The sequence below is a fragment of the Microcaecilia unicolor genome, chromosome 8 (assembly GCF_901765095.1).
Source record: "Microcaecilia unicolor chromosome 8, aMicUni1.1, whole genome shotgun sequence".
NCBI lineage: Eukaryota > Metazoa > Chordata > Amphibia > Gymnophiona > Siphonopidae > Microcaecilia > Microcaecilia unicolor.
Genome location: NC_044038.1, coordinates 232371956 through 232516134, shown reverse-complemented (window position 1 = coordinate 232516134; position 144179 = coordinate 232371956). Strand labels below are relative to the sequence as shown.

The window sequence follows — 144179 nt, the reverse complement described above, 5'->3', positions numbered from 1 at the left end:
CCGCCTCCCAACCACCAGCCCTGCCTCCCAACCACCAGCTCTGGCACAGACCGTATAAGTCTGCCCAGCACTATCCCCACCTCCCAACCACCAGTCCCGCCTCCCAACCACCAGCCCTGCCTCCCAACCACCGGCTCTGCCACAGACCGTATAAGTCTGCCCAGCACTATCCCTGCCTCCCACCACCAGCTCTGGCACAGACCGTATAAGTCTGCCCAGCACTATCTCTGCCTCCCAACCACCAGCCCCGCCTCCCAACTACCAGCCCCGCCTCCCAACCACCAGCCCTGCCTCCCAACCACCAGCTCTGGCACAGACCGTATAAGTCTGCCCAGCACTATCCCCACCTCCCAACCACCAGCCCCGCCTCCCAACCACCAGCCCTGCCTCCCAACCACCGGCTCTGCCACAGACCGTATAAGTCTGCCCAGCACTATCCCTGCCTCCCACCACCAGCTCTGGCACAGACCGTATAAGTCTGCCCAGCACTATCTCTGCCTCCCAACCACCAGCCCCGCCTCCCAACCACCAGCCCTGCCTCCCACCACCGGCTCTGGCACAGACCGTATAAGTCTGCCCAGCACTATCCCCGCCTCCCAACCACCAGCCCTGCCTCCCAACCACCGGCTCTGCCACAGACCGTATAAGTCTGCCCAGCACTATCCCTGCCTCCCACCACCAGCTCTGGCACAGACCGTATAAGTCTGCCCAGCACTATCTCTGCCTCCCAACCACCAGCCCCGCCTCCCAACCACCAGCCCTGCCTCCCAACCACCAGCTCTGGCACAGACCGTATAAGTCTGCCCAGCACTATCCCCACCTCCCAACCACCAGTCCCGCCTCCCAACCACCAGCCCTGCCTCCCAACCACCGGCTCTGCCACAGACCGTATAAGTCTGCCCAGCACTATCCCTGCCTCCCACCACCAGCTCTGGCACAGACCGTATAAGTCTGCCCAGCACTATCTCTGCCTCCCAACCACCAGCCCCGCCTCCCAACCACCAGCCCTGCTTCCCACCACCGGCTCTGGCACAGACCGTATAAGTCTGCCCAGCACCGTTCTTAGATTTTAGTCCTGTATGGATAATATTGATTAAAATCCATGTATGGCCTCAGTCAGGAGCAGCAACACCAGGCTGGATATGTCTATTAAATTTTCTTCACAAGCCTCTCTTTCACCGTCTAATTCAATAGAAGATGTAATTCTGATAAGATTAGTCACCCCCTGGCTTTTGATAAAGCATTGTGCAATTCATAGATATTTTCACCAAGATATACTATAAGAATATCAAACCCTTATTTTCCCTCAATAAAACATTAGACACTTTGAGATCTTGAAATGTTTTTGGACTGAGCTGAAGAAAAAGTTTCTTCTTTGGTCCTTAGAATGGATACCAAAAAGGAGAAGAGAGGATTAAGCTTCAGAATAAATGTCTGAAAGGAGTAAATATACTGATCTGTCAAGGGACAAATATACTGAAGGGCTTATGTTTGATTTGTTTCTATGGGAAAGATGCTTAGCACATCCAGCCCTTAGTGTAAGCAAATCCAGTCCCAGTTTGGTTGTGTGAGCCAAGCTTGTACTGAAGGATCCCAGAGCAGGATGAATTAGCAGAATGGCCTGCAGAGGGAAGCTGGCCTTACGAAAATTCAAATATAAATCAAAGCACAGATTCCAGTGCCCAGGCAAAGTTTCCAAAATAGTATAGTATTATCCAAAAGGACTCATGGAAAAATCCAACGTGAATCTGATCAGGGTTTTTTTTTTTCTTGAAAACTGTTCCAGCTCCAGAGAACATTCACAGCATTATAACAAGGAAACGTGGATTCCTGCAGAGTGGAGGAGTGGCCTAGTGGTTAGGGTGGTGGACTTTGGTCCTGAGGAACTGAGTTTGATTCCCACTTCAGGCACAGGCAGCTCCTTGTGTCTCTGGGCAAGTCACTTACCCCTCCATTGCCCCATGTAAGCCGCATTGAGCCTGCCATGAGTGGGAAAGCGCAGGGTACAAATGTAACAAAAATAAAATAGATACTTTTGGAGATTCTACATGGAATGTTGCTACTATTGGAGGTTCTACATGGAATGTTGCTATTCCACTACCAACATTCCATTTAGAAGGCTGCGCAGGCTTCTGTTTCTGTGGGTCTGGTGTCCTGCACGTACTTGCAGGATGTCAGACTCACAGAAGCAGAAGCCTGTGCGGCCACATTGGTGATCAATCTGCAAGGGCCGACTTCTACATGGAATGTTGCTAGTGGAATAGCAACATTCCATGTAGAATCTCCAATAGTAGCAACAGTGGAGGAGTGGCCTAGTGGTTAGGGTGGTGGACTTTGATCCTGAGGAACTGAGTTTGATTCCCACTTCAGGCACAGGCAGCTCCTTGTGACTCTGGGCAAAGTGTGGGGTACAAATGTAACAAAAATAAAATTTAAAAATTTGAGGCAGTTTACAATAAGAATAAATCAAACATGAGCAATAGACAATTATAGCAGTAAAAATATTCAAATAACACAATACATAATAGAATTTTAATTGACAGTGTAGGGAATAAGCAAAGATGGAACATATAGATAGGTAAGAGAGTAAGAGGAGTTAGAAAATAAGGTGACATTTAAAGAAAGGTGCACATGAGGTCAGAGAGATGGTTAAATATTATCTCAGCTAGGGTAGGCGTGGATATACATGTACTGCTGCAGTATGTGCAGCCCATATCAATCCTTGTGTGTGAGTGAGACTAACAAGTTAGTTAGTTCTTCCATTAAAGGCTTGGTTGAAGAGCCAAGCTTTCACCTGCTTCCTGAAGTAGAGATAGTCTTGTGTTAAGCGGTTGCCTTTCAGGCAATGCATTCCAGAGATACACTCCGGAGATATTGTCAATACTAGTCAACTGCAAAACAGCTTTACCTTTTCTTATTCAGCAGCCTGGTCATGGAGGGATGCACTTTTGTAAGGGAACAGGGATTAGGGGAATTTTTTTTTTTTTTTAAATGGCAGATACAGAGTACCAAACTTTAGAATTCTCTACGCAAGCAATTAAGGTACTTAGAAGATGATCTGAGATTCTGTAAATGACTAAAGGCTTTTCTATTAAGTTCATATCTTTTCAAAAGACAATACACTAATGTTGCCGTCTCTCTTATGTGTTTCAACAAAAGCAATACTCTTGCCTAGCTTCATGACGGTTAGAGGGACGTGGGATGTGGACCAATGACTCCAGGGAGACGGGATACTGATGTACAAAGTACCTTCACAGACTCGACACAGTACCTTGTTTCGGCCACAGGCCTGCCTCAGGAGTCTTAAATGCTTCTGGTACTAGGAATCGTCTGAAGGTTAAATGGTCTTTAGAAAGACCTTTGAAGATTTATAACCCGTTATTAAAACGTCTCTCTATAGTCTGTTAGAAACAGAACAGCGTGTAACTGCTGGTCGGTTGTAAACAAAACAGGGTGTAACTGCTTGTCGGGAAATCATGTACAAAACACACAATTATTCCTAACACATTAAAATGTTATAATTAATGATCTGACGGTATTGGTTCACATGCAATGTGGATAGGTAACATGGTTGTTACTCCTGGACATCACCCCTTTCTTCTACCCTCCCAGCACCCTAATCCTATATACATTTGCTGCATAAATAGAAATTCATCATCAGACCAAAATTTAGAAGAAATGTATTCTTAGTATGTGGATGTTGAGTGGCCACAGCATACGAATACATAAAAACCCAAAGTAGACGACAAAACAGTTCTACTTTCCATCAGCTGGTAGCTGATAAACATCAAGTGATTTATTTGAATTTGGAAGGGATGTGGCCATTCTCCTGCACTGATATACAACTCTCCTTTGCTATTAACACAATTGTGAGTTTTATGTTAAACTGGACCTGCTGTATACCGCCTTGGGTGAATCTCTTCAGAAACGCGGTTAATAGAAACATAGAAACATGACGGCAGATAAAGGCCATATGACCCATCCAGTCTGCCCATCCTCTGTAACCCCTAATTCTTACTGTTCCTAAGCGATCCCACATGCTTATCCCATGCCTTTTTAAATTCTGGAACAGTCCTGGACTCCACCACCTCCACCGGGAGGCCATTCCACGCCTCCACCACCCTTTCTGTGAAATAATACTTCCTTAGGTTACTCCTAAGCCTATTCCCTCTTAACTTTGTCGTATGCCCCCTCATTCCAGAGCTCTCCTTCATTTGAAAAGGGCTCTCTTCCTGTACATAAATGCCCTTGAGATATTTAAACGTTTCTATCATGTCTCCTCTCTCCCAGTGTATACATGTTGAGGTTCATAAGCCTGTCCCTATAATTTTTGCATTCAAGACCGCTTACTAATTTCGTAGCCGCCCTCTGGACTGACTCCATTCTGTTTATATCTTTCTGTAGGTGCGGACTCCAGAACTGCACGCAGTACTCCAAATGAGGCCTCACCAGAGACTTACAAATCCCAATAACTAAATAAATTAATACTACTACTACTACTACTATTTGACATTTCTAAAGCGCTACTAGGGTTACTCAGCGCTGTACAATTTAACAGAGAAGGACAGTCCCTGCTCAAAGGAGCTTACAATCTAAAGGACAAATGTACAGTCAGTCAAATAGGGGCAGTCTAGATTTCCTGAAAGGTATAAAGGTTAGGTGCCGAAAGCAACATTGAAGAGGTGGGCTTTGAGCAAGGATTTGAAGATGGGTAGGGAGGGGGCTTGGCGTAAGGGCTCAGGAAGTTTATTCCAAGCATAGGGTGAGGCGAGGCAGAATAAATTAATAGTTTTGAATATCGGGCCCATAGTCTTTTTGCTGTCCTAACTTCATCCAAATAGCTGTCCAGTTAACAGCATAAAAATCACCACTAACTAAATAACCTCAGGCTTCAGGCAGGCTCCACCCATGTACCGCCTGGCACTATATGGATAGTGTCAAGGTAGTCAGATGAAATACTCAGTGGCACTAACCAGTTTCTGCCACCGAATATCCTTCTCACTAGCATTTATCTGGGCAGGAGTCTCTCCTCCCTTTGAATATCAGCCCTTCAGTGTTCATCTAAATTTTCATATTGAATGTTAGGTATTTTATTGTATGAGTTACATTGGTATTTATTGTAAATCATGTTTATATTTTTTCTAGATTTGCTGTTATTCAAGTATAATAACCTAATTCTCAGTTTCAGGTGCATTCACCCTTTGGCTTCTCCAGTGGCGTTCCTAGGGGGGGGGGTGCGGTCCGCCCCGGGTACACACCGTTGGGGGGGGGGGTGCCGCGCGCCTGCCCACTACATTTGTTCTGTGCTCCCTCTGCCCCGGAACAGGTTACTGGTTACTTCCTGTTCCGGGGCAGAGGGAGCATGGAAACGAACGAAGCGGACAGGCGCGCGGCACCCCCCCCCCTCCAGCGGCGTGCACCCGGGGGGGTGGGTTCCTTCACCGGGGAGGGTGTCCTTTCACGGGGGGGGGGGGGGGGGGGTCGCGCTGCACCCAGGGGGCGGGGCGCATCAGCGATCCGCCTCGGGTGTCAGCCCCCCTAGGAACACCACTGGGCTTCTCCTCTCCTCTCCTCCTAAAACTTTCCTCATGCACTCCGTCCACTGGGCAGCTCACTCTTACCTATGCCCATCTCCTGCTTCACAGGCCCCTCCCACACTGCTGCATCATTTGCAAGGAATAAACTTTCCTACCCTCTCTGGCCATATTCCAATCCAGCCTAAAAACTGCTCTTGTATATCTCAACCACTTGTCTAGAGTAAGTCCAATTACTGTAGGCTCTTCTTTGTTATGTTCCTTTGTCTTAACTACATTGTAAGCTCCATGGAGCAAGGACTGTCTCTTCCATGCAGTACTATATATGTATAATAGTGCATTAAAAATGATAAGAACACATAAATGCACAAGCATTGCCGTTCCAAGGAAGGCCAACACTTGCTTTTTAGTTTGGGGAATGGGCCAAGGTTTTGTGTAGCTTCCACTTTAGCTGATTCAGGCTTCAGCTGTCCACCTCCCACTCTATGCCCTAAATATTGCACTTCTGACATTTGCTGGGTTTTATAGTCAGGCAGGCCTCCCTGATCCGGTCCAAATCCCCCACTCAAATGAATCGGTTGGTCATCCTAAGTTTGACTGTACACAGCAATATCATCAAGAACCTTTGACGTCTCATTCTGGAAATGAACCTTTAATACTTAACTGCTTAATTTACTGTGTCACGTACGAACTTTAATGCAATACCTCTCTGTATTTCTCAATCCGGAAATGGCGATCGCCATTACGGCATAATGTATGCCACATCGAGCCTAGGTGGGAAAATGTGGGATACAAATGCAGCAAACAAACAAATAAATATTGGAAAAGATTGAAGGCCCATCAAGCCCCAGTATCATAACAATACTAGTAAAAAAGGCCCGTTTCTGACACAAATGAAACGGGCGCTAGCAAGGTTTTCCTCGGAGTGTGTATGTTTGGGAGAGTGTATGTGAGAGTGACTGTTTGAGAGTCAGAGTGAAAGTGTGAGTGTGTGTGAGAGAGAGTGAGTCTGGGTGTGAGTGTGTTTGTGAGAGAGTGTGTGTGTGAGAATGAGAGTGTGTGCAAGTGTGTATGTGAGACACAGTGTGAGAGAGAGTGTGTGTGTGTGGGCGAGAGAGAGAGTGTGTGTGAGACACAGATTCTCTGTTTGAGTGAGTGTATGAGACCAAGCGAGTGTGTGAGTGACTGTGTGGCACATAGAGAGTGAATGTGATACAGTGTGAGACAGAGTGTGTGAGAGTGAGAGTCAGAAAGACATTGTATATCAGAGAGAGAGTGTGAGCCGTGCCCTCCCAATCCATGGCCATCTGTCCCCTGGCCCCTCCATTCATCCTTTTCCAGCAATTCCCCTCTCTCCCTGAGCCCTGCCCTCCCAATCAATGCCCATCCATGCTCCTCTGTCCCCTGCCCCCTCCATTCATCCCTTTCCAGCAATTCCCCTCTCTCCCTGAGCCCTGCCCTCCCAATCCATGCCCATCCATGTTTCTCTGTCACCTGCCCCCTCCATTCATCCCTATCCAGCATTTTCCCTCTCTGCCTGAGGCCTGCCCTGCAATCCATATCCATCCATGCCCATCTGTTCCCTCCATTCATCCCTATCCAGCATTTCCCCTCTCCCTGAGTCCTGCCCTTCCAATCCATGCCCATCCATGCTCCTTTGTCACCTGGCCCCTCCATTCATCCCTATCCAGCAATTGCCCTCTCTCCCTGAGGCCTGCCCTGCAATCCATATCCATCCATGCCCATCTGTCTCCTCTATTCATCCCTAGCCAGCAATTTCCCTCTCTCCCTGAGTCCTGCCCTCCCAATCCATGCTCCTCTGTCCCCTGCCCCCTCCATTCATCCATTTCCAGCAATTCCCCTCTCTCCCTGAGCCCTGCCCTCGCAATCCATGCCCATCCATGCTCCTCTGTCCCCTGCCGCCTCCATTCATCCTTTTCCAGCAAGTCCCCTCTCTCCCTTCCATGACCCCCCCCCCCTCGCATCCATGCTCCTCTCTATCCCATGTCCCAGCCTGGCCCGCCCTCTTCTCCTCCCCCCCTTCGCATCCATGTCCCCCCTTCGCATCCATGCATCGTTTTGTTTTGTTTTTTCTTCTTTTTCAATTTACCTCCGTGGCGTTTCCGGCAGCGAAGCGTCAGGGAAGGAGGCGGCGCTCCCGACGTGTAGCTTTCCCTTCGCTGTGTTCCGCCTTATTTTGAAGGCGGAACACAGCGAAGGGAAGGCTAGACGTCGGGAGCGCCGCCTCCTTCCCTGACGTTTCGCTTCCGGATTTGTTTGTTTTGTCGCGAGGGCGGGGCAGAGACGGCTGGCTGGCTGGCTTGAAGGGAGGCTTCACACCACGAATCCACGAACCCTACAGCTTCAGTGACGTCAGATGGCTTCAGGGCATGGCTTCAGGGCTTCAGGGCTTCACAGAACGTTGTCCTCATTAGAACGTTCACGGTGCGTTTTATTATATTAGATAAGCCTTGCCATACTGGGACAGATCAAAGATCCATCAAGCCCAGTGTCGTGTTTCCAACAGTGGCCAATCCAGGTCACAAGTACCTGGCAAGATTCTAGAACAGCAAGACATATTTTATGCTGCTTATCCTAGAACACGCAGTGGATTTTCCCAAATCCATCTTAATAATGGCTTATAGACTTTTCTTTTAGGAAATTATCCAACTCTTTATTAAACCCTGATAAGCTAACTCCCTTTACCACATTCTCTGGCAATGAATTCCAGAGTTTAATTGCTCATTGAGTGAAGGAATATTTTCTCTGATTTGTTTTAAATTTACTACTTAGTAGCTTCTTTGCATGCCCCCTAGTCCTAGTATTTTTGGAAAGAGGAAACACATCTACCTGTTCCACTCCACTCAGTATATCTCCCTTCAGCTCCCTCTTCTCCAAGCTGAAGAGCCCTGGCAACCTTAGGTTTTCCTCATAGGGAAGTCGTCCCATCCCCTTTATCATTTTCATCACCCTTCTCTGTACCTTTTTTGAGATGTGGTGACCAGAACTGAACACAATATTCGAGGTGTGGTCGCACCATGGAGCGATACAAAGGCATTATAACATCCTCATTTTTGTTTTCCATTCCTTTCCTAATAATACCTAACATTCTATTTGCTTTCTTTGCTGCCACAGCACCCTGAGCAGAGAGTTTCAAAGTATAGTCAACGATGACTCCTAGATCCTTTTCCTGGTTGGTGAATCCTAACCAGTGGCGTTCCTAGGGTGGCTGACACCCGGGGCGGATCGCCGATGCGCCCCCCGCCCCCCAGGTGCAGCGTGACCCTCTCCCGGTGAAACGACAGACACCCCCCCCCGGGTGCATCTTTACCTGCTGGGGGGTGCCGCATGTCTGTTGGCAACGCCCGTTCCCTGCTCCCTCTGCCCCGGAAGGGGTTACTTCCTGTTCCAGGGCAGAGGGAGCAGGGAACGAGCGTTGCCGACAGACGTGTAGCACCCCCCCCCCAGCGGTGTGCACCCGGGGCGGACCGACCCCACTGTCCTCCCCTTGGTACGCCACTGATCCTAACGTGGAACCTTGCATCTCGTAGCTATAGTTCGGGTTCCTCTTTCCCACATGCATCACTTTGTACTTGCTCACGTTAAAAGTAATCTACCATTTGGATGCCCAGTCTCCCAAAGTCATCTTGGAATATTTCACAATCCTCTTGTGATTTAACATCTTTGAATAACTTTGTGTCATCAGCAAATTTAACTACCTCACTATTTATACCCATTTTTAGATCATTTATAAATATGTTATAAAGCAGCATAGACCCCTGGGGAACCCCACTAACTACCCTTCTCCATTGAGAATACTGACCATTTAACCCTACTCTCTGTTTTCTATCTTTTAACCAGTTTTTAACTCCGTTCTGTAGATAAATCTCTCTTATCTGTCCCCTTCTCCTCTACTGCTAATTCTAGACTCCGTTCCTTTTGTCTTGCTGCACCTCATGCTTGGAATAGACTTCCTGAGCCTGTGCGTCTTGCCTTGTCTTTGGCTGTTTTCAAGTCCAAACTTAAAGCCCACCTCTTTACCACTGCTTTTGACTCCTAACCACTACTCACTTGCCCTGTCCTTTAACCTCACCTATTTATTCCCTTACCCTTAATTGTTCTGTCTGTTTGTCTTATCTAGATTGTAAGCTCTTTGAGCAGGGACTATCTTTTTGTGTATGGTGTACAGCGCTGCGTATGCCTTGTAGCGCTATAGAAATGATAAATAGTAGTAGTAGTTTTTAATCCACGATAGAGCACTACCTCCTATCCCATCACTTTCTAATTTCCTCAGGAGTCTTTCATGAGGTACTTTGTCAAATGCCTTTTGAAATCCCAGATACACAATATGAAAATCCAAGTCACAAGTACCTGGCAGAGTCCCAGAAGAGTGAATAGATGCCTTGCTGCATAGCTAAGAAATAAGCAGAGGATGTCCACCAAGTCTAGTTTAAATAATTGGAGTAACGTGCTAATATGAAGAAAACCTTAAATAATATCTTTTTTAAAATAATGGTTTAAGGACTTTTGTTCTGAGAACGTGGCCATCTTTTAAAACCCCACTACGCTAACTGCTTTTACCACATTCTCTGGCAACAAATTCCAGAAATATTTTCTACAATATGTTTTAAATCTGTTGTTTAGTAGTTTCATTGCATGCCTCCCTAGTCCTTGTACTTTTGGAAGAGTAAACAAGCGATTCGTGTCTACCTGTTCTACTCCACCCACAATTTTATAGACCTATATCATATCTCCCCTCAGACATCTTTTCTCTAAGATGAAGAGCCCTAACCTCTTTATCCTTTTCTTATAGGGGAGTCGTTACTTCTCCTTTAGTATAGATAGGAGCACCCCAAACTTTATCCTTTCTATTACAATTCTCTACAGTACAAGGAGAAAAAAATCCACAGACAGAATCCCCCTTGTAGTGACATACAATCCAGAGCTGGAAAAACTGAGGAAAATCATAAGAGATCTACAACCTGTAATCCAGGAGGATGAATTACTGAAAGAGATATTCCCATCCCCACCAGTACTGGCCTTCCGACAGCCACCCAACTTAAAACACAAGCTAATCAGAAGTAAACTTCCATCACAGACTGAAAAGGAACAGAAGGGCACACTTCCCTGTAATTTATCCAGTTGCAAACTATGCCAAAATATTTCACAGGACCCCACAGTCATCCACAAAGGAAAGATATTCAACATAAAGGAATCTTTCACTTGCTCATCTTCCAATGTGGTATATATCATTCAGTGTAAAAAATGTAACGAAGGATGCTATATTGGAGAAACAGGCCAGATGCTTAAGACAAGATTCAATTTACATAGACATCATATGAACAATACTGGTGCCAGTAGGGCTCCCACCCCTGTTGGTCAGCATTTTACAGGACCAGGACACTGTACCAGTGACTTCACAGTGAGAATTCTGAAAGGTAACTTTAAAACCATACAAGAACGTAAGACCTTTGAAGTCAGAATGATTGAATATTTTAACACCCAACAGAAAGGACTTAACAAGGATCTGGGGTTCCTAGCCCATTATAAACCATAAAGCTGTATGTCTCTGTTGATCACCCCACCCCTCACCTATCCACACCCATCCTGTTAGAATATCAATGATATGCTTTGATGTCCCCATGCATACCTCCTACCCACCCCCATCCTCCCACCCTGTTAGACTATCAACGAAATGCTTTGATGTTTCTCTTATATATACTATCTGCTACCACATTTGCTTATTTCCGATCTGAGGAAGAAGGGCAACCTTCGAAAGCTAATCAAGAAATGTATTATGTCCAATAAAAAAAGGTATCATCTTATTTTCTTTTCCATGTTTTATTTTGTTTGATTTCTATTGATCTCCTAAATCAGATAATCACTTGCAGTCCCAGGTATTTTTCCAGGATGTGAAATAGCTCTAGATGCTAAACTGAGAATTCTTCCTCCATGTGATATTTCAGTTTGACTTATTTTTTCACTGCCTTTCTACATCAGTAGGCAAAACACCGGTATCTTTAATCTGATCTTATTCCCTCTAACATCAAACCCAAGTCTCTTTCTTCTCCTTCGTAACTGTGTAAAAGTTCTTACAGCGTAAATTTATTCGAGGCAACGTGCAGACTGCTAATCCCAGCCACGTTCAGTGTTTGGGTTCAATCACATCTTGCAGCATATAAAAAGTACGGTGCTGGAAACAATCCACTGGGCTTGAAACAAAGAATGGAAATAGGTCCCTCATCCTTTCCTGTGCAGCTCTGATCTGCTGCATTCCCAGACAATGGCTTCTAATCATCCTGTCAGCTTGGCAACAAGTTTCCAATAACATTAGAGGTTTCCAGCAGCAGCCTTTAACCTTTCAGAAAACTGCAGTCACAGGGGTCCTTTTACTAAGCCGCTGTAAAAAGTGGCCTTCTTTTGGGTACACGCTGGGGCCATTTTTTACCGTGTCTAGGTATACAGTTATGCATAGAAATTACAGAATATTGTAACATATGCACATATCATCAAACCACATACATACACCAGCTCTCTGGCTGGTGGGAATGGTAGCAACTTAAATTATAGACATGTATTTATACAGCTTAGTGGCTATGAGAGGTTTGAGCCCTGAGTGGTGCAACTGAGGTCCTGGGAAAATTAGATACGTTTTTTCATTCTACATTCTTGGCATTTTGTTGAGGCATAATCCCTGGGATTCTATATACAGTATCACGCCTTAATTTCCGCATAGAAATTGAAGAATATTCTCTAACAATGTGCATAACTTAACTGTTTAACTAGCTAATCAGCACTGTCAATTGGATGTTAACATGCAATTATCAGCGCTAATTGGCATTACGATTTATGCGCACAACTCACTAAGCGTATTCTGTAATGTGGTGCACACACCAAGGAATTTTTAAAAATGTTTTGGGAAAATGAGTGGGTGGGAGGGGGTCAGTTATGTGAGGCGGGGGTGGGTACCGTTAAACACCAGGAATATGTTGGGGAGGCGGGAAGAGGTGTCAGGTTGGGGGTAAGGGGCTGATGCATGCCATGGCATACTTGTGTATTTTTTAATGTCAACATTTCTGTCAGTGCCTGAGCTAATCACAGTTCAGGCACTGACAGTAATGTTGTCATTTTGTGCTGAGCCGCAGATTACTGCCGACATGGCATTATTTTGCATGCTCATTACTTTCATCTTCTGTGACAATTTTGTTTTTCCCTAATTTCATGGTAGAGTGAAGCCTCCACCTTGAACCTTTGAGCATCATCCCCTCAGAGATGTTTAAGAAGTCTCCAGGAGAGAGTGGGGGGAAGGAAGGAAGGTCTACAAGGTGGTGACCGATAGCTGAATGGGGCACAGACATTTGTAACACCAAGAAAGCCAAAAAAAGGGGGAAAGGCACAGTCCCTGAACAGAAAGCACGGTCTGAGTTATATTAGCTCCACAGTAGCTGAAGAAATGACTGAGCTAAAGACAGTAAGAGAGTCTGTGAGTTATTATGATGATATGTACGGACAGGGAGAGGGATCTTGGGGTGATAGTATCTGAGGATCTGAAGGCGACAAAACAGTGTGACAAGGCGGTGGCCGTAGCTAGAAGATTGCTAGGCTGTATAGAGAGAGGTGTAACCAGCAGAAGAAAGGAGATGTTGATGCCCCTGTATAAGTCGTTGGTAAGGCCCTACCTGGAGTATTGTGTTCAGTTTTGGAGGCCGTATCTTGCTAAGGATGTAAAAAGAATTAAAGTGGTGCAAAGAAAAGTTACGAGAATGGTATGGGATTTGCATTACAAGACGTAAGAGGAGAGACTTGCTGACCTGAACTTGTATACCCTGAAGGAAAGGAGAAACAAGGGTGGTATGATATAGACGTTCAAATATTTGAAAGGTATTAATCTGCAAACGAACCTTTTCTGGAGATGGGAAGGCGGTAGAACTAGAGGGCATGAAATGAGATTGAAGGGGGGCAGACTCAAGAAAAATGTCAGGAAGTATTTTTTCATGGAGAAAGTGGTGGATGCTTGGAATGCCCTCCCGTGGGATGTGGTGGAGATGAAAACGGTAACGGAATTCAAAAATGCGTGGGATAAACATAAAGGAATCCTGTTTAGAAGGAATGGATCCTCAGAAGCTTAGCGGAGATTGGGTGGCAGAGCTGGGGGGGGGGGGGGGGGCTAGTGCTGGGCAGACTTCTACGGTCTGTGCCCTGAAAATGGCAGATACAAATCAAGGTCAGGTATACACAAAAAGTAGCACATATGAGTTTATCTTGTTGGGCAGACTGGATGGACCTGCAGGTCTTTCTCTGTCGTCAGCTACTATGTTACTATGTATATTAGTTTTAAGGTAATAGGAGTCCTTATCAGACAAGCAAATGACTGTAAAAAGTGATTAAGATGGTTTGGACATTAACTGCAACAACCTCTGAGAGAGGTAGAGCTGTTTGTGGTGCAATAACTGGAACCCGGGCACCAGCCCAAGCACTGAGCCTTGACGTTGCACAGTTTACTGCAGAGTGAACCGGACAGTAAAAGCATGGATTTTTCACTAAAGTATTATTGAGTATATACACTGGATAGACTGTGAGCAGTGTTCACTTCCCCGGTGAGCCCCTGGCATGTCAAGAAGGGTCTAAGCCAGGGGTTCTCAACCCAGTCCTTGGGACACACCCAGCCACTGAGGTTTTCAGGATATCCACAATGAATATGCATGAGAATAAATTTGCATGCACTACTGTTACTGTATGAACAGCTATCTCATGCATATTCACTATGGATAGCCTAAAAATCTAACTGGCTAGTTGTGACCCAGGGACTAGGTTGAGAACCCCTGGTCTAAGCAACATACTACGATTTTTATAAGGTATCTTGTATTTATAGAATTGACCCAAACTGTATTATATCTACATAATTCATCACTTTGCATGCCTTGGTGAGATCCAGGATAATAGGAAACAGTTGTTTACCCTTTCAGATTGTAGATAGATATAAGAAACACTCCATGGAACTAACTGTCAGCAGATTTAAGAATAAATAACATATTTTTCAGGCAATGCACAATTAAGCTGCGGAATTTATTTCTTGAAGACGTGGTCAAGGTTAATAATAATATAGCTGGGCAAGTGTGTGAAGGGAAAAATCCGTTAACAGTTACCAGTCAAGCAGATTTGAGAATTGCCATTCCTGGGAGTGAGCTACAAGAAATTAACTTTCCCAGTACGATCCTGGGACCTCTCAAGTGGCCCACATTGGCCACTGTTAGAGACAGGATGCTGAGTTCTTGTCATGGCATTTCTTATGTACTTAAGGAGTTGCTTAACAAGCCATTAGAGATTTTCAAGGAAGATGCTTTTTCGCATTTCACAATCCACTTCTCTAAGCATGAGACTCTTCGTGTTTTCTTCCTGTTTCATAACCACAGCAGGCACCAACTCTGACTTAATCCGTTGAGGGGTGACTGCTTAACAAATGATGTGGTAAGGGAGAAACACACGCTATTGTCTTAGTGCATGTATCAAAAAAAACAGCATTGTCATGTTAACCTTAGTCCTAACCACTAAATACGATCAAACACAGCTCATTAGATTCCCATTATCAGATAAAAAGTTGTTCCATGAGGAGCAGGATGTGGCTAAACAGGTTGAAAAGTTGATGGCGAAAGCTAGAAGAATGCTTGGGTGTATTGGAAGAGGACTGGCACTTAAATTTAGCACTTAAATTATATATATATATATTTATTTATTGCATTTGTATCCCACATTTTCCCACCTTTTTGCGGGTTCAGTGTGGCTTACAATATGAGTTGAATGTTGGAAATACAATTTGTTACAGATTGGTTATGGATTACATTGTGCAGAGTTATGCGAAACAATTGAGGTGTCGTTGAAGGAATGTAACAATGGAACACAAACATTGAAACTTTGGAAGGAAACAATGGGAGCTTAGAGGGCGATAATAAGGCATGAAGACATATGGTATATATCTTTCTGTGAGTAAAGGTATGAATGATGTGATAATACGGGAATGAGAGTTCAGAGGTGAATGTGTGATGCATTAGTGGACAGTAAGTGTGGACTTTATGTGTTTTGGTTCTTTCCGTAAATTTTTTCAAAAAGATGGGTCTTCAATAATCAGCGGAAGGAAGCTTGCTCGTTGATTGTTCTTAAGTTGCGCGGCAGTGTATTCCAATACTGCGTGCTCATATATACATACACATATTACATTTGCTAAAAACTCACCTGTACCCAAATGACCCGACTTAATCCATGAGACCATCCCATAACACCCTTCCTCCCTTACCTCTACCTCCCCTACTATTTCACTTATCCTAACCTATTCTAAGCAACCACATCTTACCCCTACCACTCTACAGCCATGTTCCTTCTATGATACTTTGTAACCCATACTATGTAAGCCGCACCGAACCTGCTATTGAGCGGGGTATAAATGTAACAAATAAATATGCAATAAATAAATAAAATAAATAAATATAATTTGAATGCTAATTTCTGCATTTCATATTATATATATATATATATACTAGTAAAAAAGGCCCGTTTCTGACACAAATGAAACGGGCGCTAGCAAGGTTTTCCTCGCAGTGTGTATGTTTGAGAGAGTGTATGTGAGAGTGACTGTGGGTGAGAGTGAATGTGCGAGTGTGTGTGTGTGTGTGTGAGAGAGAGTGAGTGAGTCTGGGTGCGAGTGTGTCTGTGAGAATGAGTGTGTGCAAGTGCATATGTGAGACACAGTGTGAGAGAGTGTGTTTCACACAGATACTGTGTGTGCGAGAGAGTGTGTGTGAGACACAGACTCTCTGTGAGACTGAGTGTGTGAGACCAAGAGAGTGTGTGACTGTGTGACACATAGAGAATGAATGTGATACAGTGTGAGACATAGAGTGTGTGAGAGAGAGAAAGACATTGACTTTGAGAGAGAGAGAGTGTGTGAGAGAGAGAGTGTGTGTGTGACAGAGATACCCCCCCCCCCACACTCTCTGGTGTCAGGCCCCCCCCCCTCCCTCCCTCTCTCTCTCTCTGGTGTCTGAGCGTTACTGTGCAGGACCCTGAGCTCTGGCTGTGCTTCAAGGAACTGACCAATCCTATTTAACAGAATGCACCTCTAACATTCTGAAGCCGAGAAACCACGTGTGGTTGGTCACTTCTGCTTGTGACGAACCCAGAAGTACGTGATGTCAATTCAGGAGATGGATACAGAAAGCAGGAATGCCTCAGCCATGCAGCCATGCAGTCAGCTTCAGAATGTTAGAGGTGTGTTTTATTATATATTTAAGTGCTTATTTAAGTGCTAATTTCTGGGCTATTAAAAGGCCCTCACTACTCAAATCAGAGATTCCCCAGCACCCACCTTTGGGGGATTAAACTCTGATACCGCAATGGCCTCCCCAATCTTCCCTTCTCAGTCCCAACACAAGGTTAAATGTCAAAAGGCCACCCCGATGTACCTTTTACATGGAGAAATCTGAGAGCTGATCCTGCCTCCTTCTCCAATGTGTATATATGTATATAAATTCTGACATTTTCCTTCTTTAGAATCCTCTTTCTTTTTTGTGGACTGTATTGGGAACTTAGAAGTGACATTTAATTATCAGGTTTTTTTTTCTTCTTTTCTTACTATTTCTGGATTTCTGTCAAATTGAATCTTTGATGTATAATGTGAAATGTTATAAATAAAAATTTTTGAAATATACATATATTTTTTGCACATTACCGCTTCCTTAAAAACTGCTTGCAAACTTTAGCTAAGGGATTCTGATGAACTCATTTGCATCCCATAGCTAAACTTTACAAAACCAGATCCTAGCCCACAAAAGAATTTAGCAATTAGTACATAAGGCTCCTGGTGATGGGGATTTGCATTTACTCAACCGCTAACTTATCAGACTGTTCGTGGCGCTGTTTCCTGCAGATTTTCATCTGGGTTTAATCTGATATGGAACAAAATTGCAGCCCACTTGCCTTGGCTCTGGTTTTCAGCATCTTATCATCTGTATCTCTATATATTCCTCATTAACACAGAGCAGAGACAGCTCTGAGACTGCCAGAGGCAAGAATCCCGCATGGCAATGGATGAGCAGCAGAGCATCCTGACCTAACTTAAGCAACATCTGGAATTCATATAAACAAACACAAACATAAGCAAGGTTCTATTGCATCAGGACTGTAGGTATCATACATGTAAATTTATCCAAAGAAGTAACACTTGCAAATGCTTGCACATATATGAAAATGTTTTTCCTATATTTTGTTAGGATTTACTCCATTGTGGTACCTCTAGTGTATCAAGGGCGAGGTGGTGGGGGTGGTCCAACCCAGATGCAGGTAGCCTAGGGATGCACCAACAGGTGTACGGCTGTGAGATCTGCCAGTCCCCTTCCCTCTCTGATGTCAACTTTCTGTTCTGGGGCAGGGGCTGGCAAAGCCGACAGCCATGCACATGCTCAGCACACCCCCTTGCTTGGAGGTGGGGGGGTGCTCCACCCTGAATGGCAACTAAGGTAGGTACGCCACTGTGCTGGACCTTGCTCCGACAGAATGATTATTTCTGAGCAAGTCAGAAGTTTGATAAATATGGAGGTGACGTTCAGCTGGGAGTGGTATTTCTTTAAACGCTGGCTGAATTAGACATGGATTCTCGGTGGCCTTTTTGCTGTCCTAGTTATCTCCCAGGTTAACCCCCGGCTCCACTTGACTCTGCCCCAGAACTCCTGATACTAATCCCCTAATTCTTTTTATTATTATTATTAGGATTTATTTACCGCCTTTTCAAGGAATTCACTCAAGGCGGTGTACAGTAAGAATAGATCAAACGTGAGCAGTAGGCAATTAGAGCTGTAAAAATATTTGAACAACAGTACAAAGTATGGCATGGTATACTGCTTGCAATGACAACACAATCCAGCTTATAATCGAACGAGAAAAACGCCCAAGTTCCGACCTAAATCGGGAGATGGGCGTTTATCTCACAAAAACGAATAAAGCGGTATAATCGAAAGCCGATTTTGGACGTTTTCAACTGCACTCCGTCGCGGATGCGGACAAAGTTGATGGGGGCGTGTCAGAGGTGTGGCGAAGGCGGAACTGGGGCGTGGTTATCTGCCGAACAGAGATGGGCGCATTTCACAGATAATGGGACAAAAGTATGCGTTTTTAGCTAGAATTTAGGGCACTTTTCCTGGACCCTGTTTTTTCACGAATAAGGCCCCAAAAAGTGCCCTAAATGACCAGATGACCACTGGAGGGAATCGGGGATGACCTCCCCTGACTCCCCCAGTGGTCATAAACCCCCTCCCACCACAAAAAATGATGTTTCACAACTTTTTATTTTGACCCTCAAATGTCATACCCACCTCCCTGGCAGCAGTATGCAGGTCCCTGGAGCAGTTGTTAGGGGGTGCAGTGGACTTCAGGCAGGTGGACCCAGGCCCATCCCCCCCCCTACCTGTTACAATTGTGCTGCTTAATGCTTAGTCGTCCAACCCCCCCCCGAACCCACTGTACCCACATGTAGGTGCCCCCTTCACCCCTTAGGGCTATAGTAATGGTGTAGACTTGTGGGCAGTGGGTTTTGAGGGGGATTTGGGGGGCTCTACACACAAGGGAAGGGTGCTATGCACCTGGGAGCTCTTTTACCTTTTGTTCTGTTTTTGTAAAAGTGCCCCCTAGGGTGCCTGGTTGGTGTCCTGGCATGTTAGGGGGACCAGTGCACTACGACTCCTGGCCCCTCCCACGAACAAATGCCTTGGATTTATTCGTTTTTGAGCTGGGCGATTTCATTGTCCATTATCGCTGAAAAGCAAAAACGCCCAGCTCACAACTTGGCGAATAAAACATGGACGTCTAATTTTTTCGAAAATACGCTTGGGTCCGCCCCTTCACGGACCCGTTCTCGGAGATAAACGCCCATGGAGATAGGCGTTTCTGTTCGATTATGCCCCTCCATATGTACTAGAACATTATAATTGGTAGTGAAGGGTAAGGCAAAGTTGTAACATATAGATGAGTAAGAGAGTAGGAAGAATTAGAAAGTAAGGTGATTGATATTGCTAGAAATTACGTGCAAAATTTAATTGCATAATGAGCCAATTAACACCGATAATTGGGCGCTAATAGTCAATTATCGGTGCCGATTGGCATATCTTTTAGTCACTATTCTATAAAGATGTGCATGTAAATTTTTACGTGCGTATCCAGAAAGGGGGCGTGGCCATAGGAGGCGCATGGGCGGGTCAGCAACATTCCTGGAATTTGTACGCAGTATTACAAAATTAGGCAGATCCACGCCTAATTTAGGTGAGGATTTACTCCTGGTTTTAGTTGGTATAAATCCTCTCGCCCAGATCCTGGCACCAAATGGCCCAATTTGGTGTGCCGTTTAAAAGAATAGCTTTTACTAGTATTACTATTTAACATTTCTAAAGCACTACTAGGGTTACGCAGCGCTGTACAATTCAACATAGAAGGCCAGTCCCTGCTCAAAGAGCTTACAATCTAAAGGACAAATGTACAGTTAGTCAAGTAGGTGTCATCAAATAGGGGCAGTCTAGATTTCCTGAAAGGTATAGAGGTTAGGTGCCGAAAGCAACATTGAAGAGGTGGGCTTTGAGTAAGGATTTGAAGATGGGTAGGGAGGGGGCTTGGCGTAGGGGCTCAGGAAGTTTATTCCAAGCATAGGGTGAGGCGAGGCAGAATGGGCGGAGCCTGGAGTTGGTGGTGGTGGAGAAGGGTACTGAGAGGAGGGATTTGTCCTGTGAGCGGAGGTTTCGGGCAACGAGCTTTTTTTGGCAACGAACCTTTTTTGCATCTTATAAAGAATTTAGTCCTAAATTCATATCTCCCTTCTATCATCTCTTTTCTAGGGATCTTCAGCTTGGAAGAGACAGATGAGGGGAGATATGATTGAGGTCTACAAAATCCTGAGTGGTGTAGAATGAGTAGAAGTAAATCAAATTTTGTACTCGGTCCAAAAGTACAAAGACTAGGGGACAACGAAGAAAGTTACATGAAAATACTTTTAAAACAAATAGGAGGAAATATTTTTTCACTCAACAAATTGTTAAGCTCTGGAACTCTTTGCTGGAGGATGTAGTAACAACGGTTAGCGAATCTGGGTTTTAAAAAGGTTTGGCAAGTTCCTAGAGGAAAAGTCCATAGTCTGTTATTGAGATGAACGTAGAAACATGACAGCAGATAAGGGCCATATGCATAGGCGGTCGGTGGCCCAACTGTTTGGGGAGGCTAAAGGGGGTGGAGTTAGGGATGGGGCCAGGGGTGGAGCTTAAATCCATAATTGTCTGATAACACACAGAAAAAAAATAAATAAAAATAAAAGTCACAATACTTTTATTAAATTTAGATATTAAATATGTATCATATGTCAAAGAATAAAGTGATTGCTCAAAGCATATACTAACCATAATCGCTCAACTGCAAAACACTATGCACATCTTTGTGCAAAAACACACTCAGAACTTTACTGTACCAAAAATATTACACTGGGCAGAACCTAATACACCATTAGGGGCTTATAGCCCATTTAGTTATGTTTAAACAAAAGAGATCTGCATTAAAAAAATATTTATTTTTATTTTGACCTATAAAACCACTTGTCCCTGAAACATGCCTAAAAACAGAATAATCCAGTTGTGTATCTAAAATACAAATTCCTACAAATGAGATGACATTAAAATGTGATTCCATGTGCCCCAGCTTTAGCCTTGTTACGATCAACAATCAAGAACAACCTGGATGCAGCAGCTCAAAAGTTTGTTTGTTTTGTTTGGGCTGAAGGCAGTGAGGATGTCATGCTGGGGAAACACATTAACCAAATTGGCTTCCTTGTTTACTTACTGGGCTACAAAGGCTCACTTCCACTCGTTTTGGGAGTCTTGCATCTTTCTCCCTGTTTCTTCTGCTGCCTGCTGTCTCGCACTGAAGAGTTCTGCCTCGGCACCGGCAATTCAGAGACTCAGACTGAGTCAGCCTTCTGCCAACGTTGGGGCTTCTCCTCAGGGGCGTCCAGGACTCTAACCTAACTTCCTCTTTTCTGCAGAGCTGGGAGGGAGTGAGACATGCCCGAAGAGAAAGCCCAGATGCTGGCAGAAGGCTGACTCTGAATTGCCGGTGCCGAGGCAGAACTCTTCAGTGCAGTAAAAATGACGATGGAGACGGCGGGCAGCAGAAGAAACACAAGATGATCAGGGTTGGGCTGGGGAGGCTTAGCCTCCCCAAGCCTCTTATACGGGGCGCCTATGGCCATATGACCCATCCAGTCTGCCCATCCTCTGTAACCCCTAATTCTTCCTAAGCGATCCCACGTGCTTATCCCATGCCTTTTTAAATTCTGGAACAGTCCTCGACTCCACCACCTCCACCGCAAGGCCATTCCACGCCTCCACCACCCTTTCTGTGAAGTAATACTTCCTTAGGTTACTCCTAAGCCTATTCCCTCTTAACTTTGTCATATGCCCCCTCATTCCAGAGCTCTCCTTCATTTGAAAAAGGCTCTCTTCCTGTACATAAATGCCCTTGAGATATTTAAATGTCTCTATCATGTCTCCTCTCTCACTCCTCTCTTCCAGCGTATACATGTTGAGGTTCATAAGCCTGTCCCTATAATTTGGCTGGTGGTAGGACGTGCGATGATGTGAGAATGGAGTGTAAATGCTTCTCAAAACTCTGAGACACTAAAGCACACCAAAAAAACTGAGCACATTTAATTTAATTATTGATTTAATTATTATTTTTTTTTGTTGTTTTTTGATTTTGCAATAAGGTTTCTGGCTGAGTTGTTGAGTACCAGTATTGAAACCGATTCTTTAAGAAAACCCAGAGTTTGGACAGTTCTCCAATTCTTAACAGACCCTTGTAAATGTATCGTTAAGTCTTTGATCCTTCTCAACTCTCGTTCAACGATAGCATGAAAGTTGTGACCAGTCCATTGGAACAGGTAGCGGAATAGATCTGCTTAAAATGTTTAGACAGAAACTCCTTAACATCTGCTGCTTTTTTTTAGACTGAGATAGTTTTTTTTTTAATTATCTCTATTACCTTTAATTTACAACTGATTGTCCTCCCCACTATGTTGTGGACTTTGATTTAAATAGTTATTTCTTGTTATGTTCTTATAGACTTTCTTTATATTTATTTCTGTATTTTTGTACAAGTGATTCATCCTTGGTTTGTAAATGTTGAAATTTTCGATAAATTCTGGATAGGTCAATGATGCGGAAGACAGTCAGTTAAAGATATCTGGATATCTGGGTGTCGTCGTCGATGATACGCTGAAACCTTCTGCTCAGTGTGCTGCTGCGGCTAGGAAAGCGAATAGAATGTTGGGTGTTATTAGGAAGGGTATGGAGTCCAGGTGTGCGGATGTTATAATGCCGTTGTATCGCTCCATGGTGCGACCGCACCTGGAGTATTGTGTTCAGTACTGGTCTCCGTATCTCAAAAAAGATATAGTAGAATTGGAAAAGGTACAGCGAAGGGCGACGAAAATGATAGTGGGGATGGGACGACTTTCCTATGAAGAGAGGCTGAGAAGGCTAGGGCTTTTCAGCTTGGAGAAGAGACGGCTGAGGGGAGATATGATAGAAGTGTATAAAATAATGAGTGGAATGGATCGGGTGGATGTGAAGCGACTGTTCACGCTATCCAAAAATACTAGGACTAGAGGGCATGAGTTGAAGCTACAGTGTGGTAAATTTAAAACGAATCGGAGAAAATTTTTCTTCACCCAACATGTAATTAGACTCTGGAATTCGTTGCCGGAGAACGTGGTACGGGCGGTTAGCTTGACGGAGTTTAAAAAGGGGTTAGATAGATTCCTAAAGGACAAGTCCATAGACCGCTATTAAATGGACTTGGAAAAATTCCGCATTTTTAGGTATAACTTGTCTGGAATGTTTTTACGTTTGGGGAGCGTGCCAGGTGCCCTTGACCTGGATTGGCCACTGTCGGTGACAGGATGCTGGGCTAGATGGACCTTTGGTCTTTCCCAGTATGGCACTACTTATGTACTTATGTACTTATGTAACTTTATCCAGATACCTTTGGCATGCTGTTTCTGTGATTGACTTATCTGGATAATGTTAGCCAATTGCAGTCATGGTTGGCCTCTGTCCAGGCCATTTAAACCCACTCCTGACATGCCTCTGACTTCTCATTCTAAACATGACACTGAACATTAGGTGCTACTCTGACACGGAAAAGCGTTCTAATGGATGCAAAGCGCTGAAACAGGACAGAAACGGCAGATCCATGCAAAAACACACATCCACGCCCATTTATAGAAAAGCACCTAAGTGTTTCCACATGGATCTGCAAAGGGGCGTGGCCATGAGAGGGGCATGAGCTGGTCAGGGGCGTTCCCTTCAAATGCAAGCAGTGTTATAGCATTTGGGGATCCATGCCCAACTTGCGTGCTGGGATTTGCATCTGGTTTCATTTGGTGTAACTTTTTGCACCCACAGCTGAGCGTGGATCCCAGCTATTCTATAAGGACGCCGATCCTGGAACACCCACTATAGAATACCATTCAGTGCTTATTTTGTGTTGAGCCGAATATTGAGTGCCATTCACTGAATCCAGCCCACAATTTCTGGATGGATATTGAGATGTCGGGCCAGCAGATATGCATCTAGCAGTCCAGGAACTTCTGGCGAATTCCCAAAATAAATTGGATAAATTCTTTTGAATATAGACCCCAATGTTCACAGCTGTTATTCAGTCAGATGTCTGACAATAAGCATAAAAGAAAGAATTCCAACATCAAAAACAAAACGTTCCCTTTTTATTTTCAAACCAGTGAAATATGTTTTTGATTGGTCTCGCTGACATGACTCATCGGATCCCACTGTCAGGCACTTTACTAGAAGCCCTGTACCACTAAGAAGAAAAATACCCATCAGTTACTCTAGAATAGTGAGCTGAGAAAGTGAAAAGCAGCTGTGAGGCAAAGCAAAGTCATCATGACCTCATCGTTTAACTGTTCGCGTCCGTCTTGGGTAATGTAATGGCTTGGTCCACATTTTGTGCAGAAGAAGAATGTCGTACTGTACTCGTGAGTTAATTATATTGGTGCAGGGCGGCAGACTCACTGTTGCTGCTGGAAGTTAAATGATCTCAGCAATCAGAATCGTACGTACCGGGCTAGTAGTGGTTCTGGCTTCTAAGAACTGGACAGCTGATTAGTCTAGAACCTACAAAAATTCTGCAAGGCAAGGCCAGCTTCCTTGCTTGTTCTGGCATAGGGAAAATGGGTTCTCAGGAAATACCACCCCCCCCCCCTGCAGGGATACCACTAGGCTCTCGTGTTGAACGGGGAGCGATGCAGCATCCCACAATCCGTCTCGCTCTTTCCATCCTCCAGAACAAGACCATAATCATTAGTTATTCCTAAGGGAAAAGAAAAGAAATATGTAAAGTTACTTACAGGGCAATTTTATAACAACTCACTTAGGGGGTCTTTTACTAAGCTGCGGTAAAAGGGGCCCTTCGCTAGTGGCAGTGGCCGATTTTGCCACGTGCCAGGGCCCCTTTTTACCGCAGCGGCTAAAAAATAAGAAATGGACATGCGGTAAGCTCGCACTTGCCACGTGGCCATTTCGGAGGGGGGACACTTAGCGACGCCCATTGAGGTGGCAGTAAGTGCTCCCATGCTAACCCGGCAGCAATTACCGCTGGCTAGCGCCGGAAATAGTACGCTGGGGTGGAACTACCACCGGCATCCACGTTTGGGCCAGAGTTAGTTCTGGGTTGCCACGCAGCAACCCTTTAGTAAAAGGGCCCCTTATAGATTAGAATGCTTGCAAGTTACACAAATTATTCACATATTTAACGTTTGAAAAGCACGCCACCAAAATAACCAGTACAAAGATACACGTGCAAAATTGTACGCTAAAAGTGTATGCACACACTTACCCCTGGATTCTATAAAGGTTGCCCAAATGTGGGCAAGGATCCCAGAGTGGTGCCCAAAATAAGTAGTTAATGGGCTGCAGTAATTGTGGTTCGGGCGCCAATCTGCCTATGTTCTATTTTCTAACCATGGGCACCTAAATTGGATCACGTGCAACTGAAACAAGGACGTGGCCACAGGAGGGGCATGGGCGGGTCAGGGTGTTCACAAAGGATGCGCACAGTGTCACAGAGCCCGATTTGCACGCCAAGATTTACACCAAGTTTCAGCTGGCGCAAGTCCTCGAGCCCAAAGCTGATCACCCAAATCCAGCACTCAACGCTACTCTATAAAGATTGCTCATCCCACAGCGCCCTTTATAGAAAAGCGTTGAGCGCCAAATTTTCAGCATAATTTATAGAATCTGGCCCTTAGTGCACAAAACACAGCATTATACCCCTGATTCTATAAACTTGCATGCTCAAATTTATGCCTAGCATGCAAATTTGCACCCACAAGTTAGAGAATAAGAGCAGTTACACATGCAAATCAATTTAATAACTGGCTGTTAATTGGAGTTAACAGACAATTCTTGTCTTACATTGCTGTTAATTTGCGCTAATTAGCACTAATTATAATTTGCAAGTGCAACTGTCCTTAGTTGCTTTTCAAGAAGTTCTACAAACTGATTCCATGGCATACAATGGGTCTGGGACCTACCTAGGAGTTCGGCAGGCGGGTTATAGACTACCAGGGATTATGCATCTAACTGCCAATGTTTAGGCTTGAGCACTTACACTAGCCTTTGACAAGACACAAGTTCTCACGCCTAAAGTTAGGTGCAAAACTCTGGACACGCTAGTATTCTATAATGGCAGGTTCTGCACGGAACTGCCGTTATCTAATCTATTGGTTACCCGTCTCACACCGCATCATGTATAAGATTCTCTTGCTAATCTTCAAAACCCTCACCTTCTCTTTACCTCTCACGATACCTAACTCCCTATTCTCAGACTCGCACTCTCAGATCTGCTCAACTGAATCTCCCCACTATTCCCACTCATCGTGACATTTTTTTACGAACATAGCAGACACACCATGTTCTCATTTCGAGGCCCAACACTCTGGAATTCCCTAATATCCCATCTCAGACAGATTACCTCTTTGTCAGTTTTGAAACCAAGCTTAAAATGTTTCTTTTTAAAGATGCATGTTCTTAGCAGCTCCCCGTTCAAATAACATATACCTAATGAACCTGTTTCCTCCCTCTCTTGCTGTTTTTCCCTCCCCTACTCTTAGTTGTACCTTACCCCTTCTGCATCATGTTTGTCATAAGTACATAAGTGTTGCCATACTGGGACAGACCAAAGGTCCATCAAGCCTTTGTCAGTATTTTCCCCTTTCTCTCTTTAAACCGTACGGCACCCAAATGGTTGTCCTCTTGGGTGGGATAATAAATTTTTAATAAACTTGAAACTTGAAAGTTGATATACTGCAGAATCCAACAGGTCTCAAGCAGTTTATAATAACTAAGAACTCACTTTACAAGTAATACAAATAGCAGAGAATAATTATAAACAAATTCTTTCAGTTACACAGACATAAATTTCTCAAAAAAGAGAAGTCTTCAGTCTTTTCCCAAAGGAAAAATAAGAAGAATCCAACCTAAGCTCCAGTGGAAAATCATTCCAAATGAAAACAGAACAAACAAACAAACAAAAAAACAACGAAAAAAAGAAGCATTCCCATGTTGACTGTATTTTAGATCTAAGGGAGAAGGAGAGAACAATGAGCAGCGATTCTTAGAACGACATATGTTAGTGGTAGAGAAAGAAGTTAATTTTAATTGGCTAACCAAGGGACAAGGATCAAAGCCATACATGGCTTTATGAACAAAACATAAAATTTTAAAACACATTCTGGCTGACCCAGGAAGCCAGTGTAAAGTCAGTAACTGCCGAGTAGCTCTATCATAGTTAGAATTAGTGCTTAGGGCCAGATTCTATTTATGGCGCTTAAAAAATCCATGTGGGAAACATTTTCGCCTCAGCGTATTCTATAAGTGGCGCCTAGATTTAGGTGCAGTATATAGAATACCCTTAGTCAATATCCTAGTACCTAAAGCTAAGCGCATCCATTTACACCAACTAAAACATGGTTTAAATCACGGCGCACAGATTTAGGCGCAGAAGGCCATATTCTATACATGTATAAATTTTGGAATGCCCACGAAATGCCCATTTCCCCGCCCATAACCACACCCCCTTTTGCCCGCATGCATTAGAATTTAGGCACAGTGCGTTACAGAATACGCTTAGGAAGATGTGCGCGTAAATTCTAATTATTGCCAATTAGTGCTCATTATTACTTGTTAAGTGCTATTATCGATGCTGATTGGCTTGCTAAGCCAATTGAGTTACGCGTGTTGTTATAGAATATGCTTGGATTTGAGCACGGAACGCTAGGTGCGCTATATAGAAGCCGGGGCTTAGTGCGTATCATCCCTGTGACTAAATTTTGGCCCTCTTTCTTGACTCTACCCCTATATGCATTACCTCTCCACTCTCATCTCTCCCTACATTCCTCCCCGTGAACTCCGCTCAATGGACAAATCTCTCTTGCCGTCCCCCTTCTCCTCCACTGCTAATTCCAGGCTTCGTTCCTTTTCCCTTGCGGCACCTTATGCCTGGAATGGACTTCCTGAGCCTGTACGCCTAGCTCCATCTCTACCTGTTTTCAAATCTATGCTGAAAACCCACCTTTTCACCACTGCTTTTGGCTCCTAGCCACTACTCAATTGCCCTCCCCTTGTTCCTTCTCACCCAATACTTCCTGTACCCTTGTCTTGTCTTAATTGTCTTAATTACCTTAATTGACATCGCCCTTAATTGTCTTGTCTGTCTGTATTACTTTTTAGATTGTAAGCTCTATTGAGCAGGGACTGTCTCTCTATGTCAGGTGTTCAGTGCTGCGTGCGTCTAGTAGCGCTATACAAATGTTAATAATGTTAATAATAATAGAAAACATACACACGCCCATGATATCTGCCAAAACACGTTTATATCTGTGTGCTGTGTGTAGTTTGGTGAAGTAGGGGTAGAGTTGTCATGTACACACACCTTCACACCTTTGGAGCTGGTATAAATTTCTGCGAGAGAATTTGTTCACTGTTTGAGATACTTCTGGGTTCCTATTGTATGAAAGGCACACAAGAGCCTACGTTCTCCTGTTACACAATTATGCACCATCCCCGGGCTTCTATATATCGTGCCTAGATTTCTGTCTGGAAATCGATGCATATTCCATAATAACGCACATAACTTAGTTAACAAGCTAATCAGCGCTGATAATTGGATGTTAACAAGCAATTATCAGCACTAATTGGCAGTAATTAGAATTTACATGCACTACTTGCTAAGTGTATATTCTGTAGCATGGTGTGTCTAAATTCTAAGTCACATAGTTGAAAAGTGGGCGTGGTTATGGGCATGGAATGGTTGGGTCATGGGCGTTTCTAGAATCTATGCGTGTTGTTATAGAATACACCCACTCCGCACCTAATTTAGGCATCGGAATCGGGATTTACACCAGGTTTTAGCTGGTGTAACTGACCGCAACTAAATTTAGTCTCGTGGATGCTCGGCATATTCTATAAGGTACGTTTCAATTTCCACACGGAAATCTTGGAGCGATATATAGAATCTAGCCCAATGCGCAAGAAAACAAACACTGGACTAGAACCTTTATCAAGCACAGGTGCATAACTAATGTCAGCTTCTATGTCTTCCCAAACTGAACAATCCTTGGATCTTTCTCCAGCATATCACTACTTACTTTCAGCGAACGAGGATTCAGGGGAGCTCTCTCCTGCCTGCAAGAGGGGTCAGCAGCACTGAGGCATGCTGGGAGTGTGGCAGCCTGGGCGATACAGCGTCAGTGGATGAAACATCTTCCGTTTCTCCTCCCGTCAGAGAGAGATTGCTAGACTCAGAACTGCTGAACCCGTAGATGCTTCCTTCGGATGAGCCTGAGCTATCGGCTGAGGAAGAGAAAAGAAATGATCTCTATAAGCAGGAAGGAGACATCCAAAGATGGGGGAAGGATTCATTTCTTTTCTTAAGCAGATTCTATGAAACAGAACTATTAAAGCACTCTTAAAGTCCTGGGAATAATATTAAAGGGGCAGTTTATTTTACTTTGTTCATAATAAGCAGATAAATATAATAATTACAGCAAGTTCAAGTTTCTGGAAATATCTTTTCGAAAGGTTTTAGTCCAGGACAGGAAATGTGAGACCCGTGCAGGACAAACGCTTCAGCTGGTGAGGGTTGGGTCAGCCAAACTGGGGGCCACTGGTAAAAGGGCTCCTAATTTATTTGTGTAACTTTGAGCCCTTCCCATACTCTGCCAAGATACTACCCATGTGTACACCCACCTTCAAACTATGTGCTACTGGAGATATCTACTTGGTTAGAGAATAGCCCTTAGGCATATATCCGGCATGTACATGCATACATGTATACATTTATGCATATATAACATAGTAACATAGTAGATAAAGGCAGAAAAAGACCTGCATGGTCCATCCAGTCTGCCAAACAAGATAAACTCATATGTGCTACTTTTTGTGTATACCTTACCTTGATTTGTATCTGTCATTTTCAGGGCACAGACCGTATAAGTCTGCCCAGCACTATCTCCACCTCCCAACCACCAGCCCCGCCTCCCACCACCGGCTCTGGCACAGACTGTATAAGTCTGCCCAGCACTATCCCCGCCTCCCAACCACCAGCCCCACCTCCCACCACCGGCTCTGGCACAGACCGTCTAAGTCTGCCCAGCACTATCCCCGCCTCCCAACCACCAGCCCCGCCTCCCACCATCGGTTCTGCCACCCAATCTCAGCTAAGCTTCTGAGGATCCATTCCCTCGGAACAGGATTCCTTTATGTTTATGCCACGCATGTTTGAATTCCGTTACCGTTTTCCTCTCCACCACCTCCCGTGGGAGGGCATTCCAAGCATATGATAATATTAGTGCCTTTGTTATATAATTGTCTCCATTGTGACTCTCCAGAATGCTAATTGTTTATATTTGCATTGCCTATAACATGCATGAATAGGTGCGTTTCACTTTTCACTCACTCAGGAAGACGAGTTCTTTTCTTTCACGGTGGGGTCTTTTCTCCTCTAGACAAATGTGGATATAACAGAAACACTTATTGTTCTCCACGGCCCCAGCCTGTGGGCAACTGAGGGGGTTAAGGGAACCACATCCTGACGAAGATGATGACTGCTCACCAAGAGATGAAGCACTGCCTGCACTGCTTCCTGAACCAATGGATTTTAATGGTTGAGTGGGAATGCTGCCATCTTGAAAGGAAGGTGAAAAAGCTGCAAGTGATAGGTGTTTGCATTTACCATCTGGAAGGAAGGAAACTATTAACCACAGCAACCCAAAGTTCAACATCAGAAGTGCAACGCTAATATTAAACCATTGTGCCAGCTGGCTCCCTTATTCAATAGTTTCTGCTGGAATTAGGATCCCTTATTACAGTTGTTTGCGGGGACATAGTTTGGGGATACAGAGCTCCAAATTTCAGGAAACAGGACAAACTATAATGCCGGTCCCTTACCTCTACAGAGAACCCTTAATGACACAAATCACCACCCAACCCACCCAAGTATCAAAGTACACCTCTTACACCACCCTATCTAACACCTCCTTCTCTAATCCCTTATACATCTTCTGATTACTACCGATTGTATCTAAGATCCTGTCATGACTATGTCATAACAACACTCTGTAAGCCACATTGAGCCTGCAAATTGTTGGGATAATGTGGGGTACAAATGCAATAAATAATAATAATAATAATAATAATAACAATAATAACTCGGTTACAGTCATATCATAGTCACAGTTTATGAAATATACTAGCCTTTGAGCCCGTTAAAACGGGCTACTATTGGAATGGGGGTTTTCCAAGGTCCCCCCCCTGAGGTTGTCGCTGCCCTCTCCCCCCCCTGAGGTCGCCGCTACCGGTACCCCCCCCCCCCCCCGGAGTCGCCGCCGCCACCCCCCCACCCGGCTCGGGCCCTCTGTTCGCTATTAATTCAACTTACATCGCCGCAGCACGCAGATCAGCTGAGCTCCCGTCGGCCTGGCCTTCCTTCTCTGCCTGTGTCCCGCCCTCGTGTGACATACCGTCGGCGAGAGCGGGACACAGGCAGGGAAGGAAGGCCGACCGGAGCTCAGCTGATCTACGTGCTGCGGCGATGTAAGTTGAATTAATAGCGATCAGAGGGCCCGGGCCGGGTGGAGGGGTGGCGGCGGCGACCTCGGGGGGGGAGCGCAGTTTCCCTCTCTGTGCCGCCCCTGTCATCACGTATTGACGCGGGGGCGGTGTCAGAGAGGGAAGTCTCTACTGCGCATTTGCGAGTGAGTTCGGTCACTCGCCGTTTATATGTTTGATTATGTGTGCGATAACTTACGATCAGCACAGCCTGCAAAGCAGGGGAACTATGAAACCCAAAAGTCCATAGAACAAGTGCAAACAGATAATATGCTGACTACCAAAGAGATGAGGTGACTTGCACATACCTTTTCCAAAATGTGTACAATTGACAGCTCTGTCGCTAATCGCTGCCTCGCTGGGCTGAATGTCTGTGAAAGGCTTACAGCCAAGGCCGGCCAATGCTCTCTCCTGCCTGCGGAGCTCTGAGGAGAAACACAAAACTTTAGTGACTGGATTGTGAACAAATTAATTCCCCATAGGTAGAGGGGGGAGACATGAGAGGGTACAGCCCTCCTCCCAAATGCTCTAACTACTATTTGCGTTGCAAACCGTACGAGGAGAGACTTGCTGGCCTGAACATGTATACCTTAGAGGAAAGGAGAAACAGGGGTGACATGATACAGAGGTTCAAATATCTGAAAGGTATTAATCCACAAATGAACCTTTTTCGGAGACGGGAAGGTGGTAATGCTAGAGGACATGAATTCAGGTTGAAGGGGGGCAGACTCAGGACTAATGTCAGGAAGTATTTTTTCACAGAGAGGGTGGTGGATATGTGGAATGCCCTCCCACGGGAGACGGTGGAGATGAAAACGATAATGGAATTCAAACATGCGTGGGATAAACACAAAGGAATCCTGTTTAGAAGGAATGGTTCTGCGGAATCTTAGCGGAGATTGGGTGGGGACGCCGGTAATTGGGAAACAAAATGGGAGCTGGGCAGACTTCTACGGTCTATGCCCTGATCGTGACTGAATAGATAGGGATGGGCTGGAGTGTAAATTTTAAGGGGCTTCGACGTTAGCTCCAGAACAAGAACAGTGCTGGGCAGACTTCTACGGTCTGTGCCCTGAGAAAGGCAAGGACAAATCAAACTGGGGTATACATATAAAGTATCGCATGCTATGTAAATGAGTTTATCTTGTTGGGCAGACTGGATGGACCGTACAGGTCTTTATCTGCCGTCATTTACTATGTTACTATGCTACTAATGATGAATTGACTTTTCTCCTCCCACTGTCAATATGGCTTATGTGCCCTTTCCCTCCCCTAAACTAAGTATGCAATGTAAGCTTATGGACTTCATGCATTCTGTATCTCCCGTCTTCCTGAGTGGGAAAGCACAGGGTACAAATGTAACAAAAATAAAACAGATACTATTGGAGATTCTACATGGAATGTTGCTACTATTGGAGATTCTACATGGAATGTTGCTACTATTGGAGATTCTACATGGAATGCTGCTATTCCACTAGCAACATTCCATGTAGAAGGCTGCGCAGGCTTCTGTTTCTGTGAGTCTGACGTCCTTGGTGTTAAAAGCTCATGTGATTGAATGTGGAAAAGGCTCTTCTTTTCTCCAAATCTCAATGCGTATCATTTCCCTTAAGTCTATTTTGCTATATATTGGAGGATTTTGGACTATGAAGATGGGCTTCTAAACCAAGTACAAATGTTAGTGTAGCTCCCATTATGCAGGAAGAGCTTGTTACTACAGATAGAAGTAGCGATAGAATTTTTCTAGCTGGATGCAATTCTCAAATGCTGTCCGACTGGAGCTTATTGGGATTGGGTTTGAATGCTCAATATCTCCAATTCAGAACTTTAATTTTGTGAATCTTCATCCTGGCTCCCGTACTCTATAGTTTTTTTTTTTACCTCTACCCAATTTCTATTTAGAAAGCAAAAGTCCCAAATTAGTTACAGGTTAATAAAACTAATGAATTCCATTTGCAATCATAAATGTTTAGCATCCCTTGTAAAGAAAATAATATTCCCGTTTTAAGGAACAACAATGACTTCTACATTTCATCTGAGCCTCATTAATGTGACATATAACATTAAACTAAGCAAAAAAAGAAGACATCTTTAATTATTTTTGCTCCAATCAATCAATGAAATTTGAACTTGTATGTCTGCCTCCCCAGAAATATGCCCAAGATATGCAACAACATAATCGCCAATGAAATAATTTTTACATTTTTAGCGGAGGAAGAAGGATTTGTCCTGCCTCAAAGCACAAAGGGCCCGAGATTGGCCTGGAGTGGATCCCCAGTTTTTGCTTGTATACCTATGTCGAGTTGCAATTCTCAAAACCAACAATTACTGATCTTGTAACTCAGTGGTGTACCAAGGGCGGGGCGGTATAGGTGGTACGCCCCGGGTGCAGGCTGCAAGGGGGTGCAGCCGCACGGCTGTTGGCTCTGCTGGTTCCCTGCTCCCTCCGACGTTACCTCCTGTTCAGGGCAGAGAACCGGCAGAGCCGACACCCAGGAGGTGATGCGCTGGGGGGGGGGGGGGGGGGTGCACAGTGGCGATATCTGCCCTGGGTCACAGCCGACATAGGTATGCCACTTTTGTAACTTCATGTTTCGTGCTCTAAGTGACAAACATTCGTACCGATTTTGCATGCCAGTTGAGTTTCAAGCTAAGCAAGACAGCATTTAAAAGCTCATTTTCAAGGGTCGAGCAGTGTGGGTGGTTATTTGTTCTTTGTCAGTGAATGTGTATTGAGGTGCCCTGTTCCCTCTAAGCTGAGCGGGAGTCGTCCTCCACCTTTAGTCCTGCCAGTGTGAGGTGCTATTTCACTATCCCATCAAACATATAAACGGCAAGTGACCGACTCACCTGCAAATGCGCAGTAGAGACTTCCCTCTCTGTCCCGCCCTCGCGTCAAGATGTCATGACGTCAGAGGGCGGAACAGAGAGGGAAACAAAGTCGGACTGTCGGACGCCGCTGCCACCGCCTGGAAATGAATATCGCGTGAACCAACCTCCACCCTCCCCCCCCCCCATCCCTGCCACCGCTCCCGCCCCCCTCCGTATCGGGCCCCCTGCACTGCTGCTGCCTGTAGCGCTTTCACACAGAGGTGAGAGGCGCTGTCAGGTCAGTTTAGGGGGCCCGGCACGGAGGGGGGAGGGAGCGGCGGCGGCAAGGAGGGTAGCTGGACATGGGGTGAGAGCAGGGCAGAGAGGAGGGTTGCTGGACATGGGGGGGGGGGGTGATCGGTGGACGGGGTGAGGCCAGGGGAGAGAGGAGGGCTGCAATACTCGCCTGTTTTTAGGGGCTTAACGGCTAGTTTTCAATAATTAGGGACAGGCTAGCTCTGTGGGACTCGAGGGAGCCTGTGTGTTCCTAGCAATTCAAAACATACCGTTGAAACAGCGCCTCCCGATGGTAGCAATGCATTTGGAGGAACTCCCGCTCAGTTAAGAGGGAACAGTGATTGAGGGGCAGGGTTTGATCTGTTTTAACCTGCCAAGGATATTTTCCCCCAGACTGGCATGCTATCAGTGTGTTTGCTAAATAAATCAAGACCTACTGCAATGGTTTCAACACCTGCCCTCCCCATCGCCCTTCCTAACACTGTTAGACCTCTATATTCTGAAATTTTAGGAATGTTGGGCATTGATAACATTCCTTTTAGCTTTGACTTATTTTTTTTACACTCACCCCGGTTCTTGATAGCCTGGTCCCACAGGATGGTTTGCAGGTCTGTGGTCCAGTCCTCTTTCACATTCATCGAAGAGGCCTGAAGGATATAGGTATCCTGAGATTTTCTTCTCCTGAACCAGATCTCAAAGCACAAGGCACTGCCTCCCGAAGTGTGCGTCAGGCCAATCTCAGAGGTCTGCAGCAGGGAAAACACAGCTACCGAACTGTGGCAAATGCTTCAATGCAGTGGCGTTCCTAGGGGGGCTGATACCCGGGGCGGATCACTGATGCGCCCCGCCCCCCCCAGGTGCAGCGCGACCCCCCCCGGCGAAAGGCCACCCCCGCGAAGGTGCACGCCGCTGGAGGGGTGCCGCGCGCGCCTGTCCTCCGTTCGTTCCATGCTTCTTCTCTGCCCCGGAACAGGAAGTAACCTGTTCCAGGGCAGAGAAGCATGGAACGAACGGAGGACAGGCGCGCGCGGCACCCCCCCCCCCCCCCCCCAGCGGCGTGCACCCAGGGCGGACCGCACCCACCGCCCCCCCCCCCCTAGGAACGCCACTGCTTCAATGACATCTCTTTTATCGCTTTCAAAACTTTTAAACCTGTTCCCCCTTTTTCTTAGGGGGGGAAAAAAAATGATCCCTAGGGTTTACAAATCCAACAATTCAGCAATCTCTTTTGAACTTTTGCTAAACTGTGTGATGTAGTATTGTGGAAAGTTGCCTTGGGATCTCCAGGGATCTTTACCTATCCATACACAGTCGCTTAAGGTTATGAAACAATAGAACAGATTCAGCAGGAGAAAGAGGCGTTGATTTTTTTTTTTCTAACTATTTAAATGAGAAGCAAGTCTTCAACATTTAAGGAACGATCATGAAGGTAGCCAGCTTTCAAAGAAATGACTAACTGCTGTATCACTTTAGTAATACAGTACGACCGTGAGACATATCCGCAGGAATACTGGGGCCAATATTGAAAAGTATTTATATGGTCTCGCATTTGAATCTTTACAGCTGTGGAATGCGTATCTTTAGGTCATCTAAGTCACCGTGGCGGTAACTTTATAAAACTGTTTTTGTGTGCTAAGAATGTTTTACACATGGAAAATGGTTATTATAACTGATGTGTCGGGGGCAAGGAGGGGGAGGAGGCATTCAGACGTAAAAAGCAAGGACACCCAAAGTTAGTTTATGGCTGTTTCATAACACATGTGGGACTACATTCTATATATGGTGTCTAGATTTAGGCACGGTTTATAGAACACTAGTAAAAAAAAAGCCCGTTTCTCATTGAAATGAAATGGGTGCTAGCAAGGTAATCACCTTCTGTCATTAATGGTTTTTAAGGGAAGTTCCAGCGTCCCCCCTCCCTCCCAGTTCCAGTGGTGTCCCCCCTCCCTCCCAGTTCCAGGGTCCTCCCTCCCTTCTTCCCAGTTCCAGGGTCGTCATCCCTCCCTCCCAGTTCCATGGTCGTCGTCCCTCCCTCCCTCCCAATTCCAGGGTCCCCCCTCCCTTCTTCCCAATTCCAGGGTCCCCCTCCCTCCCAGTTCCAGGGTCCCCCCTCCTTTCTTCCCAGTTCCAGCGTCCCCCCTCCCTCCCAGTTCCAGGGCCCCCCTCTCTCCCTCCCTCCCAGTTCCAGGGTCCCCCCTCCCTTCTTCCCAGTTCCAGGGTCCCCCCTCCCTCCCAGTTCCAGGGTCGTTGTCCCTCCCTCTGAGTTCCATGGTCGTCGTCCCTCCCTCCCTCCCAATTCCAGGGTCTCCCCTCCCTTCTTCCCAGTTCCAGGGTCTCCCCTCCCTTCTTCCCAGTTCCAGGGTCCCCCCTTCCAAGTTCCAGGGTCCCCCCTCCCTCCCAGTTCCAGGGTCGTCGTCCCTCCCTCCGAGTTCCATGGTCGTCGTCCCTCCCTCCCTCCCTTCCAGTTCCAGGCCCCCTCCCTCCGAATTGTAAAAGTCATCCTGACTTACCTTGTCAGGGTTACGACGGCCGGCAGCAGTGGTAAAAAGCGTGCAGGCTCGGCACTTACATCAGTTTTCCCTTCTCTGTCTCTCAGCTCTGGTCCCGCCTTCATTTCTTGTTTCCGCAAGGGCGGGACCAGAGCTGAGAGACAGAGAAGGGAAAACTGAAGTGCCGAGCCTGCATGCTTTTTACCGCGCGAGGTAAGTCAGGATGACTTTTAAAATACGGAGGGAGGGGGTCTGGAACTGGAAGGGAGGGAGGGAGGGAAGAGGGACGACGACCCTGGAACTCGGAGAGAGGGGGGACGGACGACGACCCTGGAACTCTGAACGAACTTCCGGTGGGTGAATATTATATGCAGCCTTCCCTTCCCTCCGAGGGCGGGGCACTGAGAGCGAGTGCGAGGCCTGTGGTTGGTCCCTTCTCCTTCTGATGTCATGTTTCTTTCCCTGGCAACTATACAGAGTTCCCTAGAGGGCGGGGCAGTGATCGGGAGTGTGATTACGAACCCTACGAACACTACACGGCTTCACTGCCACGCTGCCATGGAGTCAGTTTCAGAAAATTGAAGGTGCGAATTATTATATTAGATGCCTAGCGAGTTTATAGAATATGCCTAGCGGCCATGCCTGCGCCTAACTCTAGTCACATCCATTTAGGCCGTGGTGTAAATACTGGCGCCTAAGTTAGGCACGGATAGAATTTACATGCACCACTTTATAGAATACGCTTAGCAAGTTGGGCATGTAAATTCTAATTAGTGCCAATTAGTGTCAATAAGTGCTTGTTAAGTGGCAATTATCGGCGCTGATTGGCTTAAGTAATTAAACTGTACACGCAAATCCAGAATATTCAAAATGTAAATCTGGGCATAAGAACATAAATATCCTGTTTTCCAAACAGCAGAAACCCACGAACGGTATATTTTTCTATGTGTTTGGTTCATTACCTTGAAGGATTGTTTGTAAACATAGATGTCATTGCCGTAGATGGATTTCTTGGTTTTGCTGAATAAGATGAGGTCTTGAAATAGGAAAATATGGCGGGAGCACTTTTTCTTCCTGTATAGCACCATAAATTCATCCTGACGCAGTAGTTGTCCCTGTTCTTTCAAATTCACCTGTGAACAAAATGGCTGCCATGAGCTGGCACCGATATCAAATACCTGTCCCAGTTTATCTCTTGCAATGTTACAAACACTCAAAATCTCTATATTTAAAGATGCCTTTCCCCCTTGATTCAGCTACCCCTTCCCTATTTAATTTGACTGTTTGCTCTGAGTCCTGCATAGACCTCATAACCAGATTTTACTCTCTTCCGACTCAAGCTATCCCTTTTCTTTTCCCGCTTATTTCCATCTTTCTATCTCTTGTATTTTTTTTTTTGTATTGTACCCCATGCTTTCCCACTCATGGCAGGTTCAATGCAGCAGGCAATGGAGGGTTAAGTGACTTGCCCAGAGTCACAAGGAGCTGCCTGTGCCTGAAGTGGGAATCGAACTCGGTTCCTCAGTTCCCCAGGACCAAAGTCCACCACCCTAACCACTAGGCCACTCCTCCACTGTTGCTACTATTTGAGATTCTAAATGGAATGTTGCTATTCCATTAGCGAAGTCGGCCCTTGCAGATCACCAATGTGGCCGCGCAGGCTTCTGCTTCTGTGAGTCTGACGTCCTGCACATACGTGCAGGACGTCAGACTCACAGAAACAGAAGCCTGCGCAGCCTTCTACATGGAATGTTGCTAGTGGAATAGCAACATTCCATGTAGAATCTCCAATAGTAGCAACATTCCATGTAGAATCTCCAATAGTATCTATTTTATTTTTGTTACATTTGTACCCTGCGCTTTCCCACTCATGGCAGGCTCAATGCGGCTTACATGAGGCAATGGAGGGTTAAGTGACTTGCCCAGAGTCACAAGGAGCTGCCTGTGCCTGAAGTGGGAATCCAACTCAGTTCCTCAGTTCCCCAGGACCAAAGTCCACCACCCTAACCACTAGGCCACTCCTCCACACCATTTTGCTTAATTTGCATGTCTGTTTGTTTTTATCCTCTGTTATTTATACACTAGTAAAAAAGCCCCGTTTCTGATGCAAATGAAACGGGGGCTAGCAATGTTTTCTTCTGTGTGCATGTGGGAGTGTGTGTGTCCGTGCCCTCTGGCCTCTCTACCCTCCCCCCTCTGAGTCCTTCACTATTACAGAGCCAGCGATTTGATTTCGTGCTCTGCTGTTTTCCTTCACTGACTGTGTTACAGAGAGGGCGGGGCAGACACTCATAGGGAAACAGGATATCTCGCCCCCTTCACACTTCCGGCTGGAGGCTTCATAGAACGTTGGTGTTGCCTTTTATATAGAGAGATTGTAAACTGCCCTGAAGGTACCCCTCCCTAGGGCGGTAAGTCAAATTTTAAATAAACTTGGATATGAAAACAGAAATTTCGGGACTCATTTCACAGTGTAAGTCACTGACAATGATGATACAATAGGAGCAGATATATAATATATATACCCCCACACCCAGCAACACAGCATAATCAATGATCGTACTGGACCCCTAACCTCTGATTCACTTCTACCTCTTTTGACCACAACACAATCTTGTATTTATTATCAACCGAAACAGCAAATGCCATTACGATACTTTGTAAGCCACATTCAGCCTGCAAACAGGTGGGAAAATGTGGGATATAAATGTAATAAATAAATAAATAAACCAGATATACCCATGACAGTGCAAATTCCAACCACAATAGAGGCAGTGCCAATGAGACCGCCTTGACTGATGTTGGGTCACTGAACATTAGGTGGGGTTGGAATTACTAGAAGCCAAAGTGATCTGAAATATAGATTAAGCTTGGGAAATGAGATATGTGTCTTTATTTTAGCTAAGAAAATAAATCAGAGCCCGTATGCCAACTTAAAAGTGAAGTCTGAATCTTTTTATAATTCACTTCAGCTTTAGGCAAAGGAATTAAGCATGGTTTTCTTATTTGGAAGTTGACAACTTACAGGTATGTTTATCCAATGATAGTGAAGTTGTAGAAGTCACAAGAATTAGAGAAAAGCAACAGACTGGGGCCACTATGTAATTTTGCATATACTATGTCAGGTGGGATTTGAACCAGTGGTCTAGTGTTAAGAGCTCTCTCATGCAATAATTGTTCCCCTGAGCTATCCAGTTCCCATTTAGAAGGCTGAACAAAAGGGATAAAGAGGGGTATTTTTGATATAAGTCCGACTTTGGATGTTTTGCAAAAAATGTGCAAAATCTGAATAGGAAAGAAGGTCATTTTCAAAAAATACTGTTTTGAAAAAGGTTTTGTGATTTGTACATTTTGTCTTTTGGTCCATTTTCGAAAAAAAAATAAAAACCAAAAAACAAACAAACCAAAATGTTCAAGTGCAAAATGCACAAAACCAAGCCATTGGGATGTAGGAGGAGCCAGCATTTTTAGTAGACCGGTCCCCCAGACATTCCAGGAAAGGGAAATGGAATGGGACTTGATATACTGCCTTTCTCTGCACCCCCGTGGCCCCGCCCCGCCGCCCCCCCCTGAGGTCGTCGCCGCCGCCGCTCCCCTCCTCCACCCGCCCCCCTCCATCTGCCACCGGGCCGGGCCCTCACAGCGCCTCTCACCTCCGTGTGAAAGCGCTGCAGCAAGCAACAGCTGATCGCTTCCCTTCGGACTTCCCTCCTTTCCTCCCTGGCCCGCCCTCGTCTGATGTAAGTAACTTACGTAAGTAACTTTTGTCAGACGAGGGCGGGCCAGGGAGGAAAGGAGGGAAGTCCGAAGAGAGGCAATCAGCTGTTGCCTGCTGCAGCACCTTCACACGGAGGTGAGAGGCGTTGTGAGGGCCCGGCCAGGTGGCAGACGGAGGGGGGCAGGTGGAGGGGGGGGGGGGAGCAGCGGCGGTGATGACCTCAGGGGGGGCGGCGGGGGTGGGACTGCAGGAAGCTGTCATTTCAATGCGGGGGGGGGGGGGGGGGGGGGAAGGACATCCATAAAGGACGTCCATAGGCACAGCTCATCTTTTTTTTAATATATATATAGTGAAGCCCCAACGACAGGTACAGACCTCTCGTTAGATTTTCCAGCGTTAAGGCAATCAGAAAAAGTTAGTGCATCTCATTACAATAGGGTTTCTACACAATTTGCTCATCCTGCCATTAACATACCCCTGACACATCCCGTTGTGATTTGAACACACTTCTGATGGACATAGAAAAATGTCTAAAAATTGATTCTGAAAATACCAATTTGGACATTTTTGGGAGAAATTTATGCCACTTTTTGGATGTTTTCCTCTTTTGAAAACGAGCTCCAAAGTGTCTTATTTTCCCAGATTTATTCTCCCCGTTGTTTTGGGAAGCTGTACTTACATCACAGTCCTGAATGTCATCCATGGCAAGAAGGTCATTTCCGTGACGTAGCTGGAACCTGACAACTTGTTGTGCAGCTTGTAACTCGCTCCGTGCCTTGTCCCGAGAGGGGTCACACTCCCTCAACATGTCCTCCAAAAGTAAGTTATACTTGCTAATCCTCTGGATAGGTTTCAGGAGATAGGAAGACAGGTCCATTTTATCTCCTAGCTCGTGCTGTTTACGCTACAGAGGGAACTCGGTGTTAGTACAAGAAACCGGAGCAGTCACCTGCTTTCATAGGTTACATTAAAGCAATTGACTTCAAAACTAAAACTCATGTTACAGGTCATCCATCCATAAGAAGTTCATCTGCCCCATAAAATATATCAGGATTCCAAACCTCCGCTTACAGAAAAGCTTCCAATTGATATCACTCATTGATTATACATGGAGAAGGTGTACCACCTCATGGGTCTGGGATTCAGGATAGCCAATGACTTTGCATATTTTTCATCTAATTGCCTCATAAATTTGCAGACTTTGCTTATCAGGGAAAACTGGTCCCATTTGAGACTCTCAATGAGTAGAATAGTCTTCTAACAGAACCGTTCCTGCAAGGGAGGCTCACCAATGAAAGTTAAGTATTCCAGAAAAGTAAACTAAAATGCAGAGAAAAACACCAGGTCAGGAACAAACAAGACCCCACTGCAAAGAAAGGTGAAAACATTTTTATTTAAGAAATTTGTATTGCGTGATTGAGTCGTAATATTTTTCTTTTGGTTTCTGTTATTCCCAGAGGATTGTTCCAGCCTCTTTGTCTTTGTGACCAGCTTAGAACTGAAAGGTATGAGTGGAATACAAGTCAAGATGTTATGTTAGACCAATTCCAAACCCATCTCTATGGCAAAGGGGTCTATGAAAATTGTTTTAACAGGGGTGGGATTAGGATGGGAATTGCAAAAGCACAAGATTTTTTTTTTTTATTACATTTCCAGAGCTACACATCGTCTTAGTTGGAAAAAGTAACCCACAGAAAAGTTGGTACAGTTTCCATTGTTAAAAATGTGCATAACATTTATGTTGGAAACTGATGCAAAAATCAACAGGTACAAAGTACCAGAAGCAGTGGCGTAGGAAGGGGGGGCGGGGGAGGGGCGGTCCGCCCCGGGTGCACGCCGCTGGGGGGTGTCGGCTCCGCGCTGTGCACTGCCCTCTCTGCCCCGGATCAGGTTACTTCCTGTTCCGGGACAGAGAGAGCAGTGAACCAGCGCGGAGCCGACACACCCCAGCAACGTGCAGTCTGGGCGGATCGGCCCTCCCACCCGTCCCTCGCCGCAGGTATGCGCTCCGGGGGGAGGGGGTATGCGCTCTGGGGGGGGGGTGCGCTCCAGCGGGAGGAGGGTGCATCGTGCTGCACCCGGGGGGGGGGGGGGTGCGCAGCGGCGACCCGCCCCGGGTGTCAGCTCCCCTCGCTATGGCTCTGACCAGAACACTTGTCACCAATGCAGGTGGTGTGAGCGCTTCCCTCCTAAACGATATCCTCTCATCTTGAAGGAACTCATTCAACATAAGTTGTACTCTATCTGGATCCATGGGAGTTTAGTGTTAGAGGCAAACACAGAAAGGGAATGGGACTTGATAGTGCCTATGTGTGTGTGTTCTTTTTTTTTTTTTTGCAACTACATTCAAAGTGGTTTACATCTACTATAATAAAACTCACCCTCAACGTTCTGAGGACACTGACGTCAGTGAAGCCAAGCCCTGACTTCCTTCAAAAAGGTTTGAAGGTTCGTGGTGGTGAAGCCACCAAAATCGCTCCGGGCCCCGCCCTCGAGGGCGGAGCAATAGCAGAACAACGAAGGGGTTGGCAGGGAGGGAGGCGGGGGGGGGGGGGAAATCGCTCCGGGCCCCGCCCTCGCGTCAAACATCATGACGTTGGGGGCGGAGCAATGGCAGAACAACGAATGGGTTGGCCAGGAAGGGAGGGGGGGGGGTGTTGGCGACGAAAACCTTGCTAGCGCCCGTTTCATTTGCTCTGAAACGGGCCTCTTTTACTAGTATTATATAAAGGTACTTATTTTGTACTTGGGGCAACGGAGGGCTGAGTGACTTGCCCAGAGTCACAAGGAGCTGCAGTGGGAATCAAGCCCAGTACCCCAGGATCCAGAGTCCACTCCACTAACTGCTAGGCTACTCCTCCACTCCACAATTTTGGAGGACTGTATCCTTGAGTACAGCCACTGAAGATTAATATCACTATTTTGCTGAGTTTTATGATACTTTACCTTGAAAAAGGCAGCACCGTGCTCTGCCAACAGCATATCCGACTGAGGCTTGTTCTTGCTGTAGAAAGCGTAGAGTCTGAAATGGTTTTTCTGTAACAGAACAGAACCTGTTTAAGATAATGAAGAAAGAATGCTGAATATGTCTCTACCTGTAAAAGTAACAGCTTTACCATTACATTTTATTTCAGGTTGCAAATTATTTCTCACTGAATAGTGATCCATTAGGTAACAGCTTAATGGAGAAATTAGGACTTACCTGATAATTTTCTATTAGTTTTTTTTTTGTTTGTTTTTGTTACATTTGTGCCCCGCGCTTTCCCACTCATGGCAGGCTCTATGCGGCAGGCAATGGAGGGTTAAATGACTTGCCCAGAGTCACAAGGAGCTGCCTGTGCTGGGAATTGAACTCAGTTCCTCAGGACCAAAGTCCACCACCCTAACCACTAGGCCACTCCTCCAGGACGAGTGGGTAGTTATGTCCATCGACCAGCAGGTGGAGATAGAAAATACAGAACTGAGCACCACTACATAGCTCCCTGCTAGCAGATCAGCTCCTTAGTATCAGTCCTCAAGCTAGGAAGAAGAACGCCCAATCAGGAGCATGGTCAGCAACCAACACATCCAGCCCCAAGAAGCATTCGAAGACAAGGCCCCTGGAAAACAGGATACAAGACAGTGCATAGAGCCACCAATGAGAACGTCAAACCACGGGAGGGCTCCTGGAATAGTGTGAAGAACTAATGGAAAGAAAATTATCAGGTAAGTCCTAATCTCTCCTTCCATTACGTTCATTCCCACTATTCCAGGACGAGTGGGATGTTCAAAAAGCTATCCCTACGAGGGTGGGAAGCAGAACCTGCCACACACAGAACCGACACCCCAAATGCAGCCTCTGCCTGCGTGGCCCCCGATATACCATCATGCTTACTGAAGGCAAGCAGAGAAGCCCACGCCTCTGCCGTACAAAAATCCATCAGAGAAGACAACGAAGCCTCTGCCCAAGACGTAGACACATGCCCAGGACAGTGTGCCTTCCAACCCGAGGAGGAGAATAGCCTCCCAGAATACAGGCCAAGACCACGGACACCTTCACCCACCGGGCAAAAGAAGTCTTGGATGCCAAGAGACCCAACTGCTGTTTACCAAACTGCTCAAAAGCTCTATACGAAAGGCAGAAGACATCAAGAACCTCGAAAAAATGCAAGAGAGCCCTGCGAGAGGCATATAGCCGACTACATAAAAACCAACAAGCACTCGGGCAAGGACAAAACTGCCTGAAACAAGACCGCCACCTCAAGCGCCCCAATAGCACAGAGTTCTACGCGAGAACTGTCAGGATCACTTAGCACCATGGCACAAACGGAGAGTGCTACTGCACCCGAAGGACCAGCATAAAAACCCAATCAGAAAAGGCACTCGAAGGGCAGTGTAAGTGACCCACACCTCTCTGAAAACGAATCACAACCGCATGAACCGCTAAAGAAGAGGTCTGCCAACAACCCTGAAAGCAATCCAGGGCTGCCATTGGAACCCACAATGATCCTAGTGCTAGCCCTCAATACTCCGTCCCGCAAAAATGCCAGGAAATGGCCCAAGGAGGAAGCAAATAACCGGCCGGCGCCGAGGAAGAAAAGCCTGCAGCAGAGAAGCCATGACTGAATCCACTAATCATTCTTCCTCAGCTGAGCCCTCTCAAGGGCCTGGCCGAAAGACCAAAGGCAGAAGAATCCTCCATGACCACCAGGCCCTGACAGAAGAAACCTCGAAACTGAAGGAATCACAGTAGCTCCCCAAATAGGAGCTTCACAAGATCTGCACAGTACTGGAGCCATGTCCAGGCTGGAGAACAGGAGCACCGTATCCCGAAGGACTGCCAGTCTTCCTCACTCCTGGCCTAACTTCGGCACGGGGAAGGCGTACGGGAGGCCCTATGAATTGGTTGCATCAGAGTGTAAGGTACCACTTCCAGGGCTGCTGCCACAGAACCGAGGACCTGCACAAAATCCCAGGCTGGACGCTGGGAACGAAGCAGGAGCAAAGAATCCGATGCGGTAACTTAAAGTGCCGCCCTTTGTGAGAAACACTCAAGCTCACAGGGAAACCAAAAGAACACCTAAACCAGAAAGGAAAACAAAACAGGAGGCGAACCATTGTTGAAGGGGCCTCCATACAGGCTTGACAAGAGGAGGCCCGGATTAGCCAGCTGTCCAAGTGCAAGAGGAAACGAAACCTCTGTCTCCGCAGAAGGACTGCTATGCGCACTACCTAGGAAAAAGGTCCCCGGGCCCGAGGGGAGGCCAAATGGCCAGAACCGGAACTGAAAAAGAACTGCAGAAGCAGCCCGCAGAGGGGAAGGTAATTACGCCTCCCTGGTCTCAAGAGCAAAGAGAACTCTCGCTCCGAACGGACATCAGCACAGACCTCAGGGTCACCATCTGAAAACAGACACCGGTGAACCCCTTGAGATCCATATTGGATTGCACTGCTCCCGTCTTCCTGGGAACTCCAAAATAGGAGGGGAACCGACCAGACCGCACTCGGCGGGAGGGACGGGAACAATGGCCCGAAGGGACAGAAGCACCTCAACTGAGCTTCTGCCCTGAGCTGCCAGAAGCCCCCCCGACAAGGAGACTGTAAGAAGACAGGCGCTACCAGCTGGGAGAACTCCACCTGGAAGCCAACACCCAGAATAACCAGCGCCAGAGCTGCGGAAAAGGTAGACCACAAGTCCCAAAAGGCCTGAAGCAGCCCCCTGTAGGCCCAGACAGACCAGCCGGCCTGGCTACATTGGGATTGCTGGGAGACAGCAACCATGCACTCTGAGTGCCCTGCCGACTCTCCGTCCCCCAGCAGATAGATTGCCGGGTCCCAGACTGAGCCCTCTGGTCAAAGACCAGACCTACACATGGCACCTGCCGAGTCCACAAGGCGAGCAGAGGGACAAGGAGCATCTTCTGGAAGATGCTGGGGCCCGTCCACCCAGCTCCTGAACTAAATTGCTGAGGCCATTCCCAAAGAGAAATGTGCCTCAAAGGGGTAACCCGACCACGCAGGCCTTGGAAGTGGCAACCACCACCCACGCCCGCAGCCAGAACTGACGCCTCACGGAGAGCGTCAATGACATGCCTGTGGCTAAAACACTAAGAATGACATACACAGTGGTCATCAGACAGGCTAAGCCTGCCTCCATCCAGGCAGCCCGGGGACTGCCCTGGGAAAAGTGACTGCTGATGCCACTGTAAACAGGACTGTGCCACCACAGGGCCAAAAATAGAAGCCTGCAGCTCCAAAACAGTCACCTCAAGGTGCACTGCAAAGCCCATTTCAGCTTCCTATCTAGCAGATCCCTCAAGGCAAGGCCGCCAACCACCGGGAGGGAAGTACTGTAGGTGACTGCAGACACAGAGCCCAACTTAGGTAAGGGAACATCTCCTCCTTCTGGCAGCAGAGAAAAAAAGAACGAGCCACGGTCCTCCCAAACTATAGGCATGTGTCAGATGCACTCCATACTGCGTCAAGCAGAACTCGAATGCCCAGGTGAATGGGGAAAACACCCTGAACGGGCCCCTGAGGCCCTTCATAAGGCTAGCCGCCTGACTACCTTCCGGAAACTCCCCAAGGGAGCCACAGCAATTGCCTCTGAAATCAGGGGAGCCGCCTCCTAGCAGCCCAACTGCAGCAAAATCGGAGACCATGTCTCCACGGGGCAGCAGTCGCAATCCCCTGGGAACAGGCAGGGAGATCCCCATCTCTTTTCTCTCTCGCCGGAGCTGCCAGGTCCACTGGACAAGAGGCTCCTAGCCACAGCCCAAGGCTTGGTGGAGCAGACGAAGGGATGGACCTGACCCAGGGTCCCCCCCCCCCCCCCGAAGGGACCCTCACAGACACAGCTGGCTGTGCGGGGGCTTCACTTCTGCCGAAAAACAAAATGGCGGTCATTCCCGCCTCCTTCTGAGGCGAAGCGCCGAGGCCCTACATCGGGGACCAGAGTTGAAAGAAAAGCGCTGCTGTGACCGAGCACGCCCTGTATGTGCGAGCCCTGAATAAGCTCCTCCACTTGGAAACTGGACTGCACACTGCAGTGGTCCGAGGAGGAACACCGCCCACTGCTCCTAGCAGCCCGATGACAGGCAGCAGGTCGCACTCTAAGTGGGGGCTGCCAAGGCCAGGGACTGCCGCTGCGCAGGAAAACATGTGGCGCACTGCGCTACCCACCTGCTTTATTTTATAGAATCAGGAAATTAGGCAGTTTCTGTCTTAGGAGGTATCACAGTCTGATTGTATCGGCCAAAGACCTCAAGGAGCAGTAGTGAGATTTGCACCAGGCTCCCCTGGTTCTCACTCCACTGATCCAATCACTAAAACTGCTCCTCCACTTCCTCCATGTTTTTTTTTTTTTGTAGCACCGACACGCAGTGCTCCCATCGATGTCCCGAGGCCTGAAGCACAGCAAAAAGGACCCACCACCCTGGGTCCACGCTATCCGGGGACACAGTCACCCTCCCTGCCACAGCAGGGCACGGCAGCAGCACCAGCCTGCCAGACTCATTGTGTTGCCTGCGACTCCTCATCTTCTGAGCAGACTGGTTGCTGAGCAGTTTCTCACACAGAGGGAAAACAGGGAAAAGGCGCAGAACATCCCAGGGGAAAGGCATGACAGGGACCCAGCACCACCAGGTATGTCTGCTCAACTGGGAACCAGTTGACCAACTGGACCAGGAGCAAGGCCTCATAACCAGAGACAGAGGAAGTCTGTCCATCCACCTGCTGGAGACAGAAGATACTGAGGAGCTGAGCTGCTAGCAGGGAGCTATGTAGTGGGTGTTCAGTTCTGTATTTTCTATCTCCACCTGCTGGTCGATGGACCTAACTACCCACTCCTCCTGGAATAGTGGGAATGAACATAATGGAAATGGCATTGACATATTCAGTGGACAACTTTCAAACAGTATCTGCATATGTAAAGCCTGTAGGTACTTTATATCTACAGACTGTTCATCACTTTTCAAAAGGAAAAATTTCGTTATGATTTCCTCTCATCTTGAAGTAACTGTTAGTATGGGGCCCTTTTTGTAAAGGGTTGCTGAGTGGCAATGAAGAACTACGCCGGCCGAACGTAGGCACTGGCGGTAGTTCCATCCCCAGCATGTAGCATTGATGGCACTAGCGGAAATATTTGAAAAATATTTCCGCATGGAGTTAGCACGGGAGCCCTTACCGCCGCCTCAATGGGTGGCGATAAGTGCTCCCTCCGAAATGGCTCACAGAGGACTAGATTCAGTAAAGGGCACTGAAAACTCCATGCAGAACGCTATTCTATAAACGGCTCTCCGAGTTGCGTGCTGTTTACAGAACAGCGCTTAGAGCTGATTTCTGCGCCAAACTTTGGGCACAAGGATTTACGCCAACTGAAACCTGTTTAAAATCCTGGCGTGTAAGTTAGGCGAACGTCCCCCCTATTCAGTAATACTGTGCGTGTCTTTAGTGAACACCCCTGACCCTCCCATGCCCTTGCCTCCTTTTGAGTCATATGCTATAAAATTTGTGCACGGATCTTTATAGAATAGCGCCTAGCAAGATGCAAGCACAAATTCAAAATGTTGCCAATTAATGCCAATTATTGATCCTTAGCACCTAATTATTGGCACTAATTTATCTATACTTGCTATACCGCTTTCGTTAACGAGCAGTTCAAAGCGCTATACAATACTCATAAAACACAGTAATCAAAGTAAGGAAAGGAACTACAATGGCGGATAGGAAAGAGCAAGAGAGACCAGGCACACATTTCAAATAGGAACTAGTAGGTGGAGGGGGAGAAAAAAAAAAACAGGTAACCAAAAGGAGTAGAGCTACTCAAACTGCGAAGACCTGACACCAGTGGCGTAGCTACTATGGGGCCACGGGGGCCTGGGCCCCTGTAGATTTGGCCATGGACCCCTCTGACAACGACCCTCTCAACCCCCCCTCCCGCCGTCAACCCACCGTCAACTCGCCGTCGCCTGCCTTTGCTGGCGGGGGACCCTAACCCCCGCCAGTCGTAGTCTTTTTACTTCGTTTGGTTTCCGAGTCTGACGTCCTGACTCAGAAACCAAACGAAGGAAGAAGACTTCGGCAGGTGGGGGTTGGAGTCCCCCGCCAGCAAAGGTAGGCGACGGCGGGGACGGACGGGGGTCGAGAGGGTCGTCGGCAGGGTGGTGTCATATTTGTTTGTGGTGGTGCTGGCGGTGGTGTTGGCAATGGCGATGGGGGGGTCAGCAGCACCGGGGGGGGGGGGGCTAAAATGTGCTCCCTCACCTCAGGCTCTGGACCCCCCTCCCGCCGAAGTCTGGCTATGCCCCTGCCTGATACCACACCTAGTCTGATGGAGAAGGAAAGACTTGTTGGAAGAGCCAACTGAGTTGTGCGCGCCTCTCAGGATAGCGCACAATTTTGCGTGCTATTTATAGAATCCGGGGGTCTGTTCTGTACCTGCTGTTTGTGCTTGTATACATACTTTTGGAAATTTACTACCTCAATTCCGCTCTTAGAATGCCTTCCCAAAATGCTTGCACAATTATACGTACCTTGGCTATATGCAATATAACTGTATAACATATACAGGGGGCAGTTTTCAAAAATCCCCCTTTGGCACAAAAAACCCTGTTTTATGCAAGGAAATGTCTTTGTAAATTTCCCTCAAATATAGTAAGTTTGTTTCATATCCGAGTCTCATAACATAATATATAATCAATCTTTGTTCTGAAACTAAAATTATAGAAGTAAAAATTCAAAAGATTTACCCAGGACAAATGGGGGTTTAGGTGGGTAAATCTATCCTTTTAGATATCTGGCCCCTATAACCAGTTATAATGCAGTTCAAATCACAGGCCACACTGGGTCGAAAAGGGGCAGAGATGTTCCTGAGGTTAGGCTTAGGGCAAAGGTCGGTTTAACTGGTAACTGTAGAACAAGTGGAAGTAAATCGATTTTTAACTCGTTCCAAAAGTACAAAGACTAGGGGACACTCGAGGAAGTGACATGGAAATAATTTTAAAACAAATAGGAGGAAATATTTTTTCACTCAACGAATAGTTAAGCTCTGGAACTCTTTGCCGGAGAATGTGGTAACAGCGGTTAGCGTATCTGTGTTTTAAAAAGGTTTGGACAAATTTCTGGAGGAAAAGTCCATAGTCTGCTATTGAGACAGACATGGGAAGCAACTGCTTGTCCTGGGATTTGTAGTGTGGAGTGTTGCCACAATTTGGGTTTCTGTCAGGTACTTGTGACCTGGCTTGGTCACAGTCCGGAAAAAAGGGTATTGGGCTAGATGGACCATTGGTCTGACCCAGTATGGCTACTCTTATGTTCTTATGGAAATGGCAGACCTAAATCTACCTGATTAAATTTCAGGGAAGTGGGTAAGGGTGGCTTAAAATCTATCCAGTAATCTTAGCCAGTTACCCCCGGATTGTAAATATGGTGCATAAAACCGTGGGTGTAAATTTGAGTGTGTGCCCAATTTGCAAGCACAATTTAATTGAGTAACGAACCAATTAGGGCTGATAATTGGGCGTTAATAATCAATTATCAGCATTAATTGGCAATAATTCGAATTTATGTTCACAGCTTGCTAGCTGTTATTCTATAACGATATGTAAGTTCTTGTGTGCGGATCTGAAAAGGGAGCGTGGCCCAGGGGCGCAGCCAGCGGCGGGAGGGGGGTCCAGAGCCCGAGGTGAGGGGGCACATTTTAGCCCCCCCCTGGCTCCGCCGACCCCCCGCTGTTGCCGACCCCCCTGCCGCCGCCGCCGCCACCACCAACAACTTTGACCCCCCCCCCCCTGTGACGACCCTCTCGACCCCCCCCTCCCGTCGCCTACCTTTGCTGGCAGGGGACCCCAACCCCCACCAGTCAAGGTCCTCTTCTTCCGGCGGAAGGCTTCGTTCTGTTTCTGTGAGTCTAACGACATCAGACTCACAGAAACAGAGCGAAGCCTTGCGCCAGAAGAAGAGGACCTTGGCTGGCAGGGGTTGGGGTCCCCCGCCAGCAAAGGTAGGTGACAGCGGGATGGCGGTGGGAGGGGGGGGGGGGTCGAGAGGGTCATTGGCAGGGGGGTCCAGGGCCAAATCTATGGGGGCCTAGGCCCCCGTGGCTCCACGTAGCTAAGCCACTGGCTTGGCCATGAGAGGGTCACGGGCGTTCCAAGAATTTGAGTGCAGTGTTACAGAATATAGCAGATCTGCGCCTAATTTAGGCAACGGGGATTTATACCAGGTTTCAGTCCGTGGAAATCCTCGCGCCTAGTTAGGCGCAGATCTGGCACTAGGTGCTATTCTATAAACAGCGCCTAGTTAGAGCCCTGTTTACAGAACTGCGCTCAGTGCTCATTTTTTTTTTACAGTGCCACATATAGAATTTGGGCCTTTACGTCAATGCCATGGCTAACAGAAATGCTTTTCTAGAATTCCTATCAAACATAACAAACGGCAAAACTTTCTACCCTCTTGGAAAAATGAAGAGAAACAAAACAGTCTCTTCCACCCAAGACCTCTGTACGTACATACTGACAATCACACGCTAATTTCCAGGAGACCCACATGTCTGAGGAAGCAGCGTCCCACTCGTAAGGGGTCCTTCCAGCACTCCTTGAGCTCCTGCAGGAAACGTTGACTGTGAAAGTCATATAGTTTTTCTAGGTTTCCAAATATGGCAGCATGCTGACCTCGCAGGCCCTGAGGCAGGTCTCCTCTCTCCATTTCAGGCAGGTAGTGAGAAAGGATGTAGCCCAGTGAGAAGACATAGTCCTTCTCCGTGCTGAGCAGTTCCTCCATTATTCTCCATAGTCTACTACAAGTTGACATGGATGTAAGGGAAGAGAGATGAGAAGGAAAGAAAATACAAAGGAGACAAAAAGGGGAGAGAGTTTGAATTATACGTATGAAAATGCAGACAGAAGTAGGGGATAATTATCAGTAAACTGCGTACAGAAGCATAGTCAGAAAATATCTCCTCACGGGGTACAGAATTCAGTTCGTAAGTAAACTAAAGTTTCAAGTGCAATTTAGTCAAAGGGGTAACTCTCCCCCCGATATTCAAAAGCGTTTAACCAGTCAGGATGGGCACCTGGCCGGTTAAATGCCCCATAACCTGCTATCTGCAAATTCTGTCCGCGAATTTTCAACAGAACATGGCCGGCCGAGACCCAGTGAAAATTTGTGGTTAGCGGCTAACCGGGTTATATTGTGTGTTATAACCAGCTATTTGCCGACATTTAGCACATCAGATTGGTTAAGTTTGGTGGCCATATTTAGCCGGTTCAAGCTTAAGCAGTCAGCGCTGAATATCGGCTGTCCGGTTACGTTTGAGCCGGCCAAAAATAAACTGGATATTCAGTACAGGTCACCAGAAATGGCCCGGGATTGAATATCTGGGGTCAGCACCGACTGTGGAAGTTAGGCTAACTCCCGTGGTCTGAATATCAGGCCCTCCGTAACAGTACACCTAGTTTAAGGTGCCAAAAAGGTTGGTATTTGGTGTTGCCCTAACTCTTTACAGAATACTAATATTCTAGGGCAAATAATGTATATTTTTAAGTAAAGTCCATAAATATATCCAGGAACCAGGAAATTCTTTATTACCAGCATTCAGATCAGAGCCCGACACAGCTGTGTTTCAGCATAGACATAATTATCAACGATAAGTAGCAGCAATCTAATCCTGTTCCATACATTCCTTAATGGCATCAAGAAAATAGCGTTTCATCCATCGTCTAAGGTTAGCTTGCAGGCCAGGTGGTCAAGTTGCTGGCCTGTGCTGAAAATTCCCCTCCATATACTGCTAGACTATCAAATATTGGGTTTAGCTGGGTATTTTCAGTAGGCTAACATGCTTTAAAAATTCACTTGGGGGTCCTTTTACAACGGCGTGCTAGCGTTTTTAATGCGCGCTAAATGCTAAAGATGCCCATATATTCCTATGAATTGTCCAGTTTAAACAGTATCGTTTCAACCTTAGTGGAGGGGGTTTATCATTAATTAATTCTTATCAATACCCAGCTCCAATCACTCCTTATCACTATCTTTTATTTAGCACTTAAAGGGTTCTGAGTATTGGATCCGTCAGATAGTCATGTCACCACCATTCAGGCTGGATATGTAAGCCAGGTATTTCATTTTGGTGGGCATGTATTCGTTATTGATCCTTATTTTTCAACATTTTAACTTTTCACTTTCAACTAGAAAATTTCAACTTTTAACTTCAATATTCAGTCTTATAGCTTCTAGTGTACTTAGCTTAGATGAGCTTTCACCGTTGTTTTGTTTTCTTTTTCTTTTAACAATTGTTATTCATCTCAGAGACATCTTTTAATTAATTAATTAATTTTATTTATTTATTTTATTTGTAACCCGCGCTTTCCCACTCATGGCAGGCTCAATGCGGCAGGCAATGGAGGGTTAAGTGACTTGCCCAGAGTCACAAGGAGCTGCCTGTGCCGGGAATCGAACTCAGTTCCTCAGGACCAAAAAGTCCACCACCCTAACCACTCCTCCACTGTTGCTACTATTTGAGATTCTACATGGAATGTTGCTATTCCACTAGCAACATTCCATGTAGAAGTCGGCCCTTGCAGATCACCAATGTGGCCGCGCAGGCTTCTGCTTCTGTGAGTCTGACATCCTGCATGTACGTGCAGGACGTCAGACTCACAGAAACTGAAGCCTGCGCAGCCTTCTACATGGAATGTTGCTAGTGGAATAGCAACATTCCATGTAGAATCTCCAATAGTAGCAACATTCCATGTAGAATCTCCAATAGTATCTATTTTATTTTTGTTACATTTGTACCCTGCGCTTTCCCACTCATGGCAGGCTCAATGCGGCAGGCAATGGAGGGTTAAGTGACTTGCCCAGAGTCACAAGGAGCTGCCTGTGCCTGGAATTGAACTCAGTTCCTCAGTTCCCCAGGACCAAAGTCCACCATGCCTAACCACTAGGCCACTCCTCCACTCCGACATGAAATCATGTTTCGCACAAATCGTTGTGTCAAGGAACATCTCCTCTGTATAAGCTGGAAACATATCCGTTGCTAGAGAGATTAAAAGATGTCTCCGGGATGAATAACAATTCTTAAAAGAACTAGAAAAAGAAAAAAAAGAACGGTGAAAGCTCGTCTAAGCTAAGTACACTAGAAGCTATAAGACTGAATATTGACGTTAAAAGTTGAAATTTGCTGGGTACTGATAAGGATTAACATATATTCCTATGGGCATCTCTAGCGTTTAGTATGCACTAATCATTAACGGGCACTAAAAACACTAGCGTGCCTTTGTAGAAGGACCCCTCCATGTCTTCAAGATAATGACAGCTTTATCTAAAACAAAAATAACAAACGGAAGAAAAATTGTTCTCACACAAAGTTTGGGTTTTCTTGATTGTTGGTGTCATTTTCTTCCACATGTGTAATTTCTGAATTCATTCCTTGAACCCAGGGGAGACTGGGACATGTGCAACCCACTGATAAAAAGTGGCAAATGAGAGAGGAACCTTCCGTGGCGTGCTGGGAAGAGGAATGTTCTGAAGAAAAGCTAGCGTGTCTGGAGAAAGGATGTGCCTGTGAGGTAGAAAGAGAGCAGTATTCATGACTGTGGGATCTACACAAGGTTGTCCAAGGACAGTGTCTAGTGTTGAGACAATTAGGTTGAGAAGGTTGTAATACAGGAGAATTTTGGATGGGAGCATGAAGATTCTCTAAAGCTTCATTGTTGGAATTCTGAGCTACAACTTTTCTATCTTCAGGATCTTCCTCATCACTGGCCTTTATTTCTGCTTCTCCAGTGGTGTTAGATTCTTGAGGAGCACAGAGAACCCCATCTTCCTTTACAGACCCATACTTATCATCTTTGCTACTTACGGTCGTCTTTTGACCAGTCCTGCTCATCTCAGCTTCTAAATGTATTCCAAAATTGCAACGTGCTATCATTGTGGAATCCGCCCCCATTCTGCCTCCAGATCTGAGTTCATCAACATCTGCTTTGCAGTTGTGTGGTTCTTCCTCTAGCTCTGTGGACGCTGAATCCTTGACGAGTAGGCCGGAGGATTCTTCCCTCTTAGAATCGCATACTTTAGCTGTCTGTTGGTCCTCTTTGGACTTTTCCAGTGTTTCCTCGAGGAGTTGTTTGGTTTCTTGGCACTTCAACCAGGTCTCATTCCACAATGCCAGCCCCTTGCAGCTACTCAGGGCATAGGCCTGTACCTTCATCTCTTGAAATCTCTCTGCTGAAAATTCTGCTGTTAATTTTTGAAGATAACTTTCAAGGCATTTCAAGGTCTCTGGACTTGCTACTTTTCTCTCCTCAAGTTTAAGACGGGTCAGGTGATGGTTGCAGTCGAAAATAACCTTAGTTATCTGGAAAACAAATCCTCAGTTTTTCGCAAGATAGAATCATATTTATATTCATACCACTTTTTAGAAGCAATCCTAAGGGAGGGTACATTTTATAAACATTTTCATAAGTAAAGCTGGCGATTTTCCTTTGCGTACATAAATAAGGTGGTTTGACTTTTACCTGCAACCTGAGTGTGTGCTGCATTTTGTGAGGCCCTGTCGCCAGCTGCTAGTCCACAACATGTAATTAAACTCTGGAATTTGTTGCCAGAGCATGTAGCAAAAGCAGTTAGCTTAGCGGGGTTTAAAAAAAGGTTTGGACGGCTTCCTAAAGGAAAGGCCCATAGACCATTATTAAAATGGACTTGGGGAAAATCCAGTGCTTATTTCTAGGATAAGCAGCATAAAATGTATTGTACTTTTTTGGGATCTTGACAGGTACATGTGATCTGGATTGGCCACTGTCAGAAACAGGATGCTGGGCTTGATTGACCTTTGGTCTGTCCCGGTATGACAATACTTATGTACTGCGCTACTGCTTTCCTTCCCTTTGGTTCCTTTTTCATGAACTTTCCACTATAGTTGTGTTTCTTCCTCCCTCAATTATCATTTGCTTGGGAAGTACACTGCAGTGATGTCATGTTTATGCTTGAACTACAGCACACCAAGCACAAGCCAAGCTGTATATCAAATTTTAATAATAGTATGCACTATTTGAACAACAGTGCAAACTACTAGTACACATCATCATCTATATATATAAAGGCAACCCCAACGTTCTGAAGCCTCCACGGAAGTTGAGGCGCCCGAGATATCCGGTGTGCCCTGGAGTGTCTGCACCGCCCTCGCGTCAAAACGTCATGACGTCGAGGGCGGAGCTATTGACACTCGAGGGCCGAAACGGCCCACAGCGAACAAGGCAGCAAGTAGCTTCAACGGACGGAGGGAGGGGGCCCCTTGCTAGCGCCCGTTTCATTCCGCTCAGAAACGAGCATTTTTTCCTAGTTGACTATAAAAGGAAAAATGAATTGTAGCTTTGTTTCCTGTCATTTTGTGTTAAAAATGACGTGAAGCAACATGGTGAAACAGGATATGTCTGTTGGTGTAAGTTCCCCTTTATGTTGTGGACAGAGATATGTGCCGGCCGATATTTAAAACTATTTAACTGACCAGGAACGACTTCTGGCCAGTTAAATAACCTTACGCTTGCTAAGCGCTAATATTCAGCATGCAATAGCTGGTTATCTTGGCTGAATATTACCGCTTAGGGCCAGATTCTGTATATGGTGCCTAAAAAATCCACGCGGTGAACTTTTCCGCCTAAGTGTATTCTATAAGTGATGCCTAGATTTAGGCGTCATATATAAGAACATAAGAGTAGTCATACTGGGTCAAACCAATGGCCCATCTAAGCCAGTATCCTATTTTCCAAACAGTGGCCAAGCCAGGTCACAAGTACCTGGCAGAAACCCAAATCGTGGCAACATTCCATGTAGAACCCCAAAGAATAGCAAGATTCTGGAATCCTAAAGAGTAACAAGATTCCATGTAGAACCCCAAAGAGTAGCAAGATTCTGGAATCCTAAAGACTGACAAGATTCCATGCAGAATCTCAAAGAGTAGCAACATTCCATGTAGAACCCCGATGAACAGCAAGATTCTGGAATCCTAAAGTGTGACAAGATTCCATTCAGAATTTCAAAGAGTATCAACATTCCATGCTACCAATCCCAGGGCATGCATTTGCTGTCCCATGTCTGTCTCAATAGCAGACTATAGACTTTTCCTCCAAGAACTTGTCCAAACCTTTTTTAAACCCAAATACGCTAACTCCTGTAGGAATATACTTAGTTGATATCCCAGTGCTTAAAAGTATGTGCGTCCATTTACACCAACAAAACTGTGGTATAAATCCCGGCGCATAGATTTACGTGCACTGGGCCATATTCTATACCAACATGTATAAAATTTGGAATGCCCACAAAATGCCCATTTCCCCGCCCATAGCCATGCTCCTTTTGAACTGCGTGCTTTAGAATTTAGGTGCAGTTCATTACTGAATCTATGCACATAAATTCTAATTATTGCCAATTAGTGGTCATTATTGCTTGTTAAGTGCTGTTAAATATGCTGATTGGCTTGTTAAGACAATTAAGTTATGCATGTTGTTATAGAATACACCTGGATTTCGAGGCAGATCTCTAGGTGTGAAATCTAGATTCCGGCAGTTAGCGGCTAGCCTGGTCACTGGCTACGTCACACAACATAGCGGGTTAGCACCGACATTCATTGGCTGACCAGCTAAGTTTAGCAGCTAGATAGACCCACATAAATAGCAGGTCTATCTTTGGCCACTATAACTTAGCCGGTCTGCCGATGAATATCAGCTTAACCAGCTATGTTTTTAGTAGCCAAAAAAACCCCGGAAATTCAATGCCGGTTACTGGATACGCCTCCAGTACTGAATTTCTGGGTTTGTCGCTGACCGCAGGAGTTAGCCGGGCTCCTTCTCGTGGTCTGAATATTGGCCCCGTGATGTTTATTTACATTGTAGACTTTGTTTCTCTGATTTTCATCTAATGATGACCTCTTCTTTGCTATCAAGTATTTTGCTTGTAACGTTATTGTTTATAATTTCAATAAAGTAAATAAAAGAATGCATATCCTTATATCCTTACAATCAACTGGCTGCTCTGCACTTGATTATGGTTCTCATTTTCAAAGCACATAGACATCTCAAAATTGCCAGAAAAAACGTCCACCTGCCGAAAACATCTAAATGCGAAGTAAGGACGGTTTATGCTGCTGTTTGTCCAAATAGTAAGGGAGAGTACTGGGGGCGTGTTCTGGGCGGGACTAGGGCGGGCCCAAAAGTTGACTCTTTCGATAGAACAGGAAGAAACGTCCAAGGCAAAAAAAGAAGGACTTGGTTATCTAGACCTGCTTCAATCATATCTAAGTTACAAAATGGTGTTCTGACTGACCAGCTGACCTCTGGAAGGATTAAGGTTTGACCCCTTCTTAATCCTTCAGTGGATGCTGTCCTCTTTCCACCCCTTTACGTGAAACTAAAAAGGGATACCAGACGCTTTGAAAGCATCAGGTATTGTGGGCATACCCAACAGAGCAGCAAGCAGCTCCCAGGAGTAGCCTAGTGGTCAGTGCAGTGGACTGTGAAGAAGGGGATCCAGGTCCAAATCCCACTCTACCTAGTACATTTGTGGTGGAAATCGTGAGCTCTCCAAAACCACAAAATTACTTACTGTACCTAAATATAGGAGATACCTGCAAGGTGGAAGGCTACTATAATAGAGTACAGTTAAATACAGTAGGTTTTATTGTGTTCCTGGAGGGTTCACAGTGCAAAAAAAAAAAGAAGACGTTATATTGGGAATTGTTAAAGGGTGCCATTGTTTAAAGTTCACTGCACTGACCACCAGGCCAAGGACACCGAGAGACTGGGCCGGGCCCGGGGCAAGGCCTCCCAGCCCTCGAGGTCGTCGCCGTCACCGTCCCCCTCCGTCCACCACCGGGCCAGGCCCCCTGAATTCAAATCATAGTGCCTCACCTTGACGTCGCTCCGTGTGAAAGAAGCGCAGCAGCGGCAGTCTGCAGATCGCCTCCCTTCGGGTCTTCCCTCCTTGTGTCCCGCCCTCACACAAGTTACATCAGACGAGGGCGGGACACAGGGAGGGAAAGCCCGAAGGGAGGCGATCTGCAGACTGCCGCTGCTGCGCTTGTTTCACATGGAGCGAGGTCGAGGTAAGGCGCTATGATTTGAATTCAGGGGGGCCCAGCCCGGTGGTGGACGGAGGGGGGCAGGTGGAGGAGACTACAGTGCTGGGCCCCCCTTGGAGGCTCGGGCCCGGGGAATTTTGTCCCCCCTGCCCCCCCTCTTGGCGGCCCTGCACCAGGCTGCCCCTCTGATCTGCAGGGACATCTGTGTGGCCATTTCTCTCAAAATGATGCCAGGCAGATGTTCTTGTGCCTCTTTTCTTTTTGTGTGTGTGTGTTCATAAGCTGGACATTTCAGTTTGGAAAATGGCTCTTCTTTTTAGATGCCTTCTGTGCAAAATCTTTGAGCCATTTTCGAAAGGGAAACCCAGATGTTTTTCCAGTTCAAAAATGGCTCTAAGATGGGCATTTTTTTGGACATAATGAGAAAAACATCTCAATTCTACTACTTATCACTTCTATAGCGGTACTAGACATACGCAGCAGACTTGGATGACTTTTTTTTTTGTTACATTTGTACCCCGCGCTTTCCCACTCATGGCAGGCTCAATGCGGCTTACATGAGGCAATGGAGGGTTAAGTGACTTGCCCAGAGTCACAAGGAGCTGCCTGTGCCTGAAGTGGGAATTCAATTCAGTTCCTCAGGACCAAAGTCCACCACCCTAACCACTAGGCCACTCCTCCACTGTTCTACTATTTGAGATTCTACATGGAATGTTGCTATTCCACTAGCAACATTCCATGTAGAAGTCGGCCCTTGCAGATCACCAATGTGGCCGCGCAGGCTTCTGCTTCTGTGAGTCTGACGTCCTGCGCAGCATTCTACATGGAATGTTGCTAGTGGAATAGCAACATTCCATGAAGAATCTCAAAGAGTAGCAACATTCCATGTAGAATCTCCAATAGTATCTATTTTATTTTTGTTACATTTGTACCCTGCGCTTTCCCACTCATGGCAGGCTCAATGCGGCTTACATGGGGCAATGGAGGGTTAAGTGACTTGCCCAGAGTCACAAGGAGCTGCCTGTGCCTGAAGTGGGAATTGAATTCAGTTCCTCAGGACCAAAGTCCACCACCCTAACCACTAGGCCACTTCTCCACTTCTTGAAAATGCCCCTCTGTTTTTATTTACCTTTTCACAGAACCTGTACAGGTTTAGCATTGTGTCCAGTTCAACTTTCTGTCTCTCCACACTTGTGAAAAAGTCTATTAATTTAGTCTGGAAGATACTCTTGATTTCCATAAAATTTTCTATCTCTGGGTAAATTGATCCTTTAAACTCGGTAGCTTCCTTAAACAGTGTTATTCCACAATTGTAGTGAGCCTAGGAATGTTTTAAAGAAAGAAAGAAGAAAAAGTTGAAATCGTTAAATAAAAGCTAAAGAAAAAAAATCTTATTAACAGCATTTGAGTTTGCATCCATTATTGAGAAGGGACCAAGACAGCACTTTAATGGATGGGAGAACTCAAGATTGGCCAAGATAGTTCCCACAAGATCTACTTGAAAGAACTGGCTCCGTGCTTGCCAAAACGCAAACTTGGACCTCTCCACTCAGAAAAGACTCCACAATGGAACTTGATATACTGCCTTTCTGTGGTTACAATCAAAGCAGTTTACATACTATATACAAGCACTTATTTTGTACCAACGAGCTGCAGTGGGAATCAAACGTGGTTCTCTAGGATCAAAGTCTGCTGCACTAACCACTAGGCTACTCCTCCACTAGCAACATTCCATCTAGAACCTTTAAATAGTAGCAACATTCCAGAATCTCAAATAGTAGCAACAGCAACATTCCATGTACAATTTAGAATCTCAAATAGGGAAAGGGAAATGGGACTTGATATACCGCCTTTCTGAGGCTTTTGCAACTACATTCAAAGCGGTTTACATATATTCAGGTACTTATTTTGTACCAGGGGCAATGGAGGGTTAAGTGACTTGCCCAGAGTCACAAGGAACTGCAGTGGGAATCGAACCCAGTTCCCCAGAATCAGAGTTCGCTGCACTAACCTAGGCTACTCCTCCACTAGCAGCATTCCATTTTGAAGCCTGCCCTTGCAGATCAGCAACGCGGCTGCGCAGGCTTCTGTTTCTGATCTGCAAGGGCAGGCTTCTACATGGAATGTTGCTAGTGGAATAGCAACATTCCATGTAGAATTTCAAATAGTAGCAACAGAATCTCAATAGTAGCAACATTCCATCTAGAATCTCCAATAGTAGCAACATTCCATGTAGAATCTCAAATAGGGAAAGGGAAATGGGACTTGATATACTGCCTTTCTGGTGGTATATGCAACTAATTCAAAGCTGTTTACATAGTATATACAGGTACTTATTTGTACCTGGGCAATGGAGGAGGGTTAAGTGACTTGCCCAGACTCACAAGGAGCTGCAGTGGGAATCAAACGTGGTTCCCTAGGATCAAAGTCCACTGCACTAACCACTAGGCTACTCCTTCACTCCAACCACTAGGCTACTCCTCCACCATGACTACGGCTATTACAGGAAAGAAACTTGGTCACTTTTACAATCCCTTCCAATACTAAGCACTCAAAATTAGATATTCCAGCACCTGAAAAAATGGTGCCCGGTGGACAGGCTGCACAATGGGACACAGTACTGGTGGAACTTCACAGTGGCAGCGCTTAAAACAACAGCATCACTGAAAATCCAGTTAATAAATATATCCGTTTAAGTTCATACGGCTGGCCAATGGTTGAAAATTAACCTAACTGTGGTCGGCTCACAGCCTGAAATATTGATTTTATGCTTGGATACAGTCTAGTTCTTTCAGTACAGAGATAAAAAAGGGGTGGGGGATAATCCTCATGTTCACTTGTTCATATGGGATCCCAGTTTGATTTATAATAATTCCTTTATTATAGAATTAGACAGGAATTACGTGTCTTTCTTTATTCTTTATCACGGTTTACAGTGTGTTTTCATATGAGAAGGAAAAGGAGAGTCTCTGGCATCCAACACCTCTATATATTTTGTCTGAACAGGGCTGTGCACAATAAGCCTGTGTTCTTTATCTGAAGTTTTTCTTGTTTTTTTTTTTTCTTTCTGCAAGCAAGCTGTGGAATTTATTGCCAGAGGATGTGGTCAAGGTATCTGGCATGTTTGAAAGGATTTGGATAGGTTCTTACAGGAAAAGTTCATGAACTATTAACCAAGTAGATATGAGAGAACCACCACTTATTAAGATTATACCTTTTTATTTGACTGAGTTACTACACATTTTGACTAGCTTTAAGAGACCAAGCCTCTTTCCTCTACTTCTTATGATCTGCCAATCAGCAGCTAGTGACCCAGACTGGCTGCTATCAAGGACAGGATGCCAGGTTTTATGGACCTTTTAACTGCCTCCACATGGCACTCTAGCCTGGGCAACAAAAAGCACATGCCTTGCCTTGTCTCTTGCTGTCTATCACGGATTGTATCATTGTATCGCATGAACTGCTTTTACATAAGTACATAAGTATTGCCATACTAGGACAGACCGAAGGTCCATGAAGCCCAGCATCCTGTTTTTAACAGTGGTCAATCCAGGTCACAAGTACCTGGCAAGATCCCAAAAAGTGCAATACATTTTATGCTGCTTATCCTAGAAATAAGCAGTGATTTTTCCCCCTCTTTTAATAATGGTCTATGGACTTTTCCTTTAGGAAGCCATCCAAACCTTTTTTAAACCCTGCTAGGCTAACTGTGTTTACTAAACCCCACTAAGCTACCACATAGCAACACAGTCAAGATCAAAAGCTCCCTCATTCTATTTGGATGTGCCCTCAATTTGCATTCACAATTTAATTAAATGAGATAATTAGCCCCAATAATTGGCCTTTTAACAACCAATTATTGGCATTAATTGGAATATACATGCCTAAATGTAGGTGTGGGATCCATGCCTAAATTTTACACATGGCTAAAAAAAAGGAGGCATAGAAACTTAAGGGCATGGGTGGAACGGGTGTGTTCCTAACATTAACGCACGTCGTTATGGAATAAGGAGGGGCTATGCGCCTAATTCAGGCGCGTACATTTGTACTATGTTTCAGCTGGTGCAAATGGCAGCACCTAAAGTTAGGCGTGATTCCCAGGTATAAGCACTATTCTATAAACAGCGCCTAATTTTAAGCGCGCCTTATAGTTTAGCACTTTTTTCGGTGCTGATATTTTTTGGCGCCAAATATATAGAATCAAGCCTCTGCCCAGTTGTTCTCATTGACAGTTCGTATTTAAACCAGCACCAGCCTCCCCCTTCCCATACACCAACTTCTTTTAGCCAGCCTCTTAAATCTGTGCCCACCACTGTCCTCTATGAGGGCAATTCTATAAATCAGCAGCAAGATTTACGCACCCCAATGCCGTGCGCTTAGCGCTAATCCTATAATTTATTTTATTTATTTATAGCATTTATACCCTGCTCTTTCCCGCTCGATAGCAGGTTCAGTGCGGCTTACAAGGTATGGTACAAAGTATCACAGAGATAATACAAAGTATGGTACAATGTATCACAGAGATAACCCATTTATATATAGGAGGACAATAGGAGGAGACGTGTGGGGGAGGATTGGAGTATGGGTAGTGCTAGTGGTGTGGATGGCATCTTGGTGCCAACATTCCATTAAAGATTAGTAGCACAAGTCAGCCCTGATGCCAACAGTTGCGCCAAGTCAACGGCAGTTGTTATATGTTATGTTATCTCAGACTTATCACCCGCCAACTCCCTCAAGTTGAGACTCAAGGCGAGATACAATAAAGAAAACTGATTACAAAACATCAGGAGTGTACAAAAAAAATCAATAAAAAGATAGGACAGGAGGTCACGTGATGCGCTGAGAGCGTCAGCAGCGTAGAGGCTGAGCTCCAGGGACCCCACTCGCCATACGGCCGAAAATCGCTAGAAAAAATAAAGAACTACAAGTTAAAACTTTGTCTATAGCTGCGGGAAGGTGCATGGACCAATATTTGGTCGCGATGCCTGCTGGAACAGCGAAACGCAGCGTGAAAACACAGAAAGGGAAATCCTCACCTCCACCGGCGGAACCTAAAATGGCGGACGGAGCACAAGTGGCGCGAGATGATTTCACAGAACGCCAGCTGGCCCAGATCTCAAAGGTGATAGAAGCAGCCCTAGAAGCAAGGTTCGACAGCCTAGAAGTCCATCTGGGAAAATTGGACGCCACTATAGAGGGGTTAGCGACGCGCACCCAAACGCTGGAACAGCGTGTGTCGGACATGGAAGATACGTGGCAGGCTACTGAACCGAAGCTCACAGAGTTGGAAAAACAGGTTAGCATGCAGGCAGCGAAAATCGATGACTTAGAAAATCGAGCGCGACGCTCCAACTTGAGGTTGGTGGGCATTCCCGAGTCTGTGATGGAGAAAAATTTGGGGCCTGCCCTAGAAAAATGGCTACAGCATGAATTTGCATTATCAGACAGTAGGGGAAGCCTCAGCATTGAAAGAGCCCATAGACTGGGACGGTATCAGGAAGGAAGCCTCGTGTGGTTATTCTTAAAGTTCATAACTATATCCACAAAGAGGAAATCATGCAGGGATTTAAGTCTAAACGGGGCAATCTAACATTTGAAGGACATGAGATTTTGATTTTCCCAGATTACTCGGCTGGGTTACAGGAAAAGAGAAGAAGATTTCACCCAGTATGCACAACCCTAGTGGAAAAGAAGATTCGTTTTACATTGTCCTACCCAGCTGTCCTCAAAATCTACAGGAATGGGAAATGGCATAGCTTTGATTCAGAGAAACTGGCTGCAGCCTTTATAAACAGGGATATTGATGACCAGGCTCCTACTCCATGAGGACTGCCAGCCCGCCAGTTTGGGATGATTCTACCAAACGGAGGAGTAGATTTTAAACAGTTTTTTGGGACACTTATAAAGGTAATAAGTCTGACGGAAAGGGTATGTGATGTTGAATAATAGTGAAAAAATTTGAATTTGGGGAGTGGGGTCCCTAGCAGATGAGTGACCGAGTAACACCAGAAGATGGTGTACAAGAATGGTTTTGGGGAGGGGGGGGCTGGGGGGGGGAGGAGGATGGGGGGTTCCTCCTCCTTACCTACAAGTGCACTCAGTCTGCGGCTCCTCACTACCTCTCCACCCTCATCTCCCCCTATGTTCCCGCCCGTAACCTCCGCTCACAGGACAAAGCCCTTCTCTCAGTACCCTTCTCCACCACTGCCAACTCCAGGCTCCGCTCATTCTGCCTTGCTTCACCCTATGCCTGGAACAATCTTCCTTTACCCATACGCCATGCCCCCTCCCTACCCATCTTCAAATCTCTGCTTAAAACTCACCTCTTCTATGCTGCCTTCGGCGCCTAACCGCTCTAGATAGACAGAATGCCCCTATCTATCCACTCTCTCAGATTAACTGTTCACTCGTCCTCTAGATTGTTCACTTGTCTTTAGATTGTTCTCTTGTCTTTTAGATTGTAAGCTCTTTGAGCAGGGACCGTCCTTCTATGTCTAAATTGTACAGCGCTGCGTAACCCTAGTAGCGCTTTAGAAATGCTAGTTAGTAGTAGTAGTAGGGTTAGGGAAGGGAAAGATGGAATGAATGAGCTGGAAGTGAGAGTGGAAAGGTTGGCAGTTGTTCTTGCTGGGAGGATGGGAGGTAGGGGAAAAGATAATCAAAGGCTTGGCAATTGGAGGCAGACAACCTTGGGGGAGGCTGGGCTCCCGGGGTTATTTGAGATGGGAGGAATTGGGACAGTTCAATTCTTAATTTTTAGAGATGCAGGGTAGAGTTCGGCTGAATATCCTTTCTTGGAATGTAGCGGGGTTTACCTCCCCGGTGAAGAGATATAAAATTTTATCACAATTGAGGGCGCATGGAGCGGATATTGCCTGTCTCCAGGAGACAAAATTGTCTGATGAAGAGCATGCCAAACTTTGTCAGCAGTGGGTGGGGGAATGTCACTATTCCTCCTCTGGGAATCGAAGAAGTGGAGTGGCTGTCTTGGTAAAAAAAGGTATCCCTTGTCACTCCAAATTGATATTCAGGGATAAGGAGGGGAGAGTAGCGCTGGTGCATTTTAATTATCAAGGAACAAAGTTTTATCTTTGCGCTGTTTATGGCCCAAACAATTATTGCCCGCAGTTTTTTCAATCTTTAATAGCACTGGGGTTACAATATGCGGATGCCCCGTGGGTGTGGGCGGGGGATTTCAACCAAGTCATAGACCCAGAGTTGGATAGATCTTCCCCACGGGCTATAGCAGCGCTGGGCCGCGGGAAAGGTTTGTCGGCCTTGTGTAGAGCCCTGCATGTGGTCGATCCTTGGCGCTTGCTGCACCCTGATACCCGGGATTATACTCACCAGTCTAAAGTACATGCTACCTGGTCCCGGATTGACTATATTTTGTTGGCACAGTCCTGGTTTTTTAGAGTAAGGAACGCTTTCATAGGTCCCACTGAGATTTCGGACCACGCTGTAATCGGGTTGGAGTTGGACTTGGATGTCAGAGGGTCCGGTAGTAGATATTGGCGCTTCCCTTCCTATCTATACCAAGATCCAGCATTTGTAGATCATATGAGAAATCGATGGCGTTTTTATGTAGAGACAAACGCACAATCTGATGTGGCGCCAACAATATTTTGGGAGGCCTCAAAGGCAGTTCTTCGGGGAGAGGTCATTGCCTTTATGAGCGCCCGCAAAAAGCGCTTAGCGACGGGTATTATACGTTTAGAATCGGCATACAAGGTTGCAAAGAGACGCCACATAGCTAACCCAACTAAGGAAAACCAAGAAAACATGGCAGCTGCTTTGGTAGCACTGAACACAATGATTCATGAAAAATATCAGAGTTTATTCTATGCTAGGCGGCTTAACTTTCAAAGATATGGAAATAAGTCCGGTAGACTATTAGCACAAGTAGCTGGAGTTAAGAAAACAAATCAATTTATCTCATATATCCAATTGCAAGATAGGTCCCGGCTCTCGCAGCCAGCAGAGATTGTAACTGCGTTTCAGAGATATTTCACAGAGATATATTCTGAAACGGGGGAACATCAGGGCCCACTGATACAAGATTACCTTGAAGATGCAGGTATGCCGCGGTTGGAGCCGCGAGTTCGTGATTCCTTAGCACTACCCATAAGGGCGCAGGAAATCCAACGGGTGGTAAAGTCCCTTCCTTTGAAGTCGGCTCCGGGCCCAGATGGTTTTTCGAGTGAATATTATAAAATCTTAGGCCCAGAATTGATAAGGCCCCTAATTTCATACTTTGATGCGGTGGTGGAACGAGGCTGGTTTTCACCCGGTGAAAATGAAGCACTTATTACACTGATTCCTAAGTCGGGTAAGTCCCCAGACCAAGTAGAAGCCTATAGACCCATATCATTGTTAAATGTGGATATAAAAATCTTGGCCCGAGTTTTGGCAGACAGGCTTGCCCAGCATTTACCATCCTTAATTGGGAAGTACCAGGTGGGTTTTGTTAGGGGTCGTCAAGCAACGGTAAATGTACGAAAAGTGCTGCTGTCTATTGCACGCAGTCATGCCATGGGAGAGCGGCTGATGTTGGTAAGCCTGGATGCCGAAAAAGCATTTGACAACGTGCAGTGGGCCTACCTGTTTCAAGTCCTGGATCATGTTGGTGTAGGGGGCTGGTTCATGGAGGCGGTTTCAACACTATATAATAACCCCTCTGCTCCAGTAGTCGCGAATCGGCTTCAGTCTGCCCCATTTCAGTTACAGAGGGGTACTAGGCAGGACTGTCCCTTATCCCCATTACTGTTTTTATTATACTTAGAGCCACTGCTTAGAACGATCATGAGGGACCCGGATGTTGTGGGGATAAGCATGCCATCGCTGGAGGTCAAGGTGTTGGCTTTTGCTGATGACATCCTTCTGACATTGACTAATCCTGCCTCGTCGGTGCGGCACTTAATGGCGAATCTAGACGAGTTTCGTTTTTTGACAGGGTTTACCTTAAACTATCATAAGTCCTTGGCCCTCCCTATTCAATCGGACGTTAGAATGCAGTGGGAGGGAAAATTCCCCTTTCAATGGGCAAACTCTAGTATTAAATATTTGGGGGTACATATTCCCGCAGATTTAGTGGAACTTTATGAACTTAATATGGGGCCGATAAAGGAACGAGCGGTGGAATCTTTGCAGAGGTGGCAGGCACTTCCGATTACTTTACTGGGACGTATAGCGCTTTACAATATGGTCCTTTTCCCCAAGTGGACTTACATATTTCAAATGTTGCCATTTCATTTGAGGCCCCGAGATGAACAGTGGCTGCGAAAAAAATTGACCCATTTTTTATGGCAGGGAAAGAGGGCCCGTCTGCCATTTTGTAAAGTGCTGTTACCACGCATAAAGGGGGGTTTGGGACTCCTAGACCTAAAATTGTTTTCCCTGGCCAGCAGTATGAGACATCTGTCCGACTGGTTCCGCTCTACAAATTTTTTCTCTTGTACAGAGGCAGAGGTGGCAATTCTGGGAAAAATGCAATTTTCTTATTGGCTCCATGCGCCCTCCAGAGAATTACCGGGGTTGGGTCCCTACCGACCAATCCTTTTGCCCTTGAGAGCCGCATGGAGATGGATGGGCAGGATCCTGAGGGTAGATACCAAGACTTCGGCTTTACTGCCCCTAAAGGGTAATTTGGCTTTTCCGGCGGATGGTGCTTTGGTTCCTTTCCAGAGGTGGGCTAAAATGGGAATTAGGTACTTATTCCATGTGGTAACTGAACAAGGGACATTAAAACCATTTGAGGAATTGAAGAAAGAGTACGGTTTGAGTGTGAATGACTGGTTAGCATATACACAATTACGACACTATGTAAATTCTTTACCGGCAGAATCATTAACTAATGTTTCCTGGGAAAAACTTAATGAAATACTGGGTCTTGAGGCACAGTCACGAGTGCCCCTGAGCTATTTTCATCGTGGTTTGAGGGACTCTTTGCAACAAATTGACTGTCACCGGGTGGCACAAGCCTGGAATGAGGAATTGCAGAGTAATCTATATCCCGAGCAGATTGACAAATGCCTTAAATCTATCACTACAGTCACAGACAATGCTACCTGGTGGGAGCTACAATATAAATTTCTGCTTCGGTTACACGTCTCCCCGCACAGAGCATATAAAGCCAGGCTTCGAAAATTGGACAATTGCCCAAAATGTAATGATATTACGGCTCACTTGGGGCACATGTATTGGACATGTGCGCCGGTTAAAGCCTTTTGGACTGAACTGAGCAAACACATCTCCCAAATTTGGAACTATACTTGGAAACCAACTCCTAAACAACTGTTTGATCTTTTTGAAATACAGCGGCCTGCGCCGGCAGGATTCACAGCATTCTTGAAAAGGACAGTATTAATGGCAAAGCATGTCATATTGCAACTATGGTTGGTAACAGATCAGCCGAGTATAGCACACTGGAGGTCTGCAATGATTCAAGCTTGTGCCATAGAAAAGAAAGGTATAAGAGACTTAAGAGGCTTATTTTCAAAGCACTTAGCCTCCCAAAGTTCCATAGAAACCTATGGAACTTAGCCTCCCAAAGTGCTTTGAAAATATGCCTCTTAGCCTCCAAGAGAGGTGATCAGTTTTGTCACATTTGGTCTCCATTTTGGGACACTCTCACCCCAGTGGCAAGAAGCAAAATCTTGAACTCTTGAAGTGATTTGGGGAGGGGGGGGGGGGTGGGATAGGGATAGAGGGTAGGAGGGGAGGAGGGGGGGAAGAGCTGTGTTCAAAAATGTTAAAAAATTCAGGCAGACCAAATATTATGTTGTATTGTATTTTACATTGTGTGAATTTGTTGAACTGTCTGAATAAAAAGGATGATTCAAAAAAAAAAAAAAAAAAGATAGGACAATTAGAAACCAAAACTACATAACAGTATAAACTAAAATAAACTAAGAACTACTAAACTCAAAACATACAAATTTTCAAAGCTTTACGAAATGAACAATACTGCATCAAATGTTTATTCCATAAACAAACAACTGGAAACTAGCCACCACTCCCTATTAACAACGCAAGAAAACTGGGGAATTGATATGCTAATCCTTGGGGTTACTACGCAAGACATATGTAATGTCAGACAATAGTCATTAAGAAGAAAAATGTTTAAAAATAGTATATGACCAAGGTAAAAACAAACAAACAAACTATAAAAACGAGAGGAAAAAAAACAGACAAAATAAAACATGAAAGAAAGACTAAAAGGTAAGAAAGAGGGATCTTGACATTTAGAAAGTCTAGTTTCTTTTCAAATAATTGTTTTTTTTTTTTTCAAATGATTTTTATAATAGAAAAAAAATACTGCAAAGGATTTGATATTTTTAGCCACAGAGTCTGCAGAATTTTTACACTACACTTCATAGGGCCTCTTTTACAAGGCTGCACTAGCGATTCCTTTGCGGTAAATGAGAGGAATTGAAGCCCATTCAATTGCTAGGAGCTTCCTCTCATTTGTCGCGCGGGAATCGCTAGCACGGCTTGGTAAAAGAAGCCCATAATCTGGTCATTTTGGTCAAGCCTAATCTGTGATTTGTCTCCGTATTTATCATCTTCAAATTATAACCCTACCGATGCTGATTTGCCCGTGGACCGCTCACCCCCATTCTGCGAACAACCCCAATAACATACTGTTGCTTGATTGAAGAACTCAGTGAATTGCTGGTGGGCTCTCTCTATGTTCTCCAACGACCATTCCAAAGTGGCCAGCTGATGTAATTGATTCGCCCCTTCTCTATCCATCCAGTAGATAAGCTAGAAGTAGAAACAAAGAATAACCTGATCAGTGGTATAATGGCAAAATGTGTCTGAAACAGTGGCGTAGCTACGTGGGGCCACGGGGGCCTGGGCCCCCGTACATTTGGGCCTGGACCCCCCTGCTGACAAACCTCTCGACCCCCCCTCCTGCCGCCAACCCTCCCCCGCCGCCGTCAGCTACCTTTGCTGGCGGGGGACCCCAATCCCCGCCAGCCGAGGTCCTCTTCTTCCCGCGAAGGCTTCGTTCTGTTTCTGATGTCCTGCAGGGAAGGGGGGTCGAGAGGGTCGTCGGCAGGGGTCGTCAAAGTTGGTGGTCGGCAATGGCAATGGCAATGGCAGGGGGGTCGGCGGTGGTGGCACCGGCGGCAGTGGGTCGGTGGCGCCGGGGTGTGGCTAAAATGTGCCCCCTCACCTCGGATTCTGGACCCCCCTCCCACCGAAGTCTGTCTATGCCCCTGGTTTAAAGGAAGTTAGCACATGTCCAATTTCACTTGCAAATAAATTTTCAGGCTCTATCCATTGGGTCAGTAGGGTTAACCTAGATAGCTGCTGGTCACTGGTATGATCTGAGTCGCAGAGCAACCATCTACAGTTTTTAATCCTATAGAAATTAAGGGCCCTTTTTACTAAGCTGCAGTAGAAGGAGCCCTGCGCTAGCAGCGGTGGCCGTTTATGCCAGGCAAGCGCTAGGGCCCCTATTACCGCGGCAAGTAAAAATGGCCAAAAATGAAATGGCCGATCAGTAAATTCACACTTGCTGTGAGGCCATTTTGAGGGGCAGCACTAACTCCTGCACTAACCCGGCGATAACCGAGCAGTGTGCGGCGAGGCCTGATTCCCGCCAGATAACCCCCCTGTGGAAATATTTTTCAAATATTTCCACTAGAACCAGAAATGCCATGCGCTGGGGGGTGGAACTATCGGCAGCGCCCACTTTGGGTTGGCGGTAGTTCCAGATTGCCGCACGGCAAGCCCGCGGTGGGTGAGTTTACCGCTGCTTAGTAAAAGGGCCCCTCGGAGATTTCATTGCAGGACTGTTTCATTTTCGTGTAGACTATTTCAAAAAATATGCATTAAAAAAAGCACATATTAACATGAAATAGTGCATGCTAAGTGTAAGCTAAAATGTTTAGTCCGTACTAATTTTACTGCATTCTAAAACTTTTAGCACTCAGTAAAACAAAACAAAGTGAAGATGCCTTTGAACAGTGAATTTTGGGAAGATAACAGAAAAGACTCCACCTTCCTACGGCAGACTTCTGGGAGATGAGCAGTGTGCAAGGGTCGCACGTAAATTTGGGCGCATCCATTTGCACCAACAAAAAGGGAGTGTAAATGCCCATATCTAAATCTACAAGTGGTACCCACTATAATTCAGTGCGTAACTCGAGTCCGTGCCCATGCTCTGCCTGTGCCCATGACCTTCCCAGTTCCACGCCCACTTTTTTGAGCCACGTGTAAAATTTAGGCAAAGGTTTATGCATGTACATAACAATTAAATCAAATTAATGCCAATAATTGCTTGTTAAAAAGCCAATTATTGGCACTGGGTCCTTTTACTAAGGTGCACTGAAAAATGGCCTGCGCTGGTGTAGACATGTGTATTGGATGCGCACTGGACCATTTTTCAGCGCGCCTGCAAAAAAGGCCTTTTTTTAAAACAAAAATGGATGTGCGGTAAAATAAAAATCAGTGCGCGTCCATTTTGGGCCCGAGACCTTACCACCACCCATTGACTTAGCAGTAAGGTCTCACGCGTTAACTGGGCGGTAATCACCAGCGCGTGTACACTGCTGATTACCGCCTGGTTAGCACCACATGGTAGAAAATAGAAATTATTTTCTGACGAGCATTTTGGACGCGTGTAGAAATTAGAATTACTGCCAGGGATACGCGGTAGCCGGGCGGTAGTTGTAATTTAACGTGCGTTCTACACGCATAGGCACCTACGCAGCTTAGTAAAAGGGACCCACTATTTGGCACGTCATTCAATTAAACTGCAGTGTACGTGGATCCAGCACACATATATTCTCTGTGTCCTTATGCGTATTTTACAAAAGGATCCATGTTCAGCAGGCTTTTTATCAAATACCTTGCCAACTGTGAACGCCCCGACTTGGAAGTCCCTTTTCTGACCTAAACAATCTAAAAAAATTGGTCTTTTTATCTAACAGCTTAGATTATTTATAATGTCTTCTGAGAACCAAATGCTCCCCCTACATCTGAAAGGGATAAAAACCCCACCCAATCCAAAATGAACATAAATAAACCTCTCTCTTGTTAATCCTTTCCCATATTCTTCAAAAACAAGAAATATTATAGCAGTAGACATGTTCCATTAAAATGTCCTTTGAATTTGCTGGACCCTTCGTAAGCAGCGATACTTTTTACTTTACCAGTGAAACAGAGGTTGTCATGCCTCAGACAGTGAGACCTTTGTAAGGTTATATATCTCAACGAGACCAATACAGGTACTGTAACACTGCAGTTAGATTTTTGCCACTTACCGTATTTTTTGGACTATAAGACGCACCGGACCATAAGACGCACCTAGGTTTTAGAGGAGGGAAATAGGAAACATTTTTTTTTCCTTTTTCCCAACTCTAAAACCTAGGTGCTCCGGTGCGTCTTGTCCAAATCCCTCCCTCCGAGTTCGGGATCGCCCTCCCCCTGGCCCTGTCACCACTTCTCCCTACTCACGCGATCTTCCCTGGTGGTCTCGTGACGTCGGGGCAGGAAAGAGCCCCCTCTTTCCTGCCCAGCGCACTGCTCTCCATCCTCCTGTATGCATTGCTGCCTGACGGTCTCGGCGAGATTCAAAATGGCCGCCAAGAATTGAAGTCTCGGCGGCCATTTTGAATCTCGCCGAGACCATCAGGCTGCATACAGGAGGATGGAGAGCAGCGCGCTGGGCAGGAAAGAGGGGGCTCTTTCCTGCCCCGACGTCACTAGACCACCAGGGAAGATTGCGTGAGTAGGGAGAAGTGGTGACAGGGCCGGGGGGGGAGGGCGGGAGGGAGCGCAATCCCGAACTCGGAGGGAGGGAGGGAGGGAAATCTCTACCTTCGGACTATAAGACACACCCCCCATTTTCCTCCCAAATTTGGGGGGGGAAAAGTGCGTCTTATAGTCCGAAAAATACGGTATTTCTCTAGGCAGCAATGCCAAGTTGCCCAGTTCCAGCCAGAAGAACTCAGGACTATTTTTAAAAAATCAACATTTTTTTGATGCAAGCTACAATTCGACTTTGGTATAGCAAGAACATAGCGCAGTGATGAATCTGTCTGTATTGGTTTTGTTATCTCCTTGTATATGTTAGTAATTGACACGTTTTATTTTTTATTATGCATGTTTATTTGTACTCCGCAAACCAAAAAAAAAAGTGGAAGAAGCCAACCTAAATGTCCAGGATGACCAACGTTTATTCTCTAAAATAAATGCTGATGGGGTTAACACGGGCCGTCTTTCGACAAACACAGTCTTCGTCAAGGGTATCTCTCAAAACAGCAAGCAACGCGTTGTTGTGTTCATGTCACCGCAACACCATGCTTTTCCAGCCAGAAGGCGCCGCAGCCCTTCGGGAACTGAGGGATGTTGCCCAGACACTCGCTCTCTCCACGGGGTTCCGGATCACCAAGAGCAGGCAGCACCGCCGGCCACCTCCTGGTTTCCTTCCCTTTCCTCCCTGCAGGGAAACCAGGAGGTGGGCAGTGGTGCTGCCTGCTGTTGGTGATCCTTGAGCCACACAGAATCCATGGTAGAGTTAGGACTAATTCCCAGTCCCGAGGAATATGAAGCTAATTCCTCTTCCCAGAGGTACTGAGACCCTGAAGTATATCTTTACCTTGTTGAATTCACATTCCAGTTCTCTGATTTTCAGAAGTGACTCCAGCTGCTCTAGGCTCTTGTTCGACTTCGTTACTAATGCGTGAACTTTCTCTTCCATCTGGTTATACAGGGCCACAGCTGAGTCCACGGCATTCCTGAAACAAGATCCCAGGTGAGAGTCATTTCAATAGGTCTTTCCTATGTTCAACTACTTTTATCATTTATTTACAGTAGCTTGATATGCCGCCTTAACTAACAAGTAGACCTAGGCGGTTTACAAATCTAGTACAATAATAATAAATATATAATAGATCAAAAAAGGAACTACAATGTTCCGACAGGAAAGTGGTCTACACACATACAGATAGAACCAATATATATCCATTTCGGGGGAAAAGCAAAGAAAGCGGAAAGGGTACTGAAGAGTGAAAGGAGAGGGGGTGGGATTCAAAGCAGCAGCAAGAACCCACAAGCAACTAACTTGAAAGATTAAAAGCCTGATGGAAGAGCCAGGCCTAGTGGAGGGGTAGCCTAGTGGTTAGTGCAGTGGACTTTGATTTTGGGGAACTGGGTACGATTCCCACTGCAGCTCCTTGTGACTCTGGGCAAGTCACTTAACCCTCCATTGCCCTGGTACAAAATAAGTACCTGAATATATGCAAACCACTTTGAATGTAGTTGCAAAAACCTCAGAAAGGCGGTAGGTATATCAAGTCCCATTTCCCTTTCCCTTATGACATCACAATATCAGAAGTTAGCCAAGTATCGGGCAATTATGCCATTGTGACATCACTGATGAGGTTGGCTCTTATTGGTGGAATGAGTGGAGGAGTAGCCTAGTGGTTAGTGCAGTGGACTTTGATCCTGGGGAACTGAGTTCAATTCCCACTGCAGCTCCTTGTGACTCTGGGCAAGTCACTTAACCCTCCATTGCCCCTGTTACAAAATAAGTACCTGAATATATATAAACCGCTTTGAATGTAGTTGCAAAAACCTCAGAAAGGCAGTACATCAAGTCACAGTTCCCTTTCCCTTATGACATCACAATATCAGAAGTGAGCCAAGTATTGGGCAATCAAGCCATTGTGACATCACTGATGAGGTTGGCTCTTATTGGTGGAATGAGGGAAGGAGTAGCCTAGTGGTTAGTGCAGCGGACTTTGATCCTGGGGAACTGAGTTCAATTCCTACTGCAGCTCCTTGTGACTCTGGGCAAGTCACTTAACCCTCCATTGCCCTGGTACAAAATAAGTACCTGAATATATGCAAACCACTTTGAATGTAGTTGCAAAAACCTCAGAAAGGCGGTATATCAAGTCCCATTTCCCTTTCCCTTATGACATCACAATATCAGAAGTTAGCCAAGTATCGGGCAATTATGCCATTGTGACATCACTGATGAGGTTGGCTCTTATTGGTGGAATGAGTGGAGGAGTAGCCTAGTGGTTAGTGCAGTGGACTTTGATCCTGGGGAACTGAGTTCAATTCCCACTGCAGCTCCTTGTGACTCTGGGCAAGTCACTTAACCCTCCATTGCCCCTGGTACAAAATAAGTACCTGAATAGATGTAAACTGCATTGAATGTAGTTGCAAAAACCTCAGAAAAGCGGTCTATCAAGTCCCATTTCCCTTCCCCTAAATAGATTCCAAGTGCCAATTGTATCCATTCCAATTAGCTAAACTGGACAACAGCGCCATCTAATGGACAGATATGAAAACCTTCAGCTATTTTGATTCCATTTAGGTGTTTTTTTTTCTTTAAACACAAGATATCACAATAAAATCCTTCTATAAGAATGCATGTAAATAACCAGAATACCAATGTATGCCCAGATGTGCAAGAAAGCCAGAAGATCAATATCACAACAAAAAGATTTTATTGAAGATACCGTGTATGAACAAATCGCCCGACACAGGCTGTGTTGTGCATCCATACACACGTTAATGCCAATATTCTAGCTCTGCACTACTCTATGAAATGGAGTTTGAAGGTGGGCCAAGAACATGCACACCAGCTCTATGGTTGGCATTTAAGTGCCCATGCCTAAAATATATCTATGTACAAACCATACACTAATCTACTATAATAAAACGCACCTCCAACGTTCTGAAGCTGACTTCGTGGCTTCACTGAAGGGTTCGTAACGGTGTCACATCTCTCTATGCCCCGCCCTCGCATCAAAACGAGATGACGTCGCAAAACGTGATGGCATCGAGGGCGGGGAATCTGAAGGCAGGATTGGTGAGGGAACGAAATCGAAGGCTGGAGATGGACAGGCTACAGAAGTCAATAAGTTATGACGTCGAGGACGGGTAAGCAGAAAGCACGAGGACTGAGGGAATGAAATCGAAGGATAGAGACGGCCAGAGCTTTCAATAACGCCGCCACTTCGACGGACCTAATCAGGGGACAGATGACAATCGCTGGGTGGCTGGAGGGGGGGGGGGTCAGGTGACAGAGGAGAATCGCAGGGTGGCTGTAGGGGGGCCAGGGGACAGAGGACAATCGTTGGATGGCTCGAGGGGGGCAGGGGAGACAGGAGAATCGCTGGATGGCTGAAGGGGGGCAGGGGACAGAGCATAATCGCTGGGTGGCTGAAGGGGGGGCAGAGGAGAATCACTGGATGGCTCGAGGGGGGCAGGGGAGACAGGAGAATCATTGGATGGCTGAAGGGGGGGCAGGGGAGAGAGCATAATCGCTGGGTGGCTGAAGGGGGGGGGCAGGGGACAGAGGATAATCACTGGGTGGCTGGAGGGGGGCCAGGGTACAGAGGAGAATTGCTGGATGGCTCGGGGTGGGCAGTGGAGAGAGGAGAATCGCTGGGTGGCTGCAGGGGGGGAGGGGGTCCTGAGACCTGACAGGGGGCGAGGGGATCCTGAGACCAGAGGGGAGGGGATCCTGAGACCAGAGGGGAGGGGGAGGGGTCCCCACACCACAGATGGAGGGGGAGGAGGTATCTCTGTCACACACACACTCTCTAGCTCACAGTCAGTCAACATTTTCTCTGTTTCTACGTTAAATCACCTTTATATATTATAAGTCCAGCCAAGCTGATATGATCCAGCCTTCAGGAACAGATCCACAGCTTACTTTTCAGTAACACTTAGGGACGGATAAGGACAGAAAATGAGGAAAGAGTGTCAGACGGCCGCACCTCACATATTTCCCAGCTAAGCAAATAATCCTCAGACAAAACGTATGTGCAAAATAAACAAAACAAGAGCAGACTAGAACTCAGAAACTAGCTGGTGCAGACACATACAACAGACAACTGTTAGCTCTGCTCTAGGACTGACACATGCATTTATGTATTTTATTTTTTTTTTTATTTACATTTGTACCCCGTGCTTTCCCACTCATGGCAGGCTCAATGCGGCGGACAATGGAGGGTTAAGTGACTTGCCCAGAGTCACAAGGAGCTGCCTGTGCCTGAAGTGGGAATCGAACTCAGTTCCTCAGTTCCCCAGGACCAAAGTCCACCACCCTAACCACTAGGCCACTCCTCCACTGTTGCTACTATTTGAGATCACCAATGTAGCCGTGCAGGCTTCTGCTTCTGTGAGTCTGACGTCCTGCACGTATGTGCAGGACGTCAGACTCACAGAAACAGAAGCCTGCGCAGCCTTCTACATGGAATGTTGCTAGTGGAATAGCAACATTCCATGTAGAATCTCCAATAGTAGCAACATTCCATGTAGAATCTCCAATAGTATCTATTTTATTTTTGTTACATTTGTACCCTGCGCTTTCCCACTCATGGCAGGCTCAATGCGGCTTACATGGGGCAATGGAGGGTTAAGTGACCTGCCCAGAGTCACAAGGAGCTGCCTGTGCCGGGAATTGAACTCAGTTCCTCAGGACCAAAGTCCACCACCCTAAGCACTAGGCCACTCCTCCACTCCACTGTATAGCCAGATGCCTCTCAAAAATAGCTACTATTACCTGGTATCAAACGAAGACTAAGGGGCCTTAGAAAGTGTTCTGTTGACATACTACCTGCTTGATACAATGGCGCATTCATTCCATCTTAGAGGTATGCAGGCCAAAAATGTTTTTCTTGCCATTTATGGAGTTTTTCATTTTATTTAGGGTTTTACCACTTTTTCTTTTGTTTGCTTTGGAGGTCATGTATTCAATAGTGCATATTATCGCTCAACAGTGTGCCCTACTGCGCCATAATCTACTGTGCTCTGCATAGCTGCGGTGGTTCTAATACTTTTCGCTTTTGCCTCTTGCGGGTGCTGTGCATGGCCGAGGTCCAGCACTCACTAGGGGGACACTCTGGTTAATTGCTCCTGGCTGTTCCAGGTGTGGAGTGGCCATGGCGGGGTCCGGGACTGGAGCATCAACTGCTCACAGTTGGGTCCCGTGAAAAAAAAATGTTTGTTCATCTTGACAAACTTGATGTGGCTCAGGATGACCTGGAGAGTTTTTACAACCAAAGCTTTGAAGTTGCCATTAATGACTACAAATGGTTTGCTTTTTTAAAGTATAAACAGCAAGGTGAAATTGTGACACATTACTGCCATGAGACACTTCCTGGTTGGGTGCATGATGTACTGGGTTGTAAGTGAGCGTGTTTCTTTGGACATTAAGTTTCATCTTCCCTTCCCTGCTGATGACTCCCAAATCTACCTTTCTACCCCTGATATCTCACCTTGCATCCAAACCAAAGTTTCAGCGTGCTTGTCTGACATTGCTGTCTGGATGTCTCAACGCCACCTGAAATTAAACATGACCAAAACCGAGCGTCTCATTTTCCCCCCCAAACCCACGTCCCCGCTCCCCCCCATTTTCTATTTCTGTTGATGGCTCTCTCATTCTCCCTGTCTCCTCAGCTCGAAACCTTGGGGTCATCTTTGACTCTTCTCTCTCCTTCTCTGCTCATATCCAGCAGACCGCCAAGACCTGTCGTTTCTTTCTTTACAACATTCGTAAAATCCGCCCCTTTCTTTCCGAGCACTCTACCAAAACCCTCATCCACACCCTTGTCACCTCTCGTTTAGACTACTGCAATCTGCTTCTTGCTGGCCTCCCACTTAGTCACCTCTCCCCTCTCCAGTCGGTTCAAAACTCTGCTGCCCGTCTCATCTTCCGCCAGGGTCGCTTTACTCATACTACCCCTCTCCTCAAGACCCTTCACTGGCTCCCTATCCGTTTTCGCATCCTGTTCAAACTTCTTCTACTAACCTATAAATGTATTCACTCTGCTGCTCCCCAGTATCTCTCCACACTCGTCCTTCCCTACACCCCTTCCCGTGCACTCCGCTCCATGGATAAATCCTTCTTATCTGTTCCTTTCTCCACTACTGCCAACTCCAGACTTCGCGCCTTCTGTCTCGCTGCACCCTACGCCTGGAATAAACTTCCTGAGCCCCTACGTCTTGCCCTATCCTTGGCCACCTTTAAATCTAGATTGAAAGCCCACCTCTTTAACATTGCTTTTGACTCGTAACCACTTGTAACCACTCGCCTCCACCTACCCTCCTCTCTTCCTTCCCGTTCACATTAATTGATTTGATTTGCTTACTTTATTTATTTTTTGTCTATTAGATTGTAAGCTCTTTGAGCAGGGACTGTCTTTCTTCTATGTTTGTGCAGCGCTGCGTATGCCTTGTAGCGCTATAGAAATGCTAAATAGTAGTAGTAGTTCTTATGGTGGTTTGCATACAGTATCGGTCCACAAACATCAGAAAGGATTATCAAGGAGGCCAAGTTTCTACAACACAGACTTCGTGAATGCTATCAATGCAGTTCAGACATCTTGGATTTTGATCTACCTTCCTTTGGTATTGGGAATCCATTATAAGAAAATCTTAGAAAATTCAGTTTGCTACAGATCTATTCAAGCCTGGTGCTCTTTTCCTAAGGAGCTAAGAAATTCACTCTTATTGTGCCTTTTGGAAATGTTTACAGACATTTTTATTTAAAAAGTATGTACTACCCAAATGACCCAGATTGATTCCTATGAACCTATCTATCCATCACACATCTGGGAGACAACGATAATGACCTAGACTACATCTCCCCTGCCTATCCCTTGCTCTATCCCCTTTCGCCTCACCGACCCCTCCCCTAATGCTCACCTACCCTTGCTCTCACCTCTCCTACTCCCTTCACTCTTGCCCATCCCCTTCCACCTCATCTACCCCTCCAACTGCTCACTTACCCTTGCTCATCCTTCTCCTACTCCCCTCATCCTTGCATCTCTACATTCTCATTTCTTTTGTTACTCCGATAACACCCAACTTATTTCTCTTCAATACTTTATCAATAGAAATCAAACAAAATAAAACATGGAAAAGAAAATAAGATAATACCTTTTTTATTGGACATAACTTAATACATTTCTTGATTAGCTTTCGAAGGTTGCCCTTCTTCGTCAGATCGGAAATAAGCAAATGTGCTAGCTGACAGTGTATATAAGTGAAAACATTCAAGCATTACTATGACAGTCTGACAGGGTGGGAGGATGGGGGTGGGTAGGAGGTATGCATGGGGACATCAAAGCATATCATTGATATTCTAACAGGATGGGTGTGGATAGGTGAGGGGAGAGTGATCAACAGAGAAATACAGCTTTATGGTTTATAATGGGCTAGGAACCCCAGATCCTTGTTAAGTCCTTTCTGTTGGGTGTTAAAATATTCAATCATTCTGACCCCGGTGGGACAGCACTTCACAGAACCAGGACACTGTACCAGTGATTTCACAGTGAGAATACTGAAAGGTAACTTTAAAACCATACAAGAATGTTAAGACCTTTGAAGTCAGAATGATTGAATATTTTAACACCCAACAGAAAGGACTTAACAAGAATCTGGGGTTCCCAGCCCATTATAAACCATAAAGCTGTATGTCTCTGTTGATCACCCTCCCCTCACCTATCTACACCTATCCTGTTAGAATATCAATGATATGCTTTGATGTCCCCATGCATACCTCCGACCCACCCCCATCCTCCCACCCTGTCAGACTGTCATAGTAATGCTTGAATGTTTTCACTTATATACACTGTCAGCTAGCACATTTGCTTATTTCCGATCTGAGGAAGAAGGGCAACCTTCGAAAGCTAATCAAGAAATGTGTTAAGTTATGTCCAATAAAAAAGGTATCATCTTATTTTCTTTTCCATGTTTTATTTTGTTTGATTTCTATTGATAACCTTAAGAGTGGACTAACACGGCCACCACACTCCTCTTCAATACTTTGTAATCCCAATTACTATGTAAGCAGCATTGAACCTGCTTTGAGTGGGAAAGCGTGGGGTACAAATGTAATAAATAAATAAATAAATAAATACTGTAAACATTTTCTTTTATGTAAATACTTATTGGGGGAAAAAATTGTACAAACGGTGCTCAAAATTCGGCACCAGAAAACACTGGCACTAAGCGTAATTCTGTAAAGAGTAGGTGCCCTTTATAGAAAGACTAGACTTTGAGCCCGTAAAAACGGGCTATTATAGGAAGGGGGGGGGGGGTTGAAAGGCCCGCCCCCACCGCCGAGTTCGCCGCTGCCCCTCCCCCTCCGAGTTCGCGCCCCCCCCCACCGAGCCGTCACCACCCACCTTCCTCCCGGCCGGGCCCTCGCTCCGCTATTGAAACAGCGAGGGTCCGGGAACGCAGCACTGAGCTCTGCTGAGCTGCCGACATCAGCCTTCGTTCTTCTTCTCTGCCTGTCCTGCCCTCGTGTGACGTAACGTTGTCGAGGGCGGGACAGAGGCAGAGAAGAAGAAGGAAGGGCGATGTCGGCAGCTCAGCAGAGCTCAGTGCTGCGTTCCCGGACCCTCGCTGTTTCAATAGTGGAGCGAGGGCCCGACCGGGTAGAAGGTGGGTGGCGGCGGCGACTCGGGTGGGGGGAGCGTTAGACGGCGGTGTCCCTCCCTCAGCAATGCACAATACAGACCCTCTGTGTTCCGCCCCCCCGTCATCACGTATTGACGTGGGGGCGGGGCAGAGAAGGTCTCTACTGCGCATTTGCGAGTGAGTACGGTCACTCGCCGTTTATATGTTTGATACGTAGGGGGTCTTTTACAAAGGCACACTAGAGTTTTTAGTGCATGCTAATGATTTAAGCGTGCTAAACACTACAGATACCCATAGGAATATATGGACATCTCTAATGTTTAGCGCACGCTTATTTTTACAGCATGCTAAAAACGCTAGTGCGCCTTTGTAAAAAGGGGACCTCGGTGCTGGTTTCTGCGCCTAAATTTAGGTTCCAGACGTACGCCTGCTGAAACCTGGTGTACATGCTGTTACCCAAGTCAGGCGCGCTGAGGCCATATTCTATACCTATGCGTGGAACTTTTTGGAATGCCCCTAACATGCTCGTGGCGACGCCCCCTTTTGAGTTACACACTAGAAGAGTTAGGCGCCATGCCTTGTAGATGCACCCGCAAATTTTAATGGGTGCCAACTGACTTCAATAATTGATTGTTAACACTCTATCACTGATGTTAACTGATACATTAGCCAATTAATTTGCACGCATATCTTGAGTGATCTAAGTGCCACATATGGAATCTGGGGGATTATGTGTAATCTGCTTTGATCCATTTTGGGAGTTAGCGGAATATAAGTGACACACTATATTGCATTACTTTACATTATCGTTCCGTAGTGCACCTATAGATAAATAGTGCTCACTACTGATGACAAAGGACAAACCTGAAATTTGGGGGGGGGTTCCTGTCATTTCAGTTTAAAAGCAAGAAACAACATGCGATATGTCATTTCAAATGAACACACATCTCCCACGCATGTACATGCTGGTCCTACACGTTGCTCAGATGATGTGGTTTCCTACATATGTATCACCAGGGGTGTATCTGCGTGGGGCCACGGGGGCCTGGGCCCCCGCAGATTTCGCCCTGGACCCCCCTCCCGCCGTCAACTCTCCCCCGCCGAGGTCCGCTTCCTCCTGCTGCTGCCTTTAAACATATTCCTTCAACTGGCGGGGGACCCAACCCCCGCCAGCCGAGCCGAGGTCTTTTAAGTTCTTCTTCGTCCTCCGTGCTGTTCAGACTCTGGTTCTGTGAGTCTGACGTCCTGCACGTACAACGTGCAGCGACATCAGACTCCGAAACTGGATTCAGCAGCTTTGAATAGCACGGAGGATGAAGAAGAACTTGAAAGACCTCGGCTCGGCTGGCGGGGGTTGGGGTCCCCCGCCAGCTGAAGGAATATTTTTAAAGGCAGCGGCAGGAGGAAGCGGACCTCGGCTGGCGGGGGTTGGGGTCCCCCGCCAGCTGAAGGAATATTTTAAAGGCAGCAGCAGGAGGAAGCGGACCTCAGCTGGCGGGGGTTGGGGTCCCCTGCCAGCTGAAGGAATATTTTTAAAGGCAGTGGCAGGAGGAAGCGGACCTCGGCTGGGGGGGGGGGTTGGGGTCCCCTGCCAGCAAAGGTAGGTGACGACGGCAGGGGGGGGGGGTCGGCAATGGCAGAGGCGGGGGGGGGGGGGGGGCTATAATGTGCCCCCTCACTCTGGCTCTGGCCCCCCCTACAGCCGAAGTTCAGATACACCTCTGTGTATCACCACTGGATTGAAGGAGAAATAGAAAGGGAGATGCCAGGAACACACAGGAGTGAAAAAGTGAAAAAAAAAAAAAAGATCTTATAGAGGAGGAGGGGTTGTCAGTCTGCAGTCATCTTTTTCAACCTCTACATAATTATCCAGGTGTTTTCTTTTATGACCAGCTACCTAAGGAAGATGGATAGTACTTATCCTAGCTTTAACAACTTATCTTCATACCTAACATCCTCTGAGAAACTCAGATGTGATGCTTCCTTTCTGAGCCTGGCTAAGGTAGCTCCTCCCTCTCTTTGCAGGCTGACCAATTGGGTGTCATTAAGAACAGTCTTCATCATGTCACGGTACTTGCTGATGCGTTCAGCTGCCTCCTGGAAGATGATGAAATGAATATTACTTTCACTCTTATCCTATTACACAGTTTTTTTTCTTTTAAAATGAAAATACTATTACTTCTACTACTAACACTTATCTCCAGAGAGAGAGAGAGAGAGAGAGGAGATGGGTGCATGGCAGGGAGAGAGGAGCGGGGGAGATGCTGGACTATGTGGGGGAAGCGGAACGACAGGAAAGATGTTGGGGTGGGATGGAAGAAAGAGCAGAGAAGTTGGGCATATAGAGAAATAGAGAGGTAGATACTGGGCACAGGTGGAGTACAGGGGCACAGAAGTGAGATGATATGCATGGGGAAACATAGGGACACAGAGAGGGGAGATACTGGTAATAGGGACAGACAGGGATAGAGAAAGGGGAACATAAGGGAACAGATATGTTCCTGATTATGGAGATAAGCCAAGGAGTAGGGTAAATTGGCTCTTTCAAAAGACCAAGGGAGATGGTAATTCAAAAAGGTGATCTTTATCGGCCAGCTCAAAGGACTCGACACAGCTGCCTCAGAAGTCTATAATGACATATATAACACTAGCATAAACATATGTCTCATGAAAATTAAAAATACATAAAGTATGGATAAATTTTAAAAAACATAATGAGAAATATAATATTTAAGAATTATTTGTAAAACGGAGAGACATGAAATGAAAGGGTCGGCCACAAAGCTTAGGACTTTAAATCAGGCATGGATGTTTGTTTAAAAATACCATCTTGGAAGCCCAGACTAGATGTATTCCACGTATTAACAAAGGTGGAAAGAAGAGAAAAACAACAGCCAGCGTGGTTAAAACGTGAAGTGAAAGAGGCTATTAGAGCCAACAGAACATTCTTCAAAGAATGGGAAAAGGATCCAAATGAAGAAAATAAGAAGCAACGTAAGCAGTGTCAAGTTAGATGCAAAGAACTGATAAAGAAGCCTATAAAAGAATATGACGAAAAGCTTGCCGATGAGACAAAAACCTCAAAGTAACACCTTTTTTCAGGTATATCAAAAGCAGAAAGCCTATGAGGAAATCCATGGGACCATTAGATCATTAAGGAGCAAAAGGGGCACTCAGGAAGGACAAGGCCATAGCGGACAAATAAATGAATTCGTTGCTTCGGTCTTTACGGAAGAAGATGTAAGAGATCTACCTGTACCAGAAATAGTTTTCAAGGATGATGATGTGGAGAAACTGAAAGAAATCTTGGTGAACCTGGAAGATGTACTGAGCCAAACTGACAAGTTAAAGAGTGATAAATCACCTGGACCGGATGACATACACCCCAGGGTACTGAAAGAACTTAAACATGAAATTGCTGATCTGTTGTTAGTGATCTGTAACCTGTCGTTAAAGTCATCCATAGTACCTGAAGATTGCAGGGTGGCCAATGTAACGCCGTTTTTTAAAATGGGTTCCAGGGGTGATCTGGGAAACTACAGCCTGACCAGACCTGGAGAAAATAGTGGAAACTATTGTAAAGAATACAATTACGGAACACATAGACAAACATGGTTTAATGGGACAGAGTCAGCATGGGTTCAGCCAAGGGAAGTCTTACCTCAACAATTTGTTTCATTTCTTTGAAAACGTGAATAAACATGTGGATAAAGGTGAGCCGGTTGATGTAGTGTATCTGTACTTTCAGAAAGCTTTTGACAAAGTCCTCATGAGAGACTCTTGAGAAATTTTTTAAAAGTTATGGGATAGGAGGCAATGCCCTTGTGTGGATTAGGAATTGGTTATTGGACAGAAAACAAAGGGTAGGGTTAAATAGCCATTTTTCTCAATGGAGGAGGGTGCATAGTGGAGTGCCACAGGGGTCTGTACTGGGACCGGTGTTATTTAACATATTTATAAATGATCTGGAAAACAAAATGTATGAAGTAATTACATTTGCAGATGACACAAAACTACTCAAACTGTCAAAACACCTGCGAATTGTGAAAAATTGCAGGAAGACCTTAGGAAACTGGAAGACTGGACATCCAAATGGCAGATCAGATGAAATTTAATGTGGACAAATGCAAAATGATGCACATTGGGAAGAGAAATCTGAATCACAGTTACCTGATGCTAGGGTTCACCCTAGGAGTTAGCACTCAAGAAAAAGATCTAAGTGTCATTGTAGACAATACGCTGAAATCTTGTACCCAGTGTACATCATCGTCCAAAAAAGCAAACAGAATGCTAAGAATTATTAGGAAAGGGATGCAAAACAAAACCAAGAATATTATAATCCCTCTGTATCGCTCCATGGTGCGACCTCACCTCGAGAGTACTGCATTCAATTCTGATCGCCGTATCTCAAAAGAGATACAGCGGAATTAGAAAAGGTTCAAAGAAGAGCGACCAAAATGATACAGGGGATGGAACTCCTCCCACATGAGCAAATGCTAAAGAGGTTAGGGCTCTTTAGCTTGGAAAAGAGATGGCTGAGGTGGGGGGGATATGACTGAGGTCTATAAAATCTTGAGTGGTGTAGAACAGGTAGAAGTGAATCTATTTTTCATTCTTTCAAAAAGTACAAAGACTGGGGGACACTTGATGAAACAACGTGGAAATACTGCCGGAATATGTGGTATAAGCAGTTAGCACATCTGGGTTTAAAAAAGGTTTGGACAAGTTCCTGGAGAAAAGTCCATAGTCTGTTATTGAGATGGACATGGGGGAAGTCACTACTTGCCCCGGGATTGGTAGCATGGAATGGTGCTACTAACTGGGTTTCTGCCAGGTACTTGTGAGCTGGATTGGCCACTGTTGGAAGCAGGACACTGGGCTATATGGACCATTGGTCTGACCCAGTATGGCTATTCTTACATTCTTACTCTGGGTTCTATTTTTTTCCTGTATTATTGAGGGCGAAAATTATACATATTTTTTCCTGTTAATTTTTCAATTTCAAATTTCCAATGTGATATCGCAGTTTTCATTTCTGTGATTGTAATTTTGAAATTCTAAAATTAAAAATGAAAATAAATAAATATATTGTTACACATTTCATTACCACATAGAAGCAATGTACTAGAAAATTTAGGATGATTATTTCCTAGTCTTGATACCTTTTGAAAATGTTCATTTTGTTGCCAACTCTCGATAGAATCATTGGAATGACTTTTATGAATAAAAAGAAACTTCCAGATTCCGGGCTTGAGTTGGAATGCCATACCTTTACAGCTCCTAGTGCATTTCTCTGTTCCAGTTTACGTTCAAGCGCCATCCTCTTGGACACCCTAGTGAACTTTACCTGTGCAGCCTCCAACTGATTGTCTTGGTCCAGCTCTTGAATAGAGTTTTGTAGTAATTCTGAGGCCTTCCTCAAATCAGCAATGAAGGGATCTAACTTCTGAAAAGGAGACACGTCGTCTTGGGTCAGATTCAGAAAGACTGATATGCATTGATACATAGAGAAAAAAAATGAAGCAAACACAGAGAAGACAGATTTAAAAAGCTGATGTTCTAAACAAAAATATAGCGCACAAAGATTAATGCAACATTGGTGTGTTGAACGCTGGTAGAGTCTGAACTGTTCTTAACGTATATTGATCTGGGGGAAGTGAAGGAACTGACACACTAGCTAGGCTAGAAATCCAAATAGAGTATAGGAAGGCAGAACACGGTGGGACATCTTTTAATGCAACACGAAATAATGGGTGGTATCCCACACAATTGTCTTAGAGTAGAATCATTCTGGGTTTAAAAAAAGGTTTGGACAAGTTCCTGGAGGAATTGTTCATAGTCTGCTATTGACATAGACATACAGGGGTCCTTTTACAAAGGCGCGCTGAAAAATGGCTTGCGGGAGTGTAGGCGTGGGTTTTGGGCGTGCGCCAATCCATTTTCTAGCGCGCCTTTTTAAAATTTTTGCTGAAAACGGACGTGCAGCAAAATGAAAATTGCCGCATGTCCATTTTGGGTCTGAGACCTTACCGCTAGCCATTGACCTAGCGGTAAAGACTCACGTGTTCACTGGGCGGTAATGACCTACGCGCGCCAAATGCCACTTGGCACGTATCCGTAACGTGCGCATGAAAATAAAAAATGTTTTTCAGGCACACGTATTGGACGCACGCCAAAAATGAAATTACCACAACAGACACGCGGTAGTCAGGTGGTAACTCCATTTTGGCGCACGTTGGGCGCGCATAGACGCTTATGTGGCTTAGTAAAAGGGCTCCACAGAAAGCCACTGCTTGTCCCTGGGACCAGTAGCATGAATCTTGCTGTTATTTTGGATTCTGACAGGTACATAAGTAAATAAGTAATGCCATACTGGGAAAAGACCAAAAGTCCATCGAGCCCAGCATCCTGTCCCCGACAGCGGCCAATCCAGGTCAAGGGCACCTGGCAAGCTACCCAAACGTACAAACATTTTATACATGTTATTCCCGAAATTGTGGATTTCTCCCAAGTCCATTTAGTAGCAGTCTATGGACTTGTCCTTTAGGAAACCGTCCAACCCCTTTTTGAACTCTGCCAAGCTAACCGCCTTCACCACGTTCTCTGGCAACGAATTCCAGAGTTTAATTACGCGTTGGGTGAAGAAATATTTTCTCCTATTTGTTTTAAATTTACTACACTGTAGTTTCATCACATGTGACCTGAATTAGCTACTGTTGGAAGCAAGATACTGGGCTAGATGGACCATTGGTCTGACCCAGTATGGCTTGTCTTATGTTCTTATGAACTGGAATGTAGACTGCAATCCCTTGTTTTATATGTGCTATATCAATTTCTCTTCTTGACAACATCATTTAAAAATGATTTTTAAAATATGTTTTTACACACTTTTGTTTCTAATATAAGAAAAGCTGGGTATGGGAAAAAAACTTTTGTTTCATTTTTTGATTCATTTACTATTTTTCTAATTTTATTTTTGCATTTTATCATGCACTATCATTTAGCATGTCCTAATGAAATGAAAATGTATTTTTTTATTTTTGGTTCATTTCATTTAGGAAATAGTATTTTCCACATCATTTCAAATTGCTGCAATAATTCTTATTCATAAACTTTGAGGGAAGTCTGTTAACAAATTAAACAGGGCAACCACAGTCCTCAAGGGCCACAGCCCGCTCGAGTTTTCAAGATTTCCACAATGATTATGCATGAGAGTGGTTTGCGTGTACTACTTCCACTGTATGCAAATAGATCTCAGATATCTTCATTCTGAAATCTTGAAAACTCCACTGGGTTGTGGCCCTTGAGGACCATGTTTAGTGAAATACTACATTCAGTAGAGTGCCTGGGGGTTTTATATTTGAGCTTTTTGGATGCAGAAGCGAGGAAGTAGCGTGATCAACAAGACACTTCCAAAAAGTCAAGGAGATGGAAAGTGGAAAATTGTTCTTGAATGGTAGATCATTTTCTACTTTCCATCTCCTTGTGTTTTTGGAAGTGTCATTGTTGATCACGCTATTTCCCTGCTTCTGCATTCCTCCTCTCGTAGCGGATCTAGTTTCTCCACTTTTGTTGGTTGTCCTTTGTCCTGAGCTTTTTGGATAACTGGACTGGATGTGGGCTTTTCAGTGAGCACCCAGGAATTTCTTTTCATTGTTTTCCTGGTGATTGAGGTGCTACCCTTACTTAACTTTCAACTCTGTATCATTTATCAGTAAACACGTTTTATTGGTTTTCACTATTTGTTAGACACTACTACTACTACTTAACATTTCTAGAGCGCTACTAGGGTTATGCAGCGCTGTACAAATTAACAAAGAAGGACGGTCCCTGCTCAAAGGACACATTTAAGAGTATTAGAAAAGACATGAAAAGAAAGGAAAAGATTTTGATGAGAGATACCTGGCAAAACTGAACCCACTCGCTGTGACAGTAGGGAAAAGTGCCACCCAGATCCCAAGTCAACTGGCCATTTTCAATGTATCGATTTAGAGTCTTCAGCGAGGTCAACACCTCCACCTTGAAGTGGAAAACAATAAAGTTACTCTGAGTCATTTCCTTAAGACGTAAATAAATCATGTTATCATGAAAATCCATTTGGATTCAGTGCATTAGGATGTGAAATTTGTTAGTGCACATTCAGTTTGTTGGAGGGGGGCCTTAAAAAACGTAGGGGTCCTTTTACTAAAATGCATTATATTTTGTAGTTACCATGCAGTAAGCCTACATTTAACATGGCACCTACTAAAGGGCAAGTAGTTTATGTATTAAAATGTCTATTAATGCCCGGTACCTTGGTCGCATACACTCAGCAGGTTGAGAATTCGTACAACTGTATCCAGACAACTGTATAGAAAAATGCTCATGACACTGTAATGGAAGTGAATTTTAAAGATTGTTTTTCATCTCTGTCTTGATTGACCAGTGCACTCGGGGTCTGTATTGTTGATTAGAAGTAATTCTGTTTAAAAATCATTGTAACCTTAATTGTGTGAAAATAAGTTGGAATGCAGAAGATGAGACACAGCTCTAACTAATTTGGTATGTGAAGAGGAGGATGGCACTTGTTTTTCCGGGCCCAGCTTGGCCACCTGGACTTGGGAAAGCATGTGACCACGTTCCCACAGACCTAAACAGAGAAGCATTCTGTAATTTTCCCTAGCTCTGAACATCTCAGAGCCTAATAAAAAGGGAGGGCTTGTCACAGCAGAGTAGGAGCTCATCTGTGAGCAATGTACGTGCTGCGCAGAGGATCTGTTCCTGGTCCAAGAAGCTCCTGGCTATCGCTGTGAACTGGGCCCCCCCAGCTCATGTTACCAGTGATGTATGTATTATTGCTTCTTTTCCTGGTCTAAGAACTCTTTGCATTGCTTAGATGTAGATACCAGTGATGTAATGATTGTTTAGCTAATCATTGTGTGTATAGACCTAATCTTTGCATATGTGCTAACCATTGTATATACCTTAATCATTGTAGAATTTAGCTCCTCTAATAAAGGTCTTAATTACTTGATACGAATCCAAAAGAATCCACAGTAATTATTGGGTAGTCTGTGTCAGTGAGGCAGGCTGTAAATCCATAGCAGTTCAGACACCCACCTGTACTCCAGGTAACTTCTCTACAGAAGAGGCAGCTTCTTTCTCTACCAGTATCAGCAGGCTGTGAATGCAGGCAGAAGAAGATACCTGATAACGGCAACAGAGCACATCTGATCCATCTCCTTTCAAATAGTTCAAAGTTCTAGAAACCATATTGCGAGTAAACTGGAGTCTTTGCGATATCTCATATGCACATTAAGGGGCCCTTTTAATAAGCTGTATGCAGCGCGCACCCAAATGAGACTACCACCAGGCCAGTGCGTCCTCCTGGCAGTAATTTCAGATTTGGTGTGCACCCATAATGTGTGGATGAATTATTTATTTATTTCCTCCTATGCACACCGGTTCCGGCGGTACCTGGCAATTGGCACGTGCCGACCGGTCACCGTGCGTGTAGCGTGCGAGCCTTTACCGCTAGATCAGTGGGTGGCGTTAAGGGCTCAGGCCGGTTTTGGGCGCACGCTGGTTTCATTTTTACCGCAGGTCCTTTTCCCGTCCCATTAAGAAAAAGCCATTTTTTGTAGATGCGGAAACGTCCAATACATGCGCCTACACTACCGCAGGCCACTTTTTACCACGGCTTAGTAAAAGGACCCTTAAATTGCGGTTAATACTGCGGTTAACACATCATCTATTAGAAGCAATTTTTTTAAAATTAATTGTGGCTAATACATTTAATTGTGCTGCAGCATCTGTCTCCTCGCAATATCTCGCCTTCTCTCTTCCATTTTCACGTCCCCATCCACTCGACAATCCAATTAACTGCATGAGTGCTAATTCCGCCTCTGGAATACCCAGAAGTTTGTTGGTTTTGGCACAGGTGCCAACCGTGAATATTCAGTGGAGCCAATCATTTAAGTGCCACTGAAAATTCGCAGTTAGCAATGGACAAGTGATGTAAATGGCCGGAAGCCTCTGTGGGCCATCTAAATCACTTTGACTATTGGGCAGATTGTTCTCAAAACGCCTTATTTCTATAATGCTCACACAAACACACTCGAGGTCAGATATCTGGTTTCAGAACTGACCTAGAAGTGCTATCTGGTTAGCAGTGATTATCAGACTGCTGACTTGGATGGCTAACCAGATGAAGTAGGGCTCAGATACCTAGATTAGATTCCTTTGACAGGTCATCAATAGAACTGTGGCTTTATACATTTCCATTTGAGTAAACTGTGCCTCTCTATTGACAGTATATTGTGCATTGTGAGGTCCTTTTACTAAGGTGCACCGAAAAATGGCCTGCACTGGTGTAGACGCGTGCATTGGATGCACGCAGATCCATTTTTCAGCGCACCTGCACAAAAAGGGCCTTTTTGGGGGGCTGAAAATGGACGTGCGGCAAAATGAAAATTGGCGCGCGTCCATTTTGGGCTTGAGACCTTATCGCCGCCCATTGACCTAGTGGTAAGGTCTCACGTGTTAACCGGGCGGTAATGGTCTACGCGTGTACAATGCCGATTACTGCCTGATTAGCGCCACATGCTGGAAAAGTTCTGGCGCACTTAGTGGACATGTGTAAAAAATGAAATTACCACCCGGGCCACGTGGTAGCCAGGCGATAGTTCAAAATTGACACACGTAAGATGCGCATAGGCGCTTATGCGCCTTTGTAAAAGAGCCCCTGAGTAAAGTGTGTCTCTGTACTGTATTGTGTGTCTCTGTATTGACAGTAGGTTGTGCACTGCGTGAGTTTGGGTTGTTCACAGTTGCCCTGGTTCAAAAGAACCTGGTCAAATTAATATGGAATTCATTACACAGTGTTGATCTGTGAATACTTTGTGATGTTTTCTATAATCCCGTAGTTAATTCACTGTCTGATTTTGGAAATGCAACATCTGCATTTTCTTCTCTTTTCATAACCACTTCATTCATTTACATATTAGTACCATATTTCTTTACAAACAGCAGGGGGCGCTCTGGTGACATTTATTTTTCAACATGTGCCATTTGTTAATGAAATCTGTAATGAATACCATGAAGAAATGTATCTGGTAAAATTAACAGTGAGAGGGAAACGAATGACGTGGAGGGAGGATAACTTATGTAAGTCATCTAGGTTGGAAAACGGACATTTAGCTCTGTGCATTCAAAATGGCACTAGTGCAAATGCACAGGCATCACCACCAGAGAAGCATGCAGAACAGGCGCATTACTAGTGGGTCAGTACATGTATGCAGTGTTACATGCACACATAACATGCAACGTTCCTACCTACAGAGATGATTTTAGAAAGTTCAGGCACCATTTACATGTATAAAAAGCTGATTGGCCTCTGTAAATCAGCATACACCTACCTATAAGATATAATTTTAGAAAAGTTACTATTTACATGTCGAAGTGGTAGCATGTTCTGGGCATGGTTTGGCCAGTTCTTCAAAGTAAACATCCATTCCATATTTCATAGAGGCATTTACATCTGCTTTGAGTTATGCATAACCTTTGCCTAACTCAGTGCCGTAGCGAGGTCAGCTGACACTCGGGGCGGGTCGCCGCTGCGCACCCCCCCCCCCCCCCGGGTGCAGCACAGCGCACCCTCCCCCCTCTGGAGCGCACCCTCCCCCTTCTGGAGCACACCCCCCCCTCCGGAGCGCGTACTTATGAGGGATGGACGGGAGGGCCGAACCGCCCCGAGTGCATGTCGCTGGGAGCTGCGTCGGCTCCGCTGGTTCCCTGCTCTCTCTGCCCTGGAACAGGAAGTAACCTGTTCCGGGGCAGAGGGAGCATGGAACCAGCGGAGCTGACACCTCCCCAGCGGCGTGCACCCGGGGTGGACCGCCCCACCGCCCCCACCCCTTCCTACGCCACTGGCCTAACTTCTCAATTGGACCTGACTTTGGAGGGGAACTTGAGAGAGAAATAGTACTGAGTGTTTTAAACCACATCAAAAAAAAAAACCCCAAGCGATTTCTAGCTTCATTATTCATATGATTTCCTCTCCTCACCTATGTAGAATTTCTTTGCTACGAAAGAAGCCTTTTATCTTACCTGGACAGTCTGCAACGCTGAGTAGAGGATAGGAGAGGGCAGCTGTTTCCTCCCATCTACCACAACGATCAGACCCATGTCTCTGATTTCCTTCCTGTGAAATGAAATAAAAACTTTCAGCCTAATTCTACATCAAAGTGCAAAGCAATACTGAAAGCTTCGGGTGCTATTTGTAAAGGAAGTGTGGTTAAAGGACCTCTCTGTTCTATTGGGTCAATATTCATAGGGGCTCTTTTACTAAGGTGCAGTGAAAAATGGCCTACACTGGCGTAGGCGTGCATTATGGAAGCCTTTTTTGTGGCCGAAAATGGACGTGCGGCACAATTAAAACCAGCGTGCGTCCATTTTCGGCCTGAGACCTTAACCGCCACCCATTGACTTAGCAGTAAGGACTCACGCGCTAATCGGACGGTAAGCGTCAGCGTGCATAAATCGCCGATTACCGCCAGGTAAGGGTCACGCTAAGTAAACAGGGCTCTAAGTGATTCCATAGCCTGGTGCGCCTAAATTCTAAGTTGCACAGTTGAAAAGGGGATTTGGCCATGGGCGGGGCATGGGTGTTTCTAAAATCTATATGCATTATTATACAATACACCCAATCTGCAACTTACAAAGTTCTCCAGAAACTTTCTGGAAACTTCAAAATATTTTCAAATATTTATAAAACACATCTTTTGGTGTCATTGAAAAAAAAAACACATGGAAAATTGAAAATCTCTGGTTCAAATATCTAGCTTTGTTTTCCATTTTCTTTCTCTCTACGATTCCCTAATGTGTCTATACACACAAACGTTATTCTACCACAACATTACTGTCTTTGTTCATACCGGAATTGGCGAACGCCTTTACGGTACTGTGTAAGCCACATTGAGCCTGCAAATAGGTGGGAAAATGTGGGATACAAATGTAATAAATAAATAAATAAAATAAAAATTTCCACTTTATCAGACACCAAAGATGCTTGTATTTCTTTACCACACTTCACTTCCTGTTCCAAAGCATCTACTTTTTGTTTTATAGTACTGATCTCAGACTCTACCAACTGAGATTTAGCCAAAGTTTGTGTAGCAAAATGAGTGAATACAGAGCTTGTGCATAGAATCTACTGCAGCCCAGGCATCCTCCAGTGTTATTGTAGATGGTCTTATCAAGAGAGGTACTGTCCGCAATGTTGGGGCTTACTAAGGTGCCTTCCACTGTTCCCAGCTGAATCGCTGATCTCCTTCGTTACTGATGTTTTCAGTAGTTACTTCCACTCCCCGAGTTGTTCTTTCAGAGGCCTCAGATCGACTTGCCTCACTCCCTTCTGGTGGAACCAACACCACTACTTTCACAGGCTGGGAAGGCATAGCCACTCCCCAGAGTGCTGCTGGTACTGAAGGAGATAAGGGGATGTGCGAACCTTCACTTCCTAGCAGAGTTGCGCTCTCTGACATGCCCTCGGCAGTGAAAATGTCCCGGATAGCTTGAGAAACACTGGCATATTGCCAAATAGCCCACTGTCTGGACACTTCCAAGCCAGGAGTACAGGTGGGGGGGGGGGGGCAGATACCTTGACTCTGTCCCTCCTTTAGGCATAGTGAAATCAGGAAATCAACTTAGGAGGAAAATGTTTTGGACATGATCAACGGTAATACTATTACTGCTTTACAGCTGGAGCGGCCATCTTGGATTCTCCCCATCCTTTTTCTAAGCTAGTATTTTATAAAGTGAAATAAGTACATAAGCACTGGGAAAAGACCAAGGGTCCATCGAGCCCAGCATCCTGTCCACGACAGCGGCCAATCCAGGCCAAGGGCACCAGGCGAGCTTCCCAAACGTACAAACATTCTATACATGTTATTCCCGGAATTGTGGATTTTTCCCAGGTCCATTTAGTAGCGGTTTGTGGACTTGTCCTTTAGGAAACCGTCTAACCCCTTTTTAAACTCTGCCAAGCTAACCGCCTTCACCACGTTCTCCGGCAACGAATTCCAGAGTTTAATTATGCGTTGGGTGAAGAAATATTTTCTCCGATTTGTTTTAAATTTACTACACTGTAGTTTCATCGCATGCCCCCTAGTCCTAGTATTTTTGGAAAGCGTGTGTGCTTGACTTTAAATAATAAGTGTACAATAAACTAGTAAAAAAGGAAAAAGCCTTTATAAAATTATCCCATTTCCTTTGGGCAATTTTCAAAGTACTCACTTACCTTCGCTCTGAAAACTGGTTACAAAGATGAAAAGTAAAAATCACTCATGCATTTTGCAGTGATGGGGGCCAATTCTCCTTGGTCTCATACAGTTGGATATTGCTTATAGTGTTTAATGTCTTACCTGGGGAAAGAGCTGAGATAGAGGAGGAGCTGGGCCACCTCTCTATCTGTGCACCAGGGAGCATCCCAAACAGGGCTGTCTGTAGTTAGTTGGATGAAGGACCGTCCAAGCTTATCTCTGCTGCCTACAGGTAAGAAAGCAGTGTATATGTATTTGCTTTATAAATTAAAAGGCACATAAACCATTTACACCTTCTTGTTGAGAGGAGTGGCCTAGTGGTTAGGGTGGTGGACTTTGGTCCTGAGGAACTGAGTTGGATTCCCACTTCAGGCACAGGCAGCTCCTTGTGACTCTGGGCAAGTCACTTAACCCTCCATTGCCCCATGTAAGCCGCATTGAGCCTGCTATGAGTGGGAAAGCGCGGGGTACAAATGTAACAAAAAAAAAAAAAATCCTGTGAGCTCCCATTCTTTCTATCTGACCAATTTTGCTTTAAATAGACTATGAATCGTCTTTTGATTCAAGCTCTCCTTGTGTCATTATTCTCTCTCTTGGCATTATCTATATCTTGATGATTGGTTTTCTATCTCCCTCCTTAAACTATATGCAACCCCCGCATCTAAAAATGACATTTTTTCCATTCCTGGTCTCCTCTTACCTGGCAAACAGGCTATCCCTGAGTATAAGAGTTTTGCACTAAGATCTTGGCACAAGATTGGCTTCTCCAGTTTGAGCCCTGTAAGAACGGGTTCTTTGATTGGTGCTCCCACAACTGATATCCACAGCCCTTTCCTGGAAGCCATTTTTTGGATAGAAGTGACCTCAAGAGAAGTGGCACTGGTCCGGTCCATAGCTGAATAGAAAAGAATAAAAATGAGGATTTGGACAGAGAGGAGAATTTAAAAAAAAACCCAGTTTAACCAAAATCTCTGAGAACTCTCTGCTAACACCAATATATAGGGTTACCATATTTTGTCCCCCAAAAAGGACACATGCCCCGCCCCCTTTCCGCCCCATCACATTTTTCCCTCCACCCTGTCATACACCCTTGTCACTCCCCCTCCCCTTACCTTTCTACTGCCCTGGTGGTCTAGTGACCTCTTCCGCATTCGGGGCAGGAAAGAGCCCCCCTCTTTCCTGCCTGGAGCGCTGCCCTGCATGCATCCTTCCTGTTGCTGATCTCGGTGCCGATTCAAAATGGCTGCTGAGAATTGAAGTCTCACGAGATCACTTCAACTCTCGGCGGCCATTTTGAATCGCTGCCGAGATCAGCAACAGGAAGGATGCATGCAGGGCAGCGCTCCAGGCAGGAAAGAGGGGGGCTCTTTCCTGCCCCGAATGCGGAAGAGGTCACTAGACCACCAGGGCAGTAGTAAGTAAGGGGAGGGGAGGCTAGCAATCTGCCCATTTGGCCGAATTTCTGGACAAACGGGCAGATTGGCAAAACCCGCCCGGTTGCCCAGACATCCTCAAAAAGAGGACATGTCCGGGATAATCTAGCCTCAGTGACTTGCAGATAAAGAAAGTGGAACATAGTTGTCCACAGGACAGTGACAAGGCCTTGTGCATTTTTATATTTATCGGATAAGACGTTATCTCACTATGGGGTCCTTTTACGAAGCTGCGGAAAAAGGGGACCTGCGCTGTCGTCAGCGTGTTTTTGACACGTGCTGAGGCCCCTTTTACCGCAGCAGGTAAAAGGCAGGGTTAAAAAAAATGGACGTGCAGCAAGTGAAGCACTTGCCGTGCGCCCGTTTCGGGTGGGAGCACTTACCTCCACGCATTGAGGGGGCGGTAAGGGCTCCCGTGCTACTCCAGCAGCAACCGGGAACACACCTGTGCTACTGAGAAGTTTCACTAAAACGAGCCACGTGAGGGGAAGAGCAGGGCAGGCAACGCAGCGGAGACCAGCGCTGGACAAACGCTTCAGCTGGCGGAGGTCCCCAACCCCCGCCAGCCAAGGTATATGAGGAGGCGGCAGCGGGGAGGTGGGCCAAAATGTACCCCCACACACACTTTGGACTCTGGACCCCCTCCTCCAAGGTCTGACGCCACTGCTTGAAAACGGCGGTACAGTGCTATATGTCATCATGATCATTGCGCTCAGGGCATCAGCGTATGCTGGTGATTCCTGCATTACAACACTTGCGCCTGGAACTCACAAGGATGGGTACTTTTTCCATCCGTCACCCTATTCAGTAGAACAGACTGCCATTGTGGCTCAAATGTGAAACCTGTGAGCCAGCATTTCGAAAGCACCTAAGAGACTTTTATTTTGTTTAAGGCTTTTTATTGTCCTGTTTGATTATATTTTTGATACCTTTATGCTGCTTTTGTATTTTCATTTATTGTGGGGTCCTTTTACTAAGCTGCGGTAGTGTGGACGCATATTTTTGGCATCCTCCAGGCCATTTTGTTACCGAATCTGGGGAAAGGGCGTTTATTTTTAATGTGCCAGGAAATGGGCGTATGCTAAAATTAAAACTAACCAAGCAAAGGAGAAAAAGGAGAGGCCACTCCTTCCACAGGAATGAAGCAAAACAGACCAAGGGTAGAAGAAGACCAAGTCCAAATGACCCCCGAGTATACAACAACTTGTGGATTCAGACCCCTGAAGAAGGCTTGTTGCCGAAACACGGACCGTATAGGGTCCCAATAAACTTTGTATTGAAGCTCTCACGTCTTTGTTTGGACTGGTCATATTTGGATTTGGTCTCCTTCCACCCTTGGTCTGTTTTGTTAAACTTAAAACTAGCATTCGCCAATTTATGGCCTGAGCCCATACTGCCAACCATTGATCTAGTGGTAAGGGCTCACACGCTCAGCGTGTGCCAACTGCTGATTACCACCGGAAACAGTGGCGTAGGCAGACTTTGGCGGGAGGGGGGTCCAGAGCCCGAGGTGGGGGGGCACATTTTAGCCCCCCCCCGGTGCCGCCGACCCTCCCCGTCATTGCCAACTTTGCCCCACCCACTGCCGAACCTCTCCACCCCCCTCCCACCGCCAACCCTCCCCTACTGCCACCGTCGCCTGCCTTTGCTGGCGGGGGACCCCAATCCCCGCCAGCCGAGGTCCTCTTCTTCTCGCAAAAGGTTTCCTTCTGTTTCTGACGTCCTGCAAGTGCAGGACATCAGAAACAGAAGGAAGCCTTTTGCGAGAAGAAGAGGACCTCGGCTGGCGGGGGTTGGGGTCCCCCGCCAGCAAAGGCAGGCGACAGCGGGTTGGCGGCGGGAAGGGGGGTCGGGTGGGTCGTCGGCAGGGGGGTCCAGGGCCAAATCTATGGGGGCCCAGGCCCCCCAAGCTATGCCACTGACCGGAAATGCTGCGCACGGTAGAAAAAAAATACTGCTGGAATAAGCGCAAGCCAAATCCAAAATTACACTAGCCTGGTGGTAGTCCTATTTTGGCACATGCGTAGCCCTTCCCACGACTCAATAAAAGGACCCCTGTATATTTTATGAATGTGTTTTTATTGTAATCTGCCCTGGATAAGGACAGACTAAAAAATAATAAACGTAATCTAATTCTAATTGGAATCAATTAAAAGTTACATGCGCATATTTACATGCCTGGAAGTCAGTACCGATTTTTCGGTGCCATTCACAGAATTCAGGCCATAACTGCCCATATAGAATTTGTGCTTAGTGAGCATCGTCCTGGCATATAACTTTAGGTGACCTTCTGAGAATTACCCCCATGTTCTTTGTGCAGAAATGTGATATCAAAAGCCATTGGAGGAGTAGCCTAGTGGTTAGTGCAGTGGACTTTGATCCTGGGAAACTGGGTTCAATTCCCACTGCAGCTCCTTGTGGCTCTGGGCAAGTCACTTAACTCTCCATTGCCCCTGGTACAAAATAAGTACCTGAATAGATGTAAACCGCTTTGAATGTAGTTGCAAAAACCTCAGCAAGGCAGTATATCAAGTCCCATTTCCCTTTCCCATTTATGATTATCTAAGCAGAAAAATGACACCCATTAACATAAAAATAAGAACAGGAGTAAAACAGCATTATATTATTCAAAATCCCCCTTAAAAAAAACACTGTTTCTCGATACAGAAAGAATGTGAAAATGAGGTAGCACTGTTTCATGACAAAATAAAAAAAAAAGTGGAGGAAAAAACCTCAGTAATCTTGCTATATTCCACTTAAGAACTTCTGGAAAGATGAAAGCGAGTTAACATATCACAGGTAAAAAACTATAAACAAAAAAAAGTCCATCATTCAAATTGAGCAACAAAAAATATAATCTGTGGGATCTGAACCTTAGGCCCTTCTCTGCCCCAGCCTGTTCCTTTATTAGGCTACTCCTCCAGCCCCTATGCAAGTGGGTATTTGTAATTAATTTTCTTTTAAAATGCAACTAAAAAAAAGTATTAAAAAGTAAAGAGCAACAGAAATTCTTGTACATCTTCGTTAGCATGATTTTGAAACCCTGTCCTTTGAAGCTATCCTATTCCTTAGAAAGTTTTAGTTTGAAGAAAAAACTGGGCCTAATTTGTCAAGGATTTTCTCTACTGAGTGAGGAGAAAATCCCCATAATAAAACGGTCTCTTTGTATTTAATATTATCACAGTTTGATCTTGCTATGGCCAAACAAAGCTGTTGTTTCTCCCTTTCAGTTCACTATAATAGAGCTTCTCTGTTACTGCAATATTGTGGGAAATATATTATCTCTAGCTAGCACGCTCCTCAAACGCGATAGGCGATGAATAACAGCTGTGTCACATATACAGACACGTGAGCTGGAACAAAATGTTTCCGTTGTTGCATTGGCATTAAAAGATTCCAGAAGCATCGTAAACCATGAATTGCAGAATTCAGAGATGAAATTTGTTTTCTTGATTAATTTCTGGAGCAAATATATTTCTTTTATAAATCTGTAACAGCTTAAATACGGGAGACTTAATTAAAAACATGTTTTTAATTTTTTTATTTATAAGTTTAATAAAATTACAATTTTAAAACAAACATAAATATATCAGCAAAAGCAAGATATATGAAACATAATTAAGAAATATTCCTTCAAACTTAGCCCACAATTCTTGACCAAGATATAATGAAATAACTCAGGAAAACGATTTATGAATAATCCAAACCTAGGGAGCAGAAAAAAAGCCTTTCACTTGCAGCCAATTATACAGCATCAAGTGGGCTCATTCAAGGAAGCATTTCTTTCACCCTCCTTATCCTACGTAATAATTTGCACCTCCAACGTTCCGTCGCTGTCTGGCTGCCTGGGTTCGTAACATCTCATGACGCCAGCCAGCCTCCAGCGTTCCATTCCCCCTCACCCACCCTCACGTCAAAAACGTAATGATGTCAGAGGGCGGAACAGTGAGAGGGAAGGGAACGCTGGAGGCGAGCTGACGTCAGGATGTTACCGACGGAAGAGAAGCCAGCCAGGCCAGCCAGAAAACGATGAGGTACAAAGGAAGAGAGAATCGCGGCACATCGAGGGGAGGGCAGGGCAGAGCAGAATCGAAGGACATGAATGGGATGGGAGGAGAGAAGAGAATCGCGGGACACGGATGGGAGGGCAGGGAAGAGGAGAATCGCTGGACATGGAGGGGAGGGCTGGGGAGAGACAAAAAATATCGCTTACAAGAGAGCCTTCCTAGGGCCTGTTTCATTGTTGAGGAAACGGGCTGGGTTCCACTAGTGAGAAATAAATTCCTGCAATTTCTTCGGGTCAAAGAAGACATAGTTAGCTGCACTTAGATATATCAAACATCTACAGGCAAATTTTAATACAAAAGACCCACCCAGAGAGAGAACTCTTGGTTTTAAAACCAAGAATTCTCGTCTTCTTTTCTGTGCATCTCTAGCTAAGTCCGGAAAAACTTGAACCTTAGACCCTCCTCCCCCCCCCCCAAAAAAAAAGTACATTCCTAAATCGAAAATACAAACGAAATACATTGTGTCTATCTGGATCCAGAGCAAAAGTCACTAGAAAAGTCATTCTTTCCGTTATAACCTCCAAAGAGCTCTCCAAACATTCAGTGAGGTTTTAATCAGGTTGAGGGTTCACACAAGAGGTTCTCAAGATTCCAGATAAATATTGGGCTCTGACTATGGGTGGAAGACCCTCAGCCGGAACTCCCACATGAGCTGGAACAAAATGTTTCAGTTGTTGCATTGGCGTTAAACGATTCCAGAAGCATCGTAAACCATGAATTGCAGAATTCAGAGATGAAAATTGATTAAAAGTTCTGCAGCAAATATTTTTCTTTTACAAATCTGTAATGGCTTAAATATGGGAGACTTAATTTTTTCTAGAACCCCTCCCCCTTTTAAAAATTGGTCAATATAAGGTAGTTCATTAGTCAGTAAAAATAACAAATGCAAAATGAAAACACAGGGGTCGCCGAAATCCAAGCGTATTCTGTTAACAGTGCACATAACTTAATTGGCTTAACAAGCCAATCAGCTTTGAAAACAGCACTTAACAAGCAATAATGAACACTGATTGGCAATAATTAGAATTTACGCACCCAACTTGCTAAGCGTATTCTGTAATGCAGCACGTCTAACTTCTAATGCGCGCAACCAAAAAGGGGCATGGTTATGGGCGGGCATTTCGTGGATGTTCCAAAATTTATGTGCGTAGTTACAGAATATGGCTCAGTGCGCTTAAATCTACTCGCTGGGATGTACGCCATGTTTTTGTTGGTATAAATGGATGTGTGTAGTTTTAGGCACTGGGATATCAGCTAAGCCTATTTTCGATATACTGCGTCTAAATCTAGGTGCTGCTTATAGAATATGCTTAGGTGAAAATGTTTTCTGTGCGGAATTTTTAGGTGCCATATATAGCATCCCTCCTAAACGTGTAAATGCACATGTGTGCATGTACATGTGTAACTATTGTGAGGAGGTCCAGGTTAATCATAGGAAAAGTCCCAAGGGGGCGGGATCAGGTTTCTCGGGGCATAGAGCTATCCTGGCCCCTGGCTGACTAGAGGGGCAGGACAGAGCTCATGGATTGACGAGAGCCCAGCAGAAATGGAGGTGAAGGGATCCAGCATGAGCGGGCTTGAAGGAGTTGAGACCCACATTGCAGAGGAAGCCATGGAGCTGTTTTTCTTTTTTTTTTAAATCTTTTTCTTTTATTTTACTTTGGATTTAAGTTCTTGTAGAAGCATTTGGAGATTGTTTATGGAGGCTGTGGGTGGGCCAGTGTGAAAAAGGAAACACTGAAAGGGAGGTGGCTGCCCAGCCCTGGCAGATGCAGAGAAGAGCCAGGGCTTTATTTCCTTCTGGGACTGTGATATCTTGGCTGGTTTGAAGTTTGTCCTTCCCATTTTAATTCTAATTTTAGATTGTACGCTGCCTTGATGGAACCCTTCATAGGTGGCATAGAAAATAAACTTGGAAATTTGGATATTATTTGTGCTGCTGCAAAGGAACTTTAATGATATTTTGTTAACAGAGATTACTCAAGAGAAGCCTGGACACATGGAGGGGCATAATCGAAAGGGGTGCCCAAGTTTTCCTGAGGACGTCCTCGCAGGACATCCCGGCGAAGGGGCGGGGAAACCCATATTATCGAAACAAGATGGGCGTCCATCTTTCGTTTTGATAATACGGTCGGGGACGCCCAAATCTTGAAATTTAGGTCGCCTCTAGAGATGGTCATCCTTAGACTTGGTCATTTCTGATTTTCAGCGATAATGGAAACTGAGGACGCCCATCTCAGAAACGACCAAATGCAAGCCCTTTGGTCGTGGGAGGGGCCAGCATTCGTAGTGCACTGGTCCCCCTGACATGCCAGGACACCAACCGGGCCCCCTAGGGGGCACTGCAGTGGACTTCAGAAATTGCTCCCAGGTACATAGCTCCCTTACCTTGTGTGCTGAGCCCCCCAAAACCCACTCCCCATAACTGTACACCACCACCATAGCCGTTATGGGTGAAGGGGGGCACCTAGATGTGAGTTTAGTGGGTTTCAGGTGGGTTTTGAAGGGCTCACATTTACCACCACAAGTGTAACAGGTAGGGGGGGATGGGCCTGGGTCCGCCTGCCTGAAGTGCACTCCAGTACCCACTAAAACTGCTCCAGGGACCTGCATACTGCTGTCATAGAGCTGGGTATGATATTTGAGGCTGGAAAAAGATACAAAACTCCAAGCACTGTCCTGCAGAATGGACCTTAAAGACTTTGAGGAGGGTACTGCAGAGGGAACAAGCCCTCTGAGGACCAAGCTGTGTTTGTCGCTGTACTTGAAATTAGAACATTATTTTTAGCAGGAACTCTATCCGGAACTCCAAGGTAGGGAAGGGGAGTATAAAATTCCCCAGGATACATCCTAATGCATCCTAATAACTGATTTGTTTTGTTGCAAGCAACAATTGACTTCTAGAGATCCTGAGGCAGCGAGTGAAGCTGGAAGTGAAAATCTGATTAAAGGACAGATTCACTGCCAAAAGCAGGAACGTGGAGGACGTCAGGACTCACAGAAACAGAATCCAGATCAGCAAACGCGCTGGACTCGGAGACTGGCACTGAAGGTGACTTCGCCTGGCGGGGGTTGGGGACCCACGCCAGCAAAGGTACCTGGCGGTGGTGGGGGAGGGTTGGCGGCGGTGGGAGGGGGGTCAAAAGGGACCGGGGGGGGGGGCTAAAATGTGCCCCCTCACCTCAGGCTCTGGACCCCCTTCCCACCGAAGTCTGGCTACGCCCCTGCTTTTAGGAAAGAGAGAGGGGGACAGCAACCACTGGGGGATTAAGGAGATGTCATGTCTTAATCCCTCCAGTGGGCAGCTGCTGAATCAGAGCCCCTTTCTGTACCCTAGAAGAGAATGAAACAAGTCTAAGTAAGGACATCCTTCTTTTTGGATGTTTCCTCCCCTTCGGTAATTGCTGGTTGATGACCTGATTTTGGGTCCTCCCTATTCCTGCCCCAAACATGCCCGCAACACTCCCCCTTGCTATTTGGATGTACGGAAGTGTCGAAAGTCCAAATCCTGCCTTTGCAAAATTGGGATTTGGAAGTATCAAGTACATGGACGTCCATTTTGGCTTTTTGAGATGTCCATACGCTTTGAAAATAAGCACCACAGGCGTTTATGTGTCTTTTACCATCTAAATGGGTGCCTATACCCTCTTAAATCAGATGCCCTGTTAGAGAATTCCCCCCTTGTGGTCCATCCTTCAAATCTGTGCATCCCTGTGCCATGGGTAAGTAATGTTTTTTTTCTAAAATCACTGCTAAGATGTGCATGCTCAGTTATGTGTATACATTCCGATGTACTTTTTCACGGAGAGAGTGGTGGATGCTTGGAATGCCCTCCCGCGGGAGGTGGTGGAGATGAAAACAGTAACGGAATTCAAACATGTGTGGGATAAACATAAAGGAATCCTGTTCAGAAGGAATGGATCCTCAGGAGCTTAGCCGAGATTGGGTGGCAGAGCTGGTGGTGGGAGGCGGGGCTGGTGGTTGGGAGGCGGGGATAGTGCTGGGCAGACTTATACGGTCTGTGCCAGAGCGGTGGTGGGAGGCGGGACTGCTGGTTGGGAGGTGGGGATAGTGCTGGGCAGACTTGTACGGTCTGTGCCAGAGCCGGTGGTTGGGAGGCGGGGCTGGTGGTTGGGAGGCGGGGATAGTGCTGGGCAGACTTGTACGGTCTGTGCCCTGAAAAAGACAAGTACAAATCAAGGTAAAGTATACACAAAAAAGTGGCACATTTCTTGGGCAGACTGGATGGACCGTGCAGGTCTTTTTCTGCCATCATCTACTATGTTACATAACTGACCATGTCTTTCTCACATAAGTTACATTTCAATCTTTAATAAAACATTGAGAAGTCACATATTTATTTGATCGGTTTTTATTTCTTACCTTTTCCAGCTGGTTTAGCTCTACTAAACCTTGGAGAACAAACCGAAGACATCCTCTTCCGTGGTCCCTCATGTTGATTAGTAACTGTTTCTGAAGGGAAATTATCCCCTGAGGATGCAGCCATCCGTGGATTTTTAAAAAATGAAAATTTATTAGCAGATGTTGGGGAATCTGATCCAGAGAGACCCTTATTTGTATAAACCGAAGACTTGGGTTCATTGAACTCTCTTTGGTTTGTTTGTATCTCAGCCTTTGTGTGCTGGGCTGATGTTTTATGTGGAGACAGAGAGAACATTCTAGCAGAAACAGCCTGACCGTGACTTTTTAAGTTGCGAGGTCGTGATTTCAGAGCATTAATATTGATTAAATTTGTAGACAATGCCTCCTTTTTTGGCTTATCAGACTCCTCCAATATGGAGGTCATTAGTCCAGAACCAAAATTCACAGGGTTCTGGAGAGCAGCCATATAGGACTCACGGTAGCGACACTTCATTTCTTGAGGTTTCACCTCTTTATTTAACTTTCTTCTTAAGCAAGGTGTACAGTCACCATCCTCGGAATTTACTACTTTCCCACAAGCCCACTCTTCTAACGACAAGCTCAATGAACAATCCACATTTGCAAATGGGAAAAACGTTGTATTTCCAGACATAGTTATGGCCATACCATCAGTAGATCTTTCCATCACTGGGGAAGATAGTGAGTCAACATCAGGAGATAATGATTTAGCAGAAGAATCCAATTTCTTTTCTTCAGAAATTTCCAAAAGATCCACATAATCTCCTTCAAAATCCTGACTGACAACGTCAGTGAGGCTTGGTGTAGCTAATGTACTTAATTTCTTTAAAGACCCTACCAGGTCAGGTTTAACAAGACCTGGGTACAGTTCCTGGTTGGCTTTCCAGGACAAGTTGTTGCTAGCACTTAAACTGGAAATAACATCATGGGTAGACATTCGAAAATCTGTTTTGCCTAAAATAAACGAGGATCTCTGTTTGATACAAGTCTCTATGGAGCTATTAAGATCTAGTTGGTCTGATTGACGAGATCCTTTAATACTAGTGCAATTGGGTATAACTTTGGGTTTCCTGACAAACTCTGGTACGGTGATTTTAGTCCAAGGCACTTTGGCAATCCCACTATCTGTTGCCACCAGGCATGTATGTAGAGATACTCCTTCAAGACCTCGGTTGATTGCCTCCAACCACTCTTTGGTAAACAACTCTAAATAGGAAGATTCCAGCACGTGTTTCTCTTCCACGGTATGAAGGTCCTCAGAAAGATATTTCAATACAACACAAGCAGACTGTTCTCCACAGGAACCTGCTTGCAGGTAGAAGTCTCCTGGGCGCAGTAAGAAGGGACTCAGAGGCGCAAGATGGACCACTACTTTCTCACGCAGACAGAGAGGCCAACCCTCGTGGAGAAATAAATTCTCAGAGTAGGGAGCCTAGAAAGAAAGACATTAAATGAATGAAACAACTGTCTACGGGCTAATCGGAAATACTGTTCTTCAAGTGCTGGAGATCACCTTCTTTGATATTGACTATGTAGGGGGGGCCAGGGACAGAATGAATGCGGCTGATATTTACCCCATGGCATTTAGGGTTTTTGAAAATACCAGCTGCCACGGGTAAAGAGAACATTGGATATTCAGCACCAGTATCTGAGTACCAGCTGGCACTGAACATTTGAGAATCAGAGCTGGCTGGTGGTGCTATCTGGTGACCGGAGATATTCAGGCTTCCAACCTGGAAGCAAACTGGACAAAAGTTAAATGGCCTTTTTGCTCTGTCCATGATCCACCCTGACACTCTTCTTGATAGTACCAAGGAGGTCAGAGGGAATGTTTATTTATTTATTTATTGCATTTGTATCCCACATTTTCCCACCTCTTTGTAGGCTCAATGTGGCTTACAATACATCGTGTTAAGTGGAAATACATTTAGAAAATATACATTTACTGGTACAGAAGGATCTTGGGTAACATTATAATAAGAGACAGGATAGTATAACAAGCAGATATAGTAAGACAGTTTGGAGTTATATATGTTCATATTTGTTCATATATATGCTGAATAAGTGGTGCAGTGGTTAGAGCACAGGTCTTGTAATCAGAAGGTGGCTGGTTCAAATCCCACCATTACTATTGGAGTGGAGGAGTGGCCTAGTGGTTAGGGTGGTGGACCTTGGTCCTGGGGAACTGAGTTCAATTCCCACTTCAGGCACAGGCAGCTCCTTGTGACTCTGGGCAAGTCACTTAACCCTCCATTGCCCCATGTAAGCCGCATTGAGCCTGCCATGAGTGGGAAAGCGAAGGGTACAAATGTAACAAAAATAAAATAGATACTATTGGAGATTCTAGATGGAATGTTGCTACTATTGGAGATTCTATTGCTATTCCACTAGCAACATAGCAACATTCCATGTAGAAGGCTGTGCAGGCTTCTCTTTCTGTGAGTCTGACGTCCTGCACGTACGTGCAGGACGTCAGACTCACAGAAGCAGAAGCCTGTGCAGCCACATTGGTGATCTGCAAGGGCCGACTTCTACATGGAATGTTGGAATAGCAACAGTGGAGGAGTGGCCTAGTGGTTAGGGTGGTGGACTTTGGTCCTGAGGAACTGAGTTCGATTCCCATTTAAGGCACAGGCAGCTCCTTGTGACTCTGAGCAAGTCACTTAACCCTCCATTGCCCCATGTAAGCCGCATTGAGCCTGCCATGAGTGGGAAAGCGCAGGGTACAAATGTAACAAAAATAAAATAAAATAGATACTATTGGAGATTCTACATGGAATGTTGCTACTATTGGAGATTCTACATGGAATGTTGCTATTCCACTAGGCTGCGCAGGCTTCTGTTTCTGTGAGTCTGACGTCAGACTCACAGAAGCAGAAGCCTGCGCGGCCACATTGGTGATCTGCAAGGGCCGACTTCTACATGGAATGTTGCTAGTGGAATAGCAACATTCCATGTAGAATCTCAAATAGTAGCAACAGTGGAGGAGTGGCCTAGTGGTTAGGGTGGTGGACTTTGGTCCTGGGGAACTGAGGAACTGAGTTCGATTCCCACTTCAGGCACAGGCAGCTCCTTGTGACTCTGGGCAAGTCACTTAACCCTCCATTGCCCCATGTAAGCCGCATTGAGCCTGCCATGAGTGGGAAAGCGCGGGGTACAAATGTAACTAAAAATAAAAAATATTCACCCACACTCCTTGGTTAGTGCCTCTACATATTCTATTGCAGGATACCACACATACAATACTAAGCTTAAAGTGCAGGAGTTGCGCTTATGTTTATGGATGACAACGGTTAGATTTAAAACAACAATCAGCCATCTTTGAATAAAGTGAAGCAAAATGTTATAAGAAACATTAATATTCTTTCTAAATTCTTTTGAAGGACCTTTCACTGAACTGAAGACTCAAGCACAAATTTTACAAAAGTGTTACTTAACATACCAAAAGTGGTTTATAGATGTGTGGTGTTTATCATTCATATAGAACGGAGGAAAAAGCCTCTGCAACCCCCGGTCAAAGAAACCTCTGGTTGTATGACGCTCGGGGTGGAGTTCTTGATCGGCTGAAAAAAACCTCCAAATCGTTTTCACCTTTAATTTAGTTTTAAAGTCATGTACTTATTATAGCACTTGTTATAGCATAAAGCACTTATCTTGTGCGTCCTGATGGGGTCCCGTGGGCCACATTCTTTTATAAACACTCAGTGTAGGGTGATATCCCTTTAAGACATTTCAACCAATGATCTTTGCTCTGCATTAATGAGCATTTATAAAATCAGGCGCCATTTTGTGCAGACTGCTTGAAGGAAGCTAAGAGACTTTTCAGTAACATACATAACATAGTAGATGACGGCAGAAAAAGACCCGAACGGTCCATCCAGTCTGCCCAAGTGTGTTTAATTTTCAATTCTAGGAAATACTACAGTGTATCCTGACAATGTCATAATGTAACACATGCATTTTCAGCAGTAGTCCAGTTACCGATAGAGTGGAGGTTGGCTTATTATTGTGGTTCTAATTTACAGATATCAGCATAAGCTAAGCAAGATAAGTGGCCTGGTTCCTTGATAAAGCCTGAACGGCAAAACAGGACCCCGTCGGGACGCACAAGATAAGTGCTTTATGCTATAACAAGTGCTATAATAAGTACACGACTTTAAAACTAAATTAGAGGTGAAAACGATTTGGAGGTTTTTTCAGCCGATCAAGAACTCCACCCCGAGTGTAATACAACCAGGGCCGCTGCCGGGGCCCCGCCCCCTTGAGGTCGTCATCGCCGCCCCCCTTCATCCACCACCGGGCCGGGCCCCCCTGAATTCAAATCATAGCGCCTCACCTCGACCTCGCTCCTTGTGAAAGAAGCGCGGCAGTCTGCAGATCACCTTCCTTTGGGCCTTTGCAAGTTACGTCAGACAAGGGCGGGACACAGGGAGGGAAGGCCCAAAGTGAGGCGATCTGCAGACTGCCGCTGCTGCGCTTCTTTCACATGGAGCAAGGTCAAGGTGAGGCGCTATGATTTGAATTCAGGGGGACCCGCCCCGGTGGTGGACGGAGGAGGGCGGGTGGAGCGGACTGCGGCGCCGGACCCCCCTTGGAAGCCCAGGCCCCGGGAATTTTGTCCCCCCTGCCCCCTCCTCTCGGCGGCCCTGCATACAACCAGAGGTTTCTTTGACCGGGGTTACAGAGGCTTTTCCCTCCATTCTATATGAATAACACCACACATCTATAAACCACTTTTTGTATGTTAAATTCTTTTGAAGACAACCAAGAGGTACAATGGTATTATGGTCAAGATGCCTGTCTGAACTTACACAAGCAACATGCCGGATGCGCTCCAAGAGGCGTTTGGCCGGGATCAGAAAGTCTAGGAGGCAGCACAGTCCGTCTCCATGGTAATCTGATTCGATGATGCGGAACACCTGACTGAGGACGATGGGAGCCGTGATTTCAAAAGGAGGGTAAAGGGCTGAGAGAGCTCTCTGAAATGCGGCATCAAGAACCTGTGAATTCAGTAAGAGACATAAGTACACGGTTACATGCAAGATTTGTGCAACCCAGAAGCAGAACACTATTTATTATACACAGGATACTTTATTGGTGAAATATGCTCAATACATCAAAAACAAAAACCCATGAAAAGTGTGATGCAACTTGATTGAAGTCCAGTGGAGCACTCCTGGATCCACAGAATCTTAGCAGAGATTAGGTGGTGACGCCGGTAATTGGGAAGCAAAACCGGTGCTGGGCAGACTTCTACGGTCTACGCCCTGATCGTGACTGAATAGATAGGGATGGGCTGGAGTGTAAATTTTAAGGGGCTTCGACGTTAGCTTCAGAACTTAGTACAAGTGCTGGGTAGGTTTCTACGGTCTGTGCCCTGAGAAAGGCAAAGACAAATCAAACTGGGGTATACATATAAAGTATCACATACCATGTAAAATGAGTTTATCTTGTTGGGCAGACTGGATGGACCGTACAGGTCTTTATCTGCCGTCATTTACTATGTTACTATGTATACACAGAGCCCAGCCAGTGGCGTAGGAAAGGGGGGGGTGGGGGGGGCGGTCTGCCCCGGGTGCACGCGCTCGGGGGGTGCTGGCCCCGCTGGTTCCCTGCTCTCTCTGCCCCGGAACAGCTTACTTCCTGTTCCGGGGCAGAGAGAGCAGGGAACCAGTGGGGCCGACTCAGCTCCGAGTGACGTGCACTCGGGGCGGATCGGCCCTCCCGCAGGTAAGAATGCGGTCCGGGGGGGGGGGTTGCGCTCCACTACTACTACTATTTAGCATTTCTATAGCGCTACAAGGCATACGCAGCGCTGCACAAACATAGAAGAAAGACAGTCCCTGCTCAAAGAGCTTACAATCTAATAGACAAAAAATAAATAAGGGGAGGGGGTACGCCGCAGAGGGGGGGGGGGGTCGCGCCGTGCTGCACCTGGGGGGGTGCGCAACGGCGACCCGCCCCGGGTGCCATTAGCCCTCGCTACGGCACTGAGCCCAGCCACCAAATATTTTGTCCCACCCTCCCAGAATAGAACAATAAGTATCCCCAAAGAAGAGCCTGCCAAAAAAAACCACGCTCCGCTTAACCCCCCTCCCTCCACCCTACCTCAAATCTACAAAACCAATATTGCAGGGGTCCTACACTTAAAATTCCTTGTTTGTATGTGTCTCTCTGAGAGTAAAACAAATGGGCAGGTACAACACAACAATCCTAACGCAGCATCATCAATGTTAAGACAGAAAGCAACTCTGAAACAATCCCGCTCTACGTCGGGAGATAAAACCGCAGTTGGATGGGATGATTCCTACAGTCCTGCAGCAAGGAGTCCGTTATAACAAAGTTACCGCCAAAACGGAGAAAGGTTTTATCTCCCGATGTTGACCAGGATTGTTTCAGAGTTGTGCTCTCTCTTAACACTGACGACGCTATGTCTTTACATACACAAATATTCAACAGCATTGTGACCCCTGACGCAGGCGCTTGGTCGCCAAAACACGGACCGTGTCGTGTCAACTCAATAAAGAACTTCCTTTGTCCTGTTCCTGAAGGTCCACTTGTGCTTTTTGTGTTAGCTCGCATTAAAAAAAAAACACGACTAGAAATGATCCCCCCCTCCCTACCCACTTGTTTGGTTCAGTATCGGTTTGGATTCAGCTCTGATTAACGTCATTCCAGTCTGGCTCTGGTTCAGCCTAATAAAGATTCAATACTTTCAGGTTCATTATAATGTTCAGTTGCAAAGTGGGCTGGAGCAAGCTAACAGGCGTACAGATATCACCATCCATTAAATACTATGAAGCAAGCATGACACAAACCGTGAATTCAACCCCCCTGATATTGAGACCACAGCACACTTCATTTCTTTGAAACACTGGCTGCACAGGATTCAGCAGCATCCGGATAGTGGTTACTGCTGAAAATACTGACTGAGCACTGAGCTCCTGATAACAGAGTGGAGGAGTGGCCTAGTGGTTAGAGCACTGGTCCTGATATCCAGTTCAAATCCCGCTGCTGCTCCTTGTGATCTTGGGTAAGTCACTTAACCTTCCATTGCCTCAGGTACAAACTTAGATTGTGAGCCCTCCTGGGACAGGGAAATATCCAGAGTACCTGAATGTAACTCACCTTGAGCTACTACTGAAAAAGGTGTGAGCAAAATCTAAATAAATATATGGAATGTTGCTACTATTTGAGATTCTACATGGAATGTTGCTAGCGTGGAGGAGTGGCCTAGTGATTAGAGCACCGGTTTTGCAATCCTGAGGTGGCCAGTTCAAATCCCGCTGCTGCTCCCTGTGATCTTGGACAAGTCACTTAACCCTCCATTGCCTCAGGTACAAACTTAGATTGTGAGCCCTCCTGGGACAGAGAAATATCCAGAGTACCTGAATGTAACTCACTTTGAGCTACTACTGAAAAAGGTGTGAGCAAAATCTAAATAAACAGTCAGGAGAGTGGTGATACTGAGCCACTGATAGTAGGAGGTCCTTTTACTAAGGTGCACTGAAAAATGGGTTGCACCAGTGTAGGCACTTGTTTTGGGCGCACGCAAATCCAATTTTCAGCGCACCTGCATAAAAGGCCCTTTTTAAATTTTTGCCAAAAATAGACGTGTGGCAAAATAAAAATTGCCGCACTTCCATTTTGGGTCTGAGACCTTACTTCCAGCCATTCACTCACTCAGCGGTAAGGTTTCTCGCGTTAACAGTGCAATAATCGCCTATGCACGTCGTCAGAGTTACTGCCCGATTTTCACCAACACGCCAGAAAATAAAATATATGCAAATCTCTTTCATGCATATTTATTATTTATTTTGTTACATTTGTATCCCACATTTTCCCACCTATTTGTAGGCTCAATGTGGCTTACATAGTACCAGAGAGGCGTTTGCAGACTCCGGTGTAAACAAATAGAAAGTGGTGTTGTGGTAAGATAAGGTTCATGTGGCACAACCACACTAGAGAATCGTACAACGGAGGAGATGTGTTATGTCCATTACATACTTTAGTTTTGTTGTGTTGCAGAGATCAGGCATTTATGTTGGATCGGTAGGGTATACCTTTTTAAACAGGTTAGTTTTTAGTTTTTTCCGGAAATTTAGGCGGTCATACGTACTTTTCAAGGCTTTGGTAGTGCGTTCCACAGTTGTGTGCTTATGTAGGAGAGACTGGATGCATAAGTTGATATGTATTTGAGTCCTTTGCAGTTTGGGTAGTGCAGATTTAGGTACGTTTGTGTTGACTCGGATGTGTTTCTAGTTGGTAGGTCGATCAAGTCTGTCATGTATCCCGGGGCTTCACCGTAGATAATTTTGTGAACCAGCGTGCAGATTTTGAAAGCAATGCGTTCTTTGATTGGGAGCCAGTGTAGTTTTTCGCGGAGGGGTTTTGTGCTTTCAAATCGCGTTTTCCCGAAGATAAGCCTAGCTGCCGTGTTTTGAGCGGTCTGGAGTTTCTTTAATGTTTGTTCTTTGCATCCCGCATAAATTCCATTGCAGTAGTCTACATGGCTTAGTACCATTGATTGTACCGGGTTGCGAAATGTTTCCCTCGGGAAGACTTGATTCACGCGTTTGAGTTTCCACATTGAGTGGAGCATTTTCTTTGTTGTGGATGTCACTTGGCTTTATTGTGGATATCCTGAAAACCTGACTGGCAATGGGTACTCCAAGACCGGACTTGGGAAACACTGCCTTCGAGCTAGGTTAACTCCCTTGCTGACAGAACACCTGTATTTGTTCATGCCGCAACTAGCCACATTGAGCCTGCAAATAGGTGGGAAAATGTGGGATACAAATGAAATGAAATAAAATAAAAGACCCTGGCTCTGCTGCCAGCCTTGACCTTCCCTGGCCTGATTGGAAGGTTTCACTCCCAATTTAGCTACACTGGGCTTCAACTCTGAGGAATTCAAACTCTGCATGATCTTAATAAGGTGGGGGGCATTTCTTTGCAGCATTGTAAATAGAAACTAACAGTTGTATAAATAATGAGCTTATGATACTTTAACTAGTAAAGTGGAATTAATGGTGTCTTCATTTCTGAATGCTAAAATTGTAGCATGAAGGTCAGAATCCACAGGAGCAGATCTCACCGTAGGGCATTAATATTTGTAGCAGCCTATCACACTGCATAGAAATATACTAGACAATACTTTGGTTGTACCATTTGACCTGGTTTACCAAATTCCACTGGCAGCTCTGATGGCTCACATTGTCTTTTATGACCCAAATTGCAAGTGTGGACAAGGATAACGTACACTGCCAGAATTTCTCTCAACTTTAACTGTTGTAATATTACTGCCAAAGCCATAACTCAGTAGGGAGAGTCGCTTAGACCATGAGGCATCTTCCTGCTGGAGCCCACCTGAATGATGACCCCAGGCAAATACCAGCTGGACGCTTGAGAATCCAAGTAGACTTGCTTTAAAAGGCAAGTCAAGGCAAGCCAACCACAGAAAATCCTTCTCAGAAAATTCAGACATAAACTTGGATAGATGTAGCTCAGAAAAACGGACAAGAATCCTAGCCAGGTTGCTCTAAACTAAGTTATCATTCAGGTGAGGTCTCAGCTGTTTTGGCTTGTTCTTGGCACAAACATAGGGAACCACTGTCTGAACCTGCATTCCTGTCACTGTTTTGTCTAGCATTGGTGGAATACAGCTGCTGCTGAGTTTTCCAGCTTGCCACTTTGCACTTCCTAACTAGAACAGGGGCAACAGGGGAACATTTTGGAGCCAGTTCTGGCATACAGGGGTGTTGGTTTTGGACACTGACTTACGGGAGACAGCTGCTCTCCTCTTCAGCTCACAGCTGTGAGAGAAAACCCGACTCTTGGCTATTTGTGGATAACTTGGTGTTGAGAGTTTCTTCTATACTGTGTGTAAAGGAAACTTTTTCAGTAAATTTAACCCTTCTGCTCTATGTACAGATCATTATTACAGGAAAAGATATGACTTACAATCACTCACAAGCTCAGTTAGTTATTAAGAACATGTGCTTTAAATGTGGAGGAGTGGCCTAGTGGTTAGGGTGGTGGACTTTGGTCCTGAGGAACTGAGTTCGATTCCCGGCACAGGCAGCTCCTTGTGACTCTGGGCAAGTCACTTAACCCTCCATTGCCCCATGTAAGCCGCATTGAGCCTGCCATGAGTGGGAAAGCGCAGGGTACAAATGTAACAAAAATAAAATAGATACTATTGGAGATTCTACATGGAATGTTGCTACTATTGGAGATTCTACATGGAATGTTGCTATTCCACTAGCAACATTCCATGTAGAAGGCTGCGCAGGCTTCTGTTTCTGTGAGTCTGACGTCCTGCACGTACGTGCAGGACGTCAGACTCACAGAAGCAGAAGCCTGCGCGACCACATTGGTGATCTGCAAGGGCCGACTTCTACATGGAATGTTGCTAGTGGAATAGCAACATTCCATGTAGAATCTCCAATAGTAGCAACAGTGGAGGAGTGGCCTAGTGGTTAGGGTGGTGGACTTTGGTCCTGGGGAACTGAGGAACTGAGTTTGATTCCCCACTTCAGGCACAGGCAGCTCCTTGTGACTCTGGGCAAGTCACTTAACCCTCCATTGCCTGCCGCATTGAGCCTGCCATGAGTGAGAAAGCATGGGGTACAAATGTAACTAAAATAAAAAAAATTAATACAACCCAACTCCTTGAGCTGATTTTATTTCATCAAACTTATGTTATTAATCATTAATTCAGCAGGGTACAGGGTGCATAAACCACGTATGTTTTATTTATTTATCTATTGGGATTTATTAACCGCCTTTATGAAGAGATTCACCCATAATTCACAACTTTGTTAACGGCATAACAATAGCAAAATGATCAATAAACATAAATACAATAACGACACTGTTTACAAAAGCGCACTAGTTCTATAATTAGGTTTAAATTTGCAATTTCTGAGTTTACCTCATTTAGGAGTCCTTTTACCAAGCTGCGGGAAAAAGGGTCCTGCGGTAGCGACAGGGGCCATTTTCCTGTGCGCCAAGGCCCTTTTTACCGCAGCAGGTAAAAAGTCCCAAAACCAAAATGGCCATGTGGTAAAAAAATTCTTACTGCGTGGCCATGCGGCGGGGAGCCCTTATCGCCACCCACTGAGATGGTGGTAAGGGCTCCCGAGGTAACCCAGTGGTAGCTGGACAGTGCACGGTGATGCCCGATTACCGCTTCCAGGGGTTCCTCCCCCTCACCAGAAACGGCATGCACTTGACCTGGAACTACCGCCGGTGGCCGCGTTGGGCTTACCGCCGCTCTGTAAAAGGGCCTCTTAGGGGCCGCCTGAAGTAACGTCCTGTTTCACTCGGCCAGACGCAGTAAAGGGAAGAGGTGGGTGCCGGTGGTGGTAGGGTAGCGTATGGGAATCGCTGCCGGTTTTGGAACGTCACCATCAGGTAAAATGCCTGGGGGGGGGGGGGGGTGGCATCTTGACCTGGTGGAAGCAGCATCTCAGCCCGGGGGGGGGGGGGGTTGCATGTTTATCCCATTCTTGAATTCTGTTGCCATTTTTGTCTCCACCACCTCCTCCAGGAGGGCATTCCAATCATCCACCACCGTCTCTGTGAAAAAGTACTTCGTAACATTACTCCTAAGTCAACCCCTCTGTAACCTCAATTCATGTCCTCTTCTACCGCATACCCTTCTCTGGAAAAGTTTTGTTTGCATATTAATACCTTTCAAATATTTAAGTATCTGGATCATAACACCCCTAACCTTCTATTCAGGTCTTCAAATCTCTTCTCATACATATTTTGATGCAAACCCCATATCTTTGTCAAACTTTTCTCTGAACTGCTTCAAGTCTTTTTATGTTCTTAGCAAGGTACGGCTTCCAGAACTGAACACAATGCCCCAAGTGGGGCCTCGCCAACTTGTATAGGGGCATCAATACTTCCTTTCTTCTGCTGATTGTAGCTCTCTCTATGGAGCCAAGCATCCTTCTGGCTATAGCCACCACCTTGTCACATTGTTTTGCCTCCTCGAGATCCTCAAACACTATCATCCCAAGGTCTCTCTTCTGAGCCATGCTTATCGGTCTCTCACCTCCAATCTTGTACACCTCCTCTGTTGCTGGTTCCTTAATCTTTGTGGATGTTTCTGGGACCCTTCTGTGGTCTCCTTCTTGCTCCTTCAGGCTGATCGTGTTATTGTTCCTCTCCTTCTACTGTGAAGGAAGTGACACTGGCTTGGTCTCCATCCAGGTTCCACTAGGAATCAGTGCAGCAGATGAATGGACTCCGCTACTGTTTTCACGCTTCTCTTTCCCTGGCCAGTTATGAACTCTCCTTGCATTAATGGTGCAGTGGCCAAGGAGAAAGAGCCAAAGACAAAAACTTCCTCTGGGTTTGGCATTTATATGACACCAGTTTTCCCTCCAAGGAGTGGCTGTCAACTTCAGCAGAAGGGCTGTTCCTTGTTCCAGAATAGTTAGGCTAAGAAAAGGGTCAACTATAATAAACTGGTAGAGTCTCTGTAAGCTTTTCTACTCCTAAACCTGCAGAGCCTTAGTGCCTCTACATTCGATTTCAAAAGTATCACAGAAGAGGATCTCTCAAAGAATGCAGTACCGAGTTCCAACTAAGGGGCCCTTTTACAAAGACTCGCCCAAAAATGGCCTGTGGTAGTGTGGGCGCAAGTATTGGATGTGCACTGGACCATTTCACCACCACGGCTAGAAAAAAGGTTTGTTTTTTTGGGGGGTGGGGGGGGGGGCTGGGAAATGGATGTGTGGAAAAAAGAAAACCAGCACGAGTCTATTTACGGACTGAACCCTTAACACCACCCATTGACTTAGTGGTAAGGGATAACGCATTACCCACACAGTAACTGTCCAGCGCACTCCAAATGCCGATTATCGCCAGGAAAATGATCTTCTACCGTGGGTTCTCGGCGTGCGCCAAACTCAGAATTACTACTACTCATTTCTAAAGTGCTACTAGATGTATGCAGCGCTGTACACTTGAACATGAAGAGACAGTCCCTGCTCGACAGAGATTACTATCTAATTAGGCCAGACAAACAGGACAAACAAGAGATAAGGGAATATTAAAGTGAGGTTGATAAAATAAGGGTTCTGAACAAGTGAATAAGGGTTAGGAGTTAAAAGCAGCATCAAAATGGTGGGCTTTTAGCTTAGATTTGAAGACGGCCAGAGATGGAGCTTGACGTACCGGCTCAGGAAGTCTATTCCAGGTATAGGGTGCAGCAAGATAAAAGGAACGGAGTCTGGAGTTAGCAGTGGAGGAGAAGGGTGCAGATAAGAGAGATTTACACAGTGAATGGAGTTCCCGGAGAGGAATGTAGGGAAAGATGAGAGTGGAGAGGTACTGAGGAGCTGCAGAGTGAATGCGCTTATAGGTCAATAAAAGGAGTTTGAACTGTATGCGGAAACGGATAGGAAGCCAGTGAAGTGACTTGAGGAGAGGGCTAATATGAGCATAACGACACTGGCGGAATATTAGTCATGCAGCAGAATTTTAAACAGATTGAAGAGGAGAGAGATGGCTAAGTGGGTGACCTGTGAGAAGCAAGTTTCAATAGTCTAAGCGAGAGGTGATAAGAGTGTGGATGAGAGTTACCGCCAGATGCACGTGCTAGCCGGGCAGTAATCCCGATTTGAGTAGGCTCTTTGGAAAAGGGCCCTAAAAGAGGCAGCACTATAGCATCGGAGAAAGGTCAGCTGGTTGAGGAATCTGATTGGACGAATGCCTCTCCTCTTGCTTCCACCATTCCCCCAACGTAAAGACAAGGAATCAACAGGTTGAGAGATATTATACTGTACCTTACAATTTACTCTGGTAATGCAATCCTTCTTTTTGAAACACACCTATTCAATAAAGATTTGTCTTCCATAAGCAAAGGATGGATTTTCAGTGAGCTCTGCATTTCTTATTAGGAGAACAATCAAAAGTGTCACTGCTCCTTGCACCATGCTTTGAAAAAAATGGACTGAAAACCAAATCAGAGACACTGAAACCAACTGCGCGATGCAGAGGTCTGGAAGAAGTCAGAATCATCACATCTATATGAAGCAGACTCTTCAACACTTCATAGTGTAATAGTAACAGTACTGCTGGGCCCCCTCTAGTCCCTTCAGCAAAACCAGCCTAGTTCAGCAAATCGCGTTTTCTTCCAGTCTTCCTCTTTAGGTATTGCCATTTCAATACTACGCTTTGTGGATCTATGCTGTGAAACCGAAACACTCCTTCCGAGCTGTGAATGCAAATTCCTTCTCTTAATAAGGCTCAGAGCCCTTTCTTTCCTTCTGCTCCAAAGACACTGCAGGCTTTGTTATTACTGATGCTAGGAGACTCTGTGTTTGATGACCTTGTGAAGTGTTCAGGATTAAGATGAGCTATTCAATTTTACATTCTGGTTAACCCCGAATGCTCTGAGGAATGCACAAAGGCCTCCATCTCTCTGGTCTGCCACCCCTCTTGTTCCTTTTTAACACTGAGGCTCTTTAACTTCTGCTTTCTCTCCCCCTTCTTTCGTGTGTATTTCTAACTCGGCTCCCCTACCCCCCCCCCCCCCCCCCCCCCCCCGCTGCTGTCTCTTTCTCATTTTTCTCTCTTGTAGCCACCTCTCTCTCTCAGCTCAAGCTAGGTTAGAAATGAAAATGTTTTTGAAAGAGGCTTTAACTCCTGCACATTATTCCCAACCCCAGTGGGGGTAGCACAAGACCTGGTCTGGGAGTCAGACCTCTGTCCTCCGCATGACGGTGTATAAAACTACCACTAGTCTACCGTGCTGGCTCAGGAGAGACCACCTTTGACATACCAGGACCACAGTCTTTCTTACGGAGAATTTACATACTATGAAAAGATACTGCCAATAAATCTGTATGAAGATAAATCCTAATAACCTGCCCTATGACCAGGTACATAGATAACAAGCAATGCCCTTAACTCATCCTAAGAGAAAGTTCACAGATCCTAAGGGGCTGCTTTTTTAAGTCTGTTCTAAAAATGGATTTACAGACTTTGAGAACACAAAGAGGGGCATAATCAAAAGGGGCGCCCAAGTTTTCCTGAGGACGTCCTCGCAGGACATCCCGGCTGAATGGGTGGGGAAACCCGTATTATCAAAACAAGATGGGCGCCCATCTTTCGTTTCGATAATACGATCGGGGATGCCCAAAGTTAAGTCGACCTAATGGAAACCGATGACGCCCATCTCAGAAACGACCAAATCCAAGACCTTTAGTCGTGGGAGGAGCCAGCATTTGTAGTGCACTGGTCCCCCTGGAATGCCAGGACACAAACCAGGCACCCTAGGGGGCACTGCAATGGACTTCAGAAATTGCTCCCAGGTGCATAGCTCCCTTACCTTGTGTGCTGAGCCCCCCAAAACCCACTCCCCACAACTGTACACCACTACCATAGCCCTTATGGGTGAAGGGGGGCACCTATATGTGGGTACAGTGGGTTTCTGGTGGGTTTTGAAGGGTTCACATTTACCACCACAAGTGTAACAGGTAGGAGGGGGATGGGCCTGGGTCCGCCTGCCTGAAGTGCACTGCACCCACTAAAACTGCTCCAGGGACCTGCATACTGCTGTCATGGAGCTGGGTATGATATTTGAGGCTGGGAGGGGGTTAGTGACCACTGGGGTAGTAAGGGGAGGTCATCCCTGATTCCCTCCGGTGGTCATCTGGTCATTTAGGGCACATTTTTGTGGCTTGGTAATAAGAAAAAAAGGACCAGGTAAAGTCGTCCAAGTGTTCGTCAGCGACGCCCTTCTTTTTTCCATTATCAGTCGAGGACGCCCATGTGTTAGGCATGCCCCAGTCCCGCCTTCGCTACACCTCCGACACGCCCCCGTGAACTTTGGTTGTCCCCGCGACAGAAAGCAGTTGAGGACGCCCAAAATCGTCTTTCGATTATGCCAATTTGGGCAACCCTGTGAGGAGGACGCCGATCTTGCGATTTGTGTCAAAAGACGGGCCCCCTTCTCTTTCGAAAATAAGCCTGATAATCAGAACATCATAACATAGTAAATGAAGACCTATGGGAGGAACTCCTTTTACAGGATGCACTAAATAAAATTCTTAAGAAATGTGAGTCAAACAAGAGAAGATGCCATGATTTAAACCCTAACAGTGGTTTCCAAGAACACCAGCCTTATCTGCTCAAAACAGTTGCAATTATAACCCTATCATCAGTGACAGGGTGGCAGGATTTGTCAGACATCAGCCTCACTGGTTTTTCTGGCAGTCTGGATTATTACTAAACTCAGTGATAAGATAAGGAGGTGGGAGTCTGGGTGTTGGATTAAGTATGGAACTCATAACAACCAAAAAGGAACACATGAACATAAACATAATTAGAAACATAGAAACATGACTGCAGATAAGGGCCATATGGCCCATGCAGTCTGCCCATCCTCGGTAACCACTAACTTCCTCCTTTTCCTAAGAGATCCCATGTGTCTGTCTCACCCTTTCTTAAATTCTGACACAGTCCTCGTCTCCACGCTCTCCACTGGGAGGCCATTCCACATATTGACTACCCTTTCTGTGAAAGAGTATTTTCTCAGAGTCCTCCTAAACCTATTTCCTCTTACCTTCATCCTATGCCCTCTCATTCCCGAGGTCTCCTTCATTTGAAAAAGGCTCATCTCATCTCCTGTACATTAACGCCACTGAGGTATTTAAATGTCTTTATCGTATCCCCTCTCTCCCGCCTCTCTTCCAGCGTATACATGTTGAGGTTCATGAGCCTATTCCTATATGTTTTATTATCACAGAGACCATTGACCAATTTTGTCTCTGCCCTCTGGACTGACTCCATCCTACATACATAGTAAATGACGGCAGAAAAAGACCTGCATGGTCCATCCAGTCTGCCCAACAAGACAAACTCATATGTGCTACTTTTTGTGTATACCCTACTTTGATTTATTTGTACCTGTCCTCTTCAGGGCACAGACCGTATAAGTCTGCCCAGCACTATCCCCGCCTCCCAACCACCAGCCCCGCCTCCCACCACTGGCTCTGGCACAGACCGTATAAGTCTGCCCAGCACTATCCTCGCCTCCCACCACCGGCTGGCTCTGCCACCCAATCTCGGCTAAGCTCCTTAGGATCCATTCCTTCTGAACAGGATTCCTTTATGTTTATCCCATGCGTGTTTGAATTCCGTTACCGTTTTCATTTCCACCACCTCCTGCGGGAGGGCATTCCAAGCATCCACTACTCTCTCCGTGAAAAAAATACTTCCTGACATTTTTCTTGAGTCTGCCCCCCCTTCAATCTCATTTCATGTCCTCTCGTTCTACCGCCTTCGCACCTCTGGAAAAGGTTCGTTTGCGGATTAATACTTTTCAAATATTTGAACGTCTGTATCATATCATCCCTGTTTCTCCTTTCTTCCAGAGTATACATGTTCAGGTCATCAAGTCTCTCCTCATACGTCCAGGTTATATCCTTCCGTAGTTCAGTCTACACATTTCTTCCCCTTGGCCTTGAGCCTCACAATTCTATTATGGCACTTCCTCGTCACTTACATTATCTAAAAAAATGTCTTCTCCCACAATTTTACCATATCGGCTATCTTTTCCTCCGTTTGCATCTTCGCTTTCCTGACAGCTTTTCCAGCTTCTCTTAACTTTTCCAGGTATTTTTGCTTGTCTTCCTCTTTCTGAGTCATCTTACAACATATGAAGGCTAACCTTCTTTCCCTTACCTTTTCAGCTACTATGTTGGAGAACCAGAGCGGACTTCTTATCCTCTTATTTTTATGTAATTTTCTAAAATAAAGGTTTGCCACCTTTAAAATAGCTCCTTTCAGATTCGCTCGCTGCTGTTCTACTTCCTTCAGCTGTTCCCATCCAACTAACTCTTCCTTTAGAAATGCCCCCATCTCAGCAAAGTTAGTTCTTTCGAAACCTAGGGCCTTCAATCTTGAATAAGCCTTCTCCTCCTGCGTCTTAATATTAAACCACACCATCTGGTGGTTACTAGATGCCAAATGATTTCCCACTGTAACATCGGAAACATTCTACACGTTTGTAAGCACGAGGTCTAGAATCACTTCATCCCGCGTCGGTTCTGTTACCCCACTGTTGGAACAATTCTTCCTGTAGAGAATCTAAGATCCCTTTGCTTCTAGATGACCCCACAACAGGAATGCCCCAATCGACATCCGGCATATTACAGTTACCTATTAATATATGAAGGCTAAGAGGGGCATTTTCGAATGGGGCCAGCCATCTCTAAGGGCGTCCACCTCCGAGGACGGCGCCATGAAGAGGCAGGGCCAACCATATTTTCGAACGAGATGGCCGGCCATCTTTCATTTCGATAATACGGTTGGGGCCGGCCAAATGTCAGAGATGGCCGGGTTTGCGATGGCCGGCCTCGGTTTTTACTGATAATGGAAAAAAATGCCGGCCATCTCAAACCCGGCCAAATCCAAGGCATTTGGTCATGGGAGGAGCCAGCATTTGTAGTGCACTGGTCCCCCTGATGCCAGGACACCAACCGAGCACCCTAGGGGGCATTTCTAAAATTTAAAAAAAAAACATTAAAATAGCTCCCAGATGCATAGCTCCCTTACTTTGGGTGCTGAACCCCCTAAATCCCCCCAAAAACCCACTCCCCACAACTCTACACCATTACCATAGCTCTTATGGGTGAAGGGGGCACCTACATGTGGGTACAGTGGGTTTTGGGGGGGTTGGAGGGCTCCCATTTACCACTACATGTGGGTACAGTGGGTTGGGGGGGGGGGGGTTGGAGGGCTCCCATTTACCACCACAAGTGTAACAGGTAGGGGGGGATGGGCCTGGGTCCACCTGCCTGAAGTGCACTGCACCCACTAAAAACTGCTCCAGGGACCTGCATACTGCTGTCAGGGAGCTGGGTATGACATTTCAGGCTGGCATAGAGACTGGTAAAAAAAGTTTTTTAAGTTGTTTTCTTGAGGGTGGGAGGGGGTTAGTGACCACTGGGAGAGTCAGGGGAGGTAATCCCCGATTCCCTCTGGTGGTCATCTTGTCAGTTCGGGCACTTTTTTGGGACTTGGACCTGAAAAAAAAAGGGACCTAGTAAAGTCGGCCAAATGCTCGTCGGGGCCGGCTTTCTTTTTTCCATTATCAGGCGAAGCCGGCCATCTTGTACCACGCCCCCGTCCTGTCCCCGTCCCTCCTTCTGTACCCTGCCGACATGCCCCCTTGAAGTTTGGCCGGCTCCGCGACGGACTGCAGTTGAGGCTGGCCAAAATCGGCTTTCGATTATGCCGATTTCGCTGGCCTTGAGAGATGGCCGGCCATCCCCCGATTTGTGTTGGAAGATAGCCAGCCTTCTCTTTCGAAAATAAGCTGGATAGTCTCTGACTTATGGCTTGTATATTACACCAATGTAAATACATTTTCCTTTCTCTCTTACCAGTTTAACCCACAGTGCTTCTTCCTTACCACATACATCCTGCAGCTCTGTCACTTTAGTATTATTCTTAACATATAATGCCACTCCTCTACCCTTTTTTCCTATCCTCCCCTTCTTGAATAGATTATAGCCAGGTATAACTATGTCCCAGTCATGGTTCTCCATGAGTCATGTCTTCGTGACAGCCACTGAATCCAAATTGGCCTCTATCATTGCAGCCTCTAGACCTAGGCGTTTGTTACCCACACTACGGCATTTGTATACAAGGCTCTCCAGATTTTACTCTTTTTTTCGCTGTTATATAAGGGTATTTGATGTCTTGCCCTTCTGAGGGTTATCAATGACTCTGGGGCTTCTCTCACTCTAATGTCACGTGGGAGGACAGAAGTATAGGAACAGGGCTGAGAGGTCGGATAAAAGACACGAGGGGGGGGGGGGGATTAATGTACCAAAAATGATACAGAATCAGAGAGGAAGAAAAGTGGGCAGACTGGAAGGGCCATTCAGCAGAGAAACGTCAAATACAGATTCTTATATAAAAGGGATTTATCAATGTTGTATAGTCACAGTCACTCCAAATGTGTCAGTTAAAAACTGGGTGCAGCAAATGATCTATAGAGGAATTATTTCAAATTGGATTAATATCTGAAATCACTGATGCTACTCCAGACAGTTGCTGTTAATGATCTACAAATCCTTGCTTTGCAGTAAACCCAAACACTGACTGACCAGACGGAGAGAAAGCTCAGAGCACAAGTAAGAATCTCTCAGGGTATAATTAACAGCTGGGGAGAGAACCTCCTAACCTTTCAGACATTTTTCATCTTCTTATCCTGTCTAACCTGTTGTGCCTGTCCTTAAAAAAAGTCAAACCCAAGACAAAACAATACAGCTGGGGAGCTCAAAACCATACCCTGAATACCACAGGTGACAACACATACTGCTCCTTAACTTCAGCAATTCAATAAATAAGCAAGACCACATGAAGACTTTTGTAACCCTGGTCTCCTGCAAACAGTCCTGGATGTTGGCTAAGCTCTTTGGGTCAGGCGCCCGGACCAGGGCACGCAAAAATCAATGTCTATATTGAGCTGGGCACAGGTCGGGGCAAGGCTAAATCCCGGTAGGCCTTGGGGTTTCAAGCTACCGCTTGGTTAATACTGTCCCAGAAAGAATCCACACTCACTCCTGTAGTTGGGTTTTTCAAAATTCTTGAATTTTTACCAAACAGAACTTTAAACAGAAACTTTCTACATCCAAATCAATTGTAATAATCCTCATCTTCTTTCCCTCGGGGAATCCCCGGGGTGCTCATCAGTTCAATTTCAGTCTCTCTCATGTCCCTTTTATCCCTTCAATCTCCACCAACCAATCCTACCCGGCAAGACAACATAGGGCTGCGACTTGCCTGCTCCCTGGTCAGAAAACTGCATACAGGACCGGGCCTCCCTGTCTGTTCTTCCTCTCCCTAGAGGTGTGGTTTCACTCACACATCAGGGGCGTAGCTAAGTGGGGCCAATGGGGCATGGGCCCCTGCAGATTTAGACTCTGGCAGGAGGGGGGTCCAGAGGCCGAGGTGAGGGGGCACATTTTAGCCCCCCCCCCGCCACTTTTGCCTCCCCTCCGTGCCGCTGCCCCTCCCCCGTCCATTTCAACCCCCCCTCCTGCCGCCGCCAACCTTCCCCTGCCCCATTTGACCCCCCCCCCCCCGCCGCCAACCATCTCCCGCCGCTGCCATCAGGTACCTTTGCTGGCGGGGGTCCCCAACTCCCACCAGCCGTAGTCCCCTTCAGCACCGGTCAGAGTCCGGTGCGTTCGCTGATCTGGATTCTGTTTCTGTGAGTCCTGACGTCAACGTGCAGGATGTCAGGACTCACAGAAACAGAATCCAGATCAGCAACGTGCCGGAGACCGGAGCTGAAGAGGACTTTGGCTGGCGGGGGTTGGGGACCCCCGCCAGCAAAAGTACCTGGTGGCGGGGGAGGGTTGGCAGCGGAGGGAGGAGGGGTCGAATGGGGTGGTGGAGGGTCGGCGGTGGAGTGAAAGCAGGGAGGCCAGGGCTAAATCTGCAGGGTCCCATGCCCCCATGGTCCTACCTAGCTACACCCCTGGTTTAAGCCACTCTCACTATTCCTAGCCCCTGACAAGGAGCCAGACACATTTATTAATCCCCTGGGGGACTCACCCAGATTCAACTCTAACCTTAATATTGCAGGGGACTACAATTATCCTATATAATAATTCTCACCTCCAACAGGATGTGCTTGGGACCGTGCCTGCCGGAAGTGGTCTGCTAGGCAGGCACGCACTGACCTCAGTGACATCAGTGACAGACAATTTGGCAAAGCAAAACAATCTGAGTGCAGGCCATTAGGACACAGGGTTGATAAGAAAGTTTTAAAAGACTGAAGGAACCAAAAGTGTTAAATGGGGGGAGGGGGGAGTTCTGAACGACTGAAAGACATGAATATTTGGGAAAGGAAAACAATCTGAATGCTGGCCATTAGCACACAGGGTACATAGGAGAGTTTTAAAAGACTGAAGGAACCAAAAGTGTTCGGGGGGGGGGGGGGGGGGCAAGTTCTGAATGAATGAAAGAAATGAAAATTTACAAGAGGAACACAATCTGAATGCCGGGCATTTGTACACAGGGTAGATAGGACACTTTTTTTAAAAAATGAAGGACGTGAAAGTATTACATCTTGGTGGAAGGGTGAGGAGGAAAGTGGTGGGGTATCCGGATACTGGGCGTTAGGGCCACGGGGGTACATAGACTTTTGAAAGCCTTAAGGAACCCAAAATGTGGGAAGGAGGAGGAAAAGGAGGGGAGGGAATGGGGTGAGGGGCACTAGGGAGGGGGCCCTGTCACACACTCTCATTCTCACACACACACTGTCACACAGACAGTCTCACTCTGTCACACACCCGCACATTCACTCTGGCTCTCTCTCTCAAACATACACACTCCCAGGAAAACCTTGCTAGCGCCTGTTTCATTCGTTCCAGAAACGGGCCTTTTTTACTAGTGTCCTATAAATCTGAACGTCATGCCCTTGGCAGATCACAGTACTAAAAGCAAACTGAGGTAGATAAAACATAAGAAAGCTTAAACCACATACACAAAGCAAATGCACATAAGAAAAAAATGATAGAAACATTGGAGAAACACACGAACACAATTAGGATCTGAGGCTTATTTAAAAAAACAAGCAATAAACTTGTTTGGAAAAGTAAAAAGAAAACTCTTCTAGGAGGAAGAGAATTTGTGATTTCTTTCCAAATAAAAGTCTAATCCCCCTGATATTCAGAACAACTTAACTGGCCAGGAATGGCTCTTGACCAGTTAAATAGCACTTAGGGGTCATTTTACTAAGGTGCACCAAAAAATGGCCTTTGCTAGCATAGATGCGTGTATTGGACACGTGCAGGTGCATTTTTCAGCGCACCTGCAAAAAAGGCCTTTTTTTAAAATCGAAAATGGACGTGAAGCTAAATGAAAATTGGCGGGTGTCCATTTTGGGCTCGAGACCTTACGGCCACCCACTGACTTAGTGGTAAGGTCTCACGCGTTAACTGGGCGGTAATCGTCAGCACGTGTGGAATGCCGATTACTGCCTGGTCAGCGCCACGTACCAGAAATTCTTCTGGGCCGCATTGCGGATACGCATAAAAAAGATCAATACAAATCAAACAAAATAAAACATGGACAAGAAAATAAGATGATACCTTTTTTATTGGACATAACTTAATACATTTCTTGATTAGCTTTCGAAAGAAGAAGGGCAGCCTTCGAAAGCTAATCAAGAAATGTATTAAGTTATGTCCAATAAAAAAGGTATCATCTTATTTTCTTTTCCATGTTTTATTTGGTTTGATTTCTATAGATTCTACATGGAATGTTGCTATTCCACTAGCAACATTCCATGTAGAAGTCGGCCCTTGTAGATCACCAACGTGGCCGCGCAGGCTTCTGCTTCTGTGAGTCTGACGTCCTGCACGTACGTGCAGGACGTCAGACTCACAGAAACAGAAGCCTGCGCAGCCTTCTACATGGAATGTTGCTAGTGGAATAGCAACATTCCATGTAGAATCTCCAATAGTAGCAACATTCCATGTAGAATCTCAAAGAGTAGCAACATTCCATGTAGAATCTCCAATAGTAGCAACATTCCATGTAGAATCTCCAATAGTAGCAACATTCCATGTAGAATCTCCAATGGTATCTATTTTACTGTCATAGTAATGCTTGAATGTTTTCACTTATATACACTGTCAGCTAGCACATTTGCTTATTTCCGATCTGAGGAAGAAGGGCAACCTTCGAAAGCTAATCAAGAAATGTATTAAGTTATGTCCAATAAAAAAGGTATCATCTTATTTTCTTTTCCATGTTTTATTTTGTTTGATTTCTATTGATAAGCTTTAAGAGTGGACTAACACGGCTACCACACCTCTCTGTATAAAAAAATGAAATTACCACCCGAGCCACGTGGTAGCTGGGTGGTAGTTCAAAACTGATGCGTGTAGGACTCGCGTGCGCACCTACACAGCTTAGTAAAAAGGCCCTTTAACCAGCTATCCTTCGCTATTTAGCCTGTTATCTCCTGCTGAATATTCACAAGTGCTTGGCGGGTAACCGGTTATCTCACATAATATAACCGGATATCTGCAAATATTCAGTGCATCGCCGGCTAAGTTTGGAGGCCAAATTGGGCTGCCCAAATAGCAGGCCTGTCTTTAGCCAGTTTAAACTTAACCGGTCAGTGCTGAATATTGGCTTGGCCAGGCATTAACATAGTAACATAGTAGATGACGGCAGAAAAAGACCTGCACGGTCCATCCAGTCTGCCCAACAAGATAACATATTTGCTGCTTTTTGTGTATACCCTACTTTGATTTGTACCTGTGCTCTTCAGGGCACAGACCGTATAAGTCTGCCCAGCACTATCCCCGCCTCCCAACCACCAGCCCCGCCTCCCAACCACCGGCTCTGGCACAGACCGTATAAGTCTGCCCAGCACTATCCTCACCTCCCAACCACCAGCCCTGCCTCCCAACCACCGGCTCTGGCACAGACCGTACAAGTCTGCCCAGCACTATCCCCGCCTCCCAACCACCAGTCCCGCTTCCCACCACCGGCTCTGGCACAGACCGTATAAGTCTGCCCAGCCCTATCCCCGCCTCCCAACCACCAGTCCCGCTTCCCACCACCGGCTCTGGCACAGACCGTATAAGTCTGCCCAGCACTATCCCCGCCTCCCAACCACCAGCCCCACCTCCCACCACTTGCTCTGGCACAGACCGTATAAGTCTGCCCAGCACTATCCCCGCCTCCCAACCACCAGCCCCTCCTCCCAACCACCGGCTCTGGCACAGACCGTACAAGTCTGTCCAGCACTATCCCCGCCTCCCAACCACCAGCCCCGCCTCCCGATCTTGACTAAGCTCCTGAGGATCCATTCCTTCAGCACAGGATTCCTTTATGCTGACCGCACAGCTCCTAATGTATTTAGAAAGCAAGTTCATGGGATCTTAAAAGGGATTATTTACAGTATATCACACTAGTAAGAAAGGCCTGTTTCTCAATCAAATGAAACAGGCGCTAGCAAGGGTTTTATCTATTTGTGTTTGTTTTGACCTGAACTGTTTTAATATGTTTGTTTGTTTGTTTTATTGATAGTTTGTGTTTGAGTGGAGTTCCTAAGTGTTGTACGTACATCATTGTTCTATTGACAGAGGAGGGGTAGTTGTTTGTGTAGTTCTTGGCTTTTTCAGTGTGTGTGTATATGATTCAGACTGTAACTGTGTACATGATAGTTAGATTGTGTGTGTGTGTTTCTGACAGTGACAGTGGTGGGGGTGGGTTTGATGAACTGCGATGGTGCATGAGTGTGTGTGTGTGTGTGAGTCAGTAATTGTGTGTGTGTGTGTGACAGTTACCTTGTGGGGGGGGGTGGGGGGTTGGGGAACTGTGTGTGTTGTGTGTCACAGCGAGAGAGCGTGTGTTTATGTGTAAGTGAGACAGGGGAGGGTTTTTGAGAGGGTGGTACAGTTTTTTTTCTCTGTCAGAATGAGAGAGGGGGGGGGGGGGTGATGGGTGTGGTGAAGTGGTCTGTGTCAGTGTTGGGCTTGTATTGGGGTTCATCATCTGTGTTGTATTCTCCAAGGAGGGGTCAGTGTGTGTGTCTATGAGACAGACAGTGATTGTGTATGTCAGAGAGTTATTGTGTGTGTGTGTGACAGTGCCAGAGGTGAGGGTTACATTTTTTTTTCTCTGTCAGAATGACGGGGGGGGGGGGGGGGGGGGGTTAGATGTTGCATGAGTTTGTGTGGGTGTGGGGGGGTGAACTGTGTGTGTTGTGTGTCACAGAGAGAGATTGTGTGTGTATGTGTGAGACGGGAGGTATTCAGACAGGGTGTTACATTTCTTTTTCTCTGTCAGAATGACAGAGGGGGGAGGTTTTAGATGTTGTGTGTGTGTGTGTGTGTGTGTGTATGTGTGAGTCAGTAATTGTGTGTGTGTGGGGGGGTGAACTGTGTGTGTTGTGTGTCATAGATAGAGATCGTGTGTGTATGTGTGAGACAGGGGAGGTTTTCTGACAGGGTGTTACATTTCTTTTTCTCTGTCAGAATGACAGAGGGTGGGGGAGGTTTTAGATGTTGCATGAGTGTGTGTGTGTGAGTCAGTAATTGTGTGTGTGTGTGGGGTGGGGAACTGTGTGTGTTGTGTGTGTGGGGGGGGTGAACTGTGTGTGTTGTGTGTCACAGAGAGTAGTATGTGTGAGACAGGGGAGGTTTTCTGACAGGGTGTTACTTTTTTTTTCTCTGTCAGAATGCTGCTGTTGCTTGGGCTCTCTGGATGATGTCATCCGAGGCTTCAGTCCCAGGCACAGCCAATCAGAATGAAGGCACGGACCCAGGCAGCTTCATGGAATGTTCATGGTGCAAATTATTATATAGGATAAGCACAGATAATTACTTATCACCATGATTTACTTGTTTAAGAGTTACAGATTAGAGTATCTAGTTACTTAACTGTCCAGTGAATACGAGCTAGTAAACCTAGTTATTTAGCAGATTTGGGAACTGATTTATTAGCGTTGACATTAATTAACATTAATAATAAACTTATATTCTGCCATATACCTCTCGGTTCAATGCAGATTACAGTTACAAAGAAGCTGGACATTTCCAGGAAGTACAAAGCACAATATTAAAAAAAAAAAAAAAGACGACAATATACAATTTAACTAAAATAAATGACAACATTACTAATCATTATAATTTAAACCAAACTTTCTAAATAAATAATAACCTTTATTACTTTCTGTGACAAATTACGAAACTGACTTTAATTTGTCACAGAGAGTAATAAAACTTGAACACCATTATGAAGACATTTCTATAACAGGATGCTTATTAAATGCTCTGGTGGTGGTGCTTACATTACTATAGAACAGTCGTGCAAGTGGCTGAAAACACACTTTCAAGGCACAAACGTTTACACCACTCCTGTAGCTGGTGCAAATGCACATACCTAATTGTGAGTTGGAATACACATAAACAATAGTATTCTATAATTTATGCACATCTTGGAGGAAATTCAATAAATGATAACTGAAAATTCAGCGTTGAAAAAACTGATCGCTGAGCTCTATTCGTTAACGTGAGTGCGCCCTTTACAGAATTGCGTTTGACGCAGATCTGGTGCCTAACTTATGGGCTACTTGTACCTCCTAATGCCGGCACCCAACTAAGATGTGCTTCGGGCGAATTCTTTAAGTCCGTGCGCAAATTTTTGGAGTGCCTCAACACGACCTTGGCAGTGCCTCCTTTTCAAATATGCGTAGTTGAGGTTAGGCGCTGTGCTTTGTAGAACAGCGCACAGAGAGATGCGCGAGCATATTTTTAAGACTGACAATTAACATCAATAATTAGTTGTTAACATCCAATTATTGATCTTTCCGAGCTCACTAGTGAATTTATTTTCACGGACTTTTCCGATGTGCCCACAAAGTTGGGCATGGAAATTTAGGTATGATATATAAAATCTGGGAGCTTGTGAATTCCGTAGAAATTCCATACAATCTTCCTGTGTGTGCATCCACCAGCAAAGTAAGCGCTATCAACTCATAGTACATACTTTCACACTAGTCGGTATTCCATAACAGGTCATTTATGAGTGGAAGTGATGCGTACAAACGACTAGAAGACCACAATTTATTTATTTATTTATTAAATTTATAACCCACCTATCCAACCATTTTTTTCATTTAAAAAAAACACAAACAATGCCCAATCTTACAAATTACAAACTCTAAAAACTCTTATTAAGTTGTTTGTGACCTTGGGCAAGTCACTTAACCCTTCATTGCTCCAGGTACAAAAAACAGTTAGATTATGAGCCCTCTAGGGACAGAGTAAGTACCTGCATATAATGTGTACAGTGCTGCGTACATCTAGTAGCGCTATAGAAATGATTAGTAGTAGTAGTGTGTAAATCTTAATTATGCCAATTAGTGCTAATTGCTTGTTAACATCCAATTAAGAGCAATGATTAACTAGTTAACCAACTAAGCGCATTGCTATAGATTATGTTTCGATCTGCACACAAATTAATTAGCTTGCAAGCCAATTAATTGCAATTAAGTGATGCTAGCAATCATTTATTAGGTTTCGGGTGGGTTTTGAAGGGCTCACATTTAGCAGCACAAGTGTAACAGGTAGGGGGGATGGGCCTGGGTCCGCCTGCCTGAAATGCACTGCACCCACTAAAACTGCTCCAGGGACCTGCATACTGTTGTCATGGAGCTGGGTATGGCATAGAGGCTGGCAAAAAAAAAAAAATAAGTTTTTTTTTTTTAGGGTGGGAGGGTGGTTGGTGACCACTGGGGGAGTAAGGGGAGGTCATCCCTGATTCCCTCCGGTGGTCATCTGGTCAGTTTGGGCACCTTTTTGAGGCTTGGTTGTGAAAGAAAATGGACCAAGTAAAGTTGACCAAATGCTCATCAGGGATGCCCTTCTTTTTTCCATTATCGGTCGAGGACGCCCATCTCTTAAGCACGCCCCAGTCCCACCTTCACTACACCTCCGACACGCCCCCATGAACTTTGGTCATCCCCAAGACGGACTGCAGTTGAGGGCGCCTAAAATCAGCTTTCAATTGTGCCGATTTGGGCGACCCTGAGAGCAGGGCCGTGCCGATGCGGTAAGCGGGGTAAGCGCCGCAGGGGGGCGCCCACCTCTGGAGGGTGCCGCCGCGGTGCTTACTCTCGCCCCGCGCCGCCGAGGCCTTTAAATCTTTTACCTGGTCGCAGCAGCGTCAGTGAAAGCGCTGCCGACGTCTCCCTTCCCTTGCACTCATTGGTTCCCTCAGTGTCCCGCCTTCTAGAAGAAGGCGGACACTGAGGGAACCAAGAGCGCGAAGGGAGATGTCGGCAGCGCTCCGCTTTCACTGACGCTGCTGCGACCGGAAGTAAAAGATTTAAAGGCCCCAGGGTGCGGAGGAAAGAGCAGAGGCATAGGCGCCCCGTATAAGAGGCTTGGGGAGGCTAAGCCTCCCCAGCCCAACCATGACCTTTAAAACCGGCTCCGGTCCCCACCTGGCAGTGTTGACGGCGTCCCCTGTGCCTTTGAGCAGCTTACCGGCACACGCAGCACTTCTCTTGTTTCTCCTCTTCGTTGCCGTCGCGTCGTCCCCCCCCCCCCCCCCCCCCCCCCCTTCACGCGATTTGCGAACCGCGCTGCCGCTTAGCACTGCTTAAAAAAAAAATTTACACGTCAGCAGGAACAGGCTGCTTCAGCCAATCCCAGGAGCCTTCCTTCAGCCCTTGGGCGGAACACGCTGAAGGAAGGCCCCTGGGATTGGCTGAAGCAGCCTGTTCCTGCTGATGTGTAATTTTTTTTTTAAGCAGTGCTAAGCGGTTCGCGAATCGCGTGAAGGGAGAGGACAATTTGCTGGAAATGGAGGGGAAGGGAGAGAGAGGAGGATTGCTGGTTATGGATGGAGGAGGGAAGGGCAGAGAGGGACAAGGATGGACATGGGGGCCCACGGAGAGGACAATTTGCTGGAAATGGAGGGGAGGGGAGAGAGGAGGATTGCTGGCTATGGATGGAGGAGGGAAGGGCAGAGAGGGACAAGGATGGACATGGGGGCCCACGGAGAGGACAATTTGCTGGAAATGGAGGGGAGGGGAGAGAGGAGGATTGCTGGCTATGGATGGAGGAGGGAAGGGCAGAGAGGGACAAGGATGGACATGGGGGCCCACGGAGAGGACAATTTGCTGGAAATGGAGGGGAGGGGAGAGAGGAGGATTGCTGGCTATGGATGGAGGAGGGAAGGGCAGAGGGGGACAAGGATGGACATGGGGGCCCACGGAGAGGACAATTTGCTGGAAATGGAGGGGAGGGGAGAGAGGAGGATTGCTGGCTATGGATGGAGGAGGGAAGGGCAGAGGGGGACAAGGATGGACATGGGGGCCCAGGGAGAGGACAATTTGCTGGAAATGGAGGGGAGAGGAGAGAGGAGGATTGCTGGCTATGGATGGAGGAGGGAAGGGCAGAGAGGGACAAGGATGGACATGGGGGCCCACGGAGAGGACAATTTGCTGGAAATGGAGGGGAGGGGAGAGAGGAGGATTGCTGGCTATGGATGGAGGAGGGAAGGGCAGAGAGGGACAAGGATGGACATGGGGGCCCACGGAGAGGACAATTTGCTGGAAATGGAGGGGAGGGGAGAGAGGAGGATTGCTGGCTATGGATGGAGGAGGGAAGGGCAGAGAGGGACAAGGATGGACATGGATGGGAGGACAGGACCCAGGGAGAGAGAAGAAATTGCTGGAAATGGATCTAGAGCAAGAAATGAAGAAGAAAGGAGGAAAGTAAAGAAATAAATGGAAAGGAAGCCCTGGAAATGGAGTTAAGAGGACAGATAGCAGCAGACTCAGATACTGGGCCAGCATGATCGGAAAAAGAAAGTCACCAGACAACAAAGGTAGAAAAAAATCATTTTATTTTCATTTTAGCGTTTGGAATATGTCTACTTTGAGAATTTACATCTGCTATCTTATTTTGCAATGTATAGCAATTTGTTTCTAAGAATATTGCTGACAATTCCTGTCAGTGTAGCAAGTGGTGAGCGATCATTTTCACCGGGGGGGGGGGGGGGGGGGGCGCCAACTGATAGTCTGCAGGGGGGCGCCAGAGACCCTAGGCACGGCCCTGCCTGAGAGAAGGACGCCCATCTCCTGATTTGTGTTGGAAGATGGGCGCCCTTCTCTTTCAAAAATGCCCCTGATAGCGTGCAACTCTCAGGAGGGGTACACATGGGCGGAGCATGGGTGTGTCATGGGCATGTTATCAAGCGACACGCACAACTTAAAGAATGCTATACGTTTTGCACACTGCCTGGCACACTTAGGGTCCTTCTTACTAAGACGCGGTAGGTCTAAAGTGCAGGTAGCGTGTGCCAAAATCGACACTACCGCTGGGCTAGCACAGGCGCCCAGTGGTAATTTCGAAGTTGGCGCATGCTGTTTCCTGTGGCAGAAAATGTTTTCCTATTTTCTACTGCAGGGGGTGTTCCTGGCGGCACTGGCGTGCGCTACCTGATTGCCGCACGAGTAGAGCATGAGTCCTTACCGCTAGGTCAATGGGTGGTGTAAGGTCTCAGGCAGTAAATAGCTGTGCGCTATTTTTAATTTTAGCGCACGGCCATAACCGCCCCACTAAGAAAAAAAAGCCCTTTTTCCCAGCCGCGGTGAAAAATGGCCAAGCGCGTGCCAATTTCACGCATCCACACTACTGCAGGCCACTTTTTACCGCATCTTACTAAAAAGGCCCCTTAGACATGTCCAGTTACGTCTGTCATTGACTTTATCAATCTATGACCACTTGAACGTCAGGAAATCACTAAAAACCAACCTCTTCAAAAAGGCCTACCCCAACAACCCCACCTAACCCTCTTCACCTACCAACACAGCATGACTACGATCGCACAGGACAACACGCAATCTTCATCCATTCCGACCCTCCACTTATACCTCATACGATCACTAAACAACTTTGTATTCGTTATCCACCGACTGGGCAAACGCCTTTGACGGTACTATGTAAGCCACATTGAGCCTGCAAATAGGTGGGAAAATGTGGGGTACAAATGCAACAAATAATAATAATAATATCATAAGTGCGCTTAAGCTTTGGAGGACCAATGCTGGTTCACGCTAGAATTCTCTAACAGCTTTGCCACTCCCTTAACTCATTAGAGATTTGGCTCTAAGCACAGCCCTTTGTAATGACTACAAGGAGACACCAATTTATAGAATTCCCGCCTCAGGATATAAGTAGTACCCTAATGAAATAAGTGATCAGTCCAGTTCTTAGTTACCTTATAAGGTGTTTAATTTCACAATAATTAACCAGTTACTCTGCAGCGCAGGATGCAATCGGTAATGGGCAAAACCCATTTACCCACGTAAATAAGATATTTAAACAAGTAACGAGGCTATTTTTAAAACTGCCCACCCTAGGTGCGCTAAAAATATGCTTGTTTTCTCACAGCATGTGTATTTTTCCTTGCATTGCACAGAGATGTTCCGGGACCAAGTTAAGGCACAATGGCGACAGTGTTCATGCTTTCCACTTTGAAAATCTCATACACTGTTTTATTCAGACCAACAAGTGCCCACAGGGAAAGCAGGTGCAAGCCTCCACGGGTAAACTCCAAGGTTCAAAATGAAAAACAGGCATGCACTTTTATGTTTGAAAATGAGTGCAAACGTCCACAGGTAAATTACCCTGCAAGCTTTACAGCATTATAGAGGTGGTTTGCAAATTGCGCCCCTCAGTTTGTTTAATGCAGAAATACTTTACAGGGTTTTTTGTTTGTTTGTTTGTTTGTTTGTTTCATTCCAAAATACCTCCATTCCACGGCACCAGATCCCAGAACCTTTTGTTCCTGGCCTCCTCCTGCATTCTGACATCATAGTTACAGCTCAGAACGCACAATCAACAAGTGAATGCTACAGAAAAGGAAAAGTGCCCATAAAGTGATTGCAGTACAAAGAGAACTTAAATTACCATTTCTTTTGTTTTTCCGGAGAAGTTAGCAGGAAGACTTCTCCATCCTCCCCTTCTAGAAATTTACGCGGTTTGCAGTCTCTCCGTCTCTCTCCAGCCTGGGGCTTCTCTCCTCAGAAGAAACGCTTTTGTCCAGCCAGGTGCGGTTAACAAACAAAAAAAAGTGCTTGAGCCTACCAAGACTTCAGTCTTTCTTTTCCCATCTCGATATGCTCTGGAAACAACTGCATTGAGCTGGGGAACTCCCCTCTCCTGTTACCTCTGGTGGGGAGGGTCAACCCAGTTTGGGAGGGAGGGAGCGGAAAAGGGAGAGCAAGGGGGAGGGACGTCTGTGGAGACTCTGTGAAGCTTAGTCTGAGTTCAGCATGGCTTTCCTGAAATTGTAAAATATTTGAACAATAAAGCAAGGCTGGAGAGTGACTGTGGCTGCTATTGTGCCCACATAAAGACACTTCCTGTGTGCCAAGCATGGCATGTGCCTGCTTTGTTTTTGCTACAGTGGGGGGAGGCTAAAGGCATCAAATTACTTGGGTCCTAGAACGGCCACTTCTGCCAAAATGTACACGAAAAACCCACACAGTTTTTACTTTCTTGAAGAAAAAAAAAAATCAACTTTTTGTTTTTTTTAAGGCGCAACCACAACCCACACACGAAGGGATAAAATACCATTTATTGCTTATTAAGGAACCAAAATATCCTACTTGACTCTTTATGAAGGCAATTTTCCAAGCCATTTATCCTGATGAATAGATCTCCTCAAGTAAATTGGCTGGTCGGAAAATTACTCTCTGCGCAGCTAAAACAGGCTTCAATCCTGTGCCCTACCCTTTGTTTTAACCAGGTTAAAAAAGGCATTCATTCCCCTTGGTATGTTCAGGTCAGAGGTGCCGATGCGCAAAGCTTACCATACTAGCAACCTCTGATTTACACTGATTCTAGCCAGTTTAGCGTTCACATTTTTCAGTGAGTAATATTACTACTACTATTACTACTACTGTTATAATGCCGTTGTATCGCTCCATGGTGCGACCGCACCTTGAGTATTGTGTTCAATTCTGGTCGCCGCATCTCAAGAAAGATATAGTAGAACTGGAAAAGGTGCAGCGAAGGGCGACTAAAATGATAGCGGGGATGGGACGACTTCCCTATGAAGAAAGACTAAGGAGGCTAGGGCTATTCAGCTTGGAGAAGAGACGGCTGAGGGGAGACATGATAGAGGTATATAAAATAATGAGTGGAGTGGAACAGGTGGATGTGAAGCGTCTGTTCACGCTTTCCAAAAATACTAGGACTAGGGGGCATGCGATTAAACTACAGTGTAGTAAATTTAAAACAAATCGGAGAAAATTTTTCTTCACCCAACGTGTAATTAAACTCTGGAATTCATTGCCGGAAAATGTTGTGAAGGCGGTTAGCTTAGCAGAGTTTAAAAAGGGGTTGGACGGTTTCCTAAAGGACAAGTCCATAAACCGCTACTAAACGGACTTGGAAAAATCCAAAATCCCAGGAATAACATGTATAGAATGTTTGTACTTTTGGGAAGCTTGCCAGGTGCCCTTGGCCTGGATTGGCCGCTGTTGGGGACAGGATGCTGGGCTCGATGGACCCTTGGTCTTTTCCCAGTGTGGCATTACTTATGTACTTATGTCCTCTACTTGGCTCACTTTTATTACATAGAGCAGTGATTTAACCTATTGTGATGTCATAGTGGCTCATTCCACCAATAAGAGCCAACCTCATTAGTGATGTCACAATGGCTTGATTGTATAGAATGTTTGTACGTTTGGGAAGCTCACCAGGTGCCCTTGGCCTGGATTGTCCGCTGTCGTGGACAAGATGCTGGGCTCGATGGACCCTTGGTCTTTTCCCAGTATGGCATTACTTATGTACTTATGTACTAATCATTTCTATAGCGCTACTAGACATATGCAGCACAGTACACTGGACATAAAGAGACAGTCCCTGCTCAACAGAGCTTACAACCTAATTAGGACAGAGAAACAGGACAAACAAGAGATAACGGAATTACTAAGGTGGGAATGATAAAACATGGGTACCGAACAAGTGAGTAAGGGCTAGGGGTTAAAAGCAGCATCAAAAAGGAGGGCTTTTAGCCTAGATTTGAAGACAGCCAGAGATGGAGCTTGACATACCAGCTCAGGAAGTCTATTCCAGGCATAAGGTGCACCAAAGGAATGGAGTCTGGAGTTAGCGGTGGAAGAGAAGGATGCAGATAAGAGAGATTTACCAAGTGAACGGAGTTCCCGGGGAGGAGTGTAGGGAGAGACATGAGTGGAGAGGTACTGAGGAGCTGCAGAGTGAACGCACAAAGGGATTCTGCATGGCTTTTACTGTTCACGGTAGCAGCCAGCGCTAATCGTATGCAAATGTATTACAACGACCTGATTAGTATTAAAATGAGAACACTGAGAAATGCACAGCCGTTTCTGAGTGATGCACAGAAAGGAGCGCCTACCTTTAGCATGCAAAATTTTACAGGTCAGGCGCAGTCATTGCATGATGGCAACTTCTCAGCAGAGCAGTGTGCAGTCATTTTTTTTTTTTTTATTCATAAATTTCCAAATTTCTTACAAGCATATCACTTGTTACAGAAAAACAGCATAATACAAACGTTAAAGAAAATAATCTAAGGAAAAGTTATACATGCTTCCTTAGACCTCAAATTGAAGGGAGAGTTACAGTTTAGTGGAGTTTTATACAGGTATATTAGCACAGGTATAAAAAAAAAAATGCGGTTTAAGTGTGTAATTCGTCACATATCATTTAACTAATTCTATATTAAGCTGTTTCATATCCAGAAAGGATTTTAGCTGTTCTGAGTCATAAAATACATACTTTATCCCACTATACCTGACCAGGCATTTGCAAGGGTATACTAACAAAAATGAACCACCCAATTTGAGAACATCCTGTTTCAATGCTAGGAATAATTTTCTACGTTCTTGGGTTACTTTAGTAACATCTGGAAATATCCATATTTTTGTTCCATAAAAAGGAACCTTTGAAAATTTAAAGTATAACTTTAATATTGCATTGAGGTCTTGTTCGAATACCAACGAAACCAAAAGGGTGGCTCTTTGCGGAACTATTTCAATAGATTGTTCTAGAATTTCAGACAAATTGTTAAGGTCTATACCATCCAAACCTTCTTTTTTTCCTTCTTTTCCACCTGAACTTGTCGGAAGATAATAAATTTTATTTATAGGAGGAATAAGTTCTTGAGGCATTTTCAAATTTTCTTGTAGATATTTTTTAAATAACTCAATAGGCGTCTTATCAGGAATTTTGGGAAAGTTCAAAAGGCGAAGGTTTAGTCTTTTATTGAAATTCTCAATCTGTTCAATTTTTCTATGTATTGCCAAATTATCTTTTATCACCGTCATTTTAAAGTCTTGCAATTGATCCATATCTTTTTTTAAATCTTTTACTTGAATCGTCAGGTCTTCTTTAACCATTTCTAAATTTTTTGCCATGTCCTCAATTTTCAAAGACAAAGTATTTACCTTTTCTGAAGCATTTTGAAGCGTAGAGTCCATTTTACTCAGCTTTAGCCAGATCCTCTCTAGATTAACCTCCGGAGTTGTTACGGGTTCTTTAAGCCCAAGGACCTCTCTCTCCTGGCTACTTTCCTGTGGCATGGGTCCTCCGTCTGCTGGCTCCTTGTTCCCCATATTGGGTTCTTGGATGCCTGCTCCCCTCACCACATCTATAGCCGGACACGGAGGGCATTTAGAATCGGGAGGCGGGGATAAAGATGTTTCTAGGCCCATCAAGAGCTCCGCTTCACCGGTTGCCCCTGCTGCAGGCGACCCCGTCTCTTCTCTCTGTGACGGGCGCGTCAGGAAGCGGACCATGCTGCCCCGAAGTGGAGAAGAAGAAGCTGCGGGCGGCGGTGGAAGCCTCACGGCTCCTTTTCGTTTTGTATGCGGCATTTTGAAATGAAGGAATCTCT

At 45.7% G+C, this 144179-nt stretch overlaps 1 protein-coding gene across 5 annotated transcripts; it reads right to left on the bottom strand.

Moving 5' to 3' along the window:
• Positions 1-24317: 24317 nt before the first annotated feature.
• Positions 24318-140450, bottom strand: KIAA1755 (KIAA1755 ortholog). Of its 5 annotated transcripts, XM_030211580.1 has the most exons (24): positions 140207-140450; positions 112526-112714; positions 107697-109146; positions 98514-98708; positions 97916-98039; positions 95601-95694; positions 92613-92699; positions 91416-91532; positions 88861-88959; positions 85462-85610; positions 75721-75859; positions 71751-71873; positions 61237-61428; positions 55896-56390; positions 55396-55595; positions 52583-52832; positions 44003-44092; positions 41736-41960; positions 38301-38471; positions 35418-35595; positions 32050-32166; positions 30591-30869; positions 29281-29485; positions 24318-24944 (listed from the first exon to the last, which is right to left on the bottom strand). In XM_030211580.1, the coding sequence occupies exons 1-23, from the start codon at positions 140207-140209 to the stop codon at positions 29298-29300; spliced, it is 5154 nt and encodes a 1717-aa protein (XP_030067440.1). In that variant the 5' UTR covers positions 140210-140450; the 3' UTR covers positions 24318-24944; positions 29281-29297. The 5 variants fall into 5 exon arrangements, with proteins under 5 accessions (XP_030067440.1, XP_030067437.1, XP_030067438.1 ...); XM_030211577.1 differs by having other exon boundaries at positions 55396-56390; XM_030211578.1 differs by having other exon boundaries at positions 30591-30839; positions 55396-56390.
• Between the last annotated feature and the right edge of the window lie 3729 nt (positions 140451-144179).

Bases quoted from the DNA above. Each gene is read 5' to 3' on its own strand.
- KIAA1755 (XM_030211577.1), bottom strand. The intron at 71,874-75,720 runs GTAAAGATATAC...TTCTACTTCTAG, and splicing joins TGGAATGTGAATTCAACAAG to CTTATCTACTGGATGGATAG. The intron at 44,093-52,582 runs GTGGGTCTCCTG...GTTCTGTTACAG, and splicing joins GACGCTGCTTCCTCAGACAT to AAAAACCATTTCAGACTCTA.